This window comes from Toxorhynchites rutilus, chromosome 1, assembly GCF_029784135.1.
Source record: "Toxorhynchites rutilus septentrionalis strain SRP chromosome 1, ASM2978413v1, whole genome shotgun sequence".
In the NCBI taxonomy this organism is placed as follows: Eukaryota; Metazoa; Arthropoda; class Insecta; order Diptera; family Culicidae; genus Toxorhynchites; species Toxorhynchites rutilus.
In genome coordinates, this window is record NC_073744.1 from 44969643 (window position 1) to 45091538 (window position 121896).

The 121896-nt window shown below is 38.3% G+C and overlaps 1 protein-coding gene and 1 pseudogene across 3 annotated transcripts; both read right to left on the reverse strand.

Annotated features, from left to right (window-relative positions):
• Window positions 1–40966: 40966 nt before the first annotated feature.
• On the reverse strand, window positions 40967–113363 carry LOC129779049 (homeobox protein Nkx-2.1). 3 transcript variants are annotated; one of them, XM_055786320.1, is made up of 7 exons: window positions 112648–113363; window positions 111874–112106; window positions 111240–111335; window positions 86569–86723; window positions 80998–81093; window positions 49797–49883; window positions 40967–42569 (listed from the first exon to the last, which is right to left on the reverse strand). In XM_055786320.1, the coding sequence occupies exons 1-7, from the start codon at window positions 112683–112685 to the stop codon at window positions 42120–42122; spliced, it is 1155 nt and encodes a 384-aa protein (XP_055642295.1). In that variant the 5' UTR covers window positions 112686–113363; the 3' UTR covers window positions 40967–42119. The 3 variants fall into 3 exon arrangements, with proteins under 3 accessions (XP_055642295.1, XP_055642281.1, XP_055642288.1); XM_055786306.1 differs by having other exon boundaries at window positions 112278–113363; XM_055786313.1 differs by lacking the exon at window positions 111240–111335 and having other exon boundaries at window positions 112278–113361.
• On the reverse strand, window positions 71717–71800 carry LOC129763738 (U4 spliceosomal RNA; annotated as a pseudogene).
• Window positions 113364–121896: the final 8533 nt, after the last annotated feature.

Below are 121896 nucleotides of genomic sequence, written 5' to 3' on the forward strand. Positions count from 1 at the left end.
TTTATTCATGCTGGCTTTAAGCTATCCGGTACAGAACCGCTTTTTTAATTTTTGCGAATCAAACCATCGATGAAAAGTTTTTTTCCCGATCGTGCCGCAGAAATTTGAAAATCACACGCTCTCCAAATCACCCCTTTCTCCTGCATCAAACACATCCTTCACATACATCACAGTTTTCCGGCAATCTATTGTTATTTCCCTTGCAGCGAACGAACAATTATTTTTTCTACCGTTTCCTCTTGTGTTATTTCTCCCTCCGAGCAGCAGAACCAGCTTGGGGTAGTTATTCTCAAGTGAGAATCACATGTAGGAAATTTCTGATTTTAATAGCTGCATAATACTAACGAGCGAAACAGTCAGCTTTTGGATCCTCGGGAGATGCTGTCAGTCATCGGAAACACAGCACGGGCAGTAGTAGGGTGCGCGGCCCGATGTAGAGATAGAACACGCAGATCCAACGGTGTGTTCGGTGGGCAGACGCCAACAGAATCGCTCGTCCTGTCACGTCACGACTCATCTGAATATTACTGCACCAGCAACACCAGCGACATTGTGGTGGCGTGTACGTGACTCAACAATTGAGAAAATAATAGAAGGAAGACTTTCCTTCCTGTCCCCTGCCGGCCGAATTCCCACTGCTGGGGGATACACGATCGGTGTCTTTCCGGATGCTGCGATAGAAGGACCATCACAGCATAAGTTGATGAGTAATTATAATTTCCGTGGTTCTCATTATTATTCCAAAGAATTTTGTTTTTTTAAATCTAGCCAGGAAAAATTTGGGGGAATGATCTCACTTCTCGGCATGTTGTACAATAACGCAAACCACTGATGAGAAAGCACCTTCCAGCAGAACAAAAAAAAAAACAGAAGACAAAGATGTTCGTGCTGCATTGGGTTTTGGTATGTTTTTAACTTTCGAGAGTCTATCATTGTACTGCATATAACAGAAGCCGCGCAAGGTGACACATAGACAGGAACCACAACATAAGATTCAACTTAAGGTGGAGTTTTTTTTTGCGAATTAAGCATGAGCAGAAGTTTTGCTGACAGGTAGAATTTAATGATGCGAGTGTTGCATATCCTGCGTGATCATTTTAATGCGGAATATGAAACGTGCTTATCGAGTGATGGAAATGGTATGCACGGCGTCGTTTCGTTTGTACTGAAGGATATAAGGAGTTTGACTTGTATCTTTATTGTTGAGTAACGATATATTTTTCCTTGGAACAACAGTTGTAAATAGAAAAACTTAAATTATCTTCAAATTTCTAAATCTTGGTCGTTTTTTTGTATGCATGCTCACAATTTTCGACTACGTTGTACAGACTGTTAGCTTGAAAATTTAGTTTTAGTTACTCTTTACCACCCTTCTCCTACCAACGACATTTAGGAGATATACACCAACTTTAAAGTTGTCTCACAAAAATCACTAAATTTGAATCTGTTTGCATATACATTAGGGTGCCAATGAAAATGGTCATCTCTAATTTAAAAAAGTTACCTCGTAAAAGAAGTACACCACCTCGATAAAACACCCTATGCCGAATAAAGGGTGTGTCACATCAAATTGCATCACGGAAAAAACGCTGTAGAAATTTAATTTTTAGGAATTATATCTTCAGCTTTCGCTTATAATCAGATAAGAGTGTATAGATCACGTTGGCCATGCTTCACTGTCAATTTTTCGTAAATTTGGAAAAATGTCGTCGAACGAAAAAGAGCGTCGTGAATGATTCCTGCGCACTCATTTCGAGAATCCGGAGCTGTCACATCGGGACATCGGTAAGATGCTGGGAATCGTCCAATCTACGGTCAGCAGAGTACTAAAACGATACTTCGAGAACCTAACCATCGACCGGAAGGTGAAGAACGGCAAAAATGGATGCTCCGTCAGTGAAAAAGATCACAAGCGCGTAGCTAAGCAGTTTAGACGTGGTCCGAGAAGTTCGGTCCGGGATGTCGCCAATAAGCTGAATTTGTCAAGTTCATTCGTCCAGCGGACCAAGCAGCGGGAGGGCCTGCGTACATACAAGGTTCAGAAGGCTCCTAACCGCGACGAAAGGCAAAACATGGTGGGGAAGACGCGAGCCCGGAAGCTGTACACCGAAATGCTGACGAAGCCGCATTGCCTGGTAATGGACGACGAAACCTACGTCAAAGCGGACTTTCGTCAGCTGCCGGGCCTGTTGTCTTCTCCGCAGAGGACAAATTCAGCGTTCCGGAGGAGATTCGTAAGCAGAAACTATCCAAGTTTGCCAAAAAGTACATGGTGTGGCAAGCGATCTGCTCTTGCGGAAAGCGGAGCGTCCCCTTTGTGATGACCGACACGGTAAACGGGCAGGTTTACCTTAATGAGTGCCTACAGAAGCGCTTACTACCACTATTGAAGCAGCACGAGGGCCCGACCATCTTCTGGCCGGATCTCGCTTCGTGCCACTATTCAAAGGACGTGTTGGAGTGGTACGAAGCCAACGGGGTCACCTTCGTGCCAAAGGAAATGAACCCGCCCAACGCGCCGTAGCTTCGCCCAATAGAGAAATATTGGGCGATTATGAAGCAGGCCCTCCGGAAGAACCCAAAAGTTGTCAAATCGGAGGCGGACTTCAAGAGAAAATGAATTTCTGTTCAAAAAAAAACTACAACCTGACGTTGTACAGAACCTTATGGACGGGGTAAAGAGGAAGGTGCGAGCATACGGGCTTGGGCTCGAAGTATGAATAAAAAGAAAATGCCAAAAGTTGTTCAATAGTTTTTATTTTACTGTCTAAAATTTTCAAAAGGATCGGTTTACTGGGCGAATTTCTACAGCGTTTTTTCCGTGATGCAATTTGAGGTGACACACCCTTTATTAACTCAATCGGACTTAAGGGAGAGTGGCGCAAAGCGGTCAAAGTTTGAGTTTTTTTTGAAAATCGATGAATCACCCAAGGAAATCGGGGTTTTCGAAATTTTTTTTTGATGCCAAATGTCTTAAAATTGCATGAAAAGTCGATATCTAGTGTCATCCCGAATTTTTTTTTGTCAAAAATCGAAACTCTGGGACTTATTTTTTTTTGAAATACGAAACGAAACGTATGGTTTTGGGTACCAATAAAAATAGTCATCTCGATTTTTCATTCGGAACTTGTTGCGAAATATAGGTTTGCACGATAAGATACCCTTTGCAAAATATTAGCTCATTCGAACTCAATTTATTAGTGTCACAGACATAAAGATTTGAGTTTTTTTTTTGAAAAATGAAAGAGCTTGAGCTTGAGTTTGGGTAGACAGTACAACTCGTAGTTGCTCTCCGTAATTGACCTGAACCAACCAAATTGCACAAAGAACACACAGAATGACACTTGGGACTAGTAAATCATTCTCGTTGTGCAATTTTCAGTGATTCGAGCTTTAAAAAGTCAATAACGACGCCGGCCACGTCCTTACAGTCACCAGGAGAGGGGAAGGAATGTTAGTATGATATCCGCCGCTCGAAGGCCAGAAGGGTCGCCTCTATAACGTGGTTCCCTAGCGTTTATCATGGGAGGGATAGTTGTTAGTGGGAATGGTTAAGAAAAATCAGGATTCACTGCGGTAAGTGATGTGATTATGTAAACGCGAGCTATTGACTACTTGGCGAAACAAAAACTTCATCTGTCACAACGTGCGGCAGAGATTATCTTTAGGTAACCTGAGAAGGAAAGCCTGAACAACCAGCTATTATTATTTAATTATTGAACGCATCTTTTTTGACGAAATTTCATCGCAGAAAAATAACTTTGGGAAATCTGAGAAAGTAACCCAGTACGCTTCATAGAAACTAATATAAATCTAATCGGGACGGCGAAAATAAACTTCAGGAAATCTAAAAAGGTAACCTTGAGAACTTATCAAAAATTTATCAATAATATTAGGCTCTCAAAAAAGTCCTGCAGTATTTCCGCGAGGTGTCGTTGTAAGCGCGTAGTTCTAGTTGTATTCATTGTATCGAATCATACTATAGCTTGTTGGAAAGGTATTTTTGCGCGCTATAATATAGTCCTTGACAGTGTTTTGTTTGGTTAAGTCGTTTGTGAGTTATAGTGTCGCAAATATGGAGCAAAATAAAGAGAAAAACCGACATATTTTATAGTATTACTATAAAATAGGCAAAAATGCATCTCAAGCTGCCAATAAAATTTGTGCAGTTTATGGACCCGATACAGTTTCCATTTCCACCGCACAACGATGGTTTCAACGTTTTCGTTCTGGTGTAGTGGTCGTCGAAGATGCGCCACGCTCCGGAAGGCCTGTCGTCGAAAATTGCGACAAAATCGGATAATAAGTCATAAGGGGATAAGTCATCAAACCGTTATTAACCATTTGAAGAAGCTTGGATTCACAAAGAAGCTCGATGTATGGGTGCCACACACGTTGACGCAAAAAAACATCTTTGACCGTATCGACGCATGTGAATCGCAACAAAATCGACCCGTTTCTGAAGCGGATGGTGACTGGCGATGAAAAGTGGGTCACTTACGACAACGTGAAGCGCAAACGGTCGTGGTCGAAGCCCGCTGAAGCGGCTCAGACGGTGGCCAAGCCCTCATTAACGGCCAGGAAGGTTCTGCTGTGTGTTTGGTGGGATTGTTATGGAATAATCTATTATGAGCTGCTTCCCTATGGCCAAACGCTCAATTCGGACCTGTACTGCCAACAACTGGACCGCTTGAAGGTAGCACTCATGAAGAAGAGGCCATCTTTGATAAACAGAGGCCGCATTGTCTTTCATCAGGACAACGCCAGGCCACACACTTCTTTGGTGACGCGCCAGAAGCTCCGGCAGCTCGGATGGGAGGTTCTTTTGCATCCGCCGTATAGTCCGGACCTTGCACCAAGTGACTACCACCTGTTTTTGTCCATGGCGAACGAGCTAGGTAGTCAGAAGTTAGCCACAAAAGAGGCCTGTGAAAATTGGCTATCCGAGTTTTTTTTGCCAATAAGGAAGTGAGCTTCTATAACAGGGGTATTATGAAGTTGGTATCTCGTTGGGAACAAGTCATCGAACAAAACGGCGCATATTTGACTTAAAACAGATGATTGTAACTAATTTTATGAACAAATGAAAATTCAAAAAAATTTACCGCAGGACTTTTTTGACAGCCTAATATTAAGATCGCGACTACTCAAGCTATTTTTTTATCCCATTTATTTATTTAAGGCTCATTAGCATTTTAGCTGTAACAGAGCCGAATTTTAATTGTGTACATGTCACATGGTTATCATATCTATAATTAGCACATTACACAGTTGCCATTCGCCAGTATTCCTTCTATACCATTACACATGGTACATTCACGGAGTAGCCATTTAGGCGTAAGAGTTATTCTTTCTGTTCTTCCATTATCCAGTTGGACCACCGGACAGCGGAGACAGTTGATTGATCATTGTTGAGTTATTTATAGAACAGTAGCCCGATGTGTCTGGCAGAGCAGAGCAGTTGTATGGATGAATCGATCTTATTTCGACCGTGGATCGATCTCCATCGCTGATGATTGTTGCGTGGACGTAGCTATTCTGTAACAACACAAAGATGGTCAATGAGGGCCCTGAGTTTTGAACTCACGATCGATCGCTTACTAAGCGAACGCGCAACCAATGTGGCTACGGAGACCCCCTTCTCAAGCTAGTATAATCTAATATGCGTGAGAATACCCTTTCGATCTTCTAAATCAGCAGCCATTAAAATCCATTAATTGCATTTTTACATAACCAAGCAACATGCTTGATATTATGACATCCTGGACCACAATTACATAAATTGTTAGTAGCAAGACCTAAACGATAAAAACGTGAATTTAGCACGAATTGATTGGACAACATACAATACAATAACTGATAAATGCCTATTATCGTTAAATGGAGAATAGTTCATTATACGCATCAACTCACATTGTGAACTAACGCCCGAATTTAGACAAAAATATTGCCCGTTACGTCGGGGAGGAAAGCGAGTAGTTAGTGCCATAGAATGAAAACATACCCATTTTAATCGTCAAATTGTTAACTTCTCTTACTATATTCACTATTCATGTTTCAAGCGAAAAAAATGCTGGATAAATTTCCTCTCTAATGGTATATAACACAAGATATGTCGCAATAACGATTTTGAGTAATATGCGTTTGAAAACTCTTAATGAATCGTTACATTTTTGGTAGAGTGCCCCCCTATATAGAAATCTAAGACATAGTCCTATGTCAAAAATCATTGAAATACTCAGAAAAAAGGTTTATTAAGGAAATAACAAGTGGTTATAATCAACAAAATTCACACAGAAAGCCATCTTGCTTCTGGTCGACGCCCGCACAAACCTTGCACATGTAATGTATACAGAGTGGTTTTAGGCACGTTGAAAGTTCTAGCAGCTATTGTAAAACCACCATTATTCTTCTCACACATTTTTAAGTGCATTTTCCTAGCATAAGTTTTCCGTTTCTTTGCGTTAGAATTATCAGCCTTCTCGTTTTCTGCTGTAAACAAAACAGTTCCATATTAGCCAACTTGGACTTTTTTTTAATGACTTTAACATTTTATTTAATTGAGTTGACATCAAATCCAAGTATATGTTCTGAAAGTACTCACTTTGGTCTTTCCAACGATACCGAACAACATGAACTTTTGAAACTTTTTGACGTAGGACTACGTCTAACCTTCCAATATAGGGGGCCCATTTCAATATTTCGGTGTGAAAAAGTGTTCAGTTTTTGAACGCTAATACCTGTATGAATGTATTTTGGTTCCAAACACACACATTGATAGGAAATATCCTCAGAAATTGTTTATATGCTGAACACTACGGGTTTTCAGCTCATTTTAAGGTCAAAATGATGAAAAATTGGAAGAAAGAATTCCCTATTTTCCCATACATTTTGTCTGCGCTCCCGCAGAAAACAACTATTCATTACAAGCAACCACGGGTACGGGCGAACCGTATGGACAAAGCGAAGGAGGGAGACAAAAAAGAGATTATAAATAAATATAGGCGGTCGCTACAACGTTAACTAGATGGCTATATAAAGTGAGCGATGGTGGGGCTTGGCCACATTCTATCTAATGGTGTCTAAATTTTTCATTTATTCGATTATCGATTAATCGTTGGGACATTTTTCAGTATTCGACTCATTCGAATAATTGTCTTTCAATATTCGATTAATCGAGCGAATATTTATTTCCTGTAAAAATCACGTATCACGTTATCATTCTGGCTGCGTGGTCTATCGGGTTGTCGATGTTTGATGGCTGGATAAAAAAAATGTTGGATAAAAAAATTTATGCAGCCAAATTCTTAACCCAAAAATGCATTAACCTTGAGAAAGATTCCTTCTTTCATTAATCGCGGTTACAGTGACAATTATTCGATGTATTCATATTTTGATTTCAAATTATTCGATACAAAATTACTCGATTATAATTTCAGATATTCGATTATTTGAATTAATCGAGCGATTAACCGACGTCTCTAATTCTATCATCGGACGCCAAGCAGGAAAGACGCTATCTTGAAATTGATATTTAGCATAAGAGATATCGCTGCATTTGCCGGGGATTTATGCGGTGCGATACCGCAAGAGTGAGAGACAGGAGTTTCAATGGGATGTGGAGCTGGAGAGCCTATTGAAGTGTGTTAAAAGCGGTAGAAGCGTTGCGCCGGGTGGATGAATGGCTAATCGCGCTCGATTTGATAGAATACTGGAGTTTTTAAACGGTTTTATTTAGCTGTGACATATTTGTATGTTTGTATGTAACATGTTTGTCTGTGGCGCTGTACCACATTAATTGAAATTTGACCCCATGCATGTTGACCGGTTGATCTGAAATTTGGAACACACCTTTATCTTTGCAGTCATTATAAAACGCCGTATTTCATGATCTTGAAAATCCAAGATGGCGATCGCTACAAAATGGAGGATTACATATTTTCTCAAAGCATCATCAATATGGGTATCAAATGAAAGGAATTGACTAGTAGAATACAGTTATTTATGAGGAGTGCAAAGCCCAATTATATCACGATACCAGACGGTAAATTCCTATATGCTTGCCATCAAGTGTGATTTGCACGACAAATTTCGATTTTTTCTGCTGAGGTTTTATTTTATACTTCGATTTTTTTCTGTAATTTTGTGCATGAAAAGTTGGTCATTCTGGGATCTGTGCTCCATGATATTTGAATAATGGACACCCCTTTGTGTCTACGTCTCTCCGGTTATGTCCCCGACATTACCCACCCGTCTTTTTGACCAGAAATTTTTATAATGAAAAATCATAGGAGAAAAAATCATCACAAATCACGTTTTCGTTGATAACAACCACAAAAATTATCGGACCACCACCAGACCTTGTCAGTCGTGGTTATTTTACTAGAGAAACAACTTCCAACCTTCGCCGGTAGAATGCGCTGCTTACTTTTCGGGATATTGACGCGTTCCATATTAGGAATCCGTTCCATATTTGGGTCCGCTCCCCTATATATATATAGAAGATTCAAAAATTTTAAATTTTTGATTGCCCTTTAACTGAAACTCTTTGACTGAACATTCATTCCATTTTAAATTATTCCTTCATAGCAAACATGTAAATAAGTCGTGCAATCATATTATTTATAGCAATTGCTTTTGCATCCAATTCCTTTTTGCTGCTTTCAAATTAAATTTTCGGCTGGCGGTGGGAGAAGTGATCCCGTCGGCAGTCGGCTATTATTTCCCGACAATCGACAAATCATAATTTGTTTTCCCAAACAGCTCAAACGACGTTGACAATGAGCGTGCGTCGGTTTCGGAAACTCCCCTATCGCGTCATCACCCAATTTGTGCTCAATCCAACAATCGCACACACGCACCACTCCTCTCGGAACGTCGGAGGAGGATCACAAATTAATCGGCACCTGCACGTGTCAGTCGGGGGCAGACTGTGGAATCTCGACTTGCCGGCGGCAACCGAAGAGTGCCACGTGCGCCTTGTTTGAAAGTCAGGTTAATCCTAATCACTTCATAACAGAGCCTCAGTATGATGTTGTCCCTCCCGTTCATTTCCTTCTCTCGAAAAAATCAAATCTCAACCTGAACCAAAATTGTTAAATGCGAGAAGGTTATGAAATTTTAAGCTGCTTTCGTCACGTTCCGGCTAACGTTCACCAGGTAAGGTAAGAGGTCGGACGCATCGGAAGAAATTAAATTAACGATTCGACATACTTCCGTTAATCGCTTGTTATTGCAAAAAAAAAAGAACGGCTCTGCCCGAGCTCTAAATTTTCGGTATTCCTTGTGCGCGGGTTGAAGCTCCCTTCCGTTTCTGGTGGTGTGGTGTGTATTAAATTGCCGTTACGGTTGCGGGTCATAGGATTTAGAAGAGTTTCATTCCCCTCGTCGCTATGCATTCGTATCCAAGGATATTGGTATTGGAATAAAAATAACAGCAGCCTCTGTGTTATTCGAGGGCTTGTTTGAGCGAGAGAGCATAGCCATAGCGTATCATTCTTCCCGTTGTGCTAAATGAGGGTTGAGATTCGAGCAGGCGAAGATGATTGCTTCCTTATCTTTATTGTGAATTGATAATTTGTTTCATATGTTTGGATTAGCAGCGTACACTTGTTTCAATTGGTGGGATAAGTTGAGGGAGTGATACAAAAAGGGTGGAGGCAAATTATATTATGCATGAATGATTCGTTCGAATTTCTGCTGAATAGAGAAACATCTACAAATCTTTACTTGTATTAATGAACAGTTGCGAAAAAACAATCAATGTTAAAAATAAAAACGAAATTGTCCGTGGCAAAGTCGCTGACAGCTAAACCGTAGTGCACGATCGACACTTTCCTCACAAAACACGTATTTCTCAGCGTTTCTTCTCACAAATCATCACCTCGCGCCAAGCCAGCATAGCACAAAAGATTATACTGGACATGAGCAGTGAAAATCTGTAATTATTCGATTATAATTTTACTGATTCATTACACTCTGGACACAGGCACGGGAGGCCCTCACGCACGCGTCTTCCACGTTGAAGCTTGCGGATGGTTGCCTCTTCTGGTTGAGCTCCGTCGTCACTGGGATGCATCGGCTGGATCCATCCACAAACAACGCGTCGGGACGGCGTTCGAAGAGCTTACGTGGAATTGCGATTCTGCTGATTCACTGTATATGATTGCCAGTTCTTGGAGAACTTGGAACCCATCCATTTACTCACGTGCACAAAGAACAAATGACCACCCAACATGTTATGGTGCTGTGGTTGAGGAAAAAAATGAAAGTTACCTGTCGTTTCATCTTAACTGGCACGCCATTGTAGTTATGATAATGCTGGGTATTCGTGTAAACAAAATATAACTGGAGGAAAACGTTCCTGCAAAGTCTTCGCAGTCAGGTTTTCGATAGTAAAGCTATGATTGACAGCATTATTAACGATGATGAAATCAAGACTATGGCGCTTCCCGAGAAATTTATATTTCGGAACGATGTGTGGTTTCGACGTTGGCTCGTTGATATCTAAGCATCTTCAATTGGCATTCATTGTATTATTGTGTCTTGTGGTTCAGAGAAAATAGTATCAATAAGATTTTTTTTCAGAATTAATGGTTAACATTCTACCGATTTGATTTGAGATCTTTGAATTCACGTTCTTTGTGTCTTATGGGGAGCACCACTATAATATTCGTACTTTGTTTCCGTCCGTGAGTGTTAGATGGCAACGTGGACAGTTCTCGCATTTTACATACTTTACTAACGCATCTAGTACTTTTTTCTGATTTTCGACATTTTATTCATTTTTTTCTAATTCGTTCTACAACAAGTTAGCTTATACTTTGCGTTTTTTTCTCTTGTACTTATGTTATTTGAAAAAATGTGTAGCGGAATTTCATAGATGTGGACTTGTAGAACGTTATGGTGATCAAGCACTATCGCATACAATACTAGCTGATCCAGCAAAAGTTGTTCTGCCATATATTTTATTTCTAGTGACCAAACGTACCGTTTTTAACGGGACAATACTGTTTTTCGACCTATTATAATTTGATTTTTTAAATTTGTTTTATCAATTTGTACCGTGTTTTGAGTATGAAGTATAATAAATATTTATTCCAATATCATGATTTTCAAGACATTTATTCTAATGAACATCTGATTGGATTTTAGATATGAAATTATGCTCAGGGTTTTCGTATTCATGTAGAACAATTGTAAAGTTTTTGTGATTTCATCGGTAAATATAATACAAAATTTCCTGAGCATAGTAACATACGATTCTTTTCTCTTTGACCTTCAATCGAGAGACTTAAGGCCCATTTATACGTTGCTAGTAGCTGACTTGACAATGAGCAGCTACTGACCCGGTGGACTCGCTTGACAATTTGACAATTTGAATAAAGGGCCTGGCCGGGTAAGGGAGTAGAAAGTGCCCCCAAACCAAATAAGGAATTTTGGCGGTTTATTTGAACCCCTATGTGGTTTGACGTAGGATCTATAGTGAAAAACGTACTTTTTCGTTTATTTCACGCCATCCTCAAAAGATTCGAGATAAAAATTTGAAAAAAATTCTGAATGTGCATCTTACTACGGTGTATCAAGAAAAAATATCAAAAAAAAAATTAATAAAAAATTTTAGTACTAAAAAAAATATTGAAATTTTGAAAATTTTTTTTTTGGATTTAGAGATTCAGTACTACTCTAATTCATATTTAAATGTGTTTCTACGGCTTTTCTACATATGTGTGATTTTTTTCAGATTTTTTTCAGTGTTGCGCGGTACCAAAAAACATTTTTTTTTATATATTTCCAAATAATCTGGCTATGTAAGGGAATAAAAAGTCCCCCAAACCAAATCACCAGCTGTATGGAAAATATTGTATAGGGTACAAAATAAAACATTTTGGCAATAGTACCATATATTTGAGTCCTTATATGGTACACCATACAGGGAAACTTCGATATAACGTACCCTCGTTATAACGTACCTAGTGATCCCCGATAATCGTTCGATTAATCGATTAATCGAATACTTCCTACAGATATCGATTATTAATCGAACGAATACTGAACAACCAATAATCGAAGCGAACGAATAATTTACGTCGATTAATCGATCCAAGCCCAGAGCAAATAAAAGTACGGCCACTGCAGTGTTATCCTAAAAATCAACCATTGTCACTGGCGCTCGTGATCGAAGTTCAATGCCGTCAACGCGAATTGAGCTTCTTTTACGAGTTTAGGGGAACGTAAAAGATAATAATTTATTTTCAGGCGGAATGAACGCTTTTTAGTTTCCAGATGGCTTTCTAACAAATGAGAAATATTAATCTAACTAATTATTTCTCTCAGTATGACGATTGATCGATTAATCGATTATTTGGGGCGATTAATCGTATCGAATAACAAACTGCTGAAAAGTATTCGATTAGTGGATGAACGAATAATTTCAAAAATCAGGGATCACTAAACGTACCCTCGATATAACGTCACTCGATACAACGTACATTTTACCTCGATATAACGTACACATTTCCAAAGTGTGAAGGAAATTTTTTTTCAATACTTTTTTTCTGATAGAACAGTGAATTATCCATATTGTGATGCTAAAACAAGTTTTGTGCCTTCAATCAATTCCGAAATACAGCTGGTTTTGTGATTCCGGATTCTAAATGAATCATGCTTTAATCAACAGTACGAAGGGAAACATCATGAGAAAGGCTGGGTTCGTCTTCTGATTGAAGTTATTCATTAACTTTACTAAAACAGCAACACAATAATGTATTATAGACTACGTTTGTGAGTACTTTATTATGCTTCGATATAACGTACAATTCGATACAACGTACAATTTTGAAAGTGAAATGTACGTTATATCGAAGTTTACCTGTATTATGAAATGGTGAAAAAGGCACCTTTTCGTTTTTTTCACGCCATTCTCAATAGCTTTGAGACAACAATATGAAAAAAAACTGAAAGTACATCTTACTTAGGTGTATCGATCAATATTTTCAAACAATTTTTTCATCAGAAAATCTAACACTAAAAAAATTATGAAATTAATTTTTATCTTTATTTTAAACTAGCTAACCCGGCAAACTTCGTCCCGCCCATTTACTTGATTAATTCTCGAGTAATGCATAAATTTGTGTTTTATTTGTATGGCAGCCACCCCTAAGAGAGGGGGGAGGGGTATCTAACCACCATAGAAACATTCATCGCACCCTAAAGTTTCCATATGCCTAATTTGGTTTAATTTGCTTGATTAATTCTCAGGTAATGCAAAAAATTGTGTTTCATTTGTACGGCAGCCCCCTCTAAGAGAGGGGGAAGGAGTATCTTAACACCATAGAAACATTTATTGCATCCTAAAACCTCCACATGCCAAATTTGGTTTCATTTGCTTGATTAATTCTCGAGTAATGCAGAAATTTGTGTTTCATTTGTATGGCAGCCCCCCCTTTGAGTAGGGGAAGGACTGTCTAACCATCATAGAAACATTTATTGCACCCTAAAACTTTCACATGCCAACTTTGGTTTCGTTTGCTTGGTTAATTTCCGAGTAATGCAGAAATTTGTGTTTCATTTGTATGGCAGCCCCCCCTTAGAGAGGGGGGAGGGGTCTCAAAATATCACGAAAACCTTCCCCGGCCCCAAAAACCCCTACATACCAATTTTCATGTCGATCGGTTCAGTAGTTTCCGAGTCTATAAGAATCAGACAGACAGACAGACATCACTCCATTTTTATGTATATAGAAGATTAAATTTTAATTTTTTTTAATTTTGACATTCAGTACTACTCTAGTTTGTATTCAAATTTCTTCCTACGTCTATTTTGGGTATATGTGATTTTTTTTCTCCGAATGTTTAGAGTGTTTTTCGCGGTACAAAAAAAAAGTATATATATTTTCGAAATTTTGAAAAAAATATTACTCTGAGGCCCAATTTTACTCTAATTTTTATTTAAATGCGTTCGTATGTGTTGTTTTTTCCACATGTAGCGTATTTTTTTCTTGAATTTTAAGAGAGTTGTGCGAAGGAAAATTGTTTTTTTTGCATTAATTTATTTTGAATTTAGAAACCCATTACTGCTCTAATATTTTTTAAATTTTGTTTTTCATATGTCTAAATTTTGTCGGTATATTTAGAGCATTGCGCTGTACAACTTTTTTTCTCGTATCTTAAAATATATGAGATTATCTTTACATTGGATTTAGAAGTTTTACCAAATTCATCAGTATGATAGAGCTCTGTGAGAAAAAAATAAAGTCCTTGTGGATAGATCAATCGGATTAATGAGAAAAACACTTAAAAAAAATCCGATTTGCTTTTTTTTTAATATTTTAATCTTACAATTGAAAACACGAATACACGAATAAAATAATCGATTTAAAAAAAAAAATGTAGACGATGAAGAAAATTATTTTTGTGCGCCGCAATGCTATTAATTCAGGAAAAATTACGCCACATGTAGAAAAAAGACACGTACGAACGCATTTAAATAAAAATTTGAGCAGATGTGGGTCTCAAAGTTATATATTTTTTTCAACATTTCGAAATGCCACAAAATCTATAAAATTTTTTTGTGCTGTGTATTTATTTTTTTTATTATTAGATGAAAAAATAGTTTGAAGATATTTATCAATCTAGAAAAGCCGTAGGAGCACATTATGAATATATGAATTATATGTATTGAATCTCTAAATCCCAAAATTTTTTTTTCAAAATTTCAATATTTTTTTAGTACTAAAATTTTTGATGAATTTTTTTTTTGCATTTTTTCTTGATACACCGTAGTAAGATGCACATTCCGTATTTTTTCAAATTTTTATCTGGGATCTGTTGAGGATGGCGTGAAATAAACGAAAAAGTACGTTTTTCACTATAGATCCTATGTTAAACCACATAGGGGTTTAAATAAACCTCCAAAATTTCTTATTTAATATCCTATACAATATTTGCCATACAGCTGGTGATTTGGCTTGGGGGACTTTCTACTCCCTTACCTAGCCAGACTCTTTGGAAATATAAAATAAAATATTTTTTTGTACCGCGCAACACTGAAAAAAATCACACATATTGAGAAAAGCCGTAGAAACACATTTAAATATGAATTAGAGTAGTACTGAATCTCTAAATCCCAAAAAAAATTTTTCAAAATTTCAATATTTTTTTAGTACTAAAATTTTTGATTAATTTTTTTTATTTATATTTTTTCTTGATACACCGTAGTAAGATGCACATTTAGTTTTTTTTTCAAATTTTTATCTCGGATCTTTTGAGGATGGCGTGGAATAAACGAAAAAGTACGTTTTTCACTATAGATCCTACGTCAAACCACATAGGGGTTCAAATAAACCGCCAAAATTTCTTATTTAATATTCTTTACAATATTTGCCATACAGCTAGTGATTTGGTTTGGGGGCACTTTTTACTCCCTTACCCGGCCAGGCCCTTCGTCCAAAATGAAATTAGTTCAATTCAACATGATCCAAAGAAGCTGTGGAAAAAAAATAAAAGTTTATGCAATCCGGGCGGCAGTAATGACATAGACATTGTTTTTGATAATGGTACGGTCAATGATACCGGAACAGCAGAAAAACTAAATAATTATTTTACGTCAAGTGTACAAGAAATCCACAGAAGCATTGTTTTTCCATCGAGACAACTTAATTTTACTTTCCCTAGCCTGTCTTCCCAGTTGAGATGTTTCAGAGCTGTTGACATGGGAGCACTGAGGAAGCTGGTGATGGATTTAAGAAACTGTGCAGGAGTTGAAGATGTCAGCAAAAAAGTGTTGATAGATGCTTTTGATATTATCAAGGAGCATCTTCTTTACATGGTAAAAGAATCAATGTTCCGGGGCGAATGTCCGCATAGGTGGAAAAATTCTATCGTCATACCTATTCCTAAAATCCCAAATTCGTCTAAGCCAGAAGACCGTAGACCAGTTAACATGTTACCAATGTACGAGAAAATTCTAGAAATAGTAGTTAAAGGACAGCTCTTGGAGCATATAACTAGAAACGGGATTTTGGTTGATGAACAATCTGGATTCAGGAAACACCATTTGTGTGAAACGGCTCTGAATTTGTTGTTATAGAAATGGAAGCAAGCTATCGAGAAAAAGAAAGTTGTTCTGGCCGTCTATTGATTTGAAAAGATTAATAGATTTGCTTTCCAGTTATTTTGTAGCAGGATCTGCATTAAATTGGTTTGAGAGTTACCTCTACAGGCGAACACAGATCACTAGGTATAGAGACTGTAAATCTTTGGCGGAACCAGTTGATTTGGGTGTCCCTCAAGGAAGTGTTCTGGGGCCGTTATTGTTCTTGCTGTACATAAATGATATTAAACAGGTGTTGAACTATAGCGACGTGAACTTGTTTGTTGATGGCACAGTAATATTCGTTGTGGCAGATACTTTGGAAGATTGTTACACAAAAATGAACCATGAACTGCAATATCTAGATGACTGGTTAAAGTGAAAGAAGCTAAAATTAAACATTAATAAAACTAAGTACATGGTTGTATCGATTTGGTAACACGTGTTGTTTAAAGTAACAACTTTAATATAACTATTGATGGACAATCAGTGGAGAGGGCGCCATCAATAAAATATATTGGTGTTATTTTAGATGAAACACTACACTTTAATGAACACATAAACTACACAATAAATAGAGCAGCTCAAAAATACGGAGTGCTTTGTAGAATAAATCGATTTCTGACCTTTGAAAGTAAAATGACGATCTACAAAGCATTGATTGCTCCGCATTTTGATTATTGTGCATCCGTTTTGTTCCTTGCAAACAAGAGACAAATGCAACGAATGCAAATGCTACAAAACAAAGAGATGCACTTGATATCAAAATGTGATCGGTGCACTCCACGGAGATTTATGTTAGAATGCCTACAATGGATGTCAATAGGTCAGAGGAGAAAATATTGCACGCTTACGTTTATATTTAAAATGACGAATGCAATGACACCGAATTATTTACAGAATACTATAACATATGGAAGAGATATACACCAATACAATACTAGACAAGCAAGTGACCTCAGAACTATGAACTTCCTGTCTTGCACCCAAAACTCATTTTTTTATATAGGGTACCGATTGTATAATACACTGCCCCGTGAAGCAAAAATAACAATAAACCTCAGAATATTCCGAAATATTTGTAAGGAGTTTTTGAAGAATGATTTGGAATTGTGACCTGTTCGATAGTCAGTTTTATTGTGTAAATTGACGAAGTGATGACGGATAGACTCTTACTTTTGTAATTGTTTGTGCATGTATTTTTTTTGTCTGACTAAAATAATGATGGCATTTAGTTTACTTTTAGTTTTTTTTTGTAGTTATTAGTTTATTTGAAAATATTGTGAAGTCTACAAAAGTTTGAGCATCGCGCGCGTTGACATGCATAGAAAATTGAGATTGGACAAATGCAAAAGAAAATTAACTTCCAAGAGTAATGAACTTCATTTAGAAGGGTCCAATGTGAAAATTGGAATGAAGCTGGGGATAGCCAAACCTGAATACTCGTAAACTCTTCTGTGTAGTAGAAGGTTACAACGAAATTTTTCAAGGTTGTGGCAGATCTGATTGCAGATTCCGATAAACATGTTCGTCCCTAAATTATGTAAAATCTGAAGCGTCAGTATAACTCATTTGATTCATTTGGGTCTAATGAAGAAGCTGGAATGATGCTGGGGATAGCCCAACCGGAATACTCGTAAACTTATCTGTTAAGTAGATGGTTATAACGAGATTTTTCTGGGTTGTGACAGATCTGATTGCGAGTTCCAGTATACATGTTTGTACCCCGATTACGAAGGGCCTGAAGTGTTGGCTAGAATTAGGCTGTCTGGGCTTTATAACGATCGCATCAGCAGACCGTTATCGAGAATCTAGTAAAGCGGGAGGACCCTTGTAAATTCATGGCTGAATCGGACATAGGTATTGGGTTCAATTCCCGATCGGTCAAGGATTTTTTTGGGTTGGAAATTTTCTTGACATGCTTTGGGTTTTGCTGCTGAGCCTGAATTATCGGCTAGAATTAGACTTAGGTTTGCTCAGCCGTCTGGACTTGATAAAACTCGCATTAGCAGACCGTTATCGGGAACCTAGTAAAGCGGGAAGACCCTTGTCAATTCACGGCTGATATAGACATAGGTATTGAGTTCAATTCCCGATCGGTCAAGGTTTTTTTCGGGTTGGAAATTTTCTTGACATGCCATGGATGAAATGCACTCACGCAATGCCTCAAAATGTTCACTTGGTAAAGTTTCTATGTCTGTGACAAAACCAGTCCGTTCTTAATTTTTTTATAATCTTGCTTACTGGTTCAGTTTGATGCTATAGAGGAAAATTCTAACATTTAATTATTTTCTAGATAACTCGTCCAGCTCAAACCTTTGTAGGGGGATGAGGTGGGACCATCATTATAAAAAAAACAATTGTATGACTCGCCTTGTCCGTTCACACAGTGTGAGCTGCTGGCGAGAAACTAGATACTACGGCACGGGTTTACCAAGGATGCCAGGCGATTTTGAAAATGTCCATCAAATAGTCAGAAACAGCAATCAGGTGCTAATTTGTCAGATGATTGATCCGAAATCGACTTCTTTATTGGCAGTTTTCATCTTAGGTTCTCAGTTGAATGTATCATTAAACAATTTTATAGCGAAACACACGTTAATCGTGCTTAAAAATACATACTATCCGAAAAAAGCAGAAAGAAAAAAGGATTCGGGCCAGGAATTGGATGCAAAGAAAAGGAGCAACAAATACAAGATTGAAGGAACTCCACGATGAGGATCCCCGAGATTACAGAGCAGTGTTGAGAATAACACCCGAACAAGTGGAAAAACTGTTGGATTTAATTGCTCCACAAATACAACGCCAAGATACACTCATGAGGGATGCTGTACCTGCAAGAGTGAAATCCAATGTACTGGAAAAAAGGTAATGAAGATGGTAGAGTTTCAAACGACATAGCATGCGCTGCCATAACTGCATAATTTCTACATAATTCGAAAATTAATCATGCAAATGGAGCCAAATTTATCATGCGAATGTTTTAGGGGACACGAAACGTTTCCATGGTGAATAGACACTCCTCCCCTCTCTCTGAGGAGGGGCTGCCAAACAAATGAAATTCAAATTTCTGCATTACTCGAGAATGATTCAAGTGCAATAAATGATTCTATGGTGGTTCGATACTCCTCCCTCCTCTCTTAAGTGGAGCTGCCGTACAAATGAAACACAAATTTCTGCATAACTCGAAAATTAATCAAGCAAATGAAACCAAATTTGGCATTTGGAGGTTTTAGGGTGCAATAAATGTTTTTACGGTGGTTAAACACTCCACCCCCTCTCTAAGGGGGAGCTGCCATACAAATGAAAGACAAATTTCTTTTTTCGAAAACTTATTAAGCAGATAGAGCTAAATTCGTCATGCGAATGTTTTAGCGAACACGAAAAGTTTCCATGGTGAATAGACACTCCTCCCCTCTCTCTGAGGGGGGGGCTGCCAAACAAATGAAATTAAAATTTCTGCATTACTCGAGAATTAATGAAGTGCAATAAATGATTCTATGGTGGTTCGATACTCCTCCCTCCTCGCTTAGGTGGAGCTGCCATACAAATGAAACACAAATTTCTGCATAACTCGAAAATTAATCGAGCAAATGAAACCAAATTTGGCATTTGGAGGTTTTAGGGTGCAATAAATGTTTTTACGGTGGTTAAACGCTCCACCCCCCTCTCTAAGGGGGAGCTGCCATACAACATTCAACGGGGTCGATTAGAATATCAATCAATGAACAGTTCTGCGATTGGACCCATGAACTTGCTTATAGTAAGAAAATGTGAATGTTTGAAGGTAAAATTTGGGCGAGACGAAGTTTGCCGGGTCAGCTAGTGTTAAATAAAGCGTCAAATTTCGATCAGAAATACGACTTTTTTTTCCCCAACCCTATATACTGAAAATAGAGACATTTTTTTACATTTGGCATCCCTGATTCGAACGCTAAATTCTCTTTCCGACGTTTTGAGGGATGCGAGTGCGAGTAAATTCAAAAAAAAAACTTTGAAGTAGCTCGCAAGCCGAATCACACATGACACTAACTGGCATGATGTGTTCGCACGGTGTGAGTAGCTGCACTGCAGTAACCGAATAGACCGACTCGTATGCTTACTCGCACCGCCAGAACCCGGCTTTAGTATTTTAGACGGATTGCATTTCATTTTTCTTTTTCACAAAATACTTGTATTGTTGCACTACGCGACCTTTTTGGAAACCCGTGGCTTTTTTAACAAGAAACCGGATACCTGTCGAACATTTATTGCCGTTGTTGAGGGAGAATTTTGCTGGAGTTGCTGCTAATTTCCCATCAATTTATTAGAATTCTAAACATAGAGAGGATAAAGTTTTTCAGACCAGGGAGGTGCAAACGAGGAGACTAATTTTCTTAAAACTGAATATTTTTTCGATACTGCGTTGGAGTGTATTGAAACATTATTTTGAAGCTATTTTAAGAAAAACACAGTATAATAAATAGATTTTATTGAGGTCCATTCCGGAATGGTCTGAGATTCAAAGTAGTATTAGTGAAAAACTTTCGGTTCATATAGATGAAAACATGTTGTTTGGTGAGTGAAAAATGATTAGAGGAATTAAAATTAATGAGATAAACAGGTGGAGCGATGATTATGTGCCAGTTGTAATTACTGAACTGGAATTTAGTTATTTATTATACTACGTCTTCAGCTATAATGATGCACAGACTGAAAACCCCTTATTTATAATATTCGTCTTATTCTATTTTTAAACCTTTCTCTACACACAGTCTTCAGAATGCAACTCGGTGCTGATGCGCAACAAGATTTTTTACCCAGTTGAGCTCCCACTCCTTGTGCACACATGCGCTCTGGCAAAATGTGCACGCTCCGAAACACAGATGAAATGTTTAGTTGTCAGCGCCGTTCTTACGCCCAGTTTCAGGCTAAGTTTTACGCTGAAATTTGCGCCGTGCTTGCGCCGTATTTCTATACTGCGTGCTTGAATCTGGATTGCTCTCTGTTGAGGTATTTTTCTTCACACAAGCGTATACTGTTCAAATGGGGGCGCGCTGTTGTTTTTATGCTTTGCTAAGAACGAACGAACGAATGTGCACCAGTGGCCGAGTGTTTAGCGTCTCACATTATCACGCCGGGTGTTCGGGTTCGATTCCCGTTCTGGCCGGAGGATTTTTCGTCAAAGAAATTTCCTTCGACTTGCACTGTGGTCACGCGTATTCTAGAGTTTGCCCCTCGGAATACATTCAAGGCGTGTTATTTGGCTTAAGAAATCTCAACTAAGTATTAGGCTGTCAAAAAAGTCCTGCGGTATTTCCGCGAGGTGTCGTTGTAAGCGCGTAGTTCTAGTTGTATTCATTGTATCGAGTCATACTATAGCTTGTTGGAAAGGTATTTTTGCGCGCTATAATATACAGTGTTTTGTTTGGTTAAGTCGTTCGTGAGTTATAGTGTCGCAAATATGGAGCAAAATAAAGAGAAAATCCGACATATTTTACAGTACTACTATGACAAAGGCAAAAATGCATCTCAAGCTGCCAATAAAATTTGTGCAGTTTATGGACCCGATACAGTTTCCATTTCCACCACACAACGATGGTTTCAACGTTTTCGTTCTGGTGTAGAGGTCGTCGAAGATGCGCCACGCTCCGGAAGGCCTGTCGTCGAAAATTGCGACAAAATCGCTGAATTAGCCGAGAAAGACCGGCATAGTAGTAGCCGTAGCATGTCAAGAGTTGGGGATAAGTCATCAAACCGTTATTAACCATTTGAAGAAGCTTGGATTCACAAAGAAGCTCGATTTATGGGTGCCACACACGTTGACGCAAAAAAACATCTTTGACCGTATGTGAATCGCTGCTGAATCGCAACAAAATCGACCCGTTTCTGAAGCGGATGGTGACTGGCGATGAAAAGTGGGTCACTTACGACAACGTGAAGCGCAAACGTGGTCGTGGTCGAAGCCCGCTGAAGCGGCTCAGACGGTGGCCAAGCCCTCATTAACGGCCAGGAAGATTCTGCTGTGTGTTTGGTGGGATTGTCAAGGAATAATCTATTATGAGCTGCTTCCCTATGGCCAAACGCTCAATTCGGACCTGTACTGCCAACAACTGGACCGCTTGAAGGTAGCACTCATGAAGAAGAGGCCATCTTTGATAAACAGAGGCCGCATTGGTTTCCCATCAGGACAACGCCAGGCCACACACTTCTTTGGTGACGCGCCAGAAGCTCCGGGAGCTCGGATGGGAGGTTCTTTTGCATCCGCCGTATAGTCCGGACCTTGCACCAAGTGACTACCACCTGTTTTTGTCCATGGCGAACGAGCTAGGTAGTCAGAAGTTAGCCACAAAAGAGGCCAGTGAAAATTGGCTATCCGAGTTTTTTTGCCAATAAGGAAGCGAGCTCCTATAACAGGGGTATTATGAAGTTGGCATCTCGTTGGAAACAAGTCATCGAACAAAACGACGCATATTTGACTTAAAACAGATGATTGTAACTAATTTGTTGAACAAATGAAAATTAAAAAAAAATACCGCAGGACTTTTTTAAGAGCCTAATATTAATGAATGACGCTAGTTAATGCATACGTTGAGACGGCAAAAGTTCCACAGGGAACGTTAACGCCATTCAAGAAGTTAACGGGTGTTAAATAAAAAATGAGAAGTTTTTCAATCACATATAAAAAAATTTTTTTTTTCATCGATTTCAGTATTTTTTATTAATAACATAATGTATTTTCTTCAAAAAAATGTCAGTGAATGTTTGAGTAAGGGCTGTGGTCTGCTGTTCGACGCAACTTTGTCGCGATGCTCTCACAAGAACGTTGTACGGTTCTACGAAACGCATTTCCAGCAAGGAAAAAAGTTCACGGTGGCACATTTTAAGGAAGAAAATGTACCTGTCAGTACGGTATATCATATCCTGAGTTCCCTGAACGTAGAGCGGAAGGTCGGAAGTGGTCGTCCGGTGACGATAATGACGAAGCAGAGGAAGACATCGTTAAAGAAGCTGTTTGACAACAAGGACGCAACCAGCCTGCGTGACGCCGGTCGGAAATATGGCTGCTCCCACGTATTGATCCATCGGACCCTCAAGATGGAAGCAATCGTCTGCAGGAAGAAGACGAGGTCGCCGGAGTACACGGAGGAGCAGATTGAGACGGTTAAATCACAGTGTCGGTAGATGACCAAAAAATACCGCGGGACGTCTTTCGTTCTGGACGACGAAAGCTATTTTCCGCTGTCCAAAACGCATATTCCAGGAAATGATAATTACTACTCCAGCGACAAGTCATCCACACCGCCTGAAGTGAAATACAAGTTCAAGCACAAGTTTGGAAAAAAAAGGTTATGTTGTACTTCGCCATTTCCGACCGAGGCATTTCAAAGCCTTGGTTTAAGCCGAGCGGTCTGGCAATCAACCAACAAATCTATCGAGAAGAGTGCCTCGATAAAATCCTGCTGCCATTCCTGAACGAGCATCACGCGGATGGGAAGTACAGGGTGGGCCATTTAAAGTGGAAGCATCTGGCAACCCCATAACTTTTGACAGAGATGTCAGATTAACAAATGTCATACCGCGTTGGAAGCGTCATTTCAGTACAATTTTAACCATGGAACAATACACACCTAAACAACGCGCTGAAATTGTTCAGCTGTACATTCAAAATAACTTCTCAATTGTGGCTTTTGGCAAAAAATCATAATGTCTGATGAGGCGCATTTCAACTTGAATGGAATTCTTTGAAAACGAAAATGGAGCAACGGTAACCGTGAATGGGGAGCGTTATCGGACAATGATAACCGATTTTTTTATGCCATTTGTTCGTGAAAATGAATTGGACAATTACTGGTTCCAACAGGACGGCGCTACATGCCATACAGCGGCTGCCACGACCAAATTATTACGCGAAATGTTCCCCGGAAGATTAATATCGAAAAACGGCGATTATGACTGGCCACCGAGATCACCTGATTTGACGCCTCCTGACTTTTTTTATGGGGATATTTAAAATCCAAGGTATACACTGGTAAACCAAGGACCCTGGCTGCGCTGAAAGACAATATCCGACAAGAAATTGCTGCCATATCGGCCGAAACATTGGGCAAAGTGATGGAAAATGCCGAAAAAAGGGCACATTTTGCGGTCAAGGCCAGAGGCGGTCATTTACGAGATATCATAATCAAAAAGTAGTTAGAACAAATCTCCTTGGACCAAAATAGATGAATTTCAAAAAAAAAAATTTAAAATTCCACTTCTTTACTTTGCTATTGCAAAAACAAATCCTTCCACTTTAAATGGCCCACCCTGTACGTCTTCTGGCCGGACAAGGCGTCTTCCCATTACGCCAAGAAGACGCTGGCGTATCTTGAGAAGAAGAAGATACCGTTCGTGCCGAAAGATCGTAACCCAACAAACTTGCCCCAGTGCCGCCCAATAGAGAATTTCTTTGGCTCACTCAGTGCCCTAGTGCATAAAAACAATTGGAGGGCCAAGGACACGAAGCAACTGACTACAAGACTCCGAAATTGTATCCGGAAAATGGACGTAAGTGCCGTACAACGTTCTTGTGAGAGCATCGCGACAAAGTTGCGTCGAACAGCAGACCACGGCCCTTACTCAAACATTCACTGACATTTTTTTGAAGAAAATACATTATGTTATTAATAAAAAATACTGAAATCGATGAAAAAAAAATTATATGTGATTGAAAAAATTCTCATTTTTTATTTAACACCCGTTAGAACGAACGAAGACAAAGCGGGCGCTTTTTTCCTAATGAAAATGTGTCACCCTTCTAAACTCGAGTCGACCGCGAGTAATCGGTTTCCTATTTCATTAACCATAAAATTAAGGAAACAACATGTTGATATATGCTAGTTGAAATATAGTTAAGAGTTTGGCTCCATTAAACTTATGTAACTGAGCCTGTAAAAATAAACGGATTAATAAAAAAAAAAAAAAAGCGGGCGCTAGAATTTGATGTGTATGTGTGTGTGTGTGTAGAATAAGACGCGTATCACACAAGTGAGAAGAAATGTTTAGTATCTGAGTTCTGCGCCGGGTACACTTTGCGCTGTCGTGCTTATGAATTTTGTGCTCTTCGCACCAAGAGAGAATACGAGTTTTTTTTGAGCCCGCGCTGATGGAAATTAAACTCAAGCACAGCGCTGCGTTTGTTTTCTGAAGACACATATCAAAATAAAAAAAAAAATTATTCGATAGTTTGATGCACATTTGAATAGAATGGTTTTTTGACAAATTTTATTATAAAACGTTCAAAAATCATATTCTCTTTCATAAAGTTGCTTCTTTACTTTCGTTGTAGAGAACAAAGCTAAGAAAGTTTGATTGTCACGGTTTCATGCACTCAATAAAATTGGGGGTGCTATAAATAGTCGTCGTTGAAAATGTTGAGTTTCGTTGCAAATGAGAACTAGCACCATATTGTCTATTCGAGGAATATTAAAGGAGTTTTTCGGCGACCTTCTCTGATTGCCAAAAATAACCTTGGCCAAGAATTGTTAGGAAAATTTGAAAACTAATACGAGCGATGAATTAAAATATATAGTTCGAGTGTTATTAAAGAAGTTTTCTCAGTGACCTTCTGTGGTCAGAATGGATACTAATTTCTTTCTAATTTCACAGTTCGCATTTTCAGTATTACATCACTCACCGCAGTGAGGTTATCCTTTTATTTTTTTTATTTTTCATGATAATCGCAAGCGAACCACGCTATAGAGGCAACGCTTCTGGTCGTAAATATCATACTAACATTCCTTCCCTTCTCCTGGTGGCTCTAAAGACGTGGCCAGCGTCGTTATTGACTTTTTAAAGCTCGAATCACCGAAACTTGCATAATGAGAAAGATTTGCTAATCCCAAGCGTCATTCGGTGTGTTCTTCGCGCAAATTCGCTAGTTCAGGTCAATCACGGAGAACAACTACGAAGTGTACACCCAAACTAGCGTTGGCAGAGAACATTTCATCTTTGGCAGAAATGATGCCATTTCGTGTGCTGGAGGGTCAAATGCGCAAATAATGATCTGTTTAAAAAGCTTAAAAATTGTTTATATGTATGCGAGCAGACATCTCTTTCTGATTTCTTTTCTCATTTCATTTGGGATTGTGCCAAAAAAAAGTCCATACGACGACAATGGGGATCGAACCAAGGTCGGCTGGAATGCAAAGCTTTTTCATACGACCACGCTATCCATATACAGTGGTAGACATTCGTTTAGTCACCCTATTTTTCCTCAATATTTTTACAAATAAGTCAATTCTTTGTACAGTTTTGCTCATAAAAGACGATTATTGTTTATTTTTCATCGAATTCATTCTAAAAAAAGTATAAATTCACATCACAAGTACTTCAAATATGTGGAATCAGGGTGGACATTCGTTTAGCCGCATCCTAAAATTTCAATAAAAGAAAAATTGTGCGGCAAATTTCGAGTCCAATCGGTAGCTAATATTCAGTATGTCCACCTCCATTTGGGATCTCTCTGAAAACTCGATTTGGCATCGAGTCAGACAGCTTTTGATGTGTTTCCATATTGATTATAGCCCAACATTCCCGAATTACTGCCTTGAGACTGGAAATGTTGTCAAATTGTCATCCGTTTGCATAGACCATCTCGGCCAAGATTATCCATAGGTTCTCTATGGAATTGCAATCGACTGCCAGCAGGTCATTCAAGAAGCGGAATGTCCTTCTCGGCAAACCATGCCTTCGATTGCTTGGAAACGTGGATCTATGCATAATCCTGCTGAAAAAACGACATCCTCGGTAGCGTTATTCTCAATATGGCCACCAGTCCTCCAGTAATTGAATATACTTTTCGGAGTTCATTCGGGTGAAAATGAAACAAATGAGAAGCTTGCTGTGATAGGAAACGGCTCCCCACACTGTCAAACTTCCGCCCCCAAAGTTTCGCTTCGATCTCACGACATGCCGTTGACTTAAATTGTACCAATAGCAACTGTAACAGTCCGGACCATCCAAATTGAACTTTTTTCGCCAGAAAATACAACATTTCTCCATTCTAGTTTCCATTCCATGTATTGCCGGGCAAAAATAAGATGGTTCTGCTTATGGGTGGCGGTCAGTTTCGGCTTTCCTTGAAGTTTCTTCCACCTGATGTTTGGTGACTCATTCAAGATGCGCGCAATATGCCTCTTCGTTACTGGAACAACCGATTCTGCCTTAGTGTATGAGCAGGACATCGTTTCCTGGTTGCTTCGTGTCTTATTCGACCAAAGTAACTTTGATGTTCCCATTTGTTGGTCGTTATATCCACTATTTAAAGAAATTCTTATTTTTGTTACGATAGAACGATTAGAAAACTTTTGTTCACTGAATACCTTTATTATTTTCCGCCCCTATTCCGTCAATAGAATACCTGTCGCCATTCCTTTAAATTCTACGTAAATCACTAATCTGACCAACTTCTTACGTTGCACATGTAATATCTATCGTGTAAATTGAACATTCCCAAGTATTTTTTTCAAAAAACACAGATAAAGGCTTGGTGATTATGCGAAAACTCGATTTTTATGCCCTGCGGCTAAACTCGGGGAAAAACTCTCGGGAAAAAACGACGTTTGAATGTTTATATCCACCGATGCCGCCTTGTGTGTGTTTGTGATTGTGACGCACGTCCTTTCAATAAAATTGACTTAAATATACTATCACTACAGCAAATAAGTATCCCGATAAAAAGAACATTCCTAGTTGTTTTGTAAGTGTTTCAAGTTTTTTTTCAAGTGCGGCTAAACGAATGTCTATCACTCTAGCTGCCAGCGCCAGGGTTGCCACATTTAAATGTGTAAAATTATCTTAGAAAATCTGTATATCTGTATTTTTATAAAAAAAACTGTATAAAAAACCTGAATCGAAAAAATAAGGGAAAAATTTAAAATAAAGGTTTATTTTCAATTTGAATTTATTTTTCTTATTTATGAGCTGTCAAAGTCGTATCAATACAACACAATAAATCAGGTTTTCTCATAATAATTTTTAATGTTTATACATGGTTTTGTTGAACTTTGCCTTCCAATTTTTCGTTAATTTCATCCTTGAAGCTCCTCCTTGAGACGATACATAGTTCTTCGCTTTCAAAATAGAGTCAATAATTGTGGATGCCAACCGATTTCCGGACGTTGTTTTATTGACATCGTAAAGCGAGAATATTCACTCATAACACACTGATGAATATTATTGAAAAGTGTCTCACAAACGACCTTAGCAGTGGATACAAAATTTTCTCATAGCGCCATTTGACGTCCATCATCTGTGGACCAAGTTATATCTGAGACACTCGATTATTGCCCCACAAAATTCGTCTTGAGTAGCCTGAATTCGTTATCGAAGCCTTGTATATTACCTGCTTCAACGAATTGAAAAAAAATAAGTGCATCATATCATTAAGTTTGGCAGACGAACTATTGAGGGTTTATCAAGGCCGCAGTTTTGATAACCGGATCGCTGAAATCAAATCTCTTTGAAATCTGTTTCATGAGCTCAATATAGGAATCACGACAAATTGATTTGAAGCTGCACCCAATCCTTTTTCAGCTTCTTCTGCATCGATACCAACGTAAACATACTCAGGCTTTTTCAGAAAGTCTTCAAAATCAAGTTCAGCATTAGTGAATCGTTGCGCGGTGCTCTGCAAACAAAATATACTCAACATAATAAACTATAACATTCTTGTCTCATTACAAAGTTCGCAAAATTAAGAACTTTCTGATTGAAAAGTGTAGTTGACGTTATTGATGAGCGGTAGAACAATGTTTAGGAACAGCATAATCGGTTTAGTGATAGGATCGTTCAAATAAGGCAATATACAACTGGCGGATTGATTATGGTCATACTCAACTTGGAACGAAACGAATGGTTTAAGCTCTTCAAATCGCTCAAGATTTCGCCTAACATCTGTCTCCACAAATCCATCTCGTTGCGTTGCGTTCAATATTTGTATAAATCATGGTATCTATGTATGCACTGTAATAAAATTAATATTTAAAATTGAATTTAAACAAAAAATCTGTAAATTCTGTGTTTTTGCTGGAAATCTGTAATTTTGTATATCCCGATTCTGTATTTGAAATTTGACGAAAAATCTGTAAAATACAGAATATTCTGTATATGTGGCAACCCTGGTCAGCGCTGTTAGATAGAAGCGTGATAATAGGATAAAGAAGAACATGAACGAAAATATATCTCTCTCTGTCTGGGCCGTCTATTTGGCAAACTATACGAAAAGCTTTCATATGCTTTCATTTCAATGTGTCTCCTGTTTCGCTCGCTCATATTGGCTCTATCATATATAATATACAAATGATATACATGTATTGGGGAGTAGAACATTTTCTGTTATTTTTCAGCTCATTTAATGTAATAAATTGGGATGCCATAACATGTGCTAAAAATTAACTTTGGGTGTACAGTCTACCCAAGCTTAAGCTCAAGCTCAAAAGATGAACGCTTCTGGGCGGATTCGATGGGATGAAGATTAAAACTTGTATAACTCTTATAAGCTGATGTTGTATGAATACTTAGAAGACGTAGCCCCTTCAACTATTTTTCTATAAATTTGCGTTAAAACTCCGTTAAACCGCCAAAGCTCTATCATTACAACATTATTAACAGAAAATGAATGTGTTCCTCTAATACGCAGAACACGCATTTGATACGGAAAAGTTAATTTTCATCCACAATTTTAATTCAATTACACCAGAAAAATTCACTACTATTTTGGTTTTACAGAATGGAAGACAAAGCTCAATGTAGTCGATGTCGAATTGGGTGGTAAAGTTGCCACATTTGCACAACTTGATTGGATTTTAGTCGAACGGATTGCCGAATGCAAAATTGCTCTCCGGTAATTTTGGTTAGATCGAATTCTAGAGTAAGGGTTTCATTTATCCAATTCAAAGTAGATTAAAAAATATATAAATTTCGTAGATCGTAGATCTATTCCCAAACGAATGATGCAGATATCATTGCGATCTATCAAGAAATGGAATGTTTAAAAAGTTTTTAGATTTTCATTTTACACTCTATACCTTCCTGTTAATCGTTAAAAATAGAAAGACAAAACTTTTTGAAAAACCTAAGAATATGTTTTAAAACCACCCTGAGGACAGCGATAACGATCATCATCATTAATATAAATGGTTTCTGTTTAAAAATCATCACTTAACTCCCCAAAAGAAGCCCAACGTCTTACATTTTCACTTGTGAACGCCTTCCTCAAATCGTTCTTCCGTAGTTTGACAACAATTTTCATATTCATATTCTTGCTTTCCGGGGCTGGAAGCAAATTCATCTTCCCTATCGCAGCTTCAAAATCTTGGCGCAACCCCTTTTCTTTCAGCAGCCACTCGAGATTCGCGAAATTTTGTCGTTTGGTTGTGTTGCTTCCTCTCTCTCTCCGTCTGTCTCTCTTGAGCGATAAATTCAAGAGGCTATGAATTTTCAACATTTATATCTTGTAAACCCTTCTCTCATTTTTTTCCATTCGTTTTTCTATCGTCTTCAAGACTGCGTTCCGCCCTCGTTCCTGGTGCCATGGCGGGGACTGCTGGACTGCTGTCAATCGGCGCGCAGTTGCCAAAAACACACACCGAACCTGCAGAGACACCAATCTTATGCAAAATTCAGAACCACCTTTTTTCCACTTTGGAAAATATCTCGAGATCAAGTTGTCGTTCGTGACTTTTCTTGTGCCAGCCTCCCTCCGCTACAAGTTTACTTACTTTGCCGCCGGGGTGGAGGGTGCGGGTATATGAGACATTTAATGACGACGACGACCACCACTTCCTTCCTTCCCGTCGCTTGGAATTTTTTTTTCTGTGTGTAGGCCGGCGAGGTTGTGACGCCGGGGAACGCTAATTGCTATTAAATCAGGCTGGGCGAGTATGCGAACTATATTTTTTTTTTGTTGTTCGGGTTGTGAAAAATGCCGAGCTCTGTAGCCATTTCAGTCGTGTTCATTCGATTGTAGCCAACGCGGAACCAGAATTGCAAAGCAGTGAATGTATTGCCAAGCGAGATAAAGATTATATGCTCAACGCATTTAGACCTAAGTGGTGCGGACTCAATCCACTTCATTTTCAAGCAAATTCATGCATATTTTTAAGCGATTTCTTGCAATAAATTCTCAGACCACCAGAGATGCCAGATTTACAAATATGTTTGTAAACTTACAGACGTATTTGTAAAATACTTTTTATTTTTGTTGACTTTTTGGATATAACAATATTTCACAGGTTTTTGAAAAATAAGAGGCTCTATTCATCACATCAAAGATATTTGACTAACCATATGATATTTTTCCATAGTTTTAATACAGAAAAGTTATTATATTTAGTTTATATCAATACAAATGACGTTAGACCAGCGATACTCAACATGCGGCCAGGCAGTCTTTCTGGTTGGCCCATCTGGTGTGTATGAAGTTTGGAACTCATACACATAAGTACTTTTGCCTTGACATCATTGCAGACGAAAGAGAGGATACGGTTATTCACAATTAATGAAAAATTGCATTCTCTGCAGGTAAGGAAAAATCTTGAACGAAAATTGTTTCTGATAATTATTTTCTGTTCTAGATAAGATTGTTTTGCTGAAATGCAAGGAGATTTATTGAAAAATAGTTAAGTTAGGGTCAGGACTATGTCATTTTCATTCTATTTTCAACAACTTACATTTGCTTTCGGGTCTGCTTATGACGAAATATGGGTTACTGTACAATATTGTTACCACAGACATGATTCATGGCCGTGTGGTGATCTAAAACTTGTATAGCCTTGCATGGCGGATGGAAAATATACACTGCATTTTTTTTATAAATTTCATCAACGAGACCGCAAGTCTTGGTGGATGTCCAATATATCAACGAAGAAATACTGATTTTTATAAAAATTAACAACGCGTATGTATGTGTATTTATGTGTATGTATGTATGTGTAGATCGTTGAAACATTAAAACACACTTACAGCACATACGTTATTAAGTGGTCCGAAAAATCGTTTTTTTCCACTTTTTCCCAAAAATGACAAAAGAAAATTAATAACTTTTGAATCACTGAATCGATTTAGATGATCGACATATAAAATTGACCTAGCCTTTTATTAAACAATATTTAACTTGCGAAAAAAAAATTTATATTTTAGTAATTATTGATTGTAGTCGTTTTTTATTTTTTTATGAGTTTGGACTAGAGGGCGCTATATTTTTTATATTTTTTCTTGAAAGCTGAGGATTGTTTACATAACATATCTCGATATCAGAGTTGCTATTTTTTCGTTTTTTAGATATTATTTTTCAAAAAAAATAATTTTTTCCCAATTGTCCAAAAACAACTTTCTGTGAAAAAATCATACCATTTGAACTACTGAACCGATTTAGATGATCGATATATTAAATTGAATCCAATAAGCAAAATTTGAAAAAATATCACACTTGCGGGAAGATTGGATTCTAGTAGCATAGGTCTAGTTCTGTTACATATGAATATTGATCGAAGACTTAAAACATGTTAAATTTACAAAATTCTAACTTAAAAACGATAATTATAGCATATCTGATATCGAGATATGTTAGGTAAATAATTCTCCGCTTTCCATAAAAAATATAAAAAAATATAGCGCTCCTATCTTTAACCGAGAAATCTATGAAAAACTAACTCAATCAATAATTACAAAAAAAAAACAATTTTTTCGCAAAAGTAATATTTTTTCAAAGAAAAATAACTCGTAAACTTCAATTTGATATGTTGATGATATGAATCGGGCCAATAGTTCGAAAGTTCTGACTTTTTGTAGTGGGAAAAATGGGGAAAATTTTTTTTTCGAACCATCGATTGATTTTGAAAAATCATATGTCAAAAACGAAAAAAATAGCATCTCTGTTATCAAGCTATTTTATGTAAAAAAATTCTCAGCTTTCAATCCATATTAAAAATAGGATCCATATTATCTGCAAGTTCCATATTTCTCAATTAAAGCTCATTGGCTTCAATTTGATATGTCGATCATCTAAATCGGTTAAGTGGTTCGAAAGTTATAAATTTTTGAAAAAAGTCATTTTGGGAAAAAGCGGAAAAATGATTTTTGGGATCACCCTAAAATGTAAATGGGCACCCTAATGACAAAATAGAAAAATACGAGTCTAATGTTTTGCGATAAAGAACAAAATTACCACTTTTGACGAAGATCTGAGAACCACTATATTGGTTAGGCATGGAATGGCTGTATATATATACAAAATACAATCTTACGTGCATCGTGATGTACAAAGTATTAAGGAATATGTGAAAATTAACGTTTAAAGACATTTCTATAGATCTGCACACTTTAACAGACTTTTCCACATTTTTAACAGACATTCACATGTTTTTACAGACTTTTTTTAAAAATCATCTGGCAACTCTTCCTTCCACTTTTTATCGAATATTTCCAAATCGCAGGAGTAAACATTTACGTGACTTTGACTTTGTTTGTTTTTATTTCGTTCGGGAAAACGTTATGACAAAGAGAGGGGACATTAAAAATGCATTGCTCAGTGAAAGGCTGAGATGCTCTTTCAGAGATGCAATGGTTAATTAAACAATTGACGGAAAAATGTAGTTCGTTCATTTTATAATTTTACTTATTTTTGCCCTTGACAACAATACCTCTTTTATAGTGTTGATTATCATAAGAAAAATAACACTCCTGATCGTTGGATCTCTTTTGACATTTCAATTGGATCTTTTTTGACAGCCGTTTTGATTCAGTCCGCACTACCTAGATTTAGACAAGCCCCGGCTAAGAAAATATGATCCGTGCACTGAAAGAAATAATTAGTAAATATAACGAATTTTTTGGTCAATGCTATCAATCTGTAGTCATTTTCTACCGTACTTATAAACTTAAATGTCAAGCAGAACTATGATTCGTAATCCCAATATCGGCTACATTTTTCCGCCGAAAATTCACTATTAGAATTATATCCTTACTAGCTGGCCCGGCTAACTTCGCCCCGCCCAAAATTTATTTATCGTTATCACATCCAATTTTTCTTACTAAGCGCACGTTCATGGGTCCAATGGATTGATCTTCTAATCTACTCTTTAAAATTACCTTTTACTATAAAATTCCTAGTACTTCTACCAAAACTCGTCATCGGATTATTTTCAGATACAATTCTCGTTCATGATTTTCCAACCACTTGCAAATAACACGTTTCTCCGTTACATGGCATAAATGTTTGATACAGAAAATATGATAGAATAAGGCTGTCTTTATCGGACAACTCCTTCCTAGAGTTTCGCTCTCATCAACATATTCGGCGATCCATTTTTATTTATATAGATAGAAGGAGATATAGGAATTAGGGATTGTTAACCGGTTTTACCGGGTCATTTTTCATTACCGAATTACCGGTAATTTTACAATCAATAACCGGTAATTTCGGTAATTTAATTTTTACAAAAATATTCGCTTTTATGCCGCTTCGAAATATTACTCGAGAATCAAAATAAGATCGTGTTGGGTAATGGTGAAATGATCGCTGATCGCTGTCAACACTCCGTTTCGAATTTATCGTAGGTTTATTGCAAAAATCCTGTTGGGTTCAAACATATTAATTTGAAGGCTAATTCATGTCGTATGTGAGCTTACTTCAATGATCACTACCACTCAACTGTTGTTTTTAAATGTTTGTCGTCATCGTGCTCTGTACGTTCAATATTTGTCTACTAAGGTATAAATCATAAATACTTAATCTCCGAACCTTGAACATAAAACCTCTACAGATTGGGAACAGATCCTTTAATTTTGTCTGTATTAGGTTTGAAGTCCAAGGTTCTGATTTGCTTTTTGTTCACGTACTAGTTAAGGAATTGATTCAAATTTTGTTGGCTAAGTTTCAATTTCTAGTAGTTTGTAGCTAACTTTAAGGCACAAACGATCGCGAAATAATATCCGAAAGCATTAAATTATTGATAATTTGCACGCACTCAGGAGGTTAATCATATGGAAACACTAATCCTTTTTTTCTAAACAATGTCAACTCATTCCAACCCAGATAGATAGCAAACAAAAGATGTTGTTTATCTATCTAACCTTCCCCGATCTGCAAACAATCCTCCGTGCGTGCGATGGGTGTGAGTGGGTTCAGTCGATCACATCGAAGTCATAGAGCGCGTGGGGTTGAACGGGCTCGTAAAGTAGCGCAACCAACAGATCGAAAAAACACAACTGGTAGTGCTGCGCCGATTCTAGGACCTCCAAGCTTCAGCTTCAGAGCTGCTCGATCTGAAGACGAGACACAGGATAAGCTTCAGTGATGAAGAACTGACAGTGATAAAGGAATTGGTTGGTACCCACCAACCAGTTCTCATCGCTGTTGTACTGTTATGGCGGAAGAACTGTACCCTTTATGAACCTGACGTCGGATTGCAATTTATGTTAGAACAGCAATCGGAACAACCATCAGAAAATTCGAAGCAGCTGCTTGGAGCCCTGAAGGAAAGGATAAACGTTTTGTATAGGCAGATTTGTTCGCGTATATGAATCATTCTGCTCGTGGTCGTGACTAGGATTGGGCGATCTTGGATCGATTTATAGGATCGATTGTTCTTTTCCATTTCGATGTTTTGCAGTCTTCAGTAAACAAACGCAGCGCTGCGCTTGAGTTGAATTTTCATCAGCGCGCGCTCAAAGAAAACTCGTATTCTCTCTTGGTGCGAAGCGAACAAAATTCATAAGCACGACAGCGCAAAATGTACCCGGCGCAGAACTCAGATACTTAACATTTCTTCTCTCGTGTGTGATGCGCGTCTCATTCTATATACACACACACATACACATCAAATTCTAGCGCCTGCTTTGTCTTCGTTCGTTCTAAGCAAAGCATAAAAACAACAGCGCGCCCCCATTTGAACCGTATGCGCTTGTGTGAAGAAAAATATCTCAACACAGAGAGCAATCCAGATTCAAGCGTGCGGTATAGAAATACGGCGCAAGCACGGCGCGAATTTCAGCGTAAAACTCAGCTTAAAACTGGGCTTGCGCCCACGGCGCTGACAACCAAACATTTCATCTGTGTTTCGGAGCGTGCTCATTCCAGAGCGCATATGTGCGCAAGGAGTGGGAACTCAACTGAGTACAAAAATCTTGTTGCGCATCAGCACCGAGTTGCATTCTGAAGACTGATTTTTTGGATCGATTCTTTGTACTCGAAAAAATCGCGAAAATAGATCATTTTCTTCCGATTTTCTCGATCTCAGAAAAACTTTTCGTAGATTTGTTTTTCGGTGCAGCACGGACGGATTTCATGGGATGTTTGCTAGCTGAGTTTTGAACAAATACCAGTTGTTGAATTTCTAGTAATAATTTTCAATAAACTTATTTAATTAATTCCAAGACGTTTCGAGATGAATGCTCTGAAAAATGCAGTTTTTCTGAGCTTTAATTTTTTTTGTGGCCTTCATAAATAGTAACAAAATTAAATGTCTTTGATGTTTGAATAGAAATATGAAATTTGTATTCCCTGTTTGAAGAAAAGACGGCTCTCATATAGAATAAATCAAGAAATTGTAAAAAAATTCGTTTGGTTTTTCAAAGATCGATTCTTTGGTACCGATTTAATCAGTGGATCGATCCCTACGCCGTTTAGAAAATCGTTTCGTCAAGATGGATCTTTTTCTAAAGAGCGCCCATTCCTAATCGTGACATAATGATGACTTAGGCGTCTTCTATCAAAAGTCACGGAATGCATTGATCAAGCAGGCTTTTGAAATCGTTCGTGACTTCAGACTTCAGTAGCTGGACAACAAGAGGGAAAAAATCCATTGGACGATGCAGAACCTGCAGAATAGATGAGCATCACGAGAAATCTTGAACGATAATGGCATCAATCAAAAGTATTAACAGAGGGCATCAGAGGCAAATACATGACAATGGTATTCGATGCTTTTCGTACTGTACGCCCAACATCATTGAACTATGAACATGCGTGTTTCTCTCCTGGAAATTTCGTTCATGAGATCCGATTAAGATCAGAAATCAATAAAATTAACATTATTTGTGTCCCTAAGTATTAGCAAAAACTTGAAAAATGTTTTCTTGTAAACTAATTATTATCAATAAAAGTCGTTTCTTCAAGAAAATGGTTTATTTCAAAGTATTTTTTCACCGGTAATTCACCGGTTTTACCGGTAAAGAAATTTCATTACCGAATAACCGGTTATGGAAATTTTGGCACGGTAATGCAATCCCTACTGCGTATCCGAAAACATACATTTTGATACCAAACACGATAAAAACTGAAAATTTTGAACTTTGAAAATTTTACACTTTGAACGTGTTAATTGAAGACTATTTTACCACATAAAACACACTGACACTGAGAGCCATACAAATACCAACATGGTATCGTAAAAACAATGAAAGTTCGTTTGTTTCTATGGCCTATGGGGAATGCAAATGTACAAAAATGTCACCTTTATTCTTCTTTTTCGACGTGATTTCACAAATATCCATTACACCCTCTCATATTATTCTCACAATCAGCGGGAACTCTAAAAAAATGTATGTTTTTCATTGATAAAACACTTACTGAAGATAGCATTTTCACATGGATGTGGTAGACAATTAACTCTTTGCGATCGTTTGTCTGCTCTCAGCCACCACAGCAAGGAATCATGCTAATATTATACTTTATGCAACGATGTGTAAGTTTAATCAGTTCACATTTTTTCTGAACGAATCATAGAAAACCTTAGTAAGTAGATCTAGTAAACCCGTTCATTGAATAATATGGAGCTTCTATGAATTAGAGATAACGGTACTCAGTATAAATAAAAGCTTATTAGCTTGGAAAGATAAGAGGATAGTCACAATAAGATATTCCGATATCTCGCACAGCACGCAAAAGAGACAGTGTGCTTTGCGTTATCCAGTCGCGCATCTCACAAAGTCATTGGGAGCTGTCTGCAACAAATGAGCGAGACAGGAGGCAGCCAAACGAGCAGACTTCCTACGCGCGCTTAAATTTCGAGAGACGAGTATCGATTTTTTCTTCCTCACAACTCTTCCATGAGCAAGCGATGAGACCGGGCTTTAGCACGCGAGCTTGGCTCTTTCTCTTCTCTTACGTAAAATTTTGTGTTGCGTTTAGGAATGCTTCGTCGCGTTTCAATGCGAACGATGCACATGTGTTGTGTACACGAAGAGATGCTCGTGCATTAGTGCTCGCGAGACTTTCTCGTGTAACTACCTCAAAGTGACATTTGGTTAGGCCTTCTGAGATCTCGCACAGCACGTAGAAGAGACAATGTGTTTTGCCCTATTCAGCCTCGTATCTCACACAACCATTACAAGCTGTGTGCAACAAATGAATGAATTGATTGGATGACTTTAGCAGCTATATTCATGTGAAACAGTTCCTCATCACTAATTGTTTTACGTTAATAACAATAATAATACGAAGATTAAAATTTTAGCACCAAAAGCACAACTTCTCCCGACAGCACCAAATGTCACTTAGAGGCAGGTACACGAGAGAGTCTCGCGAGCACTTATGCGCGAGCTTCTCTTACATGCATACAACACATGTGCATCGCTCGTGTCGAGATGCAACGAGGTATTTTTGAGCGCATCTCAATACTTTACAAAAGAGAAAAAAAGAAGCTGAACCTAGGCTCGTGTGCTAAAGCCCGGTCTCATCGCTAGCACATGAAGGGCTTGTGAGGAGGAGAAAATCAATACTCGTCTCTCGTCTCTCTTGTGCGCGCGCACAATAAGTCTGATCACCTCTCAATATTTTACGAAAGAAAAGAGAAAGTGCCAATCCCAAGCCCGTGTGCTGAAGCCCGATCTAATCGCTAACAAAAAATCGATACTCGTCTCTCGAAAATAAAGCGCGCGCACAGGAAGTCTGGTCACGATGCTGAGTAGCTACGATACATCGGACCAAACAACTATAGTAAAAAAAGTAAAACGAGGCGGCACCATTTACGTTAGCAAACCAACTTATTTTTATAAATTACTATACGAATGTGGGAGAAGTACGATAATTTGTGGAACGACTTGTAGGTGATTCTCGTGTCATATACACGAAGGTTAATTATAAAATATATTGTTTATATAAAAACACATTAAAACACGTTGTTCAGTAAATTCTAAAACATATCTAAATTTTACAAAAAATAAACATATCTTACTCAGCCTTCATAAACTTACATGATACATGCAGTGAAACATGCTCTTCCAAGGGAAATTAATTCCGACCAGTACGATACCCATATAAAAATTCAATACGACCGCAAAGAGTTAAATATAAACACAAATATTGACGTCACGATATGAAAAATAGTTATCGCAGCGCATGCTATGTCGCTCGCAACTCCACTATCTTCCTCACTTTCCTTTGCTAGACATTGGTACACTAGATAATCATACATTTATATTTCTTCTCGGTCGTGAAGCTATTTTCGCCGAAAGGAAATGAAGGGCCACACCGAATATATACTAATTGTTGTGCTAACGCAGATATCCATTACCAACATGCCAAATCATCCAGCAGCAAAATGCTCCGAGCGTGGAAGTATACCCGTTTGCAAGTTGTGCAAGCGTAAACTTGTGCCCATACAAGTGCTTAAGTGTTCAGTTTTTTATGTTGGAATTTTATTCGATGGAAATAAATGAACAAAATATAACCTCTATATCGTCATTATTGTATTGTATAATAAACGAATGCAACCCGATATCAATAAATTGGGCGTTGGCACGAAATCCCGAAAGAAGGATCGAAGTTGGCGCGATATTCTGGTACATGTTTTGACACTTGTATTTACTAATTTACTCGCGTAAAATATACGAACTAATAGTACGGTAGAAAATGACTAACGAATTGGTATTAATTACTAAAGAATTTGTAATATATACTAATTATTCCTCTCAGTGTAGCAGTTTATTGATTTGTTGACTACCCTTAGAAAAATCCTCGGTCGAAAACTACTAAATACATTTGGTCGAAAACTACTAAATACATTTGGTAATGCAAAATTAGTAGAATGTACAAATTTTTTGTACATATTGTCAACAAACCCGCATCCCTACCAGAGATTAGTATATTTTACTCGATAACATTAGTAAGCTTGGATATTGTCATATCTGAAAATTGGTGAGAAAAGCGCGTATTAACCATTTTCATTGTTCCTATAAGGCAATACGGAGGTATAATAAGGATATAATTCTGATACGTGCATTTTCGGCGAGAAAATGTAGCCGATATTGGGCTTCCGAATCATTGTTCTGCTTGACATACGTGTTTATTAGTACGGTCGAAAATGACTATAGATTGGTAGTATTTACCAAAAAATTCGTTATATTTACTAATTATTTCTCTCAGTGTAGTAAACGTTGACGAGAAAAAGTTTGACGTTTTCATTTTGAAGCAATCTTCCCGTTCGATATCCGTATTAATCGATGCAGGATTTTGGGATCAAGAAGACTATCAGAGTGTTCGGGCGTCCATGAGCGTCCGCGGCATAATCAGAAACTGTCCGAAGCCGAGCGGTGAGATGATTGTGGAGAAATAGGCCGAATGCCCGGTCTACTTGATCGCTAAACTGCCGATGCCCGTGTTGCCAAAACAGGGCATGCCACAAATCTTCTCTCTTCTCCGAAAAAAGAATTGAAAACAAAAAAGAGCCAATTGATGGCGTTTGACTAACAATTTATCGAGTCTTAAACCTTCTAGAAACTCAAATTGCCAAATTTTACAACCCTCATCATTTCACAAATATCCAATGGCTTCGATTCTCTTCGACATCATAGCGTCGCAGCGTCGCCGCTAAGGTGCTTTCTTTTGAAATGATGTTACCGTTTACCGTCGTTTATTATTTCAATATTTATTTTGCTGTTTTCGCCCTTTTTGCTACCACATTTTATAGTTTTTCACAATTTTCATACAAACTAAATCGTAGCTTATGCTTTATTTGGAGTTTATTTATAATTAAATCCTTTTGCTGCTTGCTTTGTCTATTTTTTTAACCTTTATAGATATGAATTAAATTAAATAACTTCCATCTTACATGATTCGAAGTATTTCTTTTATTAATTTTTCATGCCTTTTCGTTGAATGAAAATTCAATTGTTGCGACAAAAAGCTGTTATCCCATATTCAGTGGACACTTACACTCCCGTTTTTTTTGCTGATTATCGAAAAGCATTACCCCGTCCACCCCCTTTAATGTACCACAGTCTTCCTCGCGTATACTTTTGTGTGAGTGTGTGCGCGTGTGTACGTGAGATAAACAACATTTCATTTTTCATTAATGCTTTACCGATTCTATTTAAAACCTTTTCGATTAAATATGTACAAATGCTGGATTGCATGTGATGATTATTTTTGATTGCTAGCCAATTCATTTCTGCATGACGGATTCGAATTAATTTCGACTGTTTTCACCTACCGACTCGTTTTCCACAACTTCGATTGGTTGAAATGAATGAACTCGTCTCTCATCTGGGGACAAATTTATTTACAATTGACCGAATAGATTTTTGTTCAAATGCGAAAACATATCACTGTTTTGTTTTGGGAAACATTATGTGTACTTGGTACTGCAAGCGAAAGTGTTGAATCTACACTCCTATTGCAATTCTGTCGATGTATAAGTGGCAAACTTTTTTTTCTGATTGGCCGGTTGGTGCTTCACAAATTTTTACTTTAACAATTGTACTTAATCTCAAATCCAATGTATCCTCCAGTAGATTGCTTATGAATGGAGGTTCAATGTTAAGCAGAACGTGAACTTCGCATGTTCTCTTATTGGCTACTTTGTATTTACAATTTCAGTAAGTAATTTACCCTCTGCGCAAAGATTCCTACAGCTCATCTAGTATATATTAATTTATAAAATTAAGTAAAAAGAACTATATCGATAGTTAACAGTTTTTCTTTTGTTTCACAAGTTTCGCAATGGATAAAAATTAAACGCGCTACATTAAATTAATGACGAAACCTAACATTTCAACTAATATTACCAGGCTCTAGTTTGCAGCGGGAGATAGCTACCGCACTGCTGCTGGTGGCTGTTGGCCATGAAGTTGTTCTGGTTCCGGTATGCCATGGCCAAACTGTTGGACATAAGGCTATTATTGCACGGCTGCTGCAGCATCTGGCCGGTAACGTTGTGGCTGCCGTTGTACGACGATAGCAGCGTCGAAGACGGCGTGTCCGGCGAGTGGGTATTGTTGGAGTCACTGGTTAGGACCACACTGGAACCCCCGCCTCCACCGCCGCCACCTCCTCCGCTGCCGCTCGCCGTCAGGGAACTATTGCTGCCACTCACTTGCTGCTGCTGTTGAGCCTGCTGCTGCTGTTGCTGTTGCTGCTGCTGAGCAGAAGCGTTGGAATTAGAGCCGCCGGAACACGGCTTGCCATCTTTAACTAGTACTGGTACGGCCACACGTCGTGGTGAGCTGGCTGACTGGATGAAAAACATAGATTGTGTCAGTGAGGATTCTTGTGGGTTGATTCTTTTTTTTTCTTTAATAATACAGGGTCCTTCAGATTAAACGCTTACGCAAGAAAATCGAATAGTTCCTTATAATTTTTTTTTCGCTCCGTCGATGGTAACATTGCATTCCCCACTTTGGGACCATAGTATTGGACTACTCGTTCAGTCTGATCGGATGGTTTTTAGTGTCAAGATTTACAAGAACGTGTATTTTTAGTAAAACAGTATTACTCGGGCAATCGAAGCCTTAATGAAACTTGGTCCTCTTTTGGTAAGAATTTCAACATTTCTCATCGTCGATTACTTCCTCTGGGGTACGTGAGGGACCGTTGCTATGTTAATAAGCCACGAAATTTGGAGGAACTTAAAGAAGAAACAACTCGAATTTTCAACAGCATCGAAGTCGTACTGTTAGAGTTGTGCATGAAGAATTTTGTTCACCGTTTAAACCACGTTATGGAAAAAAGGGGTGGTCACATCGAAAATGCCCTAAAATAAGTTTTATTTTCGTTTTATTTTAAACAAAAATCGGTTCACTTTTGTAGAAGTTATTAAAATTTGTTGTGTGAGCGTTTAATCTGAAAGACCCTGCATAAAAATAATAAATATAAGGTAAATGATTGGATGTTACGAAAATCAGATCATAGTTTGTCCACTTTTTTGAATGCTCTAGTTCAGCGCACCTGTGTCAAATCCGGTATTCAAATTTTTCCAAACATATAAATAAAACCGTCTTTTTCATGATACACAATAGTTTTATAGGATATTTTTACGGATTCACATGTGTTAAAGGTTTATAAAGTCCACCTTCTATTGGTGTCAACGCACCCCTCATTTGAGCTAACCTCTTAACAACCACCAGATGATTTTTTGGACCAATACTGTATTATAACACGTATAAATATTGTGAACATCATGTTTGCAGATCATTTGTATTAGATTTATATATCTAAATCATGTAATTAATGCATATTCTGATCATGGTTTGTCCGATGCACTGATGTTGGTTTGTCCACATGATTACTATGGCAACCGCTTGGCGCGCTGCAGTTTGTTTGTTTTGTTTTGTTGCCCTTTGCTCGTAGCAGAAACAAAGTTTCTCTGTGTTGAGTACTGTTCACCTTTAAGGTGAAGATGGAAGGAAGCCACAAATGGCTGCCACAATGGCGCTCACTTCTTTCATCTGCCTCCCTCACCCCCCGCCCGATAGGCAAAAAAAATCAATAATTTTACGAAACAGTGTGTGGAAAATTTTTGCACACTTCCATCAAGTAAGTAAACTTTAATCGATTACTCACAAGATATTAAATTTTCATCTGCCGTCGCAATGTATAGTGAAAAACGTCGGAAAACTCGGGCTAGTGCTCTGAAAGTTAAATTTTCATTTTTCTATTTTCCGCAATGGTTTTGTTCGTATTGGTGAAAGCATCGTTATTTTTTCGACACTGATGCCAGACAACATAATCGAAACAGCTGTAAAAACCACTCAATAAAATGTTATTCCTGAGTCATGTTATGAAAATCAATAGAACAAAATAGTGTTGATATCAATACAAATATTATTTTTACGTTTAATGGGTCTATAATGTAAGTTTTAGCAACTTTAATATTGGTTAAGAAATTTGTATTGCAGAGCTCGGAACACTGCCACGGCTGCCTCTGCTGTCAGGAATAGTAAACGGAAAAGTATTATATTCAATCAAAATGCTTCGGCCAACGAGGAGAAGAGTTAAAGCTCTCCAACGTGAATACGTGAAAAAAATACGATCAACGAAGGAAAATATTAAGGAATTATCAACTATAATCAACTGTTAGATGGTCTGCTTTTGTTAGCAGCCCCATGGCTGCAAGCGCGATCGCGAATCATAACAAACCTAGAATGTGCACAAACATTAGGTAAATGCATAGAATGTTGCTCTAGTAACGTACCGCTCTGAATCATATTTCGGACACTTTGTTCTAATATCTTCAAATGCTTAATGCACTGATGATATAACTATCAAATTAATATCACAATTACTTCTTTAGAGTAATCCCTTGGTTTCATTATCATTTCACATGAGAACTACATTTGAATTATACAGGGTTTTCCATTTCGGGCTTCCGAAAGTATACAGCCCTGCGCTGTTTGACACCGTTTGACATAGCTGTCAACCAAAGCGTCATATCGTTAGTTGAATGTCTGCCATTTTACAATATGGATCGTTTTAGCATCGCACAACGTGTTAATTTTGTTAAATTATACTATAAAAATGATGAAAAACCGGCAAATGTTTTTCGAGCATTACGGACGGATTTTGGTCGTCATGGACGGCCTACAGAGCACACAATCGCTAATGTAGTGCATAAATTCGAACAAACTGGATCCGTAGCGGATATTGTGAAATCTGTGCATCATCGTAATGTGCGTTCGGCCGAAAATATTGCTGCTGTTGCTGCCAGTGTGGAGGATGACCCGAATGTTTCGATTCCACGGCGTGCTCAGCAATTGGGCTTGTCAAACACATCATTGTGGCGAATTTTGCATTTGGACTTGCACTTACATCCATATAAAGTCCAGCTGGTACAAAAATTAGAGCGTGGTGACCATGGAATGCGTCGGGCATACGTCGATTGGGTGAACGAACAACAGCAGCAAAATGCTGAATTTTCGCATCAAATTTTCTTCAGCGATGAGGCACATTTCGAGCTCTGTGGCTATGTAAACACCCAAAATTTCCGTATATGGGGCTCAGAAAATCCACACGTGATTGTTGAGAGGCCATTACATCCGCCAAAAGTCACTGTTTGGTGCGCATTATGGTTTGGTGGAGTCATCGGGCCGTATTTCTTTGAAAATGAGGGCGAGACGGTAACTGTGAATGTTGAGCGCTATGGCCGCATGTTAACCGATTTTTTTTGCCACAAATTGAAGATATGGATACGGATGACATGTGGTTTCAGCAGGACGGCGCCACGTGCCACACAACACGACCGAACATGGCCATATTGCGAACGAAATTTGAGGGACGCATAATTTCGCTTTTTGGTGATGCTAATTGGCCGTCCAGATCATGCGATTTGAACCCGCTAGATTTTTTTTGTGGGGTTATTTTTGTGGGGCGAAAGACCGTGTCTATGCCAACTCTCCGCAAACTCTTGAACATTTGAAAGACAACATTCGTGAAGTTATGACCGAGATACCGCCCCATATGTGCCGAAAAGTTATCGAAAATTACCTGTTCCGGATCAAGGTGTGCGAGGAAGCCCTAGATGGACATTTAAATGATGTTGTATTTCACACATGATGGCATAAACCAAACTTTAATTTGAAATAAAAGTTTCATCGAAATTCGAATTCTAAGTGTGTTTTATTTCAATTTACTTTCGAAATTTAAAGTTGGAAAACCCTGTACATTAACGGCAGAAATCTTACAACACTACTCAATATCGTTTGTGTTTGACGTTTCCTTAGCGTGAGCATGTAGAATTTACCCGTTCATAAATATTTAAATTTCTACCGTGTTTCATCAGTTCTCATCATCGTTAACAGTTTACTGTGATTGCTTGGTAAGTGTTTTCCAGTTGATTATAAAATATGATATAATCAAGTGTAATGTAATTTTCGTCCAAAAAATTACAAAATAAAGTGTCCGAAATTTGAATTCAATCTGTCCGAAATTTGATTTAGTGTCCGAAGTTTGATTCTTAGTCGCTTCATTTGAAAAGCATTCTATTAGATGATTTTTTTTATCAAATTTGGTACCAAATAGGTACCGAAGTAGAAAGCCTAAAAGCATATTGAACTAATTTATTAAAAATATCAACCAAATAATACCTGTGCATAAAGTTTAGATCTGTTTTCTGCATCATATGCCTTAAGCGTCCGAAATATGATTCAGAACGGTATAAACTATTGAAAAATTTAGACACTAAAAGGAATTCAAGAATTAAGAATAGGATTTATCGTTGAATTGATAACACATACGACACAAGGCGATTAGGAGTACAGGAAAGGGACTAAACGTGAGTGCACAAAAATATTGCAATTTAAATATTATTGAACTTATACAATTATATAAGGAAAATTATAATCTCCATCATACAACACAAAATTCCGTGTTTCATTCCCGGAGCATTATAGTTGCGGTTTTTTGAATTTGTTGATTACAATAAGTTTAAATCTGTGACTTCCCGTGACGTTGCTACCAGGTAAGATCGCAATTCTTTCCTTGCTATTTTTATGCCCTTGAACATTATTTTAGTCTCAATGGCTAAAGTATAAGTGGAAATACACATCTAAAAGAGCCCCAATTCGCATGTGTTATAAATTTGCTCACGTTACGCTCGCGTATAATCTGAATTTTACTCCATGTGCAAATACATACCAAATCCTCACAAACACTATTACCCCATGGAAACACGTGGTTTTACCTATACTACTACAATGGCTTCGTTTCACCTTCACCTTAAAGTACCTAGGAAGCAGTATTCTGAAGAAAGCCTAAGCTATGAATGTATTAATATGATGGCAGTAAACTCAAGCAATGAGAAATCCAACATCTACTTAAAAAAATCGAATTCTTCATTCAAAAATTGTGATTTTTAAAACCACACAAACCATGATCATTTTTCGGACAAACCATGATCAGAGGTGAGCAAACCACGATCATGATTTATCTTAGAAGAACATCGTTGAAAAACATAAAAATGAGAATAATTTGAATACGTCACAAACGGCCACACTTGAGGAAGCATTACACTTGGATTTTGCACCACGATAATGCACCAGACCAAAAATGGCACGAATGTGATTGAACAAGCACCGTACTCTCTAGATATGGATCCGTGGAACTTTTTTCCTATTTGCGAAACTCGAATTATCGCTTCGACATTAGAACGAATTCGCTGCGTGAATTGTAGTTGCGTTTCAAGTTTATTATGAAAGAGAACAGAATGCACGCAAGCGTGAGTCCATAAGAGAATGTGAGAGAGAATTAATTCGGGTTTTGCTGCGCTCTCACTATTGAATGACAGCCAAGTTCATTCACCATTTCAGTGTCCATTGAAAATCGCATTATAAGTCGAAACATGGGTAAAAAAATGGCCCCTGCACAGCTCGTGCTGTTGAATTTACTGGTTTAACCCATTAGCAACCATTAGTGTAATTTTCATAATTAGCGAAAAAGAAACCCTAATGTTCAACTGACTGACTGACTGTTCGAAAAATCTAACATTTGTCAAAACTTGCACTTTTTTTTCGGAAATACAAACATACTGCGAACAAAAAGTCACTAAATAAAGTTATACAAAATTGAATGAAAGTGATAGTTAGTGGTAACTGAGAAACATTACCATATGGTTGCTTTCCAAATTCAGGTCGGACTCGATTATATGTGATTTAAATACAGTTTGAAAAACAAAATGTTTTTGTTAATTTCAAATATGGCTTATTTCAAGAAAAAGTGTAACCTTTCAACGTTAACACGAAATTTAAGTGGCTATTATATGTATAGTGGGTTGAAAATCATGATTTTTGAAGATTTTCCTTGAATTTTCACCAGGAATTGTTTATATCGATATTGCAGCGAAATGAGGATAAATATGAGTTGGGTATCAAAGAACAAATTGTAGAGCGGTAAGAGAGCTTTAATTTAATTGATAGAAACAACCATGTTCAACTACCAACAAGAATAACTATTTGCAAGCCCTTAAAAATCTGGTAGAGAGTAAGCCGAAACATTCGCAAAAACCGTTGAAGGCTAAGAGAGGGTACATCAACTACTGAACACTCTACTGAACACTCTACTGAACACCTCTCTTAGCCTTCAACGGTTTTTGCGAATGTTTCGGCTTACTCTCTACCAGATTTTTAAGGGCTTGCAAATAGTTATTCTTGTTGGTAGCCCCTGTCTTATCAACTCGTGAATCCAAGATGGCCTACAAATTCTCTATTGAGTTCAGATTTGGACTCTGCGGGGGCCATTCCATAGGTTTAATATGGCAGGAACGGAAAAAATGTCTTCGTTTTCTTCGCGGTAATTTTCGGGTCGATATCCTGCTGGAACACAAATTTGTTTTCCAGCCCAGTTTGAACCAACGAAACCTCCAAATGAGTCTGCTGTCATAATATCAAGTTAGTCATTTTTAATTTGTTATTTTTAATTTTAACCTATAAACTAATATTGAACATGGTTGTTTCTATCAATTAAATTAAAGCTCTCTTACCGCTCTACAATTTGTTCTTTGATACCCAACTCATATTTATCGTAATTTCGCTGCAATATCGAGGTTCAATCTACACCCTATATTTAAATAAAACAAAAAGTGGGCACTTTATTTTGACAAACATTGTTTTTACTATTGTTTAATATTTTTTAAAGTCTGGACAAGTCTTTTTTTATGTAACAGACAAGAAAAGAACATGATGAATGAACAATAAAAACCAAAAAAAAATAGAACCTTTCACTTAGTAGCTTTCTGCACAAGAAAGAGAAACTTAGGTAGGTGGGCATTTTTTCTGGCGGTGACTTAACGTCCAATTGTCCAATCAGCAAATCTTAAAAGAATGATCTATTCCAACAACTTTCTTGGATATGAATCGTCGAAATTGATACAAAAGGCGAAGAAGGGGCTTAAAACTATCAAAACATTTTATTTTCCAACTACCATTGCTAAAATGCCGAGTAACTGTCGCAAGGCTGTCAGGAAAGGTGTGAGTGTCAAGCTAGTTAATAAATAATCCTTGAGGATAAAAAAGGATAAATTGTTGTATGTCGATTCTATTCTACGAAGAGGCTTGACAAATGTTCCGTCTTGATATTTGATTTTTGATTTTGATATTTGAAACGTTAGTAGTACAGTTTCTTGCGAACGGATTTCGTTGAGCTTTATGTCAATCAACTCGAAAAAGGCAAAAAAAAGTTGTTGACAAATCTTTTAAATAATAAAATAGTTTAAAATTTAATTCAAATAAAAGATAAGCTTGCATGAAATACAGACATCCGGATCAGGTACCAAAGTAGCGGAGTTAAACAATTCATATCCCGCTTCTGAGCGGAATCGGAAAAAATCTGGGCCATATATGAAACAGTGACATAAAAACTAATATTAGCGGAAGAAACATGATTTGTATAAACGAATGATCATTTGAGGAATTCGAATAAAAACCAGACTCATCTGCTCGCTAAGATAAAACAGTTAAGCACCGATACTAACCTGATTATGCTGATTCTGCTCTGCCATCGCCTTCTCCTTTGCCTGCCGTTTGCATTTATATCGATGATTTTGAAACCATATCTTAACCTGAAAAAGAAACGAACGGAAAGAAAAGGAAGTAAATATCAGATCGTTCCTGGAAGTTCTCTCATTCTCACAGAAAAAAAAAGTTACGCGAACAGCAGGAAATTTGTGAACATGTGTTGGTGGCTGTGACTTCAAAAAGTAAAAATCAAACCACGACCAAATCAGATGACGGCACAGCGAGCGAAGGTGATGTGCCTCCTCGTTCGTAGAGACGAAGTCCGGAAACAAGATGGCGTTTTTGAGGTAAAGTGAAACGGACAAAAAAAGCGATACCGCTAAAAAATGGGGAATTCTATGTAGCGCGCATAGTGTGTATCCGAAAGAGACATGCACCAGAATGGCCGTTCGAGCCAAGCCAAGAAGAAAAAGAGAGCGTTTCATAACTCCCTCTTGTTGACGCGCTTCATTGTGTGTGCAAGAGCTGTAAAGAGCCTTCTTCAGACCTCTTTTCAAATGCACCCTTTAGGAGGAACTCATTTCCCTTCCTCGGGAACCAGCAAATTTCCACACAGAGCGCACAGCATAGCACACATAGCGACGACCGGAGAATGTCATCTCGTAGCATACCGTGTACCACCTTTTTTCTGCTGTCACTCTATTTCCCTGCCAGAAGACGGACGTTTGTAAACATTACGTTCAACATTCAAAGTGTGTCGCGCGAGAACCGCGGCGTGAACAAATTCCTGTAGGCTTCAAAGCGCTCTAATTTTGTTAGTGCCCCCGAGTGCCCCCGGTCCTCTCTATTCGTACGCGTCTCTGCGGCTGCACTGCACGAGAAAGTGTGAAGTGATTAGGTTTCTCCGACAATTACACCGCCAACTTGAAGCCGACTTTAAGCTAGAAACACTGATCTAGGTAAATTTGTTCTCAGACTGGTTCGAAAAATTGGTATTCCTGCGTAGGAAAACACGCAAGGTTTTTTTTCCAGATTCCCTTTGGCGGAACAATTTAGATTTATGACGAACATCAGTATTCGATAAATGATTATACAACATTATCACTTTCATCCAAGTTATCGAACATGATTTCTCCGATCACATGCGCTGGAACTAGAGTACCAATATAGTAAAATTTGTAAATTTGTAAAAAGCCCACCTTGTATATTTGAAAACTTTTCTCAATTTCTGGACTATTTTATCAAAAACTACTACCGTAGTTTCACAGAATTGTTTCCAGAATTTGTTAGCTTTATTTTCTTCCTTACATGGCTTCTTTAAAGTTAGCAAATATGCTATGACAAAAATAAAAGCCCACCCCCAAAAAATAATATTAAAATCATTCAAAGCCTTTGAGTGACCCCTCATTTCCACATGTTTCCACATAGGGCTGTGTGATATTACGTACAACCTTTCAGTGATTCAGTTGACGCGATATAAACAATGTGTTGTTTACGTTGGCACATAAACGTCGATTGTTGTTGTCTACACAAAGAGTTTTCAACAAAATCAAAATGGGTGGAAAGAAAATCAGCATGCAAGTCCGAAAACTTGTTCGTTCAAGATCATTTGCAGCAGATTTTACAGCGGAAGATTGCAGAGAAGTTCGGAATCAGCCGGGGAGCAGCTGGTGAAATTGTACACAAGCACAAAGCTTACGGTTCGCTTGCTGACAGATCCGGATGAGGTCGTCGTCGGAAGACCAACAGGCGGACGGATCAACGAATCAGCCGGGAAGTGAAGAAATCTTCAAAAGTATCAGTCAAAGTCACTCAGGAAAACCAAGAGCAGATTCAGAAGAAAAACGGCCGTTTGTCAGCAAGAAAAATATACTGAAACCGTTGAAATTTGCAGGGAAACATGTTAACAAACCCGGAGACTTTTGGAAAAAAGAATCGAAATTTGAGCTTTTCTACAAGAAGCGGGCGAAATAGTGTGACGGAAGAATGATGAAGGATTGCAGGAACGTCATTTGCAGGCTACAGTCAAGCACGGAGGAGGCAATGTAATGGTGTGGGGGGGCGAATTCACGGAATCGTGACAGCAGATGCCTACATTGACATCCTTAAAAGGACAACCTCAATAAATCGCTTCGAAAAACTGGCCTACGAAACAGTTTTGTTTTCCAACAGGACATCGACCCGAAGCATGTTGCTAAGAAGACCAAAGTCTGTTTCCGTTCTCGCAAAATAAAACCCATTGAATGACCATCACAAAGTCCTGATTTCAATCCGATTGAGATCCTGGGCCCATTTTCGACAACAAAGGGGTGAAAGATGGTGTCACTAATAGTATGCCCAAACGTCTTTGACGGGTCATTGAAGCTTCAGGAGGCCACACTAAATATTGATGCTTTCAACTTTTGCGCTTTTATTGTGTGATATGTTATTTCTCAAACTCGGGCTTTTATACTAGTTTTCTCTTTCTATTTTGCGTCCCATTGAAATAAAATGTTTTTTTTTCATGCTTTATGAATTGAATCCAGCTAAATATGAAGGGAATGCAATGAAGACTGTTGTTTTTATGATAAACACTCATGAAATTGTTATTTTTATTAAGAGAAATTGTTTTTTATTCGAATAAAATTGAGAAAATCGTTATCTGATGCTGTTTTCGATACACAACAACAATGTAAATAATTTCTTTCGCTTCAATATCGATTATCAACAATACCGCACAGCTCTAACTGTTATAACATGAAGAAACGGGGGATTACTCTAAGGTTTTGAGTGATTTTCATATTATGTTTTGGGGGTGAGCTTTTATGTTTGTCAACGCATATATGACAATAGTAGTTTTTGATAAAATAGTCCAGAAATTGTGTTTCTCAACATCCAAGATAGGGCTTTTTTATGCCTATTATTGTATTACTGTATATGAAGCTACGATGATTTTATAAAGAAAATCTGAGGGACGCCCCATCGAAGACAGTACCGACGCTGTGGATAAATATGAATAATCCTTGGAAAAAATAGTTTCTTGGAGTTTCTAATAACTCATTTGACTATAATTTCAAAAGTTTAAAAATAGAATATGTGCGATATACATAAACTCCCAAACCAAGAACACTACTCTTGATAGATCAATTATTCATGAACTTCCTTACAAACATTTCTTCTTTTTATAGAGACCGGAATTTGAACAGATAACTAGACTATTTAATTTAAATATAAATACAAAATATAAATAGAAATTGAAAAAAAAAGAGAGTGATGAAGAAAGAGCCAAAAACGAATCTTGAAAGTCATATTTAAAGGAGAAGCTATCTCATCTAATGTCTAGAAACCTGAATTTTACTGAAATATCAGACAATTTGGATTTTACAGCAACAATACTTTGAAACAAAACCATTTTCTTGAAGAAACGGCTTTTATTGATAATGATTAGTTTACAAGAAAACATTTTGCAGGATTTTGCAACTTAGTTTGTTGTTTAAATTAATAATAAGGGACACAAATAGTGTTAATTTTGTCGTTTTCTAATCTAAATCGGATCTCATTAGGGGAAATCAGAGTATAACCTAAGGATTTCCACATATTTCCAAGACTTCCCATGTCCCTCCGACTTCAAATCATTACAGAAACTCTCTTCAACTATTCATTCTACAGTATCTGTTGATTATTTTTTGAGTAGAACTTGAGTTTTGATAGAGTACAAAAACTGATTTCGACACCCTGTCGGGTTAAAACCTTTAGAGAAACGAATGTAAACTTGTTACAATAAGCAGGTAAAGGACAAATTCCTACTGCTGGTCCGGAGTAAACACGAGAGTTTTAATTCCAGCCAACGTTGAACAGGGCTTGTCAACAAAAATCCTGGAAGAGTTTCAATGCTCATTGGCACAACCCCCGTGATTGCTCACCCAAATCACGGGGGTTGTGCCAATGAGCATTGAAACTCTTCCAGGATTTTTGTTGACAAGCCCTGTTCAACGTTGGTTTTGGCTGTTTTATCAATCCAGTTCTGTCGTTTTGTCTTCCTAATATAAACACAAGACATCTAAAAAAAAAAGCAAGGACGCATTCCTGTCAGTGGAACACAAACCAGGTGTCGGTGTTACCCCGAATGGGCTCGGAATTTCAAAACAACGTTTTCCATCATCGATAATCAACAAAACCACCTAGCGTCTCATAAAATACACTGAACAATGATCTAAGATTAATTAGGCTCACAGAAGTATCGAATTTTCCAAAACTATAACACTTAAATTCCACTAGCGAAATTTTACACTGACTAACTCCTGTTTGCTGACCGGTCCTGTTGTGTTGTTCCACAGCTGTAGGGTGAATTGGAACGTAAAACATGACAAGTGTGTCCAGGGGCTATGGAAAATTTGCAAAAAAATGTCTTCGGGGTTTCGGGTTTATACTGATTTCCCTCTACCGAAATTTCCAGAACAGGAAAACTCAGAGGTTCAGAGTCCAATGATGCTGGGCGGACAGTACGAAGAGCATCGAATACCATTGCCATGTATTTGCCTCTGATGCCCTCTGTACGAAAACATGTATGAGGATTTTCATCAATCCGTTTATAGACGTTGAGTTTAGGCTGAACGTTGATACCTTTGATAGCTGCAATCGTCAAGTTTTTCTTTGAAGCTCAACAGATTCTGCATCTTCCAGTGGGTTTTTTCTCCCTCCTGTTATCCAGCTACTGAACCAATACCATAATCGTCAAATTTAATCAAATCACGAACGATTTAGAATGCCTGCTTGTTTAATGCAGTCCGTGAAGTTTGATAGAAGACGCCGAAGTCATAATTAATTGTGCCACGACCACGAGCAGAAAGCAGAAAGCTGCAGCAGCTATTTTTAAACAGTAGATCGGAGGTCGTAGAATCGGCGCAACACTGTCAGTTGGATTTTTCGATCTTATTTAGAGTAATATTTCAAAGTGGCATAAGGCGAATATTATTTATGATGTAAAAATTAAAATTACCGAAATTACCGGTTATCGATTGTGAAATTACCGGTAATTCGGTAATGGAAAATGACCCGGTATTACCGGTAAAACCGGTTAACAATCCCTAATTGCAAATAAGCACGTCTTAAAATCTTTCGTATAGTTTGCCAAATACACGGCCCAAGCCGAGAAAGATATAGATTCCCGTTTATGCTTTTCTTTTTACTCTTAGAAAACACTTTCCAGCTTCATTTTACAATGAGGTGTAATATTATCACGCATTTATGCAACAGCACATGTGTTAAACAGCCTTGTTAAACTGGCCTTGGTTCAATCTCCGTTGACATCGAATGGACTTTTTTGGTACAATCCCAAAAGCTTGAGCTTGGGTAGACTGTACAATTCGTAGTTGCTCGCCGTGATTGACCTAAGCCAACCAAATTGCACAAAGAACACACAGAATGACGCTTGGGACTAGCAAATCATTCTCGTTGTACAATTTTCGGTGATTCGAGCTTTAAATGGTCAATAACGACGCCGGCCACGTCCTTGCAGTCACCAGGGCAAGGGAAGGAATGTTAGTATGATATTCGCCGCCCGAAGGCCAGAAGGGTCGCCTCTATAGCGACATTAGACATTAGATAAAATCAGGATTCACTGCGGTAAGTGATGTGATTCTATAAACCTGAACTCTCAACTATTCGGCGGAATGAGATTTGAAGAAAATATACATTCTTATCGGACCGGTCATGCATTTCGTTATTCATGGTGCCTAGTACATAGATGTTTTTCCTGACCTGAGAAGGTAATAAAAACTCCTTTATAAACTCTCGATCTATATATTTATTCAATCGCGGAGACCAAGGTTATTTTTGGCAACCTGAGAAGGTCGCTAAGAAACCCTTTTAGAACTCCTCTAATAGACGGTATATTCTTAACCTGAGAAGGTCACAGAGGAAATTCTTTCAAACTCTCTAAAACTGACTATGTATTTCGATGTACGTCACATGTATTATCTTTCGGAATATTATTCAATTGCGACAACCAAGGTTATTTTTTAAACCTAAGAAGAACTGCAAGACACTGCTTCAACATTACTCAAATCGACGATATATTTCTCACCTGGTCACCTAAGAAATTCCTTTAAAATTTTTTGGTACAATTCCAAAAGAGATGAAAAAAAAGAAAGAGATGTCTGCTCCCATACATATAAACATTTTATTCGCTCATTTGACCCATAGCACACTAAAAAGTATTATTTCTGCCGAAGATGGAATGTTTTCTGCCAAAGCTGGTGCTGTTGTACAAATGCGTGATAATAATACACCTCATTATAAAATGAAGTTGGGAAGTGTTTTCTAAGAGTAAAGGAGATCCTAAACGTGAATCTATATCTTTTTGGTCTGGGCCGTGTATGGGGCAAAGTATGCGAAAAGATTCAATGCGTACTTATTTGTAATGCGTCTCTTGACTCGCTCGCTCATATTGATCTCATATTGCTATACCATATATATTATACAAATGCTATACCAGTACGTGAGAGTAGCACATTCCCTGTTATGTGTAGGCTAATTTAATATAATAAATCGGGATGCCAAAACATGTGCTAAAATAAATTTTGGGTGTAGGAACAATTTAAGAGCTTCTGTTTCTATAGTAGTTGTAATGCTTGAGTCTACATTTTGAGGTTAAATCCGATGTTTGGCAGACGTAAACAAACCATTTGACTCCCCCAAATAATCAAGGAAAACCGAACATGAAATAAGTCGAATCAATCAGAAGCTATCGTTATGAATAAAATTATTCAGGAGTTTCTTCAAGTGTTGATTGGATCTCGTCTGCTGTCTGATGGTTGGAGCGAAACGACTTGGATGATGGTGATGATGATGATGTTTTGTATTATATGTTATCAGTTCATTATGTATTATCAGTTCATTTGTCTCTAGCCTTGAAAAAGACCAAATTGGAAAACTAAATTAAACACCAGGCCTTGAGAAAAATCATTTCGAAAGCGTTGCTACCGTCTGGTTGCGAATACTGTAATTTGGAATCGCGAATGGCTTGTTTATGCTCAATAAATAGAATACGGCGGAGCTAAAATTGCAATATTTTCACTATCCACATTGTCCGTAGAACGGATGCTACATTCGCATTTCGAGCGACCGATTTACGCTCGTCTGTATTCTTCCAATTTTCCTTTATTTAAATGATTTACGGGTGAGGGAACCGTAATATATAACGTACCGAAAAACTTTGGAGAATTTCCAATTTTATTGAAATGCAATCCGTTCAGAGCTAAAATAATTATTAACGTTAAAATTATTTCATAGAAAACAGGTCACATTTAGGCTGCAATTTAGTAATATACAGCCCTAATAATATACAGCCCTATTCTGTATTCCGACGGATTTTCATATCGTTCGAACCGTTATTTCTTTCGTGTTATAATTTCTCATTCCCTATTTCGAACGTTTTGCCCATTTAATATTCAAAGAGAAACAGATCGGACGAAATGCAAAAACAACTCGAACGGAAGACAGGATGGAAAAAATTCGAAATATTTCGAATCGATCGAAATACAGAATAGGGCTGATAATTTCCATTTCTTGCCATCACGTTGCCTTGAAATAAGGGATCTCATCTCAACTTTTTTTGATAAATAATTGCATTGTTGTACATATACTTCAATCATCCAAACTCATTAAATATTCACTTGTGTGGAGCCGATCTTGAATATTTTCTATCACTCTGGTTTCCGAATATGGTTCGAAACGATTTCTTGGGCGGAATCAATGATGGACATCACCCAATAAAGTTCATTCTAGATATTCAACGTAAAAAATACTTTCCGGTAGACCTCATATATACGCACAGAAATCGCTCGAAATTGGCGAATAGCTGTTGAATAATGCGCTCAGACAGACAACAGTGATTATTATTGGTTGCAAACATAAACCCGGCCTGTAGTTTCTACAATCGTAAACACAATAGGGCTAACCACCGCTCGTCAAGGATGCTTGTTTTTTTTCGCCCTCGGTTTCCTTTCTTACGGTTGCAAAAAAAAACCTCCTGCGCTTCATGGCCGGCTGATTCCGGTGAACCCAAACCAGTGGAGTGCATACATGCGCGTCAAAAGAAGCATAATAACAAAATATATATTAATCAGATTACAGAAAACGCCATTGTACGCGGGATCAGTTCTAGAGGGAAAAAAGAAGGAAAGAAAAATTCAAGTGTCCTAATAAGGATCGAATCATTCTTCCGACGCACCGGGACGGATTCAATCTCTATAAAATTTTAAAATAAACATCTTTGTAAAAAGAGGTACGTCTAGGAAAAAAACACATCTCTGCCCAAAGGATTGTAACACCTCCTGCAGTGAAAAGCTATAAGCCTACCAAATCGTGGCTTGATTTGGATGTTGGCAGTATTCTTATGACACCTTTGCCCCGCAGATTGGTAAATAAATCGGAAAACTGAGCCGTTTGTGAAAACACCAGCTGAGAAGTGCCCCCATCCATCCATTCATCAGCTGTGACAAATCCGAACTCTCGGGCTGCATGCAATTCATTGAATTTGCGTCACTTGAAATAAACCACTAGTACCCGGTTCAAGTGACACTTGGTTTTAGAAATTTAATTTATAATAAAAAAGTTTCTCCTCTTAACTTCTCCAATTGCTCCTGTATGTGCAACATTTGCGCAAGCACGTTTATATACGATTTATTAGTGGGGTGGGGGTGTTTATGTGGGCATTCTACCCAGAAACCTAAAATTCACCGCGCTTTTCCATGTTTCCAGATAGATAGAGATAGTGTGTGTGTTTCGGCGTTCAGTTGGATCTGTTTTATGAAAAATTAGAAAATAAAATATGGCTACCAATTCGAGTGCTCGAGAGTGTCCACTTGTGTGGGAGTACGGGTACCGGGGGTACGCTTGCTCCGTCGCGCGCTTGTTGTCCAGCACTAGAGGATGCTTTGCGCTGTCACAGCACACGATTCGCAACGTTGTCAACAAATCCAACCGACCGACTCCCGGAAGTTATTGAAACCAAACTGCTCTACTACCGTTGCGTGTAGAGGCATATGTTGGGAAAAGTATTGCTGCATCGTGCAATTTATTCAACATGATTTTCAATCTTCATGTTTTGTTCAACACCTATTTCAGTGATTGAGCGTTGTCTGTAAAATAACATGCTTTTTTTTTCTTCAGTGTTTGGAAATTTTTTAAAATGCTAAGATTTTCGGACTAAGTTGCATCAAAAATCTGCAGTCTGTGTAAAATTGAGTATACACCTCGTGCTGCTTTGTTATTTTGGAGTTTTTCGGGATTAAAAAGTAAATAATAAAATGCGACTCATATTCATCGTAAAATCGATCCATTTTACTCTCATGTATTGGGTTGGGGAAAAAGAAATGTCTGATCGAAATTTGACGCTTTATTTGACTTACTCAAAATTATCCAGTTTAAGTCAAATATGCGCCGTTTTGTTCGCAAACTTGTTGCCATTTAGATGGATTTTGCATGGACCGGAAGAGATGATAATCACTTGGAGTCAGGTCCGGACTATACGGTGGGTGCAATCCCATCCGAGCACCCGTAGCTTCTGGTGGGTCATCAAAGATGTGTGAGGCCGAGCGTTGTCCTGGTGGAAAACAACACCATTCCTATTGATCATTTCTGGCCGCTTCTGGTCAATCGCCTGCTTCAAACGGTCAAGCTGCTCACAGTAGAGAACCAAGTTGAGGGTCTGGCCATAGTTGAGCAGCTCATAGTGGATGATTCCCTTCCAATCCCACCAAACACACAGCAAAACCTTCCTTATCGTCAATCCGAGCTTGGCGATGTTTTGGGCCGGCTCACCGCGCTTCGACCACGACTTTTTTCGCTTTAGGTTGTCGTACGTGATCCACTTTTGATCATCAGTTACCATCTTCTTCAAAAATGGGTCGATTTCGTTCCGTTTCAGCAGTGCAGGCGTTGATTCGGTCTTAAAGATTTTTTTTTGCGTCAACTCGTGTCAACAGATTGTCGTCTTTAAATAGCCGTATAGTATGACCCGATGCAATAAGTACAACACAAGATATGTTTAAGTGTTGCCATGTATTGACAATATACGACATTTCTTTTTCCCCAACCCAATAGTTATAAAAAAAAGTAATAAAATGGTCACATTTCTACTTCATGTTTACAATACAAACAAAAAATCTCCAATTAAGACGTGGCAAAATTGACTGTACAGTTAAGTTTTTCTTAAGAAAAAAATGAAATCAGATCATGAATGTTAACAGATAACAAAAATCAATCTCCTAGTATTTGGTTTTGACACCACCCCCTCCCCCCTTTTGGCGTCCAGCCATTCCTGCAAGCATCGAGGCGAGATTTCTGGTCACTGTAGACGGAAGTGCCTCCCAGATCTCCGTAATGGTCGTTTTGAGTTCCGCATTGTTCCCTGGATTTGAACTCTTCAGACGGTTCTTGATTCCCCACCATAGATACTCAATAGTGTTCAAGTCCGGTTATTGCGGAGGTGTTTTGAGTTGATTGAACATTATAGAGTAGATATTCCCACACGATGCGGTCATTATCCTGTTGAAGGTAGTAATCACGAGGGAGCACCGATCATTGTTTCCTCTACACCATCTGTCTTCCATTGACTATTGACACCGTATTAATAGTCACCTTATGTTTGAAGACATTCATGACTTTTGAGTCACCCTGTACTTCCGTGGAGCTGTCACATGTTAAAATATAAATAAGAACAAAAATCGCACTCTCGGTAGCCATTCGGCCGTAGTTTTGTGCGTTTCGAATTTAAGGAATTTCTAGTGAAATCTAGTTTATTTGACCTGATATTTTCGACAAATCAACAGTTTGGACGACTGTTCACGTATTCTAGGAGAGGCGAACAGTTATTTTGTTCAATTTCAGCGTTTATTCCGCGTAGAAATTACCTTGTTGTTTGGGGGCAAAGTGGTCAGTGGAGGATTACTACTGATAATGTTCTATTTTCAAAAGCTGATATACCTGATCACCTTCTGCCAGGAAAAATATGCCACCCCAACCAAAACCAAGCCTCATTATGAAAAACGTCGTGTCTTTCTCACTACGTTGAGTGCGTATGAGAAAATTTTAATTACGACTTTAGGTGAATAGGCCTAGCTTATTTCATACATGTACTTACTATTTCAATAATGATTTCAAAAAATTTGGACAAGAAAACACGCAACAATCTATTCCTTCTAGCATGATATGGTCGGTGTTAAGTCAGACCGGACCATGTGACATTTTTATGATTTCGAGAAAAACGAACATAAAGTTTAATGCTCTGCAATTTTCAAAGCATTTAATTTTTTCGTTCAATATTGTTCTCAGAAATGTTAGTTACTCACCGACAATACTTTGATGTATGATAATTGTTAAGATTTGGTTCACTATGACTGAACAATTTCGAAATATTTCTCAATCAATTAACAGTTGTGAGTCAAAATGTGCCAATATGCTATGAAAGTTAGAGCGAAAAGGGGTATGAGGTTGGTTGCGCTCAGCATAATAGTCTCTGTCATTTACCGCTGGCATGAATACACGGCAAACAAGTTAAGCAGAAACATCCCATTTTCAATCATCTTAGACAGCATTCGTCAATAGAATCGTCAAATTTGAATTCATTGTCATCGCTATAGCCTAAATCGCACTGTGAAATAGTACATTTTGCGATCATTCACACTGAGGACCAGCATTTTTCAATGATCCGTTTAGTCGGAGTGGACCAAGTTTATCTTTTAATATACTCAGAATGTGCACATTTTAAACTAACGGGTTCTAGCACAATTCGACTGGGTACCTACCTGTAAGCTTCAAGAAAATGTTTTGTTGGTTTGAGTTCGGCGCTTGGATATTGTTTAAATTCAATATACAAATGATTGGCACATGGTCCACTCTGTCTGAACATGATATAAAGCCATTTCGCCATGAGAAATGGTACATGGTCCGCTCTGACAGCATACTATGAGGGATTTTCGTTGATCAATCATAACAATTTCGATCCATTATTACTGCTGTATGCGTGACTTTCCAAATCTGATAAAAGTGGTATGTAGGTTACATAATGCTCAACCAAATGTAATCAAAAATTCGAAATTTTCAATTGTGCGACTTGATCCGCTCTGACTTAAGATCGACCATACGTGCGATAGACTATTTTGCCCCCCACAGGTGAAAACTTTACCTCCTCACTAAAAAATGTTCGATTTTTCAACTTAATATAATGATAAATGTACTATTTTCAATTTTCATAATAAAAATCGCTCGCTATCTCGAACAACAATAAGTTGAGCTACAATATTGTTTGAAAAACCGAAAATGGGCATGCTCCTTAGGGTGACCACTTTCCCCCCATTTCCCCTATGCATTCTTTATCTCTCTTCATTCTGCTTTCAAGCGTAGTTGCACACATACATTCACCTCCTCACTCACACATCCATACACGATAGATGGTATTTAGACGGATTGCCCATATCAAAGCAACCGTCGAACACTCCCCTATCAATTGCGAATGTGTCGATTGAACGTTTTAAGCGTTGAGCGTTCCTCATGAACACTCGTTGTTTAATTACAGGACGATCAATATCTAATGAATAAGACGAAAAATAGTCGAAATGTCATATGACATCTTTAGTTCGACGGTCGTTTGACTGTTCATTCTAGGATGTTCATTAATGACACGGCACATACGTCTCCAGAAATAGTCATACTGATTTCTACTTGTTTATGATTTTCTTTACTGTAGAGTGGGTTTTTCCGACATTTCCTGCAGTGTCTTTCCTCGACAAGTCTTACTTAGCCTAAGCAGTGGTTTGGTGTTGACGTCACAAACTGACAAAAAAAAAGTATGTACGCTAATTCACCAAGATCTTACTAAAAAGTTTGATTTGTTTGGAGAAATTTAAGGTGTACACTCAATTTTGCGATGCTTAGAATAGAGATTGTTTTCAAATAAATAATCAACAAAAAACTTTTCGCGAAATTTTCATGCGCGCATAGTTAGTTAAATGTGTGTGTTATTAATATGCATCAAAAGAAGAAATAAATTCAAAATATTTTGTACCAAATAAATGGTATGTCGGAGAGCATGTGTATACTCAATTTTGGGATTTACTGTATGTACAAATACACCGCCTACTTGATTTGGTTGAATATGAAAGTTTATTTCTAAATTTTTGTCTATGGAACACTGTACTGTTTGCCGACGTTTCTATTCGAATTATTCAGTGACGACCTATTTTTTTTTTTTGCTTTCTATTTTACAGAACTGAATGTTGAATGAAACGTCTACCTTGATTACATATTTTCTAATGGCTAGCACTATTTATTTATCAATGAACTAAAACATATATCTTTCAGTTTTAACCAAAGGTAGGTAACCAGCTATAACCCTATAACGTGCTCAAATGTAGGTCATTGGTATGCTTTTCACTCCCAACAATGGTTCAACGACTGGAAAAACATAATTCATATTCAATTAATATTTTTTAAGTTATTTAAATAACAAGTTGCTTTACTAAATTCCATGAACTGTAATGTTTTATCTTAATTCCAAAATCAACCCCTCAACCGCTAGTCATACCATACGAAACCACACATTCAGATGATGTAAGTCGCACAAAATAAGAAACTCGCCGAAGAGCTCTCCCAACGACGCTCCCAGTGACGATTTATTCCTCACCATGGCGACGGGTCGGAGCGCCATTTCAAGAGCGCGCATCCTCCAAAGTGGCGGAACACGAACGAACAAATACACGAATGCGCTTGAACCTCGAGATGATAGTAAGCATCAAAGAAACGATAAATCAACGAGCAGATTATCGTTAATTATTTTGTCCCGATGTTTCGTTCTGTTCGCAGCTGGCTGGATGGTTCGCGGGGAACGAATCCCCAAAGAAGCCGCGTCGTGATCAAAAGCGCGTCGAAGCGTGAAGCGCTACTATGAGAGCAACTTGCCGCCATCTTTGTTCGGTTGTCACGAGCCACCAAAAGACGGCGGGTTTTATGGCGTCAGTGACAAGTCACTTTGGCGCTTGATATAAAATTAAACAATTTTCGACGGATCTTAAGATAAATCGTTTGATGGTCGAACAGAAAAAAAGATTTGTCATTAGTGGATTATCATAATTTATCCTTAAAATCTGCGTGGGAAACGAAGATGAGCAGAAGTGAAGCGTGCAGTTTCACATCCGTGCAAAAACCTCGCCCTCGCTCAAACCAAATAGTTATGAATTTACCAATTTTCGGATTAAAACGGCAATATATTTGATGTTATTTTTCACTCCTCATTTCACCTCATTCTGCCGGTGCCGATGCGGGTCGATTCTGGGGATTAAGGCTTGCCTCCGGTAGCAGGTACGATCAACACTTTTTTTTGTGTGGTTGTGGGAAATAATTGCGGGTTATTTTGTTCAACAAGTGCACCAACTGCCTTTACCCTCTATTATGCGTTCCGCTCTACACGTCATCCAGCCGTTTCAGGCTAACCTCATTTCAATGTGTACAGTTGATTTGTAATAACTTCATCGTTCGCTGAAAACCCTGTAATTAAGCTATTGTAAGGCCATCTCATAATTGAATCTCAAGATGGTGGGGGCTGTAGAAGAATTAATTGATATTAATCCCTGCTTCCTTCCTGTCATTGCCCGCTTCACAGCGTCGGATAGCGTCGACCAAATGTTTTTCTTGGCGAGGCCTGGGAATTCCGTTCTACCACTTCTTTAACCCGTCTCCTGGGCGAAGAAGTATTTTTACCCTCTAATCTGATACGAAAATAATTAGTTGTCTGTTTTGCGAACGGAGCTTAAACCGCACAGAATTTCCTCCATTGGAAAAACAAGCGTACCGAAAATTGAGGATTCCCTCCAACCCGAACGAAACAGTTCTTGTTTGTGTTTAAACTTTTCATGCATTATTCTGAAGGATTAAAACTGACTTTGGGCTACATCTTCGATGGTTACCATGGAAAACATCCATCGATATGATTATGCCAATGAAAGTTGTTTTGTTTTTTGGTGCGTAGTGGGACGACTGAAGTCACTTCCGTCTCAGGCAATGCACGAGTTAAGGTGGTGTTATTTTACTTGTTGACTTTTTGGCATTTTGGGTTTTTTTCTTGCAGCATACAATAACTTTCGTCCGGTTTGGGAAATTCCGAAAAAAGCAGTAGTTGAGTAGGAATATTAGAAGCACTGAAACTATCCATCACATTAGATTTTATTAATACTGCTGAAAGTGCGGTTCACGAAATCATGTAACCACTCCAATTCTATGGACATTTTTGTTTCGAAAACACTTCTCAACTCGAATCATGTGCGGCCAAAACTTAATGCGAGCCGGTGCCCCCACTTCTAATTTGCAGCGTACCGCATTTTTATGAAGCCGTTATTTGGACAGTGCTGTGGTTGTGGTTGTAGGTTGACACGATAAATAACTGTCGGAAAAATATACTGTTCCATCTCACTTGACCAGGTCAATATGGGTAGTTGTGTCGGTTGTACAAATCCCCCTTGCAGTGTACAGATACTGTTGGTTCGAACGTTCGATGGTTTTCTTCAATCAAATAAGTCATATTATCACACTTGGATATGGCATAAAAATGATTTTTTTAATGTAATTGAATTTAATCTATAAATATAAAGTTTATAATGTAGAATTTTCTCTTCTCTTATGTTCTATAAACAATTATGAGACTTTGAGACTTTTGCTAGTGCCGATACATTTCCAGATTCGTAGTAGTGAAATCTGCGATGAAGTTCGCACATGAGAGACCGACTTCGGAACAGAGTTGCCTGATCGACGAAAATGTCTACGGCTTTGTGTGAGTTCTACAGAAACATTAGGTACATAACTAGGCTTTTGTTCATGCAAATGCATCTTCTTATGAGAAACTGGCTACAAGAGAATCATTTGAACTATCGCTGATGAGCTAGCTAGTGATGACTAGCTACAATTTTTTCTCGACTATGTATTTTCCTGGCAGAGCTCGAATAACTTTATGGAGAAAGTCCCCGTGCTTTGAGACTAGCCACGAAACAGACCATATTTTATTGTTTTCATATGAGCGGATCTGCTTATAAGCCAGACCATCTCATCTGTACTTTTGCCCTACGAATGAACCACAATTTTCTGCATAACTCGAAAACTAATCAAGCAAATCGAGCCAAATTTGGCATGTGGAGGTTTCTATGGTGAATCAACACTCCTCCCCTCTCTCTAAGGGGGAGGAGGGCTACCATACAGATGAAGCATAAGTTTCTGCAAAACTCAAGAACTAATCAAGCAAATGGAACCAATTTCGGTATATGGAGGTTGTAGGGGACAATAAATGTTTCTATGGCGGTTTGACTCCTCCCCCTTCCTAAGGGACTGCATTACTCGAGAATCAATTACGCAATCAATCTACTGCCACACAAATTAAACACAAACTTCTGCATAACTCGAGAACTAATCAAGCAAATGGAACCAAATTTGGGATGTGAGGGTTTTTGGGGACGAGCAATGTTTCTTTGATGGTATGACACCCCTCCCTTGTCTGGAATGGAATGAAAATAATACACATATTTCAATCAAACATATTCCAACCAAACATGACAATTGAAAATGTTCGGAAAACTCTGAAGAAAATGGGAAAATTTACGAAAATTAAATTCTCATATGTTCTACAATTTCAAAGTGACAAGCGTTGTTAGTCCATTTGATGTTTGCGCTAACGAAATTGATCTTTGTTCGAAATTGGAAATGGATTTTAATGTGATAATACTCACTCCTATAGCTTCTTCTATCTATATAAATAAAAATGGATCGACGAATGTGTTGATAAGAGAAAAACTCGAGAAAGGAATTGTCCGATTTAGGACTGTCTTCATTCTATCATATTTTCTGTATCAAACATTTATTCCAGGTAACGGAGAAACATGTTATTTGCAAGTGGTTGACAAATCTTGAACGAGAATTGGTCTGAAAATAATCAGATGTCATAATGACGAGAACTTCTTATGAGCTTATTATGTAGAAGTACCAGGAATCTTATAGTAAAAGATTATTTCAAAGGGTAGAATAGAAGTTCAATCAATGGACAGTTTGGCGATTGGACCCATGAAGGGCGCTTAGTAAGAAAATTTGAATGTGATAACGAAAAATAAATTTTGGGCGGGACGAAGTTTGCCGGGTTAGCTAGTAAATAAATAAAAACACGTTGTATGTGATTTACACTTCAAGAGACTAAAATACTCAAATCTATCTATTCAAAATATTTATGACTTCTGTTTTGTACAAGTACAGGAGATTTTTAGGTGGTTTCCAAAACATCAAACGCAATAGTGTGCCGAAGACAATCCATGGATTTGAATCTTTTTTTTATAGTTATAAAAGTTTTCTCCAAGCTATAAAACATAGTTTTTTAGATATAAATTATCAAAGATTTTACTTACTAAAATCGGTACATCCTATTATTATTGAGTCAAAAAAATCCTAATTGCTGTGGAAAACTCATACTTCCTCCAACCCAAACGGGATACAAACTTTCATTCGAATCAAAAATACTCATGTTTTGCCATTTGTCGATTTCATTTGGAATTGATCCTTATCGAGAATTGTATTCAGTCTTGGGATCGACATTATCGTTAAGATCTTCGAGTCTGTTTCTAGAATGCAACCATACATGTAACAATTCCGGAGAAAGCTGCTACAGGAAGAAATCATTAAAATCGGCAACGGAGCCTCTCTCTTGAGTTTCAGCCTCTGCCAATGGGCGCTTGGCTTGCTCTTGTATGGTTTTCCGCAAACTTTGTTCAAGTACCAATTCAAACTATCACTCATCTTTTCCATCGCGCCATTACACGTCATCATCGCACGCTCATCGTCAGTTTAAGCATACAGAAAAAATGCGATGTAAATATTCATTTCATATTCTCTTTTTCCTTTCATGGGTAGGGGGACATGAACATGGACATGGACATGAGGCGTACATCCCACGGCTCACATAAATATCGGATCGGCGACGGCGGCGGCGGGGACAGCAGCAGCATCACCACCACACAGTCTTCTTATGCCCGAGAGTGCCTTATTCACACTCCGAAATTAAAAAATGAGCGAAAATAAAAGAGCAGGTCTCTAAATATGTGTATTTGAAAAGAAATAAAAATATATTATAGTTAAAGTAACCACTAGTGAGTCATTATGAACCACTCCAGCGCAAAAACGAGTGGTCTCTCCGCGCTTACTCATTCGTAGGATAAAAGCCATCTTTTTTTTCAACCCCGGCTGCGCTCTACTTATCATCGTGTCTGTAACGTCGTCATATATGTTGGTGTTATTATCTGTATCATCGACAAACTTTCGTTTTGTACGGTGGGATTGAAAACTGACTTCTACCTGTTCCGGGGTCTTCATGACCAACACAGGCTTTTCAATTCACCCAAAGCAACCACTTATGAATGTTATTTCTAATTATATTCTCCCATTCAATTGCGCAAACAATTTTCTCCTCATTTTTTACTTTTCATTTTGCCTTCGTTGTCACACATACTGCAAATATGGGATTCCAGACCGGGCGGCGTTGTAATAAAAGTAATTTTTTGTGTCTTTCACGATTTTTTTCTTCTATTTAAGTCTCGCAATTGGTGGCTTAGTTAGTGTGTGACGTGTACATGGGTATCTTATTATCTCATCAGCGGAATCATCGTCGTAATTATCAACGTAATCATACGCTTGTGACAGTTGCAATGGACGAAATGAGCCGAGGGAGATGAGATTCCATGGCATTCGCTGGTTGCCATTGCTAATGAAGACGACGACGACGAGGACAACCGTACGCGGGATCCATTCATGCCAACATATCCGTGAATGGCAAACCCGCTAAAAACTGATACGCTTCATTAAGCCTTATTCGGAACGAATGGTTCGTTAAATTGAATAGGAAATGCAAGAGACAGAGACAGAGGAAGTCTTCATTATTCAATTTTATAATTTACTGAAACAATAAGGGATGTAAATGCGCTCGCATTCACGGTGCAGTATTGGATGTTCCGTAATTATGTAATGGAAAAGGTTTGAAGAATATCTGAGCAATGCTTGACTTCACATTGGTATTATGCTACAAATATTTCGAACAATGTTTGATTTTTAAAGATTTAAAGAACATTTGTGAACTTCTGATGTAGTATTCGCGAGTAAATATACATAAAGGTTTTTTAATGCAGTATTCTAGTCTAGAAAGTTTGGGCATTCAAGAACATACCCTACACCCAAACTAGCGTTGGAAGAAAACATGCCATCTTTGGCAGAAAAGATGCCATTTCCTGGTCATGAGAGTCAAATGGGCAATAAATGACCTATTTTGAAGCTTAAAAATGGTTTGTATGTATGCGTGCAGACATCTCTTTCTGTTTTCTCTTCTCTTTTCATTTGGGATTGTGCAAAAAAAGTCCATACGACGTCAATGGGGATCGAACTAAGGCCGGATGGAATGCGAAGTTACTTTACACGACCACGCTATCCATATAGCTGCCAGCGCTATTATAAAGGAGCGTGATAATATTACACCTCATCATAAAATGAAGTTAGAAGGTGTTTTCTAAGCCGATAAAGAAGAACATGAACGAGAATATATCTTTCTCTGTCTGAGCCGTGTATTTGGCAAACTATACAAAAAGCTTTCATTTAAATGTGTCTCCTGTTTCGCTCCCTCATATTGGCTCTAGCATATATATTACACAAATGATATACATGTATTGGGGAGTAGAACATTTTATGTTATCTTTCAACTCATTTAATGTGATAAATCGAGATGCTAGAAAATGTGTTAAAAATTGACTTTGGGTGTAGAAAGGACTTTTCGGAAATTCCATTATTTACCGAGTTATAGCCATTTTAGTGATGCGCTATCAAATCTAGTACGGGTATAACCATTGACTTCAAACTAGCTAACCATCGATTTTTCTTGGAACTAGTACTTGGAACTTGGAACTTGCGTACACCATATCTCGAGTTCTACTGAACCGATTTATGTTGAATTCATATAAATACTATATGTATGCATCTCTCTATCGCAGCGGTACTAAACCTTTTTTTCATAAGGGGCCACAAACACGTCATGATATAGTGGGCCGCAAACAATAAGGGTGATGTCCAAGAAACGATCGCATTGTTGACGTAGGACTACGAAACCATAGTCGACGAGAACAAACATTATATATATTTAAATATGAAACCCTTTAGTAAAAATATTTTTGGCGCTAAAAAATATTTTTACTAAAAAACATTTGTTTGTTGTTTTTTTTGTTTCTTCCATTCAGTTGTGAGTTACAGGGTGTCAACAATGGAGGTCAACAAAGAGAAAATTCGGTACATTTTACACTTTTCCTTTTATAAATGCGAAGATGCAAGCCAGGCTGCTGAAATTGTAATTGATGTTTATGGTGCCGACACTGCAACGGTAAAATAGGTGCAATTTCATTTATTTTCCAAAATTTCAGTGCCATACACTAAATTGTGATCTCTATTGTCAACAAACGGACAGTTTGAAGCTAGCGATTGACCAGAAACGTTCAGAGTTGGCCAAAAGAAGAGGTGTCGTGGACCATCAGGACAACACAAGGCCACACAATTCCTAGAGCTTGATTGGGATGTTTTAATGCATCCACCGTATAGTTCGAACCTGGCACCAAACGATTATCATTTTTTTCTCGCATTGGAAAATTTCCAGAGTGTTAAGAAATTGGGATCAAGAGAAGATTGCAAAAATCTATTGCTATGGTTTTTCGCTAATGAGGACCAAGAACTCTATGATAGAGACATTATGAAGCTACCTTCATACCCAAATTGGACAATCCGAAGCTTATTCAAAATAGTTTCGAATTTCACCCAAAAATAATTGATTACTTTTTCCCCAACCTAATATTTAAATTAATTTCACTATCCTCATTGTCGTAAAACGAACACTGTATTTACTGTTTCATAAAATCGTACCATGTTTTCTTACTTGGCACCATTACTGAGAGATGTACAAAAAATAAAAATAGGTAAGAATTTCTAAGGTTTTCGTTATTTTTACACATGCAAAAATGGTTTAAAATAAAGTAACACCAGATGGGCCAACCAGAAGAGCGCGCCTAACCATGGCACAACTTTTTTTTGTGTCTTGTAATACAACCTTACATTTCAGCCGGCATTGGTTCGATCCCTGCTTGGCCTCGTTTGGACTTTTTTTTATGGGTACAATTCCAAACTGACCTTCAGCCTGAGAGAAATTGAAGGTCTGCTCTCATACATACAAACATTTTGAATACTCTTCGTTCTACTAGGTACATAAATATGAAACCGGAATTTACCAACGAATGATGAATTGTCAAAGTAATCCTCATTATAATGCATTATTCTTTGAATGGTAGTCGTAAATCAGTATGAATGGCATTGATTTACAGCTACCATTCAAAGAAAACTGCTGCAGAATCGCATCGAATGCTTGTCGAAGCCTACGGTGAATATGCTCTTGGGAAATCAAAGAATTTTGAGTGGCTCAAAAAAATAGTGATTTTGAAGAGAGAGAATCGTGTCGTGGAAAACTTCCCAAAAAGTTTAAGGACAGTACACAGCAAGTACTTTTGGACGAAGATGACTATCAAACGCGACAACAACTCGCGGAATAATTGATTGTGACTTGAGAAGCTATCTCCGTACTTTTTTGGACGCTCTACGTATCACAGGAAAGGTCCAATGAACGGAAAATGTATTCCACATGACCTGAACGATAGACAACAGGAAAACCGAACAATCACATGTAAAATGTTGCTCACCAGCCGAGAGTAGTTATTTTTTGTGAATGTGACTGGCGGTGAACCCTGGATTTATTTTGAGAATTCTAAGCGATGAAAAGCTTGGATGAGTCCAGGAGAAGCCATCAGCATCGCTCGCACGGACAAACCGCTATGGACAGAAGATAATGCTCTGTGTTTGATGGGGTTTTTTTTTTAAATAGCAATAATCGCACCTCGGTAAAACCTCATTGGTTATGATATCGACACTGCGCAAAGCTTTTTTGATGGGGTTAGAAGAGTTTGATCTAATATGAGCTGTTCAAATCTGGCGAAACCGGTAGCGTTTTGGCTGAACGCTACCTACAACAAATGATGTATTTGAATCTAGCTTTGGGTGAAAAAGTAGCAATGCTCCATCAAACACTACACAACCGGTCTAGTAAACGATTGAGTCATTTGGTTGGACAGCACTTGCTGGGTAGCGCTTCAATTCTTACGAAAATGAGGGAAAATGACTTAATGAACGGTTTGCTTCTAAAGGATAACAATTCTTTCAACATTGTATTCTCAAAATGTAATATAAAGTAGAGTTTTCAGTTTTAATGCAAATAAACGTGACCGGTTTCATGCTTGTACACGTGAAGTGTATTTCACTCAGCGATTTTCCAACGATTTTATAACTTTTGACACGCTAGTGTGTAATGATTACATGTTCTAGTTTTTGATCGGTTGTGAGCAAGGGCATGGCATAAAGCTGTTTCATTTCAGAATGCTCATGCAAGATATTTCTCACACATTTTTGACGTGGGACTACGTCTTACAGGACTTCATGAGGAGTAAAATGAAAATCTAAACACTGAAATGTAGGAAATAATGAAAGATTTCGAACGCTTATAACCAGACCGTTCCTTGATAGGTCGCAAAGACGTTTTCATCAATTGATAGGATGTATCCATCGTAATAAAGAAAATTATATTTTTTGAACGAAACAACTGTGCCAATTTGTGCTCATCAAATTGTACAGACCAAAACTAGCAATTAGAGACGGAATACTATTTGAATACATCAGTGCTACTTCGCAAACTAACGTAGCTGTCCACCGTACATTTAATTATCAATACAATGGAAGCCTGAGAAAAAACGAAACATTGCATCGTAAGACCCACCCCTTTCATTTCGAATAAATTTCGCAGTTCCTTTCCGAACTGATCATTCATTCCTTAACCGCGAAGCGAGTTCACACATTGAGAGTACCTATCCAGCAGCATCACCAATATCATCACCAGCAGCAGCAGTACCAATAGCAGCAGCAATCGAGTCTCAGTGTTCCTGGTACCAGAGGACAGGCGTTTCTCATCGCTTTTCTGTTATCGATCCAGCACACAGCAAAGGTGAAATGAGATGTGGAGATGAGAAATCTGTGAAACCTGTGACTGCATTCAGTGTGTCTTGAAACATGTTTCGACAGATTGTTCTCGCGGAAACAAGAATGAACCCATTCCATAAAAACATTGCACTTTCAGAGCCCTTTCACTAAAGAGGTATTTCAATACAATTCAATGCAACAGTTCGGTGCATTCTAAAGTAACATACATAATAATAAACAGCAAATTGATTTTTATGATTTATTTCCCGGGGAAGAACTTATGTGCATTTAGGAGTGTTTTTGGATTTTCTTGTTGTTTGGAATCTTTTCGATCGATCATTTAATTTTCACGAACTCGTGCATTGGCTTCAAATAAAAAGTAGCGTCAAAGTATAACACATTGCAAGCCGGATGAAAAGTAGATTTTTTTCCAGCAGTGAGAGCTGTGTTTATCGGTTGAAAACCATTTTTAAGCCCTTCCCGTATTATTTAATACGTCACACATCAAGTGAATTCACTAGCCTGCTGAGCGTTCTAGCGCTCTATGTTATTCAAGTATCCACGAGTGAGACTCGATGTTGTACGGGAAAGGGTTAAAATTCGTTCCACTGTGATTGGTAAAGTTTCCCCTAGCACAGCCGTTTCAGAATTTGCTGTAACCGTTCTGCGAAAGGGTCTGCTTGATATAGTTTGTGGATTGTTTCTTTGAGAAGGATGTTTATGGGAGCTTTGGAGGATATACAGATATTCTATAGATAATTTAAATTAACAGCCCTTGGTGTAGTCCTACTTCGCTCCGATTATGTCCTCGACATTACCCCCAACCTTTTTGGGATGTTTACAATGTTAACCATCTCATTGAACTTAACTTTCCAATTATTTAACCCCTTGCCTTACGATTTAATTTCCAACAACAGGGCCCAAACACGAGCACAGTGAGTCGTTTCGATACTCTGCTGAGTGTGTGTATCTTACTTGCGATCATAGCAATCCCGCATCATCGTAACGTAATGCACCTGCTAAACGTATGCCGTCCGACGCTAAATTTCGGTGGGACCTTTCTAAAAGATCATATCCTTTGTTTCAAACTAACCGGGCAATCAGTGGAACACAGGTTTGCATGCGAGAGACCGCCGCTTCCGACGGCGGGTCGGCGGTCGACTCGGATCGTGTCATCTCGATTTCTTATACTCGTTAAATGGGGACTTCGCTCCCATTACATTGACCTCAGAATAAATTTCGAAAAACGAAAACGAAAATTTTTATTCATAATAGAAATGACATTACACTTTTTCTGACCAGCAGTGAATCAATTCAATTTCCTATCCCATGTGCGCTTTGGTCGCAAGCAGTTTCATTGTACTTGCGGCACCAAGTAAAAACGATGAGTCTAATTTTTCGAATTTATTCGCAACCCACACTGTGCCGAAAACCGGTCTGCTGAAGATTGAACTTCGAGCGACGTCCAAATTAGCGACGCTTTAATTTATTTGACAGCTCATTTGAGCGGTGACATACGGCAGCTCACTTCTATTCCCATAGTAGGCGCTTGCCATCGCTGTTGTTGTTGTTGTTGTGTGTAACACACAGAGGCGTACAAAGCAAACAATCGCGACCGCCCATTACACCAAAGGCGCGCGCTCCTACCCAATCCAAACCCGACAACAAAACAGGACGATTAGAATCGATTAACACTAGAATAGGCCTCGCTTGTCAACGCCAGTTGCCGCTGGGGAAAAATAATTACGCCCGAGCAGCAGCAGCATCTATCATCATCGTCTTCGGCGCTTCCGCATGGTGGCGATGTTCCGGAGAGTGTGAGTGTGGTTTTATTTACGTGCGTTTAAATATTGCACGCGTTATTATTTCCAACAATAGAGGGATAACTGTCAAGCTCATGCCCTACCGTTCGACCCTCGGAAACGGGGTGGGCATCTTTCGCCGTTTCACAATAAACAATAATTTTGTCAGCTAGTGAATGGTAAGCACACACGCGTCCTTGTCACTTTATTTTTTTTCTTTTTCAAAAATAACATACGCTTCTGCTCGGTGGTATCGACCTCGTGTCGGTGTTAAATGTGTGAAGATATCGACACCACTCCGAGGGGTGATGGACGAAGCGCGAAAGGTCACATTTTTCAGTTCTTCCGGATGAACGGCGGAAACTGTGAGGGTGTGCATATGACTTGTGAGGGAGATTTAGAATTGAATCTCGAATTCTTTAAATATTTTTCACTCTCTCACACTCTTCACTCTCGAATTTATCACTGAAACTGTTCCGTGCCTATCACGATTTTCGGACGAACACATGAGAAAGAATATAAAAAGTTGGACTCGTCGTTGGATTATCGAACAAAACATGAGATTTAAGGAAAAAATTCTTACAGTGGGATTTGTACCGTATAACAAGTATTTCTTTCGAAAGCCCATAATATAATACTATTTTCATAAGCGCAGGATCAACATCTATTAGTGATTCTGGGCCACTTTTTCTCTTATAGTGTGAAATGAGATGCACGAGATACCGATACCGAGATACCGTTTCCCCAGTTTGAACCATAAGATGGGCCATTGGTGAACTGTTTTATTTCGTCAATTGTTTAAGTTTCAAGGTTCAAAGGTCTATTCCAAGGTAGTCGATGCTACATTTTTGTGATAGCTCATTCCAATTTATTCTTATATAGCGACAACTAGGCGATATAAGGTTATGAACCTCAAGAGTGCGATTCTTCTATTTGATTCAGTGGATAACACTCACTTTTTACAACATTATGCTATAATAGTCATTTGAACTTGTGATCGAGTTATTGTCGGATTTTCGCCCTTTGGGCAATTGCCATTGAAGTACTAGGGCACAGTATTCACAAACACATAAACATCTTATTCAGACCATGCGAATGCTGGTAATGATTTTACTTCTCGTTTTTAGACTATGGCCGAAATGGACCGCAAGAAACGTGTCTGTTTAACATTGAGGAACCAATGGGACATATTGGAGAAACTAAAAGACGGTGACTTGTCCAGAACACAATTCCATCAACAATACGGTATACATTGTACGACTATAACAAAATTGCTAAATAAGCAGCACAAAATTATGAACCTGTCTCTTATAGAATCAACGAGCACTTTAAGAAAAATGAAATATGCTGCTGAAGGTAGAGTTATTTTGGTATTTAAACTAATTGCCAATTGATATTCTATATTTTTCTTCAAAGAAAAATACAGCAAGCTAGAAACGGCTGTATACATGTGGTTTATGAAGCAAAGAGAACCTATTTATAATACTTATTTCATGATAAAATTGTCGGCCGATTTTTGGACAATGGGTGATTTCAATAATTTTTTTTCAATTATCTAAAAAATCACGATTTGTCCGTTGACCAGGTATAATTATTATTCAAAATGACTACCAGACACTCATTTGGAGAAAAAAAGCGTCACAGGAATCAAAACTGACAAAAACAGGATAACGTTCATGCCGTGTTCTAATGTTTCTGGTACAGTTATGCTTTTGAATCCGGACGCTTTTTAATCCTGACACTTTTACATTACATTCAATATCATATCGAAACCATAACATTTTTTGCATGTTGAATTAATGTGACTGATAGATACTATTGTATCAATTTAGTGTAATACCAAGCATTGTACCTAACTGTTGACAAAAAATGGCAAAATTCAAAGCAAATATTTATGTTTCACAAACACTAGTCCGGAATGAAAAGCACATTCAGTAGATGATGTTAGTTCCGGACGACGGATCAAAGTAAACGATGAAATTTATTATTGAAGGGGTTGCATAATAATGTCCGGATAGCCAACTGCACTGCGCCCCATTGTGGGGATGGAATTTCCACTGATGATGGGCTGATAAAAGCTTGTTTTCTACCGCCATTTGCACAATATCAGTGTCGGTCCCAGCCCCCAAAGTACCTATTGTATGAATAGAAAATAGTCAGAAATTCGACTAGAAAGTCACATTTTGTAAAACATCCGAAAAAAACACAAAATTGATGAGCACAAATTGGCACAGTTGTTTCGATAAAAAAATATAATTTTCTTTATTACGATAGATGCATGAAAATATTTCCTATCAATTGGTGAAAACGTCTTTGCGACCTATCAAGGAACGGTCTGGTTATAAGCGTTCGAAATCTTTCATTATTTCCTACCTCAGTGTTTAGATTTTCATTTTACCCCTCATATAGTTCTGTTAGACGTAGTCCCACGTCAAAAAATAGGCTGACCAACCGCACCGTTTTTTATTAGTTTTCATTGTCCCGTCTCATACTCATATCATATCATATCATACTCATATTTTTCATACTTTTAACTAATTTCAAGATACAATCAGTGTTGCCACATTTCCATCTGTACTTTTTCTTCAAATAATCTGTACCATCGGAAATATACACGATAGAGAAAAATATGTTTTATGAGCTTGAAAAAATACTCATTTATTTACAAGATAACATATTTACTTACTAACTTGAAAGAAAAGTGTGTTTGACGATGCTTGTACAGAGTCTTTCTAAATTTAAAATGCATACTATCATTCAATGAAGTTTTCGAGCTGCCGCCTTGATGTTTAATCAAACCTGTTGATCTTAAAACTGCGTTCATCGTGTCGTTGCAGAGTCGATTTCGAAGCTTATTCCTGTTTTGATTATATTCAGAGAAAAATCGATCGACGGTTGCCGCAGAGGAATGAGGCATAGTGAGAACGTTTGAAACAAGGCGTCGAAGCGCAGAAAATGCAAGTGAGCCATCAGTTAGTGATTGCAAGTAATAATAAGAGCAAAAAGGTAAGAATTTTCACACACGGAAAAAATCTGTACCTTTCCAGATAAATTTGTACGTGTAGCAACACTGGATACAACTGGTTTGGTGATTCCGGATTCTAAATCAAGGATGGATTTTGATCACAAATACACAAATTAGCAAGGACTATTCTCTGATTTTTCTTTTGCCAAAAACATATACAATAGAAAAAATGTCAAAATGGGTTTCTAGAGGCTGATAGTTGAGGGTGAGTTTTTTTTAAACTGGCCTTTCTCAACTGCAACAGTTTCAAGCAACTCTCTCTGAAATTTTAAGGAGAAAATAAGTGCATAATTTGGAATTTACTATTCATTGCCTTTTATATATTTTTTGCCGGAAGAAGGAGAGGCTTAAGTAAATTACACGTGTTTTCGAACTTATTGATGATTTTTACGAACGATCATTAAATTTTCACGAATTCGAGTATTGTTTCCGAGTAAAAAGTGGCATCGAAATGCAACACGTTTTTAGTCGGATGTGAAGAATGTATTTTTACTGCAGTGAAAGCTGTGTTCTTCGGTTAAAAACTGAAGGTGAAAATTTGTCCTTCATCTTCCCGGTTATGTCCACGATATTAACTCAATAAAATAGTTCAAAAAATTATATCTTTTTGTTTATTAGTTTTTTTTTGTTTACCTGTCTCGTTTTTATTCCTGAACTATTTGGTCAGCCTACATAAATATATATTTTTATTTTCCTATTTTGAAACTGTCAGTCCCAGTCAGTCAGCGCATTCCCTAGGGATCAACACGGGGTTCAACGTGTTACGAAAAATAGCATGAAAAAAGCACTTTAACAATGATTTAGTTATATTAGGCTGTCAAAAAAGTCCTGCGGTATTTCCGCGAGGTGTCGTTGTAAGCGCGTAGTTCTAGTTGTATTCATTGTATCGAGTCATACTATAGTCATACTATACTATATTGTTGGAAAGGTATTTTTGTGCGCTATAATATAGTCCTTGACAGTGTTTTGTTTGGTTAAGTCGTTCGTGAGTTATAGTGTCGCAAATATGGAGCAAAATAAAGAGAAAATCCGACATATTTTACAGTACTACTATGACAAAGGAAAAAATGCATCTCAAGCTGCCAATAAAATTTGTGCAGTTTATGGACCCGATACAGTTTCCATTTCCACCGCACAACGATGGTTTCAACGTTTTCGTTCTGGTGTAGAGGTCGTCGAAGATGCGCCACGCTCCGGAAGGCCTTTTGTCGAAAATTGCGACAAAATCGCTGAATTAGCCGAGAAAGACCGGCATAGTAGCAGCCGTAGCATCGGCCAAGAGCTGGGGATAAGTCATCAAACCGTTATTAACCATTTGAAGAAGCTTGGATTCACAAAGAAGCTCGATGTATGGGTACCACACACGTTGACGCAAAAAAACATCTTTGACCGTATCGACGCATGTGAATCGCTGCTGAATCGCAACAAAATCGACCCGTTTCTGAAGCGGATTGTGACTGGCGATGAAAAGTGGGTCACTTACGACAACGTGAAGCGCAAACGGTCGTGGTCGAAGCCCGCTGAAGCGGCTCAGACGGTGGTCAAGCCCTCATTAACGGACAGGAAAGTTCTGCTGTGTGTTTGGTGGGATTGTCAAGGAATAATCTATTATGAGCTGCTTCCCTATGGCCAAACGCTCAATTCTGACCTGTACTGCCAACAACTGGACCGCTTGAAGGTAGCACTCATGAAGAAGAGACCATCTTTGGTAAACAGAGGCCGCAATGTCTTCCATCAGGACAACGCCAGGCCACACACTTCTTTGGTGACGCGCCAGAAGCTCCGGGAGCTCGGATGGGAGGTTCTTTTGCATCCGCCGTATAGTCCGGACCTTGCACCAAGTGACTACCACCTGTTTTTGTCCATGGCGAACGAGCTAGGTAGTCAGAAGTTAGCCACAAAAGAGGCCTGTGAAAATTGGCTATTCGAGTTTTTTGCCAATAAGGAAGCGAGCTTCTATAACAGGGGTATTATGAAGTTGGCATCTCGTTGGGAACAAGTCATCGAACAAAACGGCGCATATTTGACTTAAAACAGATGATTGTAACTAATTTTATGAACAAATGAAAATTCAAAAAAAAAATACCGCAGGACTTTTTTGACAGCCTAATATTATGTTATATTGTGCAAAACAATGTCAACTTGATCAATATTGTAATAAATGTTTTTCTCTGTAAATTTTGCATGTTGCTCGTAAAATAAAGTTTAAATCATCAATATACTCGAAAAAATAAATATAAAAATAAATAAATTCATTTGAAAAAATATCAATTTCGAGTATGTCACGTTTCCATTATACTACACGGGATTTTTCAACAGATGTCGCCACTAAAAATGAACAAGATACATTTCGAGAGGTTCATATGTCACTAGCTTATGTGTGAAGCTTTATGACATTCCGTTTATTCGTTCACAAACTACAGTTTTTTAAGTGTCACTACCTGAGCATTCGTACAGAAAATGGAAAAAGAGGAATATCGTATTTTAACCAAACATTGTTTTTTTGATGGGAGAACCTCCTGAACAATCAATGTAGTGGTTGACGAAATGTTATTTCACTTCTGCTACTTCGAGAAAAACAGTTTATCGGTGGTTTAGTGAATTTAAAGTGGGCCGTAAAAGCACCGCAGTTGCACCTCGCTTTGCAAGGCCAAAATGGGGCTACGAATCCAGAAATCGTAAAACGTAAAACAAGTGCATCGACTCGTTTGGAGCGATCGTACAGTGAAGTTACACTGAGGCCGTAGACGTTTCAAAAGCACGAGTGTGATACATTTTGCACGATATTTTGAACATTAGAAAGATATCCAGGCGATGGATGCCGCGTTTGCAGACCGTCGACCAAAAATAGCGGCGCGTTGATGATTCAACAGCCGGTTTGACGTTTTTGAAGCGTAATCGAGTGCACTTCTTTCGATGTTTTGTGACAATGGATGAAACGTGGATCTATTGCTATACTCCTGAGTCCAATAGGTAGTTTGCAGAGTGGCTGACAAGCTTATTTCGAAGATTTAGACGTTGCGTATTACAGAAAAGGAATCGAAATGTTGGAAACTCGCTATACCAAGCGTATTGCCATCGAAGGAAGCAATGTTGAGGAATAAATACAGCTTTGCCCAAAAAACGATTGTTTTCATTGAAAATCCCGGGACTTTTCAGCCCATGTAGTAGCACGCGAAAAAGTTTTTTGAGCGTGATATAATCGAGACGTTACTGTATATGTTTCTCTGTAACGATGGTATCAGACTAGCGTGTTTGGAACGGTTGCCCAATCAAACTCACCTGGGTGGGGGTTAGATGTATTAAACTCGCTAGATGTTCCCGTTCGGGCGCCGACAGGTACTTTTGTTGTTTGAATCTTCGCTCCAGCTCGTAAACCTGTGACAGAAGAGAGAGAGAGAGAGAGAATGAAGGAGAAAGGTCAAACGTTAATAAAATTGAAATTAAATTCCAATGCGCGCTGCTAGTGAAAACGTGAAAAAAGCAAACGGAGGCAGAGTATGATAAGCTCATTTTTTTCCCATTCTATTCGGGACATTGTCATTTCTCCCTGCATTCGATGTGGTATTTGTGTGTGTCAATAAGAATCTGCCATATCACCACCAATACCAGAATTCTCTCTCTTCAGTAACGTTTCTTGCTATATTAGTTTGTTGATGAAACTTGGCATTTCAACTCGAGTGCTTTGTAAATAGATATTCCCAGCGAGTGTATTTTTTCGGACCAACTTTTTGTTTATATAAATGTTTCTTTGCCCGTCCGGCGATGACTCGTCCCGTAGAAGGAAAAAGGATTTCGCTCCCGGAATCCGGTAGCTGCTGCGCGAGTTACGCTGAGCGAATTCTCTCAGCTGCCGCTTTTGTCGTCATTCCTGGTTTTATATGTAATGTTATTTTATTTATACTCTATGTAATAATAATAATAATAACAATAATCCATTTCCCAACATGCTCCCGGTTTGCACGCGGGACAGATCTCGGATGCGATGGTGAATTTAATCCGCCATCGTCGTCCTTGTCGTCATTTCGATGCAGCCGGGTGTTCGGAGCAAGCCACATCGTCCCGGGTGGATGCTGTGTGCAAATAAATCATCATCATCGTCGTCGTCGTCATCGTCATAAATAATGAAACCCCTGCCGGGATTCTGTGGCGATGGTAAACGCTTCGAGACGACTGAACCCAACGGGAGAGCAGTCAGTCATGGGTAACGAAAATTTCTGACATTGAGTATGTAAACTCTTTATGTGATGAGAGAAGATTTACGAGGATTTAATGTGACCAAACATACCCGACGATATGATAAACAGTTTCGGGGGGAGGCGACCTATGAAATTTAATTCCATAATGAAACAATTCAGAATGTCAAGTAATTATATGGGCTGAAATTAATTGAATTTTGATGAATTGACTACGGCGCAACGACAATGTTTACCTAGGGATGAGTGAACATCAAATAAAACAATAAACATGGCTCTCACAGTAGCTGTACAAGAGGAGCCCAAGGCCGTCGCTTTGAGCCAATACACCTTGTAGGCTCCGAGAAATACTCCGGGCTTTCACTGTTTTATGTATTGGATTAATCAACCATCTTTGAACAAGTGTTAACATTCGAGCTTCCAGCGGTAGATCGAATGTTTATCAAGACGACAAACTGGGCGCAACGTTATTCCAACATTGACTCGAATTTAAAGTTGAGCGCTCTTTGGACGGTGCAGTATACTATGGAATCGTTTATCGATTGCTAGAATCTGATTGATTCGGTTATTTTTAAACCCCCAAAATCGGGTAATCATGAATGAAAATCAATAAATAACTAATAAATCTGCACAAAATACATCGCTCCATCCGCGTCGGTATTGTTCAATTCGATCGGGAGGGATACAAATTCTTCAAGAACGAATCTTCTTGTACAAATATTTAGCTAACTTTTTTCTCGTTTTTTTTTGCTTCTGAGAGGGGACGACTACTGTTGACAGTTGCTGCTGTTGCTTTATTTAAATTCAAAGTGCTTTCACTTCGTCCACCTTTTCGTTCCTCTGTCTTACCAGTCCCGAACAACCTTCCCGATATATATTTGTAAATACTTTTATGCATGTTTCTTGTTCGTTTTGAAACACGGACAACCTTTCAATATTTGAACTGAAGCTTGTCTCCAGCACCAGCCATACCAGGTTGAATGTGCCCGTCCTCAATCGGTATGCGGGCAGCGGTGATAACACGACATAGGTGTAACCCAATTCAAACTATGCTACGATACGCGCGTACGAAAATCCGATTAAAGCCGATTGTGTTGCACTATCCATCCAGGTTCGTCCAACGCGTAGCACTCGACAAACATTTGACAATAGAAGCGCAGATTTTAAAAAGTCAACAGACGAACCGTTTATCCACAAACATCAGCAACCGGACAGAAGCGTGTTCGCACTGTACGAATGGCTTCTCCATTCGGTACACATTTGCTTTAGCTTCGATATGATAAACAGTCTAAAAGCAGTGCCATAGTTAGCTTTTCTTGTATTTGAGAAGATTCCATCGACTACTAAATTACGCATGAAGCCAGATTGGGGCGCTTACTTTTCGATCATTTATTCATATTCCAAACGACCAAAACCAAAACGACGATTAATGAAACAAGTGAGAAACCGGCTTCGAATGAAGTGGCGCGCGATTTTGAGCAAATTCCTTCCGATAACGAGAGAGAAGTAATCTAGAAATTGTTTGATTATGGGATCGACGAGAACGGCCTATGATGCATCAATTTTCGACAACTAGCAATGCAATCAAGATGGTCCTACGAATCCATCTCTTGCCGTCACTACAAAGAGCGAACAGCTTCCCTTTAGCCATCTTGGGCAGAGCTGCATTTTTTCATCAATATCACTGACAACTGACGAGCCACGTTGGTCACAACCTACTGACAAAAATCTTAGGTCAAATGGTGACAGACGGAGTACGATGCAACACTTTGCCTGTTATGCTTCCTTTACAATGCAGGCTTTTAATCGCATGCGATTCGCGATATTTTTCAGTGCTTAAAGCAACAGAAAACAAGAAAAGCATGCGATTAAAAGCCTGCATGGTGCGCGATATCGCGCGATAATCTGTCATAATCTGTTATGGACAAGGTCGTACTAGATTGGTGGAACAAAATCATATCGGTAGAAGTGTGAATGCAAGTATAAAATTCCAGATAATTAATAATTGAAAAACTAACAAATATATATGATTATGATGGTCCCGCCACCTTCCCCTACAGAGGTTTGAGCAAGACGAGTTATCTAGAAGATATTTTTTTTCTCAGCTTTGAAATCAGTTTAACAAAAAAAACGAACTGATTTTACCTACAGATAAATTCAAAAAAAATATTATTACATTATCAAAAGAGAAACCAATACTCAGTCTTGTGCTCCACAGAGCCGATACGGTCCCGACAAGGCCCTTGCAGCCAATTGGTCAACCAGAGCACAAGTCCAACCACTAGCCTAGTTTTGGATAGACAATGAGTATCCCCATCCAGAAAAGTCGAAAAATTTTATTTTACAAAAAAATTCTAGACCGACTCTCACCGGTGATTTCTATAAAGTTGAAGCAATCTCTTCATCAAGCATTCTTCCACATAAATTTGAGCATTTATAGTCCCTTTTGTGAAAAAAGTTGACGATCGCATGTAACACGTGCAAATGGCTTGCCAAACGAGCACTTTTCGGCGGGGTTCTTCCATCGCAATAGTTGTATCCGCAAATGGTACACTCTCTCTAATCGATTTCGTATAAAATTGAGGTCTGGGCAGCGTTCTGGAATATTCTTTGACGTATGTTTCGTCATCCATGAGAATGCACTGGTTGGGATTGTTTAAAATACGCTCATATAGCTTTCGAGATCGTGTTTAGCACGATCTTGCTGCTCCGGTGTTTGTTTGGCCACTTTTTGCTTTTTACAGGACTTTAGACCATGTCTCTGTATGATCCGCTGAATCATCCCAAAACTGGTTTTGTACTTCTTGGCCAAATCACGAATAGATGCAGACCTGTTCTTCTGAACATAATTAACAACTTTTCGGGATTACTTGGTCCGGGTTTTCGTCCACTTCTGCTGAGAAAGAACACTCGTTACCGATCTTTGCGACGATTCGTTCAACGCTTTCTGGACAAACATTGAATTGTTCTGCTATTTTGTGGTATGTAACACCCCTTTCGGTGCACCAATTGTGCAGAGTTTTCTATTTAATTTCCAAATCAATCCACGACATTTCGAAAACAACTTTATGACCGCGACTAAATGACTTGTATTTCGATTTTTGACATGTAAACAAAGCGTGCTCTGATTACACGACAAAAAAAAGTTCACCCGTTTGTGTTTAATAACGTGTTACGTTGGTTGTCCAATAGTGCCAAGATGCTGTAGATGCCGGCACGGGCGTATCCGGCGTCCACAAAGTGCCGCACGATGTCTGTTTTCGACGCGGCGGGGTATCGTTCATTGAACGCGCATACTTTATTATGGGTGCTAGCCATCACGGTTAGAGTTCGACTGATAGAGCTGTCAAATTTGCATCAGTGCGTGTGAAAAATGATCGGCAATTTTCGTCCATTTTTTTAATGCAAACGTTAGAACTATGGTTTCCATAATTTCCATGTTGACAATGTCAAAATGTATGTATGGGATGAAACGACAGCTTAAAAAGGTGCACATGAAGTAGTGTCATGCATTTTAGTGCAGATGGAGGATATAACTACTCAAAAACTCGTAATAGCTTGCAGCGATGCTTGTTCAGGCTAAAATCGTTACATTAATGTAGCATTGAATGGGCGAAAATTACTCAGTCATCAAATAATAATATTGAAATGATAGTGACCGTGATTTCGGGTTGATAGAAATGAAAATATTATTATTATGAACCTGATAGAAATGTGTACAAGAAGAAATACATTTTCAATGCAATGAATGTCGCAGTTGGATATTAATTCAACGTAATCACTAGAAGAGATAACAATTAGAGGGAAAATACTGCGTGCAAATCCGTCTTTTTAGATGCTCTTGAATTCCACCTTTTTGAATCTTTCATCTAGAAAGAAAGACCTCTTACATACGGAAATATATATAAGCTACATCCTTTATACACCTCCACTAGACCAGTATCGGAAGAAAAACATACTCGTTTAGAGGACATTCAGTTAATTTTAAAAATGGTTTAAGTCAATTCAAACCTTAAAATCAACATTTTCGTATAAAATCCACATAATACTTAAATTCATAACAAATTTCCATTATTCAAGACTAATAAAATGCTAGGTTAAAAGGTCGCATAATGTAAAAATATTTCTTAATTCATGTAGATGCAATTCATTAAATATTTCAAAACAAGAAATTTATAACTTGGACCACTTTTGTAATCAAGAGCACAAACATAAATATCGCACCAGTGGATAGATAGAATAGCAAGTATTAACCTCCCGTCGGAGCGAGAGCAGTCGGTTTGCATAACGGAAAAAGGCAACCATTCGACAGAAACTTCCGCAACCGATCTGTAAACGTACACGTACAGTAGGATTCCCAAATTATACATCATTCTGAATCGCTAATTTAATCTATCATATTATGTGTCCCATGAAAAAAGTCTACAGCAACAATGTTCAATAGCGGCCGTCTCGATCACATACTTCCGCCGCCGCACAAATTGGGGTCCGGATCAATGTTCCCGCATATACGTGTGGATACTCGGCTCGAGCCGAGGTACTTGAATTCAGCCAAATTGACATTTTCTTCCGGTGCTGCTCCTCGTGAGGCGTTTTACGCGCTGAATATTGACAATCTGTGCGAAAGGAAGCATGCTGAGACAGATGAGTAGCTAACCTGCGCTTGTGTGAATAGCACCCGTCGTTTCCGCCGCTGCGCCAGTGGGAACTGCATTGGTTTCGTGTCTGTCACACTACATGCCGCCAGGCTGCCCATGTTGGTCATAGCGTGCCCCATGGTGCCTCCCGCAGAGCCACCCATCAGTCGGGAAACTGTAAAGAAAGACCACAAATATAAATCGTTAGTAAAGAATGTGCTGGGACAAAAAAAAGTTTGAGGTGATATCCCGTTTAAAGCACTGGATGTGCGATCATCCCTGTAACACACTTCCCACCGAACGACCCGGACAAAATACCAAACACGAGAGGAGGATGCTTTAAACTGTCAACCTTCGGGTTTTTGCATCCGCCACGTTGGCAGTATATTCAGGCAAGAATTTGCATTTCAACAATGTTTGCATTGTGCGGCAGCTGACGCTGCTAGAAGATGGGAAAAGTTGTATAACTATCGTGGCGCAATCTATGAGCGAAGATCGAACTACGAACGGTTTCCCGTATCGCGAGCGGAATGCGGCTCCACACCGAGCGTATATCGATGCGGCAGCGGTTTCGGGAAATTTGCATTATTATTTTTTCGAGTGTTTGGTAAACTTTGATTTTTATCGTTCAGGTTCTTTCGGCTTGTGTTCGCTGTTCGGGGAGGCATAATGTACAAGACAGACAAGGACGGATAAAGCATGGAGTCCGCCACATGTGTTTGCGGTGTGCACATTTGCCGTTAATTTATACCGCGCCGTTTCGTACAGTGGATTGATCCGATCTCGCGGTACTTCGAGTGAATGTGAATGAACGAATGTTCAGGCTAGCAAAGGTTACACGAACTTAGTGGGCAAAAATAAAATGACGGCTGACATCTGAGAGCAAGAGGGAACACAAAAGCGAAGATGGTGGAGAATATGAAAAATTGCTACATGCTAACTTGCTAAATGTGAGTTTTGTCAGCTGTCAGTAATGTCAGACGCCTTCGAGTCAGGGTCTTTATATTTTATAGTGGGCTAATTTGATTAGAGCCATCAACAACTCTCGATTCATTATGGCGAGTAGCGATGAAGCCTACTTTGATTATTGAGGACCTTTCAAGTAATCGCAGCGCGTCCGGGGAAGACGAAGATGCACAAAAACGACACAGCCAACTTGGTCAACTTTGCACAGACCGTTAAGTCTGAAAACACATTTTTGAAAAGCAAATTTATAAAACTGTACGCCAGCGTAAGCAAATGTGCAATCATACATCAGCAATACCCCTGCAATTGCGCGCAACTCTTACGTAAATTGTTATTTCTCGGCCAACATCAGCCCGGCAGCGGCAGTTATTTATGTGCTCGATCGCACAGAACGCCACAAATTCGCTACCGTAACCGCGCACAGTGGTCCGAAAGCCCTCAAATCGGGTGAAAATTAATAGCTCCTATGATATGCTTTCTAGAAGCATGATGTATTCAGCAAAGTTGATTATAGCTTTCCTGGCCGTCGTGGGGAGACAATTGTTTAGTGCACAATAAAGCCACTTGGGCGCGCAGTGGGAAGAAAAAAATCAAAATGCAGTAAAACTAACCCCTCAGGAATTCCAGGCCTTCTAGAAGCATTGTATCTTCTACAAAGTTTATCATACCCGAACCCAGTTACTAACGATCATACGATCAGGTTGCGGATCCGATAATATTCCAGTGAATGCTATAAAAACGAACGCAGGTGTTTTTTTTCCAGAATTTGTCTTGAATTTGTATCCTACTTTGTATCACAGAGACCGTTGAAAATTTTTTATTTTGCATGTAGTCCCTCATTACTGCAATATGGAGTAGTGGTTTGGGGACATGTATGTAAAACGAAACTTAAAAAACTACAAGTGTTGCAAAACAGGTGTCTGAAAATAATATACAGACTACCAATCCTCCAACCAACGTTAGACTTATACTCCGACGATTCTCATTAAATACTGCCTCTTCTTGGACTACGCGAATTTCAGACTATCAAACTTATCTACAGCGTTATGAATGACAATAACATTCACCATAACTTGACAATACCCATAGTAAATCATCAACACATCACACGACAAGCACAAAACTTAATGCGAAGCAGAACAACAACTAATGTTAGTCAGCAGCGCATTCTGTTTTATGGACCATCTCGTTTCAATTCCTTGCCATCTAAAATTCGAATGATCACACGTTCTGATAATTTCTATTTAATGTTTTTCCTCTTGTTTTATGGATCCCTTAAAAGAAATATAATTTATCACTGGGGTCCATACATTTTTGTTCTTCATGTTTTTGTCCACTCACCTCGTTTCTGAATGTTTGTTTGTGTCCTTTTTTTTAAATAACTGGAGCCCAACTCTAGGATCCACAAATAAGAGTATCTTCGAGATGGGGGTGAGTGGAGGGCATTAAAAAAAAATTAAAAATTAAAAAAAATGATCCCTGGCCATAACGGGTTGTCAATAGCTTAGTTCAGAAAATCACCTCAAAAAAAGCACGGATTATTGAGGAATATTTTTTGAGCATTTTGGGTCCGTGTCTCAAGAATTGTGTGATAAGACGGAAAAAACGTCAGCATGATGATTTTTAGCAAACTATCTCACCAAAAGATACTGAGCTTTCTAAGACCCACTTAATTTTAACTAAACACACCTGACGAATTTCATGTCAACTCGTCTTAGAAGTTGGCTGCACCATCTCAGATAGTAGTGAAACGTTGTGGGTGTAAAGACATGGGTCATTTAAGCAACTTTGCATACTTGAAGTATTCGAAAAACAATAAGACTACTTTTTGGAAAAAGCCATTTTTTTTTCTTATTTTTTTACAAAAATTTATAATTTAAAAACTATGATACCTACAAAATACTTGTCAAAGGATGAAATGTAGGAAATTGTTTAAATTTTCACAAAAAAATACAAAAAAAAATTGGAAAAAAATTTCGCTGACAAAAAAGCTATTTTAAAAATTAAAATTCATTTTTCTCAAGAAGGTTTTTTTTAAATTCCCAAAAATATATTTATGAATAGCCCTTACAATTTCCAACAAGTCGTCCATACATCGAAAGATGAGCACTTTTACAGGGAAAAAGTTTTTCGAACAACAACTTTCTCATGTTTTCTTTGAAAAAAAATACAACTTATCCTTATTTTGTTTAAAGTCAAGATAGCGATATAGTGTATTCGACAAAGTTTTAGATCTTATTAAAATATATACTTTTGTCGAAGACATCAACGTTCTATCTTTCATAGTTTTTGGAATATAAGTAATTTTTGTATGAAGACTCCCAAAAAAAAAAAATGTTTTGCTCGTAACATTTTTGTGTGTAAATTCTCACGTTTGACATGTTCTTGATAGAGAAAAGTTAGTAGAGCTTTAGAAATGCAATCATTTATATAAAAACATGTTACGAATTGAACATTAATAGCATTATTTCAAAGAAAAACACGAAAAAGTTTTTTTTTCAATGATTTTTCTTCCAAAATTTTTTTTAATAATTTTTAATGAAAACCAAAATAATTCCCTACATTCCATTCTTTGACTAAAAGTTTGTAGGTCTGATATTTTTTTTGTAGGTTTTTTTTAAATTTTGAGTTTTTTCAACTTTTTTTTCGAAAAATCTTAATTTAAAAACTATAACATTTACAAAAAGATGGTCAGAGAATGAAATGTATTGAATTACTTAGGTTTTCATTAAAAATTATCAAATAATTTAATAAAAAATATTTTGAAAATTAAAATTCTTTTTTCTCGAAAACATGCTTTTATAGTTCTGAAAAAATAGATATAATTAGCCCTTAGCATTACCAACAAGTTTTCCATACACGGACGATGGGCACATCTACATGTAAAAAGTTTTTCGAACAACAACTTTTCATTATTTTCTTTGAAAAAATACTATTAATGTTTAATTCGTAACATTTTTATGCATAAACTAGCTGACCCGGCCAACTTCGTCCCGCCCAAAATTTATTTTTCGTTATCACATCCACGTTTTCTTACTAAGCGCTGTTCATGAGTCCAATCGCAGAATTATTCATTGATTGATCTTCTAATCTACCCTTTAAAATTACCTTTTACTATAAAATTCCTGCTACTTCTACCAAAACTGTACGTTATGCTGAGCTAGTATCAGATTATTTTCAGACACAATTCTCGTTCAAGATATTTCAACCACTTGCAAATAACATGTTTCTCCGTTACGTTACAGGCCAAATTTAGTTTTATTTACTTGATTAATTCTCGAGTAATGCAGAAATGTGTGTTTCATTTGTATGGCAGAACCAGCCCCCCTCCTCCTCCCCTTAAGAGAGGGGGAGGAGTATCTAACCACCATAGATTCATTTATTGCACCCTAAAACCTCCACATGCCAAATTTCATTTCATTTGTTCTATTAATTCTCGAATAATGCAGAAATTTGTGTTTCATTTGTATGGCAGCCCCCTCTTAGAGAGGAGGGTGGAGTGTCTCACTACCGTAAAAACATTTATTGCACCCTAAAACCTCCACGTGCCAAATTTGGTTTTATTTGCTTGATTAATTCGCGAGTAATGCAGAAATTTGTGTTTCATTTATATGGCAGCCCCCTCTTAGAGGGGGAGGGAGGGGGTGGACTTTGGAGTGTTTAACCACCATAGAATCATTTACTGTACCCTTACGCTTCCATATGCCTAATTTGATTTCATTTGCTTGATTAATTCGCGAGTAATGCAGAAACTTGTGTTTAATTTGTATGGCAGACCAACCTCCCCCCCTCCTTAGAGATGGGACAGGGGTATCTAACCACTATAGAAACATTTATTGCACCCTAAAGTTTCCATATGCCTAATTTGATTTAATTTGCTTGAGGAATTCTCGAGTAATGCAAAAAATTGTGCTTCATTTGTTTGGCAGCCCCCCCTAAGAGAGTGGGAGGGGTATCTAACCACCATAGAATCGTTTATTGCACCTCCAAACTGCAAATTTCGCATCATTTGCTTGATTAATTCTCAAGAAATTTAGAAATTTGTGTTTCATTTGTATGGCAGCCCCCACTTAGAGAGGGGAGAGGGGTCTCAAACTGTTACGTAAACCTTCCCCGGCCCCAAAAACCCATACATACCAATTTTCATGTCGATTAGTTCAGTAGTTTCCGAGTCCATAAGACTCAGACAGACAGAAAGACAGACAGACATCACTCCATTTTTATATATATATAGATTATCGCAATTTACATGCTCTGCTAACTTTTCTCTATTTGGAAACAAGTCAATAACATGTCAAACGTGAGAATTTACACACAAAAATGATAATTTCTAAAATAACTTTTTTTCCCGAAAATTTTTTGGTATTTTCTCGTAAAATTTTAAACAATTTCCTACATTTCATACTTTGACAAGTATTTTGTAGGTAACATAGTTTTTAAGTTATAAATTTTTGTAAAAATTTAAGAAAAAAAATGGCTTTTCCAAAAAGTAGTCTAATTATTTTTCGTATATTTCAAGTATGCAAAGTTGCTTAAATGACCCATGTCTTTACACCCACAACGTTTCACTGCTATCTGAGATGGTGCTGCCAACGGCCAGTCAAGTTGGCATGAAATTCGTCAATATTTTGACTTATGTTAGCCACACTATTGTTTCACATTGAACTGATCTTCAATAAACCAAAAAAACAAAAAGTTCAAATTATAATCGTGTTTTGTTTATATTGTTGTTGAAGACTTTTCGAGACAGTCCTTAATCAAACTTTTTTGCTTTTGAATATCTCAAGTTAACTTTTTGATTAACGAATTTAGTATTGAAATGTTCATAATTTTAACTTCAGGTTGTATTTTTAAGATGATAAGGTGATATAAAATCTTTCTCAGTTTCGTACCACTGTGCCGCGACGAGAAGATTTCCGGAATCGAATGGGTAGCCGAGCTGCGCCAAAACGATTGAGTGAACAAAAGCGCGAACCCGGCGACATGTTTGTGCACAGTTAAAACACACAACGATGCGCTTCTGCGTGACCACAGAGACCACGCCAACAGATTCACCACCGTCGCAGCAGCCTTCCCGCTTGTCACAAAATCTGACCACTTATTCCAGCAAACAACGAATTTACGGACCACTGCATCCGCCATCTGCTAGCATCACCACGTCTTCCGTGATTTGCTATAGATCGATGCGCAACGATAGACAATCGGTTGGTACAATCTCGCCCAACCCAAAAAGCAACATCCATTGAGCATCGAGCGTCCTCTGCTGACGCCCCTGCTGTTCCCCTCCGAACTGACAGTTTATTATGGTTAGCACTTAATCGAATTTTTAGTGTTTCTTTTTTCAACCAGCCGTTCTCAACATTTTTCGAATCACAGCCCCCGGGTTCCGTTCCGGCGGGCTTATCCGATGTCTGATGATAATGATGCGATGATCATCCTCACACATAATTTAATCTAAGCAATGATATTACCATCGGCGGCAACAAAGGACCGGCATGAATGTCTAGGGGGGGGGTCGCTACTGCTACCACCATTCTTGCGCTTGTTTATCGTGCGGTTCCGGCCGCAGTTTTGTAACAAACGAGGGTAATCGGCAGTCATCCGTTGTAAGGAACAAGAAAAAAAGGGACGCAACAACAGGAAAATATGGAACGAGGCTCGCTCCCTTGCCAGAGGGTGATATTTATGGGAGTAGCAGCGCCGCAGAAGCGATAAAAATAATATTATTCCAATATAATAATAATTCAGTGGGATGTTTTTAAACACCCGTGTTTTCACGGCCGAGTGCGCGAAACTTCCCGGAGGCGCTTTTCTCACCATACGCAGAGGCAGAAGGGCACCGCAAAAGGGCTCTGATTGGTGTTGTTTATCCACAACAGCTTGCCGAGTGGCTGGAGTGACCTCCAGGCATAGGAGCAAACAATACCAATCTAAAAAGATAATAATCCGATAAATTGGTTTGCGAAAATTATCCTCCGACGGTGCGCGGCGGTGGTGGCCTTCCGGAATTGGTAGAACACACGTGCAAAGCTTTTTTTTTGCTCTCACTTTGTTGAAGGTTTGGAAACTTTTTTTTCCAAAGAATGCTGGACCGTTTTCCTGGGCCGTATGTTATTGGAACCGCTTTGAAAGCTAGCTATGCGTTGAATGTTTGCTCGAAAAACACCGAAGATCCATTCGAGGAATAAGAGTGAAGCATAGCAAAATAAAAACTCGTAATCAAAACAATACCCCAAGAAATATTTTATTCATATTCACACACATAATCACCGCATCACCGCATCACGTTCGTTGTTGGGTTTTTGGGCATCGTCGATAAACGTCGTCGTCGTCTTCCGTTGATGAAGAATTGTTTATCTTTCAAAAATCAGAAAAGAAAATACCACCGAATGAGAAAGAAAAAAAAAGGTTGAAGCAGGACTCCGCAGTCCACTACACGTCTCTGCAGGCAAACAGAAGAGGGGCAGCAAGAGGTATGAGAAGTAGAGCTTAAAATAATAAAAAGATGACAGCAGCAGCAGCATCAACAAAAGAGCCCAGCAAATCAGCATACGAGGAGTCGTCAGTCAGGTGGTGAGGAAGATGAAATTGCAAAAAAAAACACAGTTTCGAGCGGACAAAAGTCGAGGTGCGTGAGCCGAAACCATTCTCGGGGATTTCTTCGAGATATGTGAGAATATTATCGTTTTGAAAATATTTTTAAAAAGTCGGAACTATTGAATTTACTAGTTGGCCCGGCAAACTTTGTTCTGTCATATATTTTTTATAGTAGAGATTTTGGTAGTTGAATAAAAAATAACTACTCAACGATTGTCAATGTCAGTGCCTGATATTTGTGAATGACAGTCGACCGTTATCAGATTTTTTTGATACATTGTATATCCACCTACGTTTTGTTCATTTTCCATCTGTTATATGCAAGGCAATTAAAAGAATTAGGGTCGCATGTTACATATATCCCGAAAACTGATTGGTTTGGAATTCGTTCGACATCGACTTTTGCATTCTGAAAATCGTTCGACTAAAATTCAATCGTATTATGATAATGTGGCCATCCTGCCGTGACGCAAAACAAACGTCGAAATAATACATCCCATATTTGTAGAGCAATTCACGCTCCATCAGATTGGCAGTCCCGAATGCAATTTCAGATTGTTAGAGCTTGGATGAAAATTATTACTCGATGTTATTTGAATACTTAGAAGACAAATTTCTGATCCGAATTCCATGTATTTCCGTCAAAACTTCATCCATAATATAAAATCATTGTCAATGAAGAGAAAGACAGAGAATGCTCAAATCTCTGTCACCTGGAACATATAACTGATACGGGAGAGCTAAAATTTTTTTTGATAAGTTTAGTTTTAAGATCATGTTTGCCACTCGAAAATCCATTACCATTTTCGCTTCACAGAACTGAAACACTAAGCTCAATGTTGTCTTTGTCGAATTGCAAGGTTGCTACGTTTACACAACGCGGATAACAGAATGCAAAATTCCGTTCCATCTGGACAATTCTGACTCAGTCGAACTTCAGAGTAAGGGTGAGTAGTTGATAAGTAAACTGAACTGGAGTTTCAAACAGAAAATAAACAATCGATTTTCCCAGGGCGTGTTTGGCAAATAACTAACCTAGAAATGTTTGTATGAGGTAATCCATTCAATTAAAAAAATGCCATTCAACCGAGCAACATTGTAATGAAGCTCATCAAAGACTTTTTTTTTTGTTTGTTCGTGCTGTCATGACGATGCATCGTATTTTAGCCCCCATAGCTCAGTATAAAAAAGCTGTGTTGGCGTTGCTCATGATAGCATTTCGAAATGTATTTTTCCTCACGCCACTTCTGTTGATAGTGTCGTAGGATTCGCAGTAGTTCGCTCTCTATCCTCGTCGTGTACATTTCGACCATGAATTGTAGACACAGTTCGGTAGTCGTGGAATGAAGTTGTCCTGATCGCATCGAATTATCATACGATACACGAAAAAATAATCGAGCGCTCTCTTTTGTTTGTTTCGTCTCATCAAGCCACATGTGCATAAATATTTATTCAAAATGAGTAATGATGTTCATAATGAATGAAGTATCCTTGACAGGATATAGTTTACGACCTATTCTCATGTCATGTCTTTTTCGTGTATAATTTCATTGGAATCGGTCGAACCGTTTCGGAGGAGTTCAACCACAAACACCGTGACACGAGATTTTAATACACATTGAAGATTGTGGTAACAGCAATAACTGAATCGCTGAATCGCTGGATAAAGGTATGAATTTTTGTAACTTCATGAGATGGTTGAATGCCGGTTAATGAATAATAAGCTTGCAACAAATTGTAAACGTGCAATTCCCGTCGATCTTTTTACACTTAAAACTACCAGAATATGTACAGAATTTTGAGAATTCATACAGAATTTACAGATTTTTAAAAATAAGGTTCCAATTTTATACAGTAATTATTTTAAACCATTCAATTTTAATTTTTTTTCTTCCAACATGAGATGAATCTCTTCTTATTTGACATGCATTGATTGCGTAATGTCCTGCATGTTCGATACGAGGAAAAAAATCAAAAATCTACGTCGTACATGAATCGGTTAGTCTTACAATAAATAAATTTCAAAAAAAAAATTATAGAAAAGCCAAGTGAATATGAAAATTGAATATGCACTCATGCACACACGCTCATTCTATTTTTCTTACAAATTTGAGTATCTGAATAAGCCATTGATATGGTTTGACGTAGGATTATGCTTTTGGGAACATATTGAGAGTACAAATTTGAAAAACTGAACATCGATCACATCACTAAAATTGGCCAAATTATGAGATGTCGATTTATATTGCAATCAGTGTTTGCCAAATGATCCACTCATTGAAAAAATCGCTTTCGTTCGTTCAAATATGATCTTTCAGGAAACATTTCCCCCAGCGGTATTCTTTTGTTGTTATGTGTTGCAAATCACGACACAAAAGAGAACGAGACAACTCTGCATCGGCTCGCACTTTATTGCACACCAGCATGCAAGCAAAGCTATCATATACGCTTTCAGTGCAGAAAGCTTATTTTCTTCTTTGCCTCTAACATATGCATACCGACCCCTCCATGCATCATGAAACAGCAGGATCGTACGGACAACGCAAAGCGAAAGATTCATATTCAGCTAATGTAGCAGATCCTGATTTTTAAGTCTCAGAGAGTGCAAACTATATGATTATTTAGCTCGATAGAGGCTAAGGAAGGGTAGCCAGATTATATTTTCCATTTTTAACGCCGCTATCCCTTGAAATATGTATATTCATATAGACCGCATAGTTTTACTAGCAACACCGCTCCAGTGAGAAGCAAAAACTCTCGCGTTTTATCCCTTTTCCCATTCGCTGCTCTCCGCAAATGATGACGTAATTTTTCTTGTATCATTTTTTGCTTTGCACTTTTCTGTGCAGTGGGTTTCGCTATAGTAAAATGGGACGATATATGCGCTTCAAACAGGCTTCGTATGCAGGCTTCGAAAATAGTGTGCCATGTTTGATACAGCTCGAATATGCAAACAACAGTCTTCGTTCCTCTCTTAGTTGAATCACTAAATGTTACACAAGTGATTACTGACATTCATACAAGTATCTGAATGATCCTCTCATATTTGGTTATATGTTCGTGAGAGTTTACTTGCATGACACATTGTGTATCATTCGATTTTGATCGAAATCCAAACACTGATTGCAATCGATTTCATCACTTACTTTTAATCTAGTACAATATGAATGATTATTAAATGATTTTAAAATTTCCAATAGTTCATGCAAATGTTCAAGCAGATCGCAAGGCGTTCTCCTAACACGGAATAATCGGTACAGTCCATGTTAGGAACAGGCATTGTGGTCTACACAAATGGACAGCCGATCAGGTTAGGGATTCTGACAATCCGAACATTAAAGACTATTTCTTTGGGGACAAAGCGTTTGAATCTCATTTGATAATTTGTGAGCAATAGAAAACAACATCCGATTCACTAATGTTTTTGAATCGTTCAATCTTGATTCAAATCATTGACTTTAGACTTTAGACTCTAGACATTGAAAATTCGGACTTTTCAATCAAAATTAGAGAGTCTACCGAGCTGAGAGCCGTAAACATTTTTAGTTATTGTCGTTTGAATTTTTGATGAAAATAAGATTCAGAGGGAAGAAACATTCTCAAAGATCTATTGAGTTGCAAGATGCGGATCACAAAATACTTACGATGCAATTGTTTGTGATTATTTTTAAGAACAAATGAGTTTAACTCAATCCAGCAAATAGTGGAGCTCAAATCATTGAATATTCTGAAGTTATCTGCAACAAGATTGCTCCCACTGGAATCCGTCGTTGAACATAGCCTACGGAGTTCTTTACTTTTCGAGTTAAATACGAAACTAAACAGCGGAAGGAATTTTTGAATCATAAATCATAAAAAAAAATCTATTTTACTTTTTTAAACTACGTTCTGCTGTTGAATTCACTCAGATAAACTAGGAAACCAGAACTCTTTATCTTACTCTTTGGTTAATATATGCCCATTGTGGAATTCTGATCAGAGTATTTACCCAGTACTACGTATGTTACATGGAGTGTGTAATAGGATAGTGAACGTCAAAAGAGGGTTTGTTTTGAGAAATAGTTTTCAGTCGGATGAGCGATAGATAGCAGGATGTGACATTGGCGATCCTGCCAGATATCAGAAATCCTGTTCATTTACTTATGTTTCTATTGTTGTGAATATTGCGGAAGAGAAAACCTGAAAATACTTGAGGTAAGGAACATACATTTGTTTTGATTTCATGACGCGGAGTGAGATGGAAGCTGAATGAAAGAAATGGTTAGCCGGTAAAATACCCTGCCCAACGATGTTACAATTGAGCCTGTGGAAAACCAATGTTAAAAAAAAAGTTGAGCTGGTGAAAGACCATGGCCAACAATGTCTTATCGATTGAGTTTGGAAAAGCCCAAAAACAAAAAAAAAATTTGACCGGTTGAAGACCAACGTTTAAACATGTTGAGTCGGGGAAATACGTGAAATTTTAATTGCAAAAAGTTCAGTCTCTGAGTAGAATAATAGAGGCTGGTGGATGAAAATTTTGGTCAACAACTAAAAGGTTTCGTTGGGATTAGCCAAGGTCACCGAGTGTAAAGGTGTAATGTCATGTTAACAGCTAATTTTACGTATAAAAGTAGCAGATAATGAATGCACTGTATATCACTGCTGCTACGATTGGATCTTAACAAACAGGATTGAAAAGCGAATCGTAAACTTGAACAAAGATGATACGGGTGTTTGGTTTATTTCTGTTGCTATAAAATAGGATGCCATAAATTTTGTATAGTAGATTCTTCAAGATACAAATAGTTCGGGCGATTTTACGAGAAAAAACAGTTTCAAAGAGAAGAAAGGAAGATAATTTCAATATAGTTTTAATAGTTTTTTTTTTGGCATGAAAATGAACAGAACCAAATGTAATCTCATAACATGTTCGAAGAATAAATATTTCTAATAAGGCTATTGTGTATATTTTGATTGATAGAGGAGAAGGAGAAGAGCTATTAGATAGTATTCTGACTATCCCGTTAGAGTGTGTGGTGCGGATTAACACAAACAAAAAAAAATTGAATTGAAGTTGAAACGGCTGAAGCTCAGAATTCAAATGACAGTCAAAAAATGACGAATCGACGAACGACAAAAATAATTGAAAAACCGTAACCTTACACAAAACCTGTATAAAAATCTTTGTCAGTTGACTTGACACATACGCAGTTTTGTTTACTTTGTGCGGGAGGAGAATGTGGAATTCTGATCAGAGTATTTACCCAGTACTACGTGTGTTACATGTAGTGTGTAACAGGATAGTATGGAATGGTGAACGTCAAAAGAGGGTTTGTTTTGGAAAGTAGTTTTCAGTCGGATGAGCGATAGATAGCAGAACATCACACCCAGAACAATACATCAAATGTAAGGTCGCAGTATCAGATTTTAGAAATTTTGGGCAGTATCTGAAGAACCCACAAAGTCTTCGTTGGAGTTGAAGCCGTTGAAACAGTTATTGAACTGAACGAGAGCAGACAAATAACCATTTGTTGCAATGAATTGGTAAACGTTTGAACAATAAAAATTAAAAGAATAATGATAAAAATGAAAACATACCGGTTAATTCATCTAGCGTAAAAAAAATCAATATCCCCTTTTCATTCGTTGACAGTTATTCAGTTTTTGAATCTACGCTTTCACTCGTTGGCAGTTATCCAGTATGCTATCATTACAAGTCAACATTGCAACATTAAATAAACAGGAATTCTCCGCAAAAAGAGTGGAATCGACTAAATATTTTTGTGCAGAACGGTTACTCGAAGAGTCTCGGAGACTCGAGGAGTATTAGCAGTGTTCAGGGTAAACCGAAACTACGCTTCATTCCAAACTGGTTGAATATTTTCTAGTGAAATAAGCAGAAAACAATGACACTTTGTTGCATTGTAACAATAGCAACTGAAAACAAATTTAAACGTGAACAAAATCTTGTTGGGAAATATAGTCGAATTCGGTTGAAAGTGTTGTCAAAGTTTGTGAAAGTTCGCTTTAAATCTGTCGAAAAATTGCATCATTTCCGCTGATAAAAAGTCCAAAATCAATTTAAAAATTACAAAAATGAAGGGGGAAGGGTGGTTTTTGACTATTCTTTCAGCAACTTTAATTGAGCTGAGGCTTGCTAGCTAATACTAAGTTTAATGTTTTCATCTGTGCAGAAGTTGGTGAGCCCTTCTCTCGATATTCTACCATCACTTATCACCGTGTTTAACCCCTTAACCTTTAATTTCCTAGAGAGCGGACTAAATCCAAAGTACAGTCGACAGCCTTCTCACGACAGCTGACTCGGGTAAACTGAAACACCGCTGCATTGTTGAAGCTGTCACAGCGACAGAATTATCGAAATAGCAGACACAGAAAAATGAACAGTCTACTCGACCCACTATGTTCGGGGCATGACAAATCAATCAAATTCGACTGCTCAAATACAGTGCTCTCTTATGCATTTCTCCTCTGTGGCCATTACACGTCCAACGTATGGTTGTGGGTACTAGTCAGGGCTCGCAAAGTCATATTCAACTGAGGATAGTCGGCGGACTATGAAGAAATTCGCCTTCGCATTCAGTTCGAAATGAGTTTTGGCTTCTTCCAACAGTTTTTCCGTCAACATGACTCAACGGTCATTCGGGCGTTTAGTTGCTATCCTCCTCTACTCAATGCATATTGAAGTGATTCCACCCAAAATTAATTCGTTTCTCTCTCTCTCTCTCTCTCTCTCTCTCTCTCTCTCATGTATCACGTAGGTATGCATGTATCGATGTTTGAGTTCAACGTGGTTTGACATACAGGTGAGCTAGATTTGTTTGTATCGTTCACGAAAATCACGTACAGTGTGGTGTTTAGAAACGCTGACAAATTTGTGAAGTTTGTTGATATAAACCCGTTTTTCTGTATTTTTTTTATCTCGGAGACAAAGTGAACTAACATTTTGTTCAGAATTTCTCTCAAACTGCACGCTATATATTTACTAATACAAACGCGAGGACCTTTATAGCATTCCTGGTTTGAGTTCACGGTGGGTAAACATTGAAGCCGTCCATTAATGGTGTAACTACTTTTTTGCATTATAACTCAAGTTTTCGTTTCACTTTATATGGACGTAGAAATACGATTGTGTACGCGGGTAACGAAATTCGTGTCATGGGGAATGGAAGTGTGGCTTGAAGTTAGGTTGAATAAAGAGGCAGATTTGTATTGCTAGAATAGCTCATCAGTCATTCTCACTCTCAACGCTCATCAATTCATTTTCTAGTCAATTAAAATCATGTTGACGGCGAATGCCGTAATAGTTCTAGTCGAAGCGAAGTCGAGTCGATTTTCGTTTTTCATCGATCCAATATTTTCGAATGATCAGAACTCTCAAGCAATGCGACTGAGATATAAATTTCTCCCAACTAGGTCCTTAAATGGAAGGATGCTGTCGAGATAATACTTTCCCACCTTCTAAGTGGCTCAATTATGTGTGTTTACCCAACTATTCACACTTTCTCCGATTTCCCGAGACTATTTGCGCCTCTTCTAGCGCGGCTTTTGTGGCCAATTTGAATCCCTTCGGCAAATCACAATAAACATATTCTGTTTCAACCAAAATATTCTTACCATAAGAACCGTTCACTCTTTCTCCACACTTCTCACAATCGCCCCCGTATCAAATGTCCTTTTTGTCTCGAATCTGGCTTCCACACATATCATCAGCATTCCTCAAGTAGCTTTGTTTGTTCGAAAATTAACTTGAATTTGACTTCCTCACAGCACACAAAGTGAATGTGAATGCGTGCATGGTAATCGGATACTTTTTCGGGTTCTTTTGCGCCCGCTCCGCTCTTTCAGAATTGTAATAGCTATCCTTTCTCTTCCGAGCAATCGGCTTCACTTTTTTTTTGTCGAAACTAGATTCGATTCTGGTGCTGTGCATATATCTCAACACACACACACAATTATCTGGTATTTGCAATAAAAATCTCCAATTTCAGAACATCCCCAAACACTGTCGATACATTAACTGCTGCGTGGATCCTTATTGGCATTGGATCTTGGCGTTCTTTGGCTCCAGCTGTGTGAGCCATCGTTCGCAACCTCGCTCCAACAAATGAATCGTTGGGAGAGGCGAAAAAACTTTGACTCGATTCAAGTAGCCCCTTGGTCAGGATCCGGTCCGTTCATTATCTTTTTCCAGTCCCGTGAATCGATTCTACGCAACACCGAACCCATCATATCATCATCCCTTTGCGGTGCAGTCGCCCATAAATTGCTGAAGTAGTATCGCTAACTGACAGACTGGCACTTCTCGTTCTGTTCATGATCCCAATTAGGTCGAACGAGAAATCAACCAAGAATATATACAGAGAAAAAAAACACACGAAATATTGATGTTGGCGAGCAGATTTTTGTAAAAACATAAAGCAAACAAATTTAGTGCGATATAATGGGGGGGGGGAGGCGAAAGAGATCGCAAGTGATTTACCCCGAAATCCGCTTATAAAAGTGAATGACGCAAAATATATGTGGCAGCGGATCTGTGTCAGACGAATTCGTGAATCCACGAGGATGTTCCGTGTCGCTTCCTCATCTCTCAGCGCATATCATCATCATTCAGCGTGGGGTTATGTATATATATTTTTTATGCTGCACAAATATTTGAAGCGCAGCATAGCAGCATAGATATTTCGCACTCTTCCAACGAACGACACCATCATCGGAAATCGATGCCTAATCCTGTTACCAGGAACTTTCGATGAACGGTGATGGTAAACAAATCTTTGCGATGCTCAAATATTGAGAGGCTTAAGGATGATTTGCTTTCTTTACAGTGGAGTAAAGGAATAAAAAAGATGAAATACACGTGTATGGGAAAAATTGGAATATATGGACGAAATGCGAACACCCATCTCGAGATGTGTTAATAAATATTCCGGTCACATACGAGAGATTTTGGACTGTAAGCTGCTTGAAGTGCGATATTTGCTTCGAGCTGTAATCGTTTTATGAAAAGCCTCTTCTATATTAAGGAACACCATTTTATGTATCACTTAAAAGGAATCCGTTATTTTTCTGGAAAATTGTAAGTGTGTACGCTAACGGTTAAAATTCGATAAATGGTTTTGATGCTCTCAATTTTAACCAAAGGAATTAAACAAATTGATCCAACACGATTGAACTATTGATGATTATAGCTGGGGTTTGAGTGGAAAATGTATCCAATTGATCGTATACTAGGTGTAAAATATGGAACGAATGATTCATGCTACAGAGCATTTACAATATAGTACAGATTTAGCTTTAATATACTTGGTAAATATTCATGTAGAGTTTTCGACAAGTAATGTTCAAAGCTTTGCACGTCGAAACAACAACAAAATTACAAAATTAGAGATAACTTGTCGTTTGTTTTATTCCATCAGTGAACCTTCATAATAATAAGTAATATCGAATGTTCCCATGCCAATCCTTTCAGTTGTAAAACGGCATTGGTTGCATTCCTCCATCTTCTTTTAAAATTAACAATATCTTTTGCGATCGATTTGGGTTCAAAGAGTCTCCGCCTCAACTTCATTTTCCATCATGTTCCACTGGACGTAGAATTGGTTAATTTGTCGGTTTGCTGTTTTGGGATTGATCTAAGGTAAATGATGTTGGCTTGTCTGATTTTGAGTTTTTTCACGCAACTAGTAAATGCAAATCGATGCTTCTCCCTTAAAAATCACATGTGATCAAGACGAAATTGGTTCTGCTGAAAATCCCCAAATCTCTAATAATACCATAAGGCGTTTAAAATATGCAATTTTTCTTGGTTTGATCATGGTTTGTCCTGTTTGAAAAATTACTATTTTCGAACGAAAATATTAGAATTTTTTTTTTTTATTTTATTTATTTCACTTCGTCTTAGATTTAAAAAAAACATCTCACAGACTGACAAATCTTAAATACTACCTAATATTCCTAATTCTACGTTTAAAAACACATTTAGATACATTAAAATCGAAGTGAGAATTTTCAAGTAGAAGTTGCATTTCTCATTGTTCTGAGTTTACTGTTATCAAATATATCATTCGGGGGTCTCCGTAGCCACATTGGTTGCGCGTTCGCTTAGTAAGCGATCGATCGTGAGTTCAAAACTCAGGGCCCTCATTGACCATCTTTGTGTTGTTACAGAATAACTACGTCCACGCAACAATCATCAGCGATGGAGATCGATCCACGGTCGAAATAAGATCGATTCATCCATACAAATGCTCTGCTCTGCAAGAAACATCGGGCTGCTGCTATTCTATTAACAACTCAACAATGATCATACCAACTGTCTCCGCTGTCCGGTCTAACTGGACAATGGAAGAACAGAACGAATACTCTTACGCCTAAATGGCTACTGTGAAATGCAATGTACCATATGCAATGGTATAGAAGGAATACTATAACGCCGAAAAATGGCAACTGTGTAATGTGCTAATTATAGATATGATAAACATGTGACACGTACACGATTAAAATTCGGCTCTATTACAGCTAAAATGCTAGTGAGCCTGAAATAAACAAATGGGATAAAAAAAAATATCATTCGTAATTTAGGCTTTCTTCATGATGTTGCCTTTTCTTGAGCATTTTAAAGGTGAACAGCACTCAACACAGAGAAACTTTTAGCGAATTCGTTTTCAAACTGAGTTAGTGCCACACTGACTCTGTAATAAAAAAACGTTTTCAGTTTCACGAATGCCTTGGTTTGTTGGTGTGCGTTATATAGTCCTATATTTATATATGCGACGACAAATGTACAGTGTCGACGTCTGGTGGCGATATTAGTGCTTGGGGGTAAATTATTCTCTATCAGATTAGAAGGGCCAAGTGCAGTGTAAAAATATAAATGTTTGAATGAAAATTTTTTACTTCATATTGTTTGATTACCTAACACATGTAGTCCTGGCACTCACTTAACCATTTGTCGATGCATTTCCTGTTTGTTTTTAAAAATAATTACTGTTATAATATAAAATCATCATTGGACACAGTTTTCCTTCAATGTGTTTCCGTGATATCGATAAAAAAAAAAGGAAAAGCAGCAGGTTTTCCATTTTCATAGTCTTTATTTTTAGATTTTCCAAAACAATACAACTTGACAGTTCAGTATAGTTGTATTGGTGAACCCGAGTGCCAACCCGTGAAACATCTCAGTACGAAACTAACAACTTTCGGGCGAGCCTAGTGCGACACTATGTTGAAACTGAGTGGATAAAAACACGTTTTGACAGCAGTTAGTGTGGCACTGGGGTTGAAGCTGAACAATTCGCTATTTATTTTTGCAACTCGCCAAGCGGCCGCCATAGTAATCAAGTTGACAAACCTCAAAGCATCGGACAAATCATGATCAGAATTGAGGTCAACAAGATGCATTAATTACATGATTTAGATATATAAATCTAATGCAAATGGTGTGCAAGCATGATTCTTACAAATATTTGTATGTGTTATAATCCAGAAAAGTTTTGAATACGTACCAAATAATCAGGAATTCGAATCAAGTTTCGAGGCTTGATTCATATTCCGAGCGGTAGATGTTTGAACACTCTGTTTTCAGGCGAAGACAGTAATAGTTCACAAATTAGGGTTCAAGGGCAGTCCAATTCTGGCGCAATAATATAAAAAGACCTAACACCATTTGCAAACATATGTATGTAAGCTCTTTCCTTGCCAAACATAGGTTGCAGGCGTAAACAAACGAGAGCGAAATTGATTTTCATGGTCAGGTTTTCGCAATATCGCAATATCGAAACCGGATTCCTGAAGTAACAGATTTAACTCTATTATATACAGTATATTTTATTATAGTATTTTTGAAAATATTTCAAAAATGACTTTTTTCAAGAAAAAAAAGTAATATTACAAAGATAATTGGTTATTATGAGTACAATGGAGTGAAAATCGTGGGTTTTGAAAATTTCTAATTGAAAGCTCACCAGGAATTATTTAAGGTGAAGGTGGAAGCTAGCCACAAATGGCTGCCACAATGGCGCTCATTTCTTTCATCTACCTCCCTCACCCCTCACCCGAAAATCAATAATTTTGCGAAACAGTGTGAAGAAAATGATCGTTTTCGCACACTTCCCATCAAGTAATATCAAACGAACTCTAATCGATCACTCACAAGATATTAAATTTTCATCTGCCGTCGCACTGTATAGTGAAAAACATCGGAAAACTCGAGCTAGTGCTCTTAAAGTTAAATTTTCATTTTTCAATTTTCGGCAATGGTTTTGTTTGTATTGGTGAAAGCATCGTTATTTCTTCGACACTGATGCCAGACAACATCATCGAAACAACTATAAAAACCACTCAATGAAATGTTATTCATGAGTTTCATGTCATGAAAATCAATAGAATAAAATTGTGTTGATATCAATACAATTATTATTTTTTCGTGTAATGGGTCTATAATGTAAGTTTTAGCAACTTTAACATTGGGTAAGAAAATTGTATTTCAGAGCTCGTAACACCGCCACGGCTGCCTATGGTTTAAAAAACAGTAAACGGAACAGTATTACATTCAATCAAAATGCCTCGGCCAACGAAGAGAAGGGTTAAGGCTCTCCAACTTGAACATGTGCAATAAGATCAACGAAGGAAAATATTAACGAATTATCAACATCGAGTTACTATGCGGAAGAACTTGTATATATGTATATATATATAAATATATATATATATATATATATATATATATATATATATATATATATTTGTATTTGCAATTGTTCATCGGAACATATCGTTCATACATTTTGCTTTAGTATTGAATTGTTATTTTTTTTCAAATGTATTCAAAGACTCGTGTCAATGAAGCGCCACACAGTCTGATAAGTGAATTGATCTATTTACGTGTGCTTTGCTCTTCTCTCACAAACACTATTACCCCATTTTTAACACGTGGGTTTACCTATACTACGACAATGGCTACCTTCCACCTTCACCTTAAAATGATATTGCAGCGGAATTAGAAAATATAGGAGTTAGGTGTCGAAGAACAATTTCTAGAGCGTTCAGAGAGCTTCAATTTAATTTATAGAAAAGAATTAAGTTTTTGAATGCATTTTCGGGATACAAATATTAAAAACAACTTGAAAACCACTGACTGTTAAGTTTTCTACTCTCAAAATGTTTCTTAAATCTGCCACTTTAGATGTTTTATATAAAATATGAAAAATTAAAAGTATAATTTTTTCTCATTTTTCAAATGGAAGCAAAAGAATCGTCTTACGTAACGTACTTTTTGATGTACAGTCAATTTTGTCAATCAAGTTTCCGTAATTATCGATTGATTGTATTTGCATTACTTTTCATGGTTTCGAGACCATTTATGGAAAAAGAGGAAAATTTGATTGTTTGGACCATTTAAAATCATAACTCAAAAACGGCAGGAATCACATTTCTGATTTTAAGATATCTTATGTAAAAAACCTCGTTTTCAAGAAAAAAAAATATATAAAATTATAGCGCTCTTGGTCCCGAAACCATGAAAATTATAGAAAAAAAAACAAATACAATCGATAATTACGAAGACGAAATCCAGTTGCTTTGCGGGTATAATGTTTTTTCAAAAACTCTAGCTAATTTAATTTGATATATCGATCATCTAAATCGGTCCAGAAGTTCAAAAGTAATGTTTTTTTTAAATTGCATTTTTACTGTTCGGAATATGAGTCAGCAACAATACCTGAATTTTTTTTGGTTTTTTTTTATTTTATTTTTTATCATGAATATGTATTTAAAAAATAATTTTACTGTAGGCTTAAAGGCATTTTTGCAACCAAAAATCTAATTAATTTCGCGAAACAGTACCGTTTAGAGAAATGTTTAATGGCTTGATCGATTCTCTCTTCATCAATTTTCTTTTTTTCTCTCTCTCTATTATTGTGACATTCAACACATTTCGGCTGGTTCGTCACTTTTATTTCCATTTTTAGAAGAATGTCGGGAGTGAGAACTCTTTAGTTAATAACTCAGCTACAAAAACGTTCCAATTTGAGTTTGTTATAGAAACCGATAGATGGGATTCTGATCTATCATCCACATTGTCAACTTCAGCTGGGAATGTGTTTGCAGTTGAGTTATGACCAAAAAAAAAATGGTGAAAGGAGAAAATCGATCAAGTATGGAACGATTGGAGTGATTTTCGCATTGTTTTTTGATTTGTATATGTAAATTTACATTTTTGTATATGTAAATTTAAAATGTGTGTTGATTTTTTTCACTCGTTTTTTTTTTTTGTTATGGAATATATTCATTTCATTAGGTAAAACAGGGTACTTTTGGATACCCCAAAAATACCCATATTTACCCATTTAGGAACAAAAGTCATTTTTTGTTTTTCTAAAAAATAAATCAACGATACTGAAATGGCAAAATGGTCTACTAATTACCTACTTTTACGTAGTACTGACTGGAATACCGAAAAGTTTGAAAAAACTTTTAATATTGGAATACATTGGTTTCAAATGTGAGTGTTGTTTTTTCGCGCCCATCAGCGTTCTTTGCACCACTCAAAGTAATTCGAATAGCTGAAACCTTAAAAAAAACCTTCGAAAGAAGTTATAGATCAAATTAGGTACACAACTAAGTTCCCGCTGTATGGCAATCTTAGGCAACAACCCGTTTTGACAAATTAGAGACTTTTTTTTGGCGTCATATACTCTCGGTTGTGTGAAAATTGGTTGATTTTATGCCATATAATCTCCATTTGCGGGAAGTGTTGATTCTCTGCTTTGATTCCAAGTAATCGGCAGCTAAAGCTCAATACCAAAAATTGTCGCCCGATCAGGATTCGGCAGATTCTGTCCTTGAAGCTTCAAGATAATATTCTCCAATAGCGATCGGCCAGGTGAAAAAAAAACTACTTATATTTTCATATACACCCCTGTGTCGGAATCCGATCGAATTTGAAATTCAATCGAATTTCGCGACTCGATCGAAAACAACGAATCCTGTAATCCGTACAACTCAAATACAATCGACATGTGCAAAAGTGGCAATCTTGGCTTGACGCAAAACAAACGTCAAACTAATTTATCCGTATATGTGAAGCAATCTACGAGTACTTTCTACCAGATTAAAGCAGTTTTAAATTTTTGAAACTTGAATGAAAATTAGTACTTGATGTTATTTTAATACTTTGAACACGTAGTTCACCCTCGCCTAATTTTTTGTTTATAAAGTTCCTAGCATTTCAACTACAATATCAACAATAATATCAAATCTTTATCAGAAAAAAAGCTTTTCTTCCAAGATTATTTCACCACTTGCAGAAAATCTGTTGCTCTGTTTCATACAACACTTATTTGATACGGGAATGGATTGAAAGCCACGAAAAAACATTTTTTCCCCACTAGAAGATTATTTGTTTATCCCTGGGTCATGCGGAGTCAATAAAATTTATTTTTCAAGTGCATTTTGCTAGAAAAATCAATTTCTTGCACCTTTTTTGCACTTTTTTAACCGAATCGAATTAAAATAAATGTTGTAATTTGTGTAATTCGTATGTTTTAGTTGTTTTAATGAAAGAAAAAAGTTCAAATAATATAATTTTATCGTTCAGAATAATAAACACCCAACATTTGGCGAGAAATAAAATTGAATTATAATTAAGTTTATATATATTTAGAAATCAATAATACTGAAATTTCAGTATCTGCCAAAATGTCAGATGGACCCTCATGATTTGAAACGCTAGCATTAATTGATGAAAAAATGTAGTTCGTTGATTTTTAAATTTCACCTTTAGTAGCAATACTTTCTCTATATAGTGGATTATTAAAAGAAAAGTAACACTTTTTCCCCCTCCTGATTATTGGATCTCTTTTGACATTTCTATTGGATTCTTTTTGACAACCAATTTGATTCTATCCGCATGACCCTGGTTTATCTCATTCATGAAATGTTTCAGCTTCCTGTGGTTTTTCTGATAAACAGCATATATATCAATATTACAGATGAATTGGAAAAAATACATTAAATTGAAATTTCCGTAGACTCACATGGCTTCAAAACAACTTTATGACCATTTTTCAAGCGCTGGCGATGAAAATTTACAGTTCCTATACAATTAGTAGGCTTCCATGTATATTACGAATCAAAGAATTCTACAAAATCATGTTATATTCGTTCAAAAATTTGTAAATTTCTTCTTTGTGCCGTAATTTTAAATCCGGACATTTTGTTATTCATGATTTGAAATCCGGAAACTTTTGCTTTTCATACTGGACACATTTATGCTACTTCTTCAATAAGAAATTTCATCGTTTACATTGATCCGATCCGTCATCTTCTGAATTTACTTTTTATTATTAACATGGGTTTGTGAAACACAAATGTTTGTTTTGATTTTTGCCATTTTTTTATGTCAACAGCTATGTACAATTCTTGACACTACACCGAATTGATACAATAATAACTATCAGTCACATTAATGCAACATACAAAAGATGTTATGGTTATGGTATGATATTGAATATAATAAAAAAGTGCCCCGATTCAAAACCATTACGGTGTGCACAACCACTCTGACGATACCATCAACATCGTCAAATTCATAATAACTATGTTAATCAATAATATTGAAGTTATGATTATGCTTTGGCCTTATAAATTTAATACAGATGTCAATAAAAAAAAATTCGATAAAAAAACAAATATGAAAATTTTTTTCAGCCTAAAAACACAGATTTTATTATGGCAACTGTGGTGTGGATATTGATTTATTTAAATAATGGTCAAGTAAGAAATGTACGTTTCAAGTATTTTTAGCTGAAGGTTTAAAAGTTCTAATATGCCGTCCGGCGTGCAATTCTGAAGGGAGTACGCACTGACCCGAATCAAATGTGGACGGCGACTCCATACATCCAAAGACGCAAATGTGGCCTCCTTTGTTTTGTTTTTATTTCGTGCGTTCAAATACGTCACGATTGTGTGATGGATGGGCACAACATATTTGAGATTTGTCACAAGGAGACCAAGGAGTGTTGAATTATAGAGGCTTTAAACTTTTCAATTCGTATTCCAACAGACGCAGTGCTAAATTATGCAACAAAAAAAATGTGTCAGAAAACTTATTTGCCTGTTTACTTACAAGTTTCGTTGTAAACATGCCGCTGACAGTGGTTAAGGGAGGTCGCATCGAATTGGGAATGCAAACAAACGTCTTTCCATGTGTCACATTTTTGCACTGGGAAATATAAATTGCGAAAATCGATTTAGTGTGTCTCACTACTGGACGGAGAGTTGAGATATTGGTTACATTAGTGGTAAAGCGGGACATACGAGCAACGAGTCAACGACCTAACAAAATGGCTGATGTTCAGTTCCAGCTTGATTACAATAAGTTTGTTTGCTAGACTGGAATCCCGCTAAACATAAAGCTCGAATGAGACTAAGCGAATATATGCTTAAGTTGAAAGAAGTATTCAAAACTGATTCTAAAAACTACGACTTTCCAAAATTTAGAACGAACTGATCTATTCGCAATAGTTATTATTAGGTGGAAGAATTGAGAGACGTTATTTTAGACCAAATAAATAGTCAGATAAGTAAGATATGAACCCATGAAGTGACAATAATTAGGAAGAAGTGATAGCCTATGTTAGACTATTTCTTGGTGAAAATTGGCCTGTTTCGGTCAGCGTTAAATCGTATGACCAGGATGTATTTCTAGTGCCTCATTCCCGGTCCCCTAAAAATAGACATAATCACAGAAAATTACTCACTTGCAAAGCGCGGATCGCTGGCGGTGGACCCGTACCAACCGGCGGCCGAGTTCCGCATGTCCGTGTAGTGGCCGGCGAGCGAGAGGTTGTCCGTGGGGCCACAGTAGCTCTGCACACCCGGGCTGTGGTACAGCGGACCCATTGCGTACGGATTGGCCATATTGCTGGCGGCAGCTGCTGCAGCCGACGTGTTGGAACCGAGAGCACTTGGCGAGTTGACGCTGCTCCCGCCGCTGGAATTGGATCTACGCGTTAGTCGTTTTCGCATATAACAATGGTGGGCGGAGTGAAGTGTGGAAAATACGGAAAACAGAAATGACAAACGATACACAAGTATATTTGCGTTAGAAACGTGAAAGGTAACGTTATTGGGTGTAAGATTTTGCAAGGGTGGTTCTGCTAACCTATAAGGAGACGGCGGATTGGCGCTAAGTTCCAGCTTGCGGTACTCTTCGATTGGACTCAGTATGTCTGTGACGCTGAAAGGCGTCGAGTGGCTATGCAACGAGTTATGCTGAAGGTTCTGCAAGTGCTGTAAACTGGTCAAATGGTGATGATGGTGGTTTCCTTTCGGCGATAAGCTCATAACCAAATCAACACCATTTAAATCGGGCAACAGTCCATGCTCTTGCTCAGAATCTTCTGGATACACTCCAGATACACTGGAAAGTGTGGTTGACATGTACTGAGCCTAATTAGTGAACACAGGAGCACACTTCCAAACACCGATAAACTTTTTTTCTGTTTTTACCATGCACTTCGTATTATACGTACAATGTTTTGTTGTTTGTAGAAACGAACCACCTTGTCATGCCTCAGAGCGTCCTGATCAAAAGTTACTGGAACACACCTTAAGGATATATCGACTGTCACGGACACTTTAGACACTGGTCGACCTTGGCTTAATAATCCTCGTAACTAGGGCAATTGTTCAAACGCCAATCGAGAGTGTGTTCCGGGGAGCATAACACAGGCAAACACTAGTCACGAGTATTCTCGCTGTTGGCCAAAGTATCAATCGAGGATGCTATCGTGATAATAAATGGTCAAATACACCAGACACCGCACTCTTGCCCGGGAAAGCTACGATAACTCAGTACTTGAACTTAAGTCTTCCACTCGAGAAAGTCTCCCGCGCGTATGACGACCGGATCACTCTTTAGCTTGGCAATTGCAATCTAGTGGCAATAATAACAATAAATGATCGATTGATGGATAATAATGGACCACTTTGGGACACTACACCACGACACGCGCGCGCGCCACGTTGAACAAGAGACAACGCTAAATTCACAGTGTTTCACGACAACTTCAAGGTTCATCGAGAACAGAACAGAACATACTTGGCACTGGCGCTGGGAACTTGGAATCTCGGATTGTAACAACACACTCCGCCACACTGTGAGAGAGCGCGAGGATACTCCACTCGACACGGATCCGTCAAATGTATTAAGAGGTCTACAATATACTGACGAGTATGCTTTTTACCATTGCATCTGATAGCTCTCTAAAAACGCTATGCCGCGCACTTAAAGGGAATCAAAGAAAAACACAAGCCACTGCTGCTCATTCCAATACATTCACAGCCTCCTGCTCTGACACACAGCTTCTCTGGCGGGAGTGAATGAAACCTCATAATAATGATTTTCTCTCCGCCAGATGATTTATAACTGAAAACCAATACAACCCCATCCGGAATGTGATCTTCCCGGTCAAACATTTGTTCTCTTTTCGTCCTTCATCGGGCAATTAGTTTGCGTTTCATTCGCTCCTGCAATGCCCAAATCGCCGCTGGAATCCATTGCGCCTGTATTCACACACTATCATCACTCCGGCCACACCCCTCGCAACACCAGCCGTACTCTTTCATCGCTCATGCCAGGATGATCTCTCCCTCTTTCTCCCTCGTTCATTCCAATTCTCACCTGAGTCGGTGGCATTCGCTTCGCTCGCATATTGCAACTCACACACAAACTGCTCTCCCGCTCGCATGCAACCCAAACTCTCTCCCTCTTAACGTTCTCTCTCAACTCTTATTAACCATCCGATTGGTTTTCGAGTGTCCTTATAAAGACACTCGAGAGGCGTGTCTTTTCAATGACAACTATCCAACCAAAAATTGTTATTGTGTTATGTGTTCGCTCTTTTCTCTGTTCTATGCTCTCTAATGCCGCAATTCCGCATCCTACTCCGACAGGCACACACCGCACACGGATTCTGTGCAGTACAGAGGGAAGCCCACTACACACTATTGTCTTGGGCCTATTTCGCCGGCGCTGTTCGCCATCCCGCTCGCTCGCTCGCGCCAGGAGTGGATTCTGTGTGATCTCAATGATGATTCGATTTATGCGACTGTGAAGAGTGAAATATGTGTGCAGTAACAATTTTTCAAGAGTGTGTAAGTGGAGTAATACAATAAAGCTCTCCCCCGCCGTGACTGAAGAGCACCACACATTTGTGAAAGAGAACGCGACTCGAGCAGCAAGAAGTAGGTGCGAGTAAGAAGAAGCTTATTTTGCAATTCTTTACGCTCACTCATCTCTATTGTTTTCCTTTCCCCATAGTGCGACTTTAGTTGTGCAAAGGACGAATAAAAGCTGCTGACTTTCACAACACACTTCTTCCGTCAAAAATAAGAAACGCAAGTTATCGATTTTTCCAGAAGGGGGTCTAGAAGTAGGTGCCGCATTGCACCGCCAATGTTCTAATTGTTTTTAGTTTTTTTTTTTACTTTTCACCATTTATTTGGTGGAACATCTTGGTCCTCGTTAGACGAGGTGCTGCTGACTCGTCGTCAGGTCATCACGACCGTCTGTCGGTCACGCGGTGAAAGTGAAAAAGGACACTTAAGTGGATACTCCACACGCAAGCCTCATTCATATTATTGTGAACGTGGTTCTACAGACAGCGCGAGGTATTCGACGCTATGTGTATAACTAACATGATAGACGTTCTGAGCTCCGTGTAATGAGTGCTAAGGGAGGCACACAAGTTTGTTTTAGCAGCATCAACTCACACACAAAAAAAACATCAGCGCCAAGGCTTGTTCACTATCCCACCGCCGAACCGGTTCGTGTCCTTTCCTCCATCACCTTCCGCTTCCTATGGTTTTTGGTCATAGAAATTTACTTCTCAACGGGAATTGCTGCAGCACCGGAAATATTTCTCGGGCGATGGCTATTGGGCAAAGATGGAAGGAAGCACCGGATGACCGGCGATCGGGCAATAAGATATGAACGAAAACTAGGTGTCAATAAAGTACGCTTGAGCGTGGTCTAGCGAGCTTTGGAGTGGCCACTCTTTCTCGTCGTTGAACGCAGCGGAGAGAACACCGCCGCCGCCGCACGGCTTCAGAAGTCGGGGTTTTTTTTGTCGATGCTCCATACAACGTTTTACGGTGCTTTCAACGCGTTGCCTATGGATACTAGAAAGTTGGTACAACGTAAGCAGCAGCAGCAGCAGCTTTTTTCAATAATGGCTTCATTATGGGAGATTTAGCAGGCGTTTCATTTTCGGCGAAAGGAATATCAAGGATGCTACATTTGGATATTAGCATCAAAGCTTTTCGTGTACCGTGTTTTCGAATTCAGTTCTCTCGTTCCGTTGAGCATTGTTTCTCAACATGGCTAATTTGAGTTGAATTTTGTGTTTGTTTTGGGCTGACTTACGTTATGTCTTGGACAGTATATTCTGAGCATTCACAATATTGAGATTACATTTTCCAATTCTTTTTCAAGATTGATATTCCGTTCTTGTGATTAATATAGATATACCGGGCTGTCGGATAGTTCGTACCATAACTGACGATGACAATATCGAGACATTGAACAAAAATAATCTCCGGTACACGACACGCGAAATGATGGATTAATTATAACACATCAATAGTTACCCATATCCATTTGAAAAGATTAAAAGTCATATCGATCGTCATTTTACATGTTTTCGTTAGCTGTTAACAACATCCAATTCAAAATATCAGAGATTTCATGCAGCTACATCCACAGTTTAGATATCTGTGAATACGCAATGTGTCATGCAAGTTACCATTCACGAATATATAATCTGGATGATTCAAATAACGGGTATTTCAATAGGGACGCTACAAAAGTAGACCGATAAGGACAGCAAACGACACCATATTTTTTCCCACTCTCTTGACATTTCTCTTCAGTAAGGTTTGCCATTTCATAATGGAAAAATATACGATCCAACAACGAGTCGAGATTATTAAAATTTACTTCCGAAGTTCGGAGTCAATGGCCTCAACTTTAAGAGCGCTACGTCCAATTTATGGTCGTCATAATCTTCCTGCCAGATCAACAGTTGAGCGTCTAGTACAAAACAGTACTAAACGCTCAATTGTACAGTACAAAACAGTACAAAATGTTCCCGTGCCAGTGAGGCAAAGAAGTGCCCGTAGTGTCGAGAATATTGCTGCCGTCAGCGCACCAATTGAGGAAGACCCAAATCAGTCTCTCACACGTCGTTCTCAAGCGTTGGGTATCTCTGTGATGTTGTTGTGGCGAATTTTGCGAAAAGATCTTGGCCTCTATCCTTACAAGATCAAATTGACGCAAGAACTGAAGCCGCTTGACCACCAGAAGCCTCGTATGTTCGTGAATTGGGCTGAGCAACAACTTGAAAATGATCCGGGTTTTCATCGAAAAACCACCTCAGCGATGAGGCTCATGTCTCGCTGAATTGCTTCGTCAGTAAGCAAAATATGCGTTATTGGCCAGGCAGCAATCCACACGTACCCCATGAGTCACCATTGCATCCCGAAAAAATTACGGTTTGGTGCGGTTTATGGTCCGGCGTCGTCATTGGGCCGTACTTCTTCCGTGATGATCAAGACCGGCCCGTTACTGTGAATGGGAATCGCTACCGCTCAATGATAACCGAATATTTTTGACCCGAATTGGATGATATGGACTTGGACAATATGTGGACGGCGCCACAAGCCACCAGGCTAATTTAACAATCGATTTATTGAAAACCAAGTTTGGTGAGCCTGTTATCTCACGAAATGGCCCAGTCGCCTCGGTCGTGCGTTTTGACGCCGTTAGACTATTTCCTGTGAGGCTACGTCCGGTCTATGGTCTATGCCAACAAGCCAGCGACGATTGATGAACTTCGTACGAATATCGAACGTGAAATTGCAGAAGTATCGGTCGATTTATTCTTGAGAACCGTCCATAATTGGGTTCAGTGTCTGGACTCCTGCAAGCGTGCCCGTGGTGGCCATGCAAAATAAATCGAGTTCCATACATGATGGCATCAAATGTACTTTCACATGAATAAAGAATTTCATTGATATCCAAAACCTTTTTTGTTTTATTTGAAAAAAACTTTTGTAGCTTATTTATATTTTCTTATTGAAAAACCCGTTGGAACACATATCTGCTGTTGAATTTCCGATCGCTGCTACATTCGCCCCAACGACTTCACTTTAACTAGTTTCAGTCACGCTGGGTTGGGTAACTCAGTTCATGGCCTACCCTCCGGTATTGTTGATTGCTTGGAATCTAGGCGCTTATTTATTTATTTTTTTCCCAAAATATATGTTTTATTAAGGCACATGTGGCGTTACCCTGACGGGCCGGGAGTCCAATATTTTGACAATTTTTGTCTTACAACTATGTTAGTAATATGTAACCGATTACTCGCGGTTGGCTCGAGGTTAGTATTACAAAGATTCTCATAATTGGGATGTTGCAGTCTCCAGTACTATGTATGTGTGGCCGACACGGGATACTTCCTATTGGGGTGCAACTGACCATTGATCAGCGACGCCCCCTAGTATGTACCTCATATCAATCGCGGTGCATCTCTCTTGACTCGAGGAATCCAGGGTAGAATGGTCACTGGGCGGTACAATCTTCAGCTCGTGTAGAGTTGTCATGAGCGGTACAACCTTCGGCTCTTGTTGAATGATCAGTGGGCTGCACAACCTTCGACCTGTGTATCTGTAAAGAGTATGTGTATGTATTGCCGCGACTAAGTAAAAAGTTTATCGATTGGATAGGAGGGATATGATACAGGGATACAACAGAGGAAACATCATTAAACGTTGACATCGGCGTTTCTGAGGAACAGGTATAGATGAAGCAGAAGATCAGGATCACGGCTACCTAAGATATCCAGGGCGCGAATATCCGATTGTCTGCCTAGTGCCCTCAGTGCTCTGGAAAGCAGAGAGCGGGCAGCATGGAACCGGATACACGACCAGACAACATGCTTGATGTCGTGGTAGCCATAGCCAAGATGCGCGTTTAGGTTGTAGTGATTGGACATAAGCCGAGATATCACCCGAATGAAACCACGACCTATATTCAACCGCAAGGCGCTTATATCAATGTATAACAGGTGAAGCAACATCATCACTTCAATAAGAAGGGTATTACGGTTTGTGGAGCGGGGGTTGTTTGTTTTGTTATTGCTAGGATATGCCATTTTTGCATTTTCATATGCGAGAGTCGTGGAAATGAGAATGAAATTCTACAAAATCATCCCTTCTTTTTCACATAAATTCGCGAGAGTCGAACATAGTAGGCATCGTTCGAATAAGCATCGTAGCAGTTTGTAGAGAGCCGCCGGCAGCGTGCTGATGCTGTTTTTAAACAATACCGACAGCAATTCCCATATGGCTGAAAGTGCATTTCATATGATTGTTTCACCTGGTATATATAGAGGCGCCTTGCTTGGAAGCAGGTCACTGCCTTCGTTTTACCTTATACGTAACGTGGTATGACGAACAACTGGCACAAAAACTTTGTCGTAGTCTGCCCCATAATGTTGACTGAATCCCTGTATTGTGGGTTGAACTTTCGCCCTGCTTCCATTTGAACCCCCATTTGCATTCGATGGTGCGTCTAACAGCATGCCGCGATGGGCAACATGTGGATGATGGTTTCCGGAATAAATCTCCCCAGAAAACAACTCCTACAGAAACAACCACTCAGAAAAAGTGTAGTAGGCTATAAATATTGTGGTGTGGGAAAAAAACATCATGGGTATAAGACGGTCTGTGATACCGTATGCGTGATACAGTATCCAAACCAAAATACCTATAACTGACCGGGAAAACGTAATGCACCAGTTAAACGTATGCCGTCCGAGCCTCGCTTAAGCTCGGACCTTGCTAGGGGTCTGGCTTCCGACGGCGGATCGGCGGTCGACTCGGATCGCATCATCTTGATGGCTTGGGCCGCTTCGGTTCCTTATCCTCATTAAATGGGGACTTCGCTCCCATTACATTGACTCCAGATATAGTGTTGTAAACGGTCGACATTTCTCTCAACCATCACATACTGCCCTTGCGCGACAGTTACGGCTCAATATGTATTGCGAATGTGACCAAGAATGCATTTCTCAGTTCCAACAGTCACATCAGGAATAAACACATAGCCGCAAACACGACCATCAATTGAACGTTTATATGTTCTCTCTTTCTGTCGAACGTACACAGAAAAGCGGTGAAAATACGTTATTTCCATTCTACCATTCGTGCTCATAACCAGTGTTGCCACACGTACAGATTTATCTAGAATGGTACAGATTTTTTCGTTATTTTTGGTACAGATTCTGTACGGTACAAAGGGCAGATTTTCGTTAAAAAGTACAGATTGGTACAGATTTTCTCCTTTTGTGAAGTTTCTTACATTTGAACAAAGCAACATTGAGGTACATGACGACTTTTACGCCGCAGTATCGCTTGGTGCTGCTGATCTTAAAAGCATTCACAATGCAATGATTGATTAGTTTCATAGGGACGAAATTCCTTACAAGGATCGTCTGAAAGGATTCGCGTCGGACGGTGCGACGTTTGTTTTGCCCCTGATCGCCAGATTGAATCGTTTGTTCCAGGCTGAAAAACCTGCATTCACGATGCTACATGAAGAGTTGAAAGATTTTTATTTGATCATTCTCAGATATTAGTGAGGCGTTCGAGGCATTTTTCATAGCGTGGCACGAGTTTTTCTATTCCGAGCGCGAAGTACGTAGCTGCCATACAAATGAAACACAAATTTCTGCATGAGAATCAATCAAGCAAATGAAACCAAATTTCGCATGTGAAGGTTTTAGAATGTAATAAATGTAATAAATAATCTATGATGGTTAGACTGTCCACCCCCCTCTCTAAGGAAGGCTGCCATACAAACGAAATACAAACTTCTGCATAACACAAGAACTAATGAAGCACAATTTGGGATGTGAGGGTTTTTGGGTAGGAGAAATGTTTCTATGATGGTATGACACCCCTTTATGGGATATCCCATAAAAATTTTACACATATTTCAACCGAACATGTTCCAACCAAACACGACAACTGAAATTTTTCCGATAACTCTGATCGAAAAAGGGAAAATTCGGAAAATAAAATTCCCATATGTTCTACAATTAAATAGTGACAAGTGCTGTTAGTTCATTTGCGAAATTGATCTTTGTTCGAAACTGGAAATGGATTTTGATGTGATGATACGCACTCCCATATCTTCTTCTACCTATACCAAAAAAAAAGGATCGCCGGATGTTGATAGGAGCAGAACTCGAGAAAGGAATTGTCCGATTTAGAGCAGTCTGTATTCTATCATATTTTCTGTATAAAACATTAATTCCATGTAATGGAGAAACATGTTATTTGCAAGTGGATGAGAAATCTTGAGCGAGAATTGTGTCTGAAAATAATCTTATATAGGGTTGGGGAAAAAGAAATGTCGTATTTCTGATCGAAATTTGACGCTTTATTTAACATACTTCAAATTATCCACTTTAAGTCAAATATGCGCCGTTTTGTTCGCAAACTTGTTGCCATTTAGAAGGCAACTTCATTGTCCCCCCCTTAAAAAAAACGCCCCTGTTTATTTGCTAAAAACTCAGACAGCCACTTTTCGCAAGCCTCTTTTGAGACCAACTTAGTATCACCAAGAGCGTTTTGCATGGACCGGAAAATATGATAATCACTTGGAGCCCGGTCCGGACTATACGTTGCGTGCAATAGGACATCCCATCCGAGCTCCCGTAGCTTCTGGTGGGTCATCAAAGATGTGTGAGGCCGAGCGTTGACCTGGTGGAAAACAACACCATTCATATTGATTATTTCTGGCCGCTTCTGGTCAATCGCCTGCTTCAAACGTTCAAGCTGCTCACAGTAGAGAACCGAGTTGAGGGTCTGGCCATAGTTGAGCAGCTCATAGTGGATGATTCCCTTCCAATCCCACCAAACACTCAAAACCTTCCTGGCCGTCAATCCGGGCTTGGCGGTGTTTTGGGCCGGCTCACCGCGTTTCGACCACAACTTTTTTCGCTTTAGGTTGTCGTACGTGATCCACTTTTCATCACCATCACCTTTTTCAAACATGGGTCATGTTCGTTCCGTTTCAGCAGTGCATCGCAGGCGTTGATTCGGTCTAAAAGATTTTTTTGCGTCAACTCGTGTGGCACCCATACATCCAGTTTTTTTTTGGAATCCAATCTTCTGCAAATGGTCCCAAACGGTTTTATGGTCAATACCCAGTTCCTGGCCAATCGAGCGAGTGCTCACATGCCGGTCTACTTGGATGATTTCAACGATTTTATCGGTTTCCACGACGATTGGCCTACCGGTACAGGGTGTATCTTCAATAGCCACTACACCAGAACGAAATCGATCAAACCAACGCTATGCTGTGCGAATCGTTACAGTATCGGGTCCATAAACTACACGATTTTTTTTCGGCCGTAAGAACGTAAAATATGGCGAATTTCTTGCTTGGTGGACTCCATCTTTGACGCGCTATAACTTGAGACTGAAAAGGACAATCACAACACTGTCAAAACGACACTTGTTTGGCACAGCTTGTCGTCTTTAAATAGCCGTATAGTATGACTCGAGGCGATAAGTACAACACAAGATATGTTTAATATACGACATTTCTTTTTCCCCAACCCAATACAACCCTGCAACAACAACATCTAAAACATTAACTGGACAGTTCAAATTCGCACACCTGGTATTGTAAGTTGATTTTGAATGCCTTT

What these genes read in the sequence shown, in the direction of transcription:
- LOC129779049 (XM_055786306.1), bottom strand. Translation starts at nt 112,555, where the DNA reads ATGTCAACCACACTTTCCAGTGTATCTGGAGTGTATCCAGAAGATTCT. An exon ending in AATCCGCCGTCTCCTTATAG is followed by an intron (nt 112,107 to 112,277) that starts GTTAGCAGAACC and finishes ATCCAATTCCAG; the next exon opens with CGGCGGGAGCAGCGTCAACT. An exon ending in TACATCTAACCCCCACCCAG is followed by an intron (nt 49,884 to 80,997) that starts GTGAGTTTGATT and finishes TTTCTTTTTCAG; the next exon opens with GTTAAGATATGGTTTCAAAA.